The 142,185-nt window shown below is 44.3% G+C and overlaps 9 protein-coding genes and 1 pseudogene across 27 annotated transcripts; 4 read left to right on the top strand and 6 right to left on the bottom strand.

The window, feature by feature from the left end:
• Positions 1-11,670: 11,670 nt before the first annotated feature.
• Positions 11,671-14,703, bottom strand: socs3a (suppressor of cytokine signaling 3a). The gene is made up of 2 exons (XM_062448935.1): positions 14,492-14,703; positions 11,671-13,750 (listed from the first exon to the last, which is right to left on the bottom strand). Exon 2 carries the CDS (start codon positions 13,594-13,596, stop codon positions 12,964-12,966), a length of 633 nt encoding a protein of 210 aa, XP_062304919.1. The 5' UTR covers positions 13,597-13,750; positions 14,492-14,703; the 3' UTR covers positions 11,671-12,963.
• Positions 14,704-28,832: 14,129 nt separating this feature from the next.
• cyth1a (cytohesin 1a) lies at positions 28,833-69,335 on the bottom strand. 7 transcript variants are annotated; one of them, XM_062448963.1, is made up of 13 exons: positions 69,142-69,335; positions 42,400-42,482; positions 40,307-40,371; positions 39,244-39,310; positions 39,036-39,154; positions 38,171-38,251; positions 37,681-37,793; positions 36,687-36,835; positions 35,947-36,059; positions 31,038-31,116; positions 30,831-30,899; positions 30,576-30,730; positions 28,833-30,351 (listed from the first exon to the last, which is right to left on the bottom strand). In XM_062448963.1, exons 1-13 carry the CDS (start codon positions 69,158-69,160, stop codon positions 30,273-30,275), a joined length of 1,191 nt encoding a protein of 396 aa, XP_062304947.1. In that variant the 5' UTR covers positions 69,161-69,335; the 3' UTR covers positions 28,833-30,272. The 7 variants fall into 7 exon arrangements, 6 of the variants coding, with proteins under 6 accessions (XP_062304947.1, XP_062304938.1, XP_062304956.1 ...); XM_062448954.1 differs by lacking the exon at positions 69,142-69,335 and adding an exon at positions 54,991-55,217; XM_062448972.1 differs by lacking the exon at positions 69,142-69,335 and adding an exon at positions 50,121-50,318.
• Positions 69,336-69,592: 257 nt separating this feature from the next.
• Positions 69,593-82,126, bottom strand: usp36 (ubiquitin specific peptidase 36). Of its 2 annotated transcripts, none has more exons than XM_062448917.1 (19): positions 82,005-82,126; positions 78,634-78,899; positions 78,226-78,447; positions 77,894-78,004; positions 76,944-77,046; positions 76,744-76,811; positions 76,571-76,641; positions 76,393-76,475; positions 76,034-76,286; positions 75,797-75,897; positions 75,568-75,706; positions 75,102-75,470; positions 74,703-74,924; positions 74,124-74,242; positions 73,208-73,915; positions 72,841-73,058; positions 72,421-72,606; positions 72,101-72,216; positions 69,593-71,897 (listed from the first exon to the last, which is right to left on the bottom strand). In XM_062448917.1, the coding sequence occupies exons 2-19, from the start codon at positions 78,884-78,886 to the stop codon at positions 71,766-71,768; spliced, it is 3,474 nt and encodes a 1,157-aa protein (XP_062304901.1). In that variant the 5' UTR covers positions 78,887-78,899; positions 82,005-82,126; the 3' UTR covers positions 69,593-71,765. The 2 variants fall into 2 exon arrangements, with proteins under 2 accessions (XP_062304901.1, XP_062304908.1); XM_062448924.1 differs by having other exon boundaries at positions 81,995-82,118.
• Positions 82,127-84,191: 2,065 nt separating this feature from the next.
• LOC134009177 (metalloproteinase inhibitor 2-like) lies at positions 84,192-91,213 on the bottom strand. Its single transcript, XM_062448906.1, has 5 exons — positions 90,813-91,213; positions 85,187-85,287; positions 84,973-85,081; positions 84,661-84,785; positions 84,192-84,456 (listed from the first exon to the last, which is right to left on the bottom strand). The coding sequence occupies exons 1-5, from the start codon at positions 90,940-90,942 to the stop codon at positions 84,259-84,261; spliced, it is 663 nt and encodes a 220-aa protein (XP_062304890.1). The 5' UTR covers positions 90,943-91,213; the 3' UTR covers positions 84,192-84,258.
• A 4,268-nt stretch (positions 91,214-95,481) lies between these two features.
• On the bottom strand, positions 95,482-96,817 carry LOC134034264 (galectin-3-binding protein A-like; annotated as a pseudogene).
• Positions 96,818-97,299: 482 nt separating this feature from the next.
• cant1a (calcium activated nucleotidase 1a) lies at positions 97,300-104,046 on the bottom strand. 6 transcript variants are annotated; one of them, XM_062448861.1, is made up of 6 exons: positions 103,242-103,390; positions 102,089-102,193; positions 100,857-100,926; positions 99,504-100,151; positions 98,781-98,984; positions 97,300-98,412 (listed from the first exon to the last, which is right to left on the bottom strand). In XM_062448861.1, exons 4-6 carry the CDS (start codon positions 100,132-100,134, stop codon positions 98,042-98,044), a joined length of 1,206 nt encoding a protein of 401 aa, XP_062304845.1. In that variant the 5' UTR covers positions 100,135-100,151; positions 100,857-100,926; positions 102,089-102,193; positions 103,242-103,390; the 3' UTR covers positions 97,300-98,041. The 6 variants fall into 6 exon arrangements, with proteins under 6 accessions (XP_062304845.1, XP_062304856.1, XP_062304862.1 ...); XM_062448872.1 differs by having other exon boundaries at positions 100,862-100,926; XM_062448878.1 differs by lacking the exon at positions 100,857-100,926.
• LOC134009167 (proteasome activator complex subunit 3-like) lies at positions 103,385-108,314 on the top strand. The gene is made up of 12 exons (XM_062448896.1): positions 103,385-103,539; positions 103,924-103,956; positions 104,090-104,152; positions 104,291-104,395; positions 104,487-104,541; positions 104,649-104,764; positions 104,854-104,922; positions 106,346-106,413; positions 106,735-106,789; positions 107,074-107,160; positions 107,287-107,416; positions 107,504-108,314. The coding sequence occupies exons 1-11, from the start codon at positions 103,504-103,506 to the stop codon at positions 107,365-107,367; spliced, it is 768 nt and encodes a 255-aa protein (XP_062304880.1). The 5' UTR covers positions 103,385-103,503; the 3' UTR covers positions 107,368-107,416; positions 107,504-108,314.
• Positions 108,315-110,503: 2,189 nt separating this feature from the next.
• On the top strand, positions 110,504-114,140 carry aoc2 (amine oxidase copper containing 2). The gene is made up of 4 exons (XM_062448845.1): positions 110,504-112,118; positions 112,432-112,717; positions 113,008-113,140; positions 113,249-114,140. The coding sequence occupies exons 1-4, from the start codon at positions 110,546-110,548 to the stop codon at positions 113,531-113,533; spliced, it is 2,277 nt and encodes a 758-aa protein (XP_062304829.1). The 5' UTR covers positions 110,504-110,545; the 3' UTR covers positions 113,534-114,140.
• Positions 114,141-118,200: 4,060 nt separating this feature from the next.
• Positions 118,201-120,503, top strand: LOC134009110 (glucose-6-phosphatase catalytic subunit 1-like). The gene is made up of 5 exons (XM_062448835.1): positions 118,201-118,614; positions 118,739-118,848; positions 119,252-119,357; positions 119,567-119,682; positions 119,764-120,503. Exons 1-5 carry the CDS (start codon positions 118,397-118,399, stop codon positions 120,264-120,266), a joined length of 1,053 nt encoding a protein of 350 aa, XP_062304819.1. The 5' UTR covers positions 118,201-118,396; the 3' UTR covers positions 120,267-120,503.
• Positions 120,504-129,226: 8,723 nt separating this feature from the next.
• Positions 129,227-138,519, top strand: LOC134009079 (histone acetyltransferase KAT7). 7 transcript variants are annotated; one of them, XM_062448802.1, is made up of 15 exons: positions 129,227-129,402; positions 130,588-130,735; positions 131,404-131,586; positions 131,774-132,013; positions 132,113-132,195; positions 132,318-132,377; positions 132,516-132,614; positions 133,091-133,201; positions 133,805-133,996; positions 134,151-134,240; positions 134,514-134,654; positions 134,763-134,856; positions 135,100-135,246; positions 136,596-136,702; positions 136,807-138,519. In XM_062448802.1, the coding sequence occupies exons 1-15, from the start codon at positions 129,388-129,390 to the stop codon at positions 136,903-136,905; spliced, it is 1,809 nt and encodes a 602-aa protein (XP_062304786.1). In that variant the 5' UTR covers positions 129,227-129,387; the 3' UTR covers positions 136,906-138,519. The 7 variants fall into 7 exon arrangements, with proteins under 7 accessions (XP_062304786.1, XP_062304777.1, XP_062304761.1 ...); XM_062448793.1 differs by having other exon boundaries at positions 132,318-132,395; XM_062448777.1 differs by having other exon boundaries at positions 132,291-132,377.
• The last annotated feature ends 3,666 nt before the right edge of the window (positions 138,520-142,185 follow it).

Below are 142,185 nucleotides of genomic sequence, written 5' to 3'. Positions count from 1 at the left end.
GGTAGAGGACGGGCGTGTGACGGAGAACGGCAGAGAGGGGAACCAGGGGAGGGCTGGGGCTTGCCTTTTGCTCGAGGTAGGTTGTAACCAACACCTGAAGGGTTTCCTGACACACACCACATGATGAGTCACACTTCTCAGAGACCACAATCGATTCCTCGAATTGTTGCTCAGACAGTAACCCCTCCCTCTCCCTTCTCTCTTGGTTCTCTCATTCATAAAGCAGCACTGGCTCATTCCAAATTGAGTGATGCATACTCTCATAGTACTGTATAATACACACAGACAGCTCAAAGTCCCATTCATAAGCAGACAGTTACTCTTCTTTTGATCCATGACGAGACCATTTGTGAGAAACGATACAGTGTTGTGTTGGCCTCATTTGTCACATAAACCATGATTCATATACGTTAGAATATTGACAAAATGTATCACTTATGGTTGAAAGAGTTTCAAATGTTGATCTTATTTTAGCCAGGCAAATTTCTTTAGAAGTGAGAATTTTGTTAGAATGCTTTGACTCTTACATGGCTTACAAAAGACTCATTTCAGTGCAAAAACTTACACCACTTCACGCCTCTTACCCGCAGTTACTTAATTTGACAAGAAATGTGCTTGTGAGAAGATCCCTATTACACAATGCCTGTGTTCCAGTTAGCTGGAACCACAAAATGTCTGACTAAACTTGAAATTGTACTTCTGTCCCATTCTCTATTCTTTAAAACATGTACTAGTGGTCGCTTCGAGGATGCACACCCACGTGCGCACACACACACACACAGACTTACAGACCCCCCCCCCCACACACACACACACACACACACACACACACACACACACACAAACAAACACGCACACAGACACACAGACCCACAGACACACACAGATAAGCCCACATACAGCCAAACTGACCCCCTCCCCCCACCTGCCATCTCTTCCGGCTGGCACTATAGCACCATTGGACAACAGTTTTCAACAACACATGTACTGTAGGTTCAGAGGAGGTTTTGGAGGATACCACATTACAGGTCATCTACTACCAAACTGCTATGTCCTGGTCTGGAGTACTTTTCACATCCTATTTCCTAACATTCCTGGAAATACACTCTGCTATTCCTGGAACTTTACCAACCAGAGCAAAATTGAGCAATGTGTTTGTAACATCTGAACTAACTGAATTGAGCAAACTTTTTTTAGTGAGTTAGAAGAGGCTTTATGACCCATAATGACTTTAAAGGCAGTTGTAACCTTTATTAAACATCTTCATGTATATACTGTAGGTGCAATGATATATATTCCATTAGATTTAGAATTCTTAGTCGTCAGGGATTGGACACAGTGTTCTGTTACAGTAAGTTGATATCCCAGTTTGACTGCATGTTCTATTGGCATTTCCCAACAGAGAGTATGTGATCAGAGGAAAAGGAGAGGAATGGGAATGATGATCCATAGCTTGAACTGGAATACTGTCAGCTTATAGGTTAGTCAAGGGGGCTTGTCAGAGAAACAGATGTCCTTGTTAAAATATTGAACATGTTTACATGTTTACTAAGTGAGCAAACTCACCATTTACAGTCAAGTCAGTGATCCTGATAAGATGATTCAGCATCCTAATAGTCATGTTCGTGCAATGCTTCTCTCAATGTGAACAAATGTCTCAGACCCATTGGTCTTTCATGCAGCAAGGGGATACGAATCTCATTCAAGGCAAGGGGATACGAAGCAAGGGGATACGAATTTCATTTTACACCATTAAAATCATGTCAAGACACATTTGAATCAGATTCAAATGTGTCTTGACATGATTTTAATGGTGTAAAATGATATGAGGAAAGGTACAATGTAGAGCAAAAGACAGGGGGGCAAGAGAGGTGCGAAAAAGAAAGAGAGAGAGGAACGACAGTGACAGAAAGGAGTAGGAGAGCGAGAGAAAGGCACAGGTTCCATCTTAAATGCCCTCATCTGAATTTCATTTGACTCTACAGTACATGAGTCAGCTCAGTTAACCCGTGCGGGGCTGTGGATCTTGTCCTCCACCAGTAAGCTCATCTCTGTGAACTGAAACCATGCTCAGTCACAGGCACAGAGACACCACTCAACAATGACAGTAACACAAGAATGCTATATCGCATTTTGCGTTGTTACTGACAATGATCGCTACCAGTGAGCTTTTTATGAATGAGCGATTTTCCACTAAATAAATGTCAAGCTTATTTACGTTTTGGGGGGCATATTTTCAGTTAGCAGATGGTACTGTTTGAATCGCGATTCCATCTTCTACTGCCGGGTAACGTCGTAGAATAATCTTCAAAGGGGGTTCTTTATTAATGAATGAATGCAATGAGTAGGCTAAATGGCTGAAAATATCATGAGAAGGGAAAAACTTAAAATGACGTTTAAATCATAGAGATTAGGTCAATTTTTACACCGGTCTGCCCAATTTATTCGTTTTGTTTCAACGATGAGGCTGCCTCTTGCAGGGGAAATGAGAAGACATCTATTTCATTCTACACTTCACTCGTATTTTCAGTTGTAAATGAGCAGCAAAAAAAAATGCTTCAGTGCAACCGACGCAAGCAAGCACACCCTACAATTTCCCCAGAAATTGTACCCTCTCTAGTTTCCTTTGTTTTGTTAAATAAAGTTGTTTTCAGTATGGGGGGTCGTTTGTAACCTTGTCTAAAATGTTGGGGAAAAAACATCCCTTTAATGCAATGAGCTGAAATGTGTTTAGTTACAGACAGCATACCTTATATAATCCACCTCTGCAATTACTGTTGTAATGTTTTCCATCAACATTCCCGGAACTTAGAAGCCTTGCCTCTATTCTCAACAAAAGTTTGTTTACAGAAGTTTACACCACAGTCACAATGGTGTTCCCATGGTCCCATATACATTTCAGGAGTAATGTTATTATAATCCTATTCCTCACATGGAATGAGACATGTTTTTTTAACCGGATAAAATAACATTGCATGCAGAGTCGAAGGAAAGCAATAATGTGTGACTTCAAAGTAGGCTTCCAATATAGAAACTAAAAGTTGACAGTGTTCCTTCCAAATAAAACGGCTGAGAAGGCTTGGTCTCACAATCAAAACAGAGGGAAACTGCATGATCCAAACAAATATATATTTGACCATTTCATCTGAAAGAATGTTGCCTTTCCCCGTAGCTCTGCTGTCTTTGCCAGTAAAAGCATGTTGCTCTGTGCTTGGGGTGACATATGAAGTTTTTTGTGGTGTGTGATATGAGATTTGTTGTGACATGGGGAGCTAGTGAATGCTTCAATGTATTTGTCAGCCTGTGTGTGTAGGTGCTCTCCCAGGACAGTGGGGGCAGAACATGTACAGTATCAGATCGTTTCCTGCCACCTCTAGTTTCCATGGACACGGCATGGGCTGTTTTTGGAGCTTGCTCAGTGCGGTTTCCTGTAACGCGGGTGTTCTGGGTGCTGTCTGGGCAGGTATCCATGGCAGCAGTTTGTTTTTACGAGGAAGGTTGCCAACTTCCGCTGGGCATTACAGCTCTTAGAAGAAACTGGCCCAGTATAGGTTAAATACCCAGACCCTGGGCCTTACAGGAAAATATCTCCTATAGTCAGCTCCCATTTTGATTTATACCTTACACTAAAGGGAAGGACAATATGCTCATGTCTGAAGAAAATTGCTGTCTGATAACTTAAACATTATTAATGGGAAATTCATAGTTCAATTAGACTCCCCCCAGGCCCAAATAATAGACAATGATAGTGAAGTCTGTTTTATTAGAAAAAAAACTTGTGCTGTTCTTGGCATCCACAACTCCCATTATTCTTGTCAGGTGAGGTTTTACAGTTCCACTTAAATACAAGACCTTCCCAGAATACTGCACAGGCAACACAGAGCACAATCACCCTGGATAACCTAGAACATGGAGAAGTGCTCTTATGGGTTCTCATTATGCAGTGAATGGAAAGAAACACATATTACATTTCTCCAGATATATTCCAGATCTCCCAATGATAGATGATACACAATGAAAAAAACGATACACTTTCGATAGTTTAACATGAATTAGCTTGTCTGTTTGCAACTCTCTGAAAACATGAAGAATCATATCATTTCATAGCAACTCAAATAACTGAGATAGCTTGAAAGTGTCCGTACATATCAGCGCATGTACAGAAGGGTAAGTCTAGAATGATGAATGTTCTTGGCTTCGCTTCCTATACACTGCAGTCGGACTAGCTGGTGCCTGTGGTGAGTTCTTCTGGTAATGTGGTATAGTCATTCAAGGACAGTCTATTGAGGGGAAGGGGAAGGTTGGGCTGGTGGGGAGTTGCTGCTGCTGACACACCAGTGCAGCATTCCACACCTGAAGAGAGAGAGAGTGAGGACACTAAGGTTTACAGTAAAACCTTCCTCTTGCCAGGGGCATCTTTGCTCATCCTGTGACCTCTACTTCAGGAAGATTCTGATCTGTTCGCGGCACGGAAATCTCTGGTTTCGGTCTTTTGGCCTGTTATCACACAATTTCCATCAACTGTGTTTCACACATATAAATACATATGCAAGCTTGCCCACATTCACTCACACACAAGCACACACACACTGTCTTGGGGAATTCTGAACAATTAATTGAAAACACAGTTGTCCTAAAGATTGGATTTCTGAGGGTTTCCAGTAAAGCTGCTGCTAGCAGTTTACAGGACTTTTGTACTGAGTCTGTCAGTCATTGTTGTGCATATCTGACAAGTTTTGTTGTCAGATATGTTCTGACAGAGTTGGGCTCCCAAGCCAATGTTTGGCCACAAAGCTTCTTCTCTGTAATCTCTTAACATTTCAAACAGAACATCCAGCTCCCCTTTGATTGTCAAGAACTAAGTGTGCTCAGATGTTATCTGAGCTGCAGTGTGCTTGGAAATCAAATGTCACTGCTGAAACAGCAGGTTATATGTTTAGACACACAACATCTCATAATCCCCCTCTGTAGGGGTTGTCCACATAGGCTTTCCATGGCATGCATTTAATGTAACTCTTGGCATACTTCCTAGGAACTGTGCTATTAGTGTGTCTGACATTCAGATGTACTTTAACTGATTTGGTTGGCAAGGGGATTTACTAACATTTTTGCTTCCAATTTTAATACATTGACAACATTTATAACTAGATCACTAACTAGATAATCGACTCATAGTTAGTGCATGTGTAACCCGACCAGACTCAAGAGGGATCCAAGTGCAGAGGGCTTTAATGTTGAAACAGGGTAGTCCAGGAACAGGCAGAGAATGGTACACAGGCTGAAATGGCAATAGAGGTAATCCAAAATCATAATCCAAATTCAAGCAATAGGTCATAATAGCAGCTAATGGGGTAAAGTAGAGTACCCAATAATTGTAGTCAGAAGGCTGGCAAATTGTCAAAAATACAGAACAGACAAGACTGTGGCTCAAGGCTCAGACAAACTTTAAGAAAGAGTGGGACTTCACAAAGAAACTATGGAACACAGGGGTTTAAATAACAAACAAAAAAGGGTCAAACAAGCAACAGGTGAAACCAATTGACTCAAAACTCAGGGGAGGCAGAGCGCCGCGTCCTTGCAGGCTGTTCCGAGTGCGTAGGCGAGACAGTATGTAAATGCTTCTTGATAGGTACATATGTCATCTAATGAAAAACTAATGTACTAATGTATCTCTTCTAACAAGGTTTCAAGATATTGTTGTGACTTTACATCGAATTAGAGTAAGGAGCTTAAAATAAACAACCCACTGATGATACAATTAGCATTTTGGACAAATGACATCTGCAGGTGTGCTAGGATTCATAAACACAATGTGAGAACATTAAGTGGAATTAGAATTAAAATAAACTATACAATAAAATATAAAATAAAATATAAGTTGCAGTAATTTACAATATAAAAATACAAAAAATACAAATATTACAAAAAATACAAATGGTACAAGATTGTGTAGTGCAGTGCAAAAAGCAGTGTGTTTTAAGGACATTGCTATCTCTATAAACCTATACACAGATTATGTGTGTGTTTACAGTTAACGATCTACACACACCTTTGATTGTAAATGACTTAGATAGAGCTACAGTAACAATACTCCAAACAAAGTGGACAATGACAAGACGGGAGAACCACAAGTGGAACTTGGTCAATTCCATGCCTCCAGACTGCCCGCTGTGACCACTGCTCTGAGAAACTTAAAGCACCCACTGCCAGGAAACTGGAGAACATGACGTGTACCCATGCAATTTAAATAGAGGGTACTCTCAAGGAGAGGGTCAGGTTTTGTCTTTCAGACGGGGACCAGAACCAGAACTGTGAAGTCACCATAACAACAACAACAACACAGGGGACTTTCTCAGAAGGGGAGAATGGAAAGTGCTAGCACACAATCCCACAACCAGATGGGCCTCCATGCTGACTCTCAAACTCTTGGACTACATCAGGCCTACACACTCTGGGCTAGCTACACAGTGCACAACCATACAGCAGACAGCTTGCTTTAGCAAAATCTGAGGGAGTGGCGATGAATGCCATTGTGATTGAATCATGTTTGGATGTGAGCAAGATGTACATCATGTGCTGGGACTACAGGAAGACTCCATCATGACAACATTGTTCTCTGAGATAGTACTCCCCTCCAGCTACGGGTGATGACGTAACACCACACAAACAAAGTTGTGGAACTGTTGTCAGGAATTTGTTATGCAGCAGGGACAAATCTTTCCTTTAGGGTGTCACAGCATGCTATGTTAAAGGTTCCCCAAACATGATGAATGTTGTCAGAGACTAATGGTGGCTCATTACTTTTTTTAAAGCAAAGCAAACATTGAAAGAATGCCAGTGTCCAACAAACTACCTGCAGTTAAGGTGCAAAAAAAGCCATCTCTATTTGAGCTGTCTTATGAACAAGAAAGAGTAAAATAAATTGTCTGTTTCAATAATACACACACACCACTACCCTACTCCACTCCACCCCCCACCCCCACTCACATTAATACATACACACACAAGCACACACAAACATACAGGCACACACATACATACACACAAACATTGCATTCAGGGGAATCCTGCCAGGCTGCCTAGGCAGGATTCCCTGTGTGACCTGCTTTCCTGAAGTCAACCCACCAGACAGTTGTTGCATGACAACAACAGACTCTAGAGACTGTCATTGTTAGAAAGGCAGGCATGTGCTTTCATGCCGATGGCTGTTCCTGGACAAGGCCTGCCAGTATGGAGTCAGTGATTTGATCTGGGTCACAGAGGTGCTGTGATGTCATAGCGCTTTCTTATTACAGCTCTGTACATACATGCATCAATCTACTGATCCTAGACGTCAATATGGAAGCCATGTTGATTTTTCATCGCCATGGAAACACACTACAACAGATTACACAGAAGTGTTTAATTTAACCCCTAGTACCAAACCTCAACATGGGAATTTACACAAAAGGGTCAATATAGTATAGTACAGTACAGTATAGTATAGTATAGTACAGTACAGTACAGTACAGTACAGTATAGTATAGTATAGTATAGTACAGTATAGTACAGTATAGTATAGTAGTATACTATAGTACAGTATAGTACAGTACAGTACACTATAGTACAGTATAGTAAAGTACAGTACAGTATAGTATAGTATAGTATAGTATAGTATAGCATAGTATAGTCGTGTAGAGTATCACTTTATTGATCCCAGAGGGGAAATTCCACTGTGTCAGCTGCAACACCTGGCACATCAGGAACAAAAGAAAAAAAATTGTGGCCTAATAAAAAAATGGCCTAAACACCTGTGAGAATAGCAGGATATATAGGAAGTATATATCTTATGTCCTCTAACTATCAGTCATGAAACTTGTGGAGTTACATAAGTAGACATCATGTTCAATGGCACAGCAACAAAAGTACTTTGAAAGTCATTTGCTTGGCTGGAAGTGGGGCGGGGCTGGATCTTCTTATGGGCTCTCATCTCTGATCTCCAAGGTATGGTCGAAGCAATCATGTAGCCGTGACTCCACTCCTAACTGTGGTAGGTCTGCATTCCCCTTCCCTTTGTGCACCCCTGTGGCAGACTGGAGGAGGGATTTTTGTTGAGTCACACAAATCGTTTTTATTTCTTTGTGTGTGCCTTCATCTGCCCCCACACAACTCCTCCTACAACTGTATGACTGGTTTCCCTAGACTAGACATGTTCATACACCTTCCCCTTTTTTCAACCACAGAAAATGTGAAAAGGAGGCAAAGGGAAATCACAGGTAGTTGTTTACGCAAGTGAAAATAAATCCCCAAAGAAAAGAGGGGTGAGCTGTACACGGATCAGCCATTACATTATGACCACTGACAGGTGAAGCCGATCGGTGTAATGGGAAAATGTGTCCAAACTTTTGACTGGTATGGTTTATGTACACAACAGCAGGTTCAGTCAAGACACTCACGTGATTGATTTCACCATTTATTCTTACACATGACAAATGGTTTTACATTGGCGGAATGGATGTACATGGGGAAGCGCTCCCCGCCTTCACTGCATATGCAAGACATGAGGCAGGGAGCAACAAATTAAATCCCCCACGGGGAGCACAGACAGACAACACGGGGGTGAAGGGGACGGTGGTGGGTGGCAGCAACGCAGACGGCAGGTTCGACAATGCGTGTGCCTGCATGGAGCGGCTTTATAGCGCCGCCTATCGAGCTACGCCTATGGCCTGAGGGCACGGTGATGCCTGAACATGCTTCGCTCATTCAGGTCAGTTGAGGAGTTCTGGGGATAGCAAGGAGAGTCTGAGTAGTACACCAGAGTGTGTGGAGAGTAATCTGAGTGGGCCTGGAGCTAACAGCAAACGGTGACTCACCCCCTGTCGGACATGTGGCATGTGAACCTCATTGACTGGGCCGCACCATGGCAACCAGCAGTTGTGGAATTGTAAACAGAGCGAAGGACTAAATAGGACGACTTACGAAATAGAGTTTCGCAGTCTCCCCACCATGCGAGCCAGCGTTCCAGCTGTCCTCTGAGTTTATATTGACACACTGTGGAGGGGGGTCTTGTGACTAGCGGGAAGTGCTGAAACGTTGAAGTACTGATCCGAAATCTTTACTTCACCCCACGTAAATCCCTCCGGGATTTTAAACATTCATCTTCAGTTTAAACCACAAAGTGAAATAGGATTTAGACTTTGTTTTGGGTTAAGCAGAGTCACGAAAGCAGACGGTATTTATGAAGGCCGTTTACATAGAAAACCAAGGTCTGTATTTTAACTGTGTTTAAAAAGAAAAATGATATGCTTCCACTCTTAACCAAATGTCTAGCTTTGACTAACTGCTTCGGTGTAAAATAGCTGAGAAAGCAAATGTTTTCCATGGTACAGCTGTTCCATAGAACCTTTATGTTCCACTCAAATTTATCTTTGCCCTTTTGGTTAGCTTCTCTGTTCTTATGTATGCTTCAGCGATAACAAATATTATCACTGTTCACAATCTTTCTCAACAATTGATTGGCCCAGCAGTGCCATAAAATAAACAGTAAAAGTCACACTTCCTCAGAAAACCAGCACAAGGAAGGACACGCTTTCTCACTCTCTTGTTACAGTAGAAACACAGAACACATTGTGGGCGGGGAGTTACAGAGAGCGTGTCATAGTTTTATGACAGAGTGGTAGAGACAGCTTTCAGTGTTCTGCTCAGTTCTCTGGAATCATGTGACCCAGCCCTTTACGGACGAATTTCTCTGAAACCCTGGAGTTCACATGTAGAAATGCACAAGTGCATTGTTAACAGCTTGGGACAATGAGGCCAGATCAGCGACTCCCATACCATTACACAAACAGCATTTTGAGTATGTGTATAAACTGCTATACGTTCACTGCTTTAACAGTGTTACGTATGGCATTGTGTTTTATGATATGTTGAACTTTGCCATGCATTTCCCATTGTAGACAATGCCACCTATAACATAGGACTAACATTTATAACTAACGGACTAACGGTATATTACTTTGTACAAAGATATAGCAGAATTACAGTATCAGTACCTATATTGTGAAATAGTTTTACTGCTGACACTTCCATATCTTCTCGTGAGCCAAGGTGCCTGTAGTTTTACTTTGGTCAGGAACTTAACTGAACTTTGTCTCCCCCCTTTGCCTACTGTCTTCCCTCTGAGTACCTTTCACCAAACCCAAGCTAGCTTTCTTTTCATCTGGATGTCTGGATTTGTGTCTTGAGATGTTGGGACGTCTCCACAACTTTCTGTGGAATAGGACATGAATGCACCCATAGAACACAACACCCTGCCCTCTAACCTCCTTCATGAGAACAAAGACTGACTTTTTTATGCATTACTCAAATGCACTGATGTTTTACATTGGAAGGACCGCTATCCTCTTTTACCTGAATGGTTTATAACACTGTTATCAGCTCATTCCAAAGAAACCCTCTCATTCTGCTTAGTTCACAGGCCTATCTTGGTCTTATGTAAATCCCCTGGGAGAATGTCAAGTCTAAGTTCTCCTGGTCAGTTCTATTGTCTAAGATAATCAATAAAGAACAGAGGGAGCAGGGCAAGTACTACTCACAGTGAACATTTACAATGGTAATGGTCATCCAAGTCCTGAATATATTCTGTCATATTTCAGTAAGTTGTGAAAGAATTTCAGAAAGCTCATACATGATTTAAATGGATGTTCAAAATGGAGGATTATTTTCTGTCGATGTTTCTGTATCTGTACCACATTATGTAAGTGTAGTAACTCTGCTCTACAACATGATACATAACACGTGCAAAGACTTGTAGGAAGACATTGTTCAGACTGCTGGTTCTATGTAGAAGACTGGGTGTGGTGTTAGGTTAACAGTAAACAGGCATTTGTTTAGTCTCTAGAGCCCTGTAGGCTGGGTGTAGGAGTGAATTGCATCTCTACAGATTCTCTAACTCGCTACACTTCTCAAGGACAAAGTTTTGCTGAGGTGTCAGTGTGTCAAGTGCTTACCTTAGATCAAAACTGATAAGCCGAAGAACTTGCAGATGCAAGGAGCATCCGTGTACTGCAGGGTTGCATCAACCTCAAACCCTGTCTGCTCAGATACTTAGGCCAGGATTCTTTAAAATATTTTTAGAAAACAAAGGTCAAATTGATCATAACCATATCAGTGCATTATGTTGTGTGGTATGCTACTTGGACCACCCAGATGTCTTCTCTTGATTAATTTGGAGAACAATAGCATTATGTAGGTCTGTGATGAAACTTGTGAAAGTCTGTACTAATTTACCTTAGAAGGAAAAACCACAGACGTGACTCACTCGCTCTTCTCTAAAATATCTCCCCAGGGTATGAAACTTCGTCTGCCAGTTCTGCTGTATTTAGTTAAAATCTAAGGAAGTACTTCCCTGGTATTTCTATTGATACTGTCTTATTTATGTTACCTATGTTGATACTGTCTTATCTATGTTACCAAACAGATGACAGTGACCGGCTTTTGAGTTAGGTTCAGGGTTAGTAAAAATATTATGTGTAGACATGTGAACGTTAAATAAATGTTTGATGAGAATTACTACTGTTAAATGATATAAATAAACATGTAAACTTGTCCATGCATGTATGATGTGTGTCTGCATATGTGTTTATATGCATGTGTAAGTCCCCCAAAACAAAGTCACTCATCAAGAAAATCCTTTATAGAAAAATAGTGCACTTTATTATAAATTATTGAAATGTTTATATAAATATGTGCAAAGTTGTTTCGGTCTGCATGCTTCTGCTATACCTATATCTTCAAATGTCTTCAAGCATCTACAGCCAAATACTTGGCTGGTAACTGTGGTATCTTTATAAAAGATAAGATTATTATTTTCACCACTTAATTTTCATTCATGTAAACATTGTCTTGTTTAAGAAAGAGATAAGAATAAGAAGTATCTTGGGTCCTCTCTTTCTGACAGGCTAAAATGTTTTCGTTTTTTTAAATAGCTAGCAATAGACTCCTGGCTGTGCAATAACTACCACCACTTTTATGTGGGTACATTTTTTCTGTGTCAGTTGGATGCTTAGACAAACAGCTGACAAATCGTTGTATCGCCATACCATTTACATTGAAACATAGATCTAGTTTCCCATCTGGTTGGTTATTTTTCAGTTATTTTAGAAGGTCAGGAGGTTTGACCTTGTCTATTGTCAATAAACTTATAAACATACAATTGTTATAATGTTCTTTCCGAGTTTCTTTGTTTGGAAGTTAATGTCTCTTGAGTCTCCTTTGTCTTTTGTAAGTTTCCTCTTGTGTTCTTTGCACTTATGCAACATTCAGAAAAAACATTCATCCTTTTGATCCATTCCTGACAAATATTTACTGGTGTGATGACATTGAAGATGAATGTCCATGGAACAACCGTGTAAGTTCCTGGTGACTGACCAATTGCTGGCCAGAGCACACAGAATTTCAGAAAGCCAGCCTCTTTCAACCGTCATGTTTAAAACTTCCCAGGTTTGTCTTATCCATGACTAATGTCAATTTCCTAGTCAAAGCCATGACCAGTCTTGGTGCAATGAATGAGTAGTTAGCCAAGGCTAGTGTGTGGCTGTTGACTCCATAGCTCAATGGTTAGCAGCAGTGAGGAGATGTGTGGCAAGAGAGGCCAGGGTGCCATCTACTCCAAACCTGCCAGGAGCACTTTAGCTGAACACACAGGATCCAATAGCAGCAGATCCCTCTTTGTCTGTCCTCTGGGGACTGGTTTTTCCCTGTGCCCACTGATACCACAGCCTTTAGTAATTGACTGAAAAGTCGGACACTTGTCTTTAGGCAGCGTGCTTCTGCCACGCTTCTCCCGGCCAGCTCTCTTTCCTGGCGCTGTGAGGTCAGAACGCAGGTGAAGGCCACATCTCCTCGGGACTTGGTTCTCTTGGTACACCGTAACGGAACTGCTGCGTACGTCCGTGACAACCACAGACAACGTGCCCAGAGCCTCTAGATGGGAGCGTCATAGTCCTGCAGGAACTCCTTGAGAGGATGAGGGAGTTGGTCTCTTTTTGTGGAGATGTCCAGGTGTCCATTGACTGTTTTCCTGCACAGGTGCTGCAGGGTGGACATGCTGGTAGAAAGGGGCTTCAGCAGCTCCAGAGGGATTTTCTCCCCTCCAGAGTAGATGTAGTAGGAGCTCCCTCCTCGAGTGTTCCCCCCACATGAGGCACCTTTGCTGGGGGGCATGTAGTGATGGACCAGCTTGAGGATGCAGTCAAAGTGGGGGACAGCCAGCATACTTTTAGGGTCTGTCTGCAGGAAAAACGTGGCCGAATCGCACTGGATGCGCAAATTCTTGGTGCCCGACGCCGTCTTGACACTGAGGGTGAAGAAATGGCGGTTGTCAGAGCTGTCCCTGATGAGGAAGCTGCCGGTGGCCTCGGAGGCCAGCATGGCGTTGGCCTCCTTGCCACTGATGGAGCCCCAGTAGAATCCACTCTCCTGGAGTTTGTGCAAGTTGGTGAGCACCAGCTGGTACTGCAGCTTGGAGCTGAAGGTCTTGTAACGGTGGGGCAGCCTCATGTTGGTGTCGAACGGGCTGCTGCTCATGACGGAGTCAAACTTGCTGTAGGTTACCATGGCGCTGCGTCCGCACTCTGGACTGCCTGGTGAGCACTAGGCACCACGCAGACGACAGAAGTGGAGAGGGCCTGTCAAAGAACAGCTTGTGACTCCCACAGCAAGGGAAGTTGGAAGTCAACTTGTTGTAGGTCCGTGTTAAGGGATGAAACTCCTGGGAAAGAGACAAGAATCAATGTTAGAGATCAGTGAGTGGATCAATGTGGAATGAATTGGATGCTGGGTGAAATGAAAATATATCAGCAGCTTGGCTTTGTGTAGAGAAAGTGAATGGACTTTTTTAATAGACTATCAGATTATATCAATCGAATTACAGCAACGCATAAACGTTCTGGGTAACTTTATTTATAGAGAAACTAGATAGAGAGTAATGTGATATTCTTCGACCCACGATGCTCTTGGGCAAAGATTATGTCTTAGTTATTTCAAATATTGTTGCCTACATCAAAGGCAAACAGGGTTTCTATTGTTAGGCTGCTTTGTGAATGTAAGCAAGCGCCCTGATGTTTTTTCTGTGGTTAACTTTTCTAAATCTTTAAAACCAAACAACTTTCTTCAAACTTACTTCAGATGTTATAAATGTCACTGTAGTAAGGTTCCGTTAACTGGCGTAAAGATGCTGATAATATTTGAATGTCAGAGCTGATTAGGCTATGCACGGCGGACGTTGTTAAAAATCCATTTACCATAAACTTTTTCCGTGTACTTAAGCTCGGTAACAGCGGTCAGTTCCAGTAAAGCAGCGTAATTCTTGAACCATTGCACAATTTTACCCCGGCCAGTCATAATAAACGGAAACACTTACTACTATCTATTTTTTTGTTGCCGTTTAGGCTTTTTAATTCAGTTCACCATAACATAGTTTAAGCACATAATACTTCAGTTCAGATTTTACCTTATCTGTATCGGCTCTATTCAGCTTTGAACTCGAAATAGTTTGTTCGGTATCTTCAGAGCAGGGTTGAAAAAGTTAGTCGATCTTGTCTCTTGTGTAACAATGGTCTACAAATTGTGTCCTTTTCTAATTCACTTCAATTAATATAGGTTGGTCCTTTATCCACAGACCGTGGGTTCTCTCTGAACCGTTTGCCTGTTAGTGATCATCTTGCGTGTGAGGCAGGCGCTCATAATGTGTCGGGGCTGACGAGGCTCCTCCTCCTCTTCCAGTAAGGCGCTCTTGGCAGATTGTCAGTAAGAATAGTTTTTTTTAAAGGATTCCTGGTATTCACTGAGGCCATCCCCTCCCCCTCGCTATTCCTTCAAAATGAAGTTATGAAGTTCCAAGCGGTAAGTCTTCCTGATTTGCAATTTCGAGGCAACGTGTGTACAGACTCCTTACTGTTCAGACGTGTAATGTTTCAATGTATGATACATCAATACATTAATACATCATTCTATTTCATTATTCAATTCACATTTTGTGTTTTCTTTATCTCATTATAAGTTTTATAGCAATGTACCAAAACATAATGGATTAGATAATTATTTAAAAGTTGTGGGGTTATAGAGTTGGCATAGTAACATATGGTTGGTACAGACGGTCTCAGGATATAAAGTAGGCTGCTAAACCTGTGCCTCAGTGGAGCGTTGCAACAGACATGAAAGCCTGCAGTGCCTTTATGTTAATCATCCCAAGGGACTGCACCAGTGCTTGGCTGAACCTGTGTGAATGGACACTTAAGAACATGAATTCCAATTCTGAACCATTTGGAACTGTAGTCATTTAGAAGACTGTAGTGTTCTTCTAAATGTCAAAAATAGACAATTTAACATTACAGCTGTTGTCCTGAAGATCAGTGTCACGAGGATGGCTATTTACATTTAGACAAAATTTCCATATCTTATTACCTGGTATCTTTTGTGTGTGTACTGTAAGAGTAATCGAAACATGAGGCCTATCCTGTTCATACAGGAAGTGTGACTTGGGCAGTGCTCATGCTTTCCCCAGAACTCACTGCATGAACAACACTGCTCTGACTTCATCCTGGGAGGCATGGGCACATCATAAAGGCTTCCAGTCACACCAGGCCTTCTCTTCTGACACCCTTCCTTTAACCCCACCCCCCCCCACCCCGTCCATCACCATGAGGACTCTTGTGGTCAGCCAGAGCCAGGCCGATAGGTTGGGCATTGGCGTACATCAGTGTGTCAAATTCCGTCCCTTAGTTGGCGTTTCCTCCTTTTAAACATCCCTATGAGGGCGTGTGGAGTGCGTGCAACAGTGTTGACGCCAGACCCAAGTTCCCTAATGAAGTTTGGAAAGGGCCAGCTGTGTCCAAGTGAGTCAGGTGCCCTCGTGTGAATCAGACCCCCACTGGCGGAGGGGGAAAGGAAGTACGGAGATAAACTCAGCGAGGTACCCGTTGTTTCTAGAAAACCCGCCTGTGTCATGGTTGTAAGACCAGCAGCTTACTGTAATAGCCTTCATATCCTCCCGGGGAACCCATGGAAATAAAGAGAGAGGAAGGGCTGGGGAGCTGTCGGCATCAGGACATGTTCAAGTATCCTGTGAAACAATACAAAAAAGGAACATCCTCTCTGAAATGACCAGCAGCCCCAGGCCCCCAAGAGTATACACGCTTAAAAATACATCTTTTTGGTTCATTACAAAATGACCAGTGAGCGGGGGCCATGTTTTAAGTGCAAGAGCTGCAGTTACCAGAAGGATGCCGGATGACGTACACAAGTATTTAACCATGATCGGACGTCAACATTCAAACATTACAGGAAGCGTGTATTTAACCCGAGGTCATCTATCAGAGGGGGGGGGGGGAGGGGGTTGGTTACATGTGCTTGCAAGCTAACCCACCCGTTGCTAAGAGAAACTCCCAAACTGCACTGCTGTTTTAAAGCCCATTGCTTTTGGCAGGCTATGTAAAGTACAGAGTGAGATCCCTTGGCTAGATGATGGATATATTTGGCTCATAGTCTCTCTCTCTCATGAACAACTAGTTGAACACACACACACAGCTGACCGCATGTTTGATGTTCCATGTTGTTTATATATGAGTCAATTATGATTTGGGAGTCATATTTCTAAGCATTGTTTTGGACTGCATGAAGAACATGCAGCATCTGACCGCTTCATGGAGTGTCTTAAAGTAAACGTCTTCTTGTAGAGAGAACGTAAAGATAAATGTTTTTTCCAAAACTATTAGGTGGTTCAAAGCACTTTATTTTTGTCCAAAGTAGCTGATTCATATGGCACCAAAGCTGAGAGGAAGGTTCCAGTAAATCCATTTGTTGTTTGAAGAAGAGCAAGATTTTCTGTGTTGAGAAGAGAAGTGGGAAAGGAGAATGTTGTTAGAAAAGTATATATTTTCTGACTTTTCTGAAAGGTTGCTTTAATTAGTTTATCCACAGTATGGTCTTGTCCCAAAAAGGGACAAAAAAGGGATCACTATGCATTATGTTCTGTACTGTATAGCTGGATAAACAGTAAACTCAGGATTCAGTAAAACAACGTTTAACAACACTGTTAAGGAAAAAACTGCCCATTCTCACCTATGTAGTTTTTTTTGCCCGGTGATATCATCTCGGTCGATGACTCTTTATGCCATTTGACCTCCTTTAATTTACGCCACACTGACATTAGACAAACCTGCACTGTATTATGTACTGCATAAGGTGACACAGACTAGTCACCATGAAGTAACATTACTACTATATTATTGCAGTTGATTGGAAAGCCACAAAGGTATGAGAGTAGATAACAACACAGTTATGTCACTGTCGCCATATTACACAGGTTGTTATCAGAGAGGTTCCTGGCACTAGAGATATCGTATTGGTTATGTAACACAAGTCCCATTCGGAGAACATCACCTGCTTTAGTTCTTACATGAAAAAATAAAAAAGTTGATGTTTTATTATAGAGGAAGTATCTGCATAATTCTCAGAACTGATTCTGCGATTCCAGTAAAATATGTAAAAGCCATATTTTGCCCAATTGTAGAAGTCATGCCTAACCCTTCCCCATTATGACTTTAATCATAATGGGGAAGTTAAATTTACCACCCTGGGATCTGCGACGGTGACCCCTTCATCCTCTGCCAGGAACCTTGGGGTTACCATGGACGACGAGCTCTCCCTCACGGCCCACATTGCTGCGGTCTCCCGGTCGTGTAGATTCACCCTCTACAACATCCGGAAGATCAGGAGATACCTGTCTGAGCACTCCACCCAGCTGCTAGTCCAAGCACTTGTCCTCTCCAAGTTGGACTATTGCAACTCGCTGCTCGCTGGTCTCCCAGCATGTGCAACCCGCCCCCTTCAGAGGATTCAGAACGCAGCGGCCCGCCTGGTCTACAATCTACCCAGACGCTCCCATGTTACCCCGCTCCTCATCTCTCTCCACTGGCTACCTATCATGGCCCGTATCAGATTCAAGACCCTGGTATTGACCTTCCGAGCAGTGAACGGGACTGCACCCGTCTACATCAAGTCTCTCCTGCAGCCTTACACCCCCACCTGTCACCTACGGTCTTCTTCAGACAACCGCCTGGTGGTCCCACCGCTCAAGACCGCCCGGTCCCAACACAAGCTCTTCTCCTGTCTGGCCCCCCAGTGGTGGAATCAACTCCCCACCTCCATCAGAGACACTGACTGTCTCTCCACCTTCAAGAAAAGGCTCAAGACGCACTTGTTCCGGGAGTACAACGGTACTTAGGAATGGTTCGCTTGACCTGATGTTAGTTTCCTCAAGGATCACAATGACTCTTGCTTAGAGACTTGTTGCTCTTGTGGTTAGTGGTAACTGACTTAAATTTTTGTACTCGCTGTGATATATTGTTTTTATTATTGTTGCTTGCTTTTTTCCACAGGTACACTTGCACTTATAGCAGTTCATGTTGTTTAATTGTAACTTGTTTAACTACATGCTCTTATGGTTCTTCCCTTTGGCACTTATTTTGGTTGTTCACAATGTGTGCTTCATGTTTTGGCTACTCGCAATGTTTTGTGGCTATCTCGTTGTTATGATCAGTGACCTATGCACTTTGTAAAGCTCTCTCTTGGAAGTCACTTTGGATAAAAGCGTCTGCTAAATGAATAAATGTAAATGTAATCAGAAACTTCCTTGTCTGTTTGTTACACAAGAATGTGTGTTTGTTTTTCCTGTACTCTGAAAGGTTCTTTGACACTGTCTCACATGTTACAAATGTGTTGTGCTTGGGCATAACCTAAAAGACAAAAGGGTGATTGTGACTTCTCAGTTGTGGCCTCACGGCTCTGAAATAACCTTCCCCTCCACAATAGGTCCTCGCCCACTACTGGTTTTAAATCATATATAACGACCCACTTGTTCTCCCCACCCTTGTTGTCCTGTCTGTGTCTAAGTCCTTGTGATAAATACTGGTTAATTGTGGTGCCTTGTTTTACCTTGGCTAATTGTACAACACTTTGGCTAACACTGATTGTTTGTAATTGTGTGTCGATATAAATTTGACTTAACAATAGCAAAATCGAGTAAAACGAGTGACTATGAGCAAAAGTATCATACAATCCAAAGGTGATATACAGCACAAGTGATTTATAATTCTTTGATATTTTTTTTTTTCTTTCATTTCTTTTCTTCCTGGAAATACCCTTCCACTTTTCTTTTGAATTCTGGCCCTCTCAAGGAAACACTTTAAAAAACATTCAATCACAGCCCTGGCAGAACAAATTAAAATTCCATGAATTATGGCCCCTGTGATAAAATACTATATATATATATATATATATATATATATATATATATATATATATATATATATATATATATATATAATAGAGGGTGGACTGGAATTGGAGCCATGAACCTTTTTCGAGTGTTATACTATTGTTACTAAGGGTTATATGCAGTTTATGTAGAGTTATGTAGAGTTTAACATAAAATTCCCTGCATGGAGATAATGAGAATCTGACATTATAGTAAAAAGAGAAGTGGGGCTTTTTAGTTCAAACCTCGTTATTCTAATGAATCGCTACAATACACACAACTATCATGACAAACATGTGTTCCCACTTTTAATCTAGAGAGGAAACCTAAATTATTTTGATAGAAAAGTCCCCTAGTAGAGCCAAATAGCTTCCTCCAACAGATGGTTCTCCCCTCATATCTAGAGAATGGATTGTTGGCACTAGATGGTCCCACAATATGTTGACTGATAGCCGGTCATATTGGTGCATGAAGACACATGCATTAACTAAGCATTCCTTCCTCTGGGCTCACATGATCTCTCCTGCTTCTGGCCTTAAGCATCATCCCAGCTGGGATGGAACAGTCCAGATTAGCAGTCTCGAAAGACAGTGAGAGAGTCATCATCTCATGTAAATCATCTCTTGTCAATCTCATGTCATCTCATGTCAATCAAAACTAAGGTTTTCTGGAAGGTTAATCCAATTTTTATGATCGCTTATCACATTGTTATTTGCCCACTTTTTCACTTTGGACATACATACTGTATATTTAACTTCAAAAAAATAAAATAATGTCATTTGGACCATGTCAAGAGAGCATGTGTTACAGTGACTTATTTACTCAGTTATTCTGATTATGTTTCTGGCATTGTTGGGTGTTGGCCTGGTATTTTGGTGCCAATGTGTGGTAGGCATTCTACCAAGGGCAGGGCAGAGTCCAGCCCTTTGATTGGCATACATTTCCAGTAAAGTCATTATATTGCATGGTTTGTTTAAAGTATGAAATACTGGTAATGCCCCAATACAAATAGTAGGCCTATTGATGTTTGTTAAAGTAAGAATAAATACAAACAAACATTGAAGTACTAGTTCATGTGTTGGGAAACGTCTCATGGCCTGTGGGCGTTTTCTGGCATGACCTCAGGTGAGATGGTGAAGGGGAACAGAGAACAAACAGGTACAGAGAGAGATATTGTGATGATGTGTAAGGCCACAGGATCCTGGGATCCAGTTACAGAGAGGAAAACACAGTGTTTCGCATAAGACTGTAAAGTTCTCCATTGGCTATTAGGAGACCAGATGGAGAAATGCCCATCAAATGACTAGATCTGGGAATTCATATTGTTTGTTTCCTAATTACTTTTAGCTGAATTGACTTCAGGGGAAGGCTCATTTTGACATTAAGTGTGACATTGTGAAAAAGGGTAATGGAAAGTTTCACTTGCATGTTGTTATATTATGGATCATTTACGTCACGCTTTTAAGGAAGCAATTTGAGCTAAAAATACAATGCAACTAACGTCATGAGACTAAGCAGTGTCTCGTATTTTCGTATGCTTTAAAATGTATTTTTCTGAAATGTAATCAATTCATGTTCAGGATTTTAAAAGAGGGTTAGTCTAGGTTTGTGGTCATTGGAATGTACTTTTTGAGACTTTTGTATAAACTTGAAACTTTGTACAAGCTCCTGAAACAGATTTGAGATATCATGGGATTATATCAGAACCCAATGATATGAGGAATAGGTATTATGCTTTGACACCTATTCCAGCTCTATAGTGCAAGGCTGGGTGTCGCCCTGCCCCCACCTCTCATATGCTCAAAGCTGGAGTTGCTGGACGGAGTCTCTACATGATGGATCTCACACCTCATTGTGTAACTTACTGTCGCATTGCATTGTCATATGTTGATAAGTCTGCGTCAATATGTGGTCTGATTGGTTGTTTGGGTTGTTTGGCCAATATTAAACCCCCTGCATTTGCAACGCTAGACTTCAAACAACATGTGCGGAACAGTAAACACTCCACGGATCAAAAGTGGCCCGCCTTCCCCTATGGAGAAGAACAAGTGAGATCATCGCCAGCAACTCTTGTGCCAGCAACAAAGTGTTTTTTGTCTCATGTTGGGTAAATAAAAAAAGGAGTGCAGTTATCCAGTCAGGTTTTTTTTACTGTATTCAGATTATGATCAACTGCAGCATCAGGTGTACTGATTGGATCATTGGAGCAGTTAACAGGGTTCATATGATCCGGTCCACCTCGTTCGGGCTGCTGCAGACGCCACCATCCGTTTTGCAGTATTGAACGTAAGGAGATGGAGGAGCCAATGACATAATCCAAATTCAAAATGGACTTCGATTCCCACAAATCCCAGGAATAGCCAGCTGATGTCATCAGGCAGAGGGTAAATAATATGTCTGCACTATTATAGAAAAAGGTTGCTCAGCTGAGACACTCTGCCAGTTAGCTGAACAGGCTTTGGATAGACACACACTCACACACTTGCACAGGGCACACACACATGCACATGCATGCACACACACACACACACGCACACAGACACACACACAGGGCAGTAGTAACCTGATCCTGAGTGGTGCCAGTAAGCGGTGTCTGACATTTCCGGATGGATCTAGTGTGCACGTGCGAGGTTCACACACCGGCACGGTATACAGTGCTCCCTGGGCCATCTCAAGCAAACAAGCTGGCGGAAACATACGAGTAAAATCTATTCTTCATAAGTCTCAAAGTATTGCACAGAAGTATTTGCCTGCAGGGCTTCCTCTACCTCATATTTCTGAATAGATGAATCAGCCAGGGTCAGTACTTATTCCAAGGAAAACTTTCATCTGTTTCTGGTGTACCTAGTCTGAATACTCCCCATGAATCATTCATTCTGTGTAAATGGTTTATGGGGAACAAACGTCACACTTGGGTTCTAGCATTAACACATACATTGGGGCTGTGGTGCTGCTGCAACTTGGTTGTGGGTGTGTGCATGCATGTGTGTGTGTATGCACAATTTTCTCTGCATAGGAATGACACCCCATCCTGGTACTGGTAAATGTTTTCCTCCACTACTTGCCAGGTATCTTCTTATGGTCCTTAATCCAAGGGAGGCATGCACAATCAACATTCCTCCTCGGTCCTATCATTCTCAAACAGTGGTTTCTGAGAACAGTGGCCAGAGTGACGCAAAAGAGAAGACCTTTCTCGTGGCCTTATCTGACAGCTTGCCTTTTATCTCCTGAAGCATCCACAAGATACGCTCCGATCATCCGACAACCTTCTGGGATCTGGTCCTGAGTCAGCCAATCGGAGGGAGGGTCTGAAGCCCTCCCCTGTCAAAAGCATTTCCTCCAGTCCCGCTTCTTACTGGGCACTCCCTGTAGACAGGAAATTCTCCTGGAATCCCTCCAAGATATGGCCCCTATTCCTTCTTTTCCTGGTTCCAGCCCTCCTAGAAGCACAGTACAGACTGTTCCAATCCCAGCACCTACGTGCATAAACAAACTGCCTGCTCTCCAGCAAATCCCCTGAATCCCCGGGGTCTCTTGTTCCCAACTGTTGCAAGAAGGTTTAAGTCCTGTCATGCACTCTTTTGAATGTTTAACTTACTCTTCTAGGTGATTGGGTGACAGTAGTTGGTATTGGCTAGAATAGGCTAGGTTATATTCTCATTGTAGATTGAAGATAAACCTTAAACTGTCAGCCAAAAATGCTAATTAGTTGGGTCATGGGCATTCAAATCAAAGAATGATTCCCAGAATGAGAGTCACCCACTTCAGTGACTCTGCAGAATATTCCACATGGCTATGAGCTCTCTGGGACAACTGTGACCTCATTGTTCTTTTCATAAAGGCTTTCAACAGAACCTTTCAGAGGTTGCTCTGCTGCTCTAGACTTTCCGTCAAAATATTTTTTACTTGAATAATAAATTCCTGGTACTACAAGGTCCAGACAAAGATGCGTCTGTCTGTGCATTCTTCATGAATGGAACAAAGAGATTAATTATGAGGTGTTCACACAGTAAAGGTGTCATTCTCCCTGGTGACTGGCCAAGAGGAGATCTGATACCTCGATATCCTTATATGATCCAGGTTAGTGTGTTAGAGTGTCAAATGGTGGGTCCATTATCTGCAAAAAGAAGTCAATTATAATAATATATTCATTTAGCAAATGCTTTTATCCAAAATTACATGCAGGTCTCTCTGCTACGATAAAGTGGGGTTAGAAACACACATCATAAAACAGTTTCATGCAAAATGATAGTTTCAATGTGCCGACCTAGACTGCGTGTATGACATTTCAAAAACAGTGTGTCGAATCTAAATTTACATATATGCATTTAGCAGATGCTTTTATCCCAAGCGACTTCCAAGAGAGAGCTTTACAAAAGAGCATAGGTCACTGATCATAACAACGAGATAGCCCCAAACATTGCGAGCAGCCAAAACATGAAGCATACATTGTGGAAAACCAAATAAGTGCCAAAGGGAAGAACCATAAGAGCATGCAGTTAAACAAGTTACAATTGAACAACATGAAACTCCACACAAGAGTGCAAGAGTGTACCTGTAGAAAAAACAATCAACAGTAAAATATTTCACAGCGAGTACAAGAATTTGAAACCGTTTCAACTAACCAACAAGAGCAACAAGTCTCTCAATACGAGTCATTGTGATCCTGGAGGAAACTGACATCAGTTCCAGCCAAGCATTCCTAAGTGCCGTTGTACTCCCGGAACAAGTGCGTCTTGAACCTTTTCTTGAAGGTGGGGAGACAGTCAGTGTCCCTGATGGAGGTGGGGAGTTGATTCCACCATTGGGGGGCCAGACAGGAGAAGAGCTTGTGTTGGGACCGGGCGCTCTTGAGCGGTGGGACCACCAGACGGTTGTCAGAAGAAGACCGTAGGTGGCGGGGGGGGGGGGGGGGGGGTGTAAGGTTGGAGGAGAGACTTGATGTAGTCGGGTGCAGTCCCGCTCACCACTCGGAAGGTCAGTACCAGAGTCTTGAATCTGATACGGGCCGTGATAGGAAGCCAGTGGAGGGAGATGAGGAGCGGGGTTACATGGGAGCGTCTGTGTAGATTGAAGATCAGACGGGCCGCCGCGTTCTGAATCCTCTGGAGAGGGGCGGGTTGCGCATGCTGGGAGACCGGCGAGCAGCGAGTTGCAGTAGTCCAACTTTGAGAGGATAAGTGCTTGAACTAGCAGCTGGGTGGAATGCTCAGACAGGTATCTCCTGATCTTCCGGATGTTGTAGAGGGTGATGGAGGTTTTGGCCGGGATGATGAGGAGTTCTGTTTTGGCGAGGTTCAGCTGGAGGTGGTGCTCGGTCATCCAGGCGGAGATGTCTGTGAGGCAGGCCTCGATCCTAGCTGAGATCCCCGGATCAGTCGGGGGGAACGACAGGTACAGCTGCGTGTCGTCAGCATAGCAGTGAATCTAATCAGCAAATGCAATGTGCTGTAGCTACTTGTATCACATTCTGATAATCTTGGCCACGTACTTATGTCAATCAGTCCTTCGTCGAAACGAGTGATAAGAAAAGTGTTATAGGAAATCTCTTTCAAATTACATTTGCGCTAGTCATTAAAAACACATGAATCCTATAATAATAATAAGTTTCCCTGAACTGAAGTGAGTTTGCCTTTGATTTAAATATAAAATCTTCATTTTGATTTGTGAGTCGACTGCACATTTACCGATGGTGTGCAGAGTTTGTAAATGTTCAATTCAAATGAAATAGAAGTACTGGGAAGAGGGGAGAGTCAAGGTTAAAGCCTTGCTTGTCTCAACCACTCTTCGTGGCCTCAATAGCTCTGAGTGTGTGCTAGTGTTATTATCATGAACTCTCTTTCTCAGAAATCCGGCCCAGGAGTGAATTCCAGGAGTAAGGCAGAATCTCTGAAAGTCCACTATTCCTGGAGGAATGTGAACAGGATTCACAGAGATAAATTAAAACACAAACCAGCTGTTAATACACAAGCTACAGTTCGACATTGTGTGTGTATCTGTGTCTGTTTGGTTCTTTGTTTCTCAGTATCTCAGCCCGCTCAATACATTGCTTTGATGCTACATATTACCACGATAGAGAGCCTGTCATCTTACTGTAACTTAGCTGACGTGTCAGTGATCTGGGGGCTCCAGTCAGTCTGTGTGGCAGGCTTGTTTCATCAACAGGATTAAAGGAACACCACAGTGACTGGTGTTCCTGGATGTCAGAGAGTTGTTGGGTCTGTGGTCCGCTCTGACTTTGTTCCAGAACACTGATGATCTCGAAAAGGTTACAGCCCTTCACTCAGAAAATACAAATCTTCAATGGTATTTTTGCGTCTAGGTTACGAGAAACTGTGAAACTATGTGTGTGTGTGCGTTTCTGTGCATGCTTTTGTCTGGGTGCCTGTGGAGGCGGGCGTAAATACAGTGAGTCTCCTGTTGGCAGAGGTTTCTCCATGCCAGTGGAGGTCAGACCCAAGCACGGTGGGGTGCGCCCCTCTCCCGCCGCGGTGGGCCTGCAGGCAGGGGGAGGCCGCTGCACTTCTGGGAAATGGCCTGGCCTTAATTGGAGGACTTCAAATGTCACATGGATCCACTTAGAGGAGGAGATGGAAGATCCTGCAGGCTCACAGAGACATGCAGCGTGGCCAGTCTCTCCCTCTCTCTCTCCCTCATCAGCACAAACCACAATGCAGTCCTTTAAACACACACACACACACACACACACACACACACACAGCATGTTGAATGCATCTGGGCTGGAATGTGATGACACAGTGTGGTGTGTGTCCAGTAGACAGACTATGGTATGGAGTCCTTGGGTGCTGTTTTCAAGAGGGGCATTACATGGGTCTTGTGATCCCAAACGGACAAGCAGGCAGGCTATAATATGGTTACGGTCTGTAGATCTCTTGCCTACTTCTCATTGTGTTCACTCCCAGACTACATCTAGACTCATTGCTCAGTACTTATTGCAAGTCAATTTAGATAAGTGTCCTATTAAATGATTAAAATGCAATGAGAAATCCCTGAGAAATGGTGGACATGCTGCATATCTGCACATTCTCTGTTTTCCACAATACTAGGAAGCAGGGAAGAGGGGAGGAAACACAGCATGCAATCACAAAAACAAAGAATTCCCTCTAGTTTTAGTCCAACACCCCTCCCTCCCTAGTCTCACTCTCTCTCTCTCTCTGGCATCAGTCCTCCCTTTCCCGCATCTGTTAAGGTCACCTCCCTATGCAAGGCATAGGGCGGCCAAACTTCATCACATTGTTTTACAATGTAATAAACCAATGTTTCAGTTGAACTGTGTCAAGATTATTACGGAAACTCCTTTTTAAAGAGCATTTCCTGGGTGCCTGTTTGAGTCCAGTACTATGAAATCAGATAAACAGATAAGACCCGGAAGTCACTGTAGGCTCCTTTTATACATCTGAGAAACACATCCTCAACTTCTTGTTAAAGGTTTTGTTTCCTTCAATTGAAATATAACTTTGTTGAAAGTTTTGTAGTTCTTGAAAAGCAAGTGATAAATTGCTTAACTTACAGTATACAGTACACCTTTAACAACAGTTTTTAGAAATTGAATCTAAAAACTATTATGCATTCATTTTCCATCATAATGTGTATTTCTGAAAAGATACACACATCACAATTAGTTCACTGTTCTTTCCAGCATCTTCCCCTTCATTGAGTACATCTGTATTGATTATTTTTCCAGGCAACATTTAATGTGATACATGTTCAATTGTACATATTGATATTTCTCAGTCAGTTAGTGTAAGGACTTGGGAATGTTTGCCTGTAAGGGAACAGATGTAGAAAAGTCATGAAAATATTGGATGTTATGTTTCTCAGTAACTGTTTGCAGTTCACTCATCAAGTGAGCAAAGAAGCCCCCAGGTGGATTTGATACATGTTCCGGTGTGTTCCGGTGTGTTCCGGTGTGTTCATCCTGGAAGTGCCTCTCTGCCCTGCTCTGACCTACAGCAAGGTCAGTAAGTTCATGTCTAATAACGTGGCTCTTAGCCTGAGAATTTTCTTCTTCTACCTGCTTCTTTGTCTTTGTTTTTATAACTGCCAACTGGTCACTGATCTAGTGACAGTGTGCTCTCATCCAGTGCCAGAACAGGATAGCACTGCCATCTGCTGGAGATGTCAAGAATGACTCCACAGCTGAGAAATGACACAATGGAAAACGAGTCGTAAGACATTGTTTAAGACGTTACCTAAACTGGAAAGCAGACAATTGTTTTAACAATTTTTATTAACTTCCTTTTAGCTTGATTACATGGCAATGATAGAAACCTCATATAAATCAAATACTACTTAATGACTAAAGAAAAAGGAAAATAGCACTCGGCTAATACTGCTAGATCAACTCAAAATGACATATAAAAAAATTGAGACAAATACCCACTATACATTTAAGTATATACAACCTTGATAAATAAACCAATACTGTCTAGAATTATGATTGTTTTCCAATTCATCCTGCATTGTTACTCTGCGGCATCAGTGCACTGCGAGGGGCAAGGAACTAAACCAGAAGCAAACAAGCTATGACCAATAGCAGACAGGCACTGATGACATCACAGAGGAAATGGCTTTGTGCACTAACAAAACTGTGCCTTCTTACAACTGTGGTAAACTTTGCATCATATAGCAAATTTTCACTCACAATAAAAGAAAAAAAAGCTGATTGATGTTTACCAAAAGACATGTCAAACATCTTTTACTGCTCACTGGATTGAAACCTCAGCGCATGACTACAGCATTTCAGTGGTACTAAAGATCTCTGTATAGTATGTTCCTGATATAATAAGCAGTGTTGTATAATTTCACATGTAAGCACAATGTTGAGAAAATTGACATGATTGACAAAATTGACATTCTGTGATTTTTAACATCTACTTGAACAGTTTTAAAGCATCTACAACAATTACATTGTTGTCTGACTTATGAGACTCATCTAAACTCACCGTCCACTTTATTAGGTAACCCTGTTCAACTGCAAGTTAAAGCAAATATCTAATCAGCTGATCGCGTGGCAGCAACTCAATGCATTTGTGCATGTAGAGACATGGTCAAGAAATCTTCTGAAGTTCAACCCAAGCATCAAAACATGGAAAAAAAGGTGTTTTAAGCGACTTTGAACATGGCCTGGTTTTTGGCGCCAGACTGGCTGGTTGGAATTTGAAAACAAAACCATCTCTAGGATTTGCAGAGAACGGTTTGAAAAAGTGAAAATATCCAGCGACCAGCAGTTCTCTGGGTGTAAAGGCCTTGTTGATGGCAGAGGTCAGAGGAGAATGGCCGGACTCGTTTGAGCTGACAGAAAGGCAACAGTAACTCAAATAACCACTCGTTACAACCGAGGCGTGCAGAAGAGCCTCTCTTAACGCACAACACGTCGAACCTTGAAGCAGATGGGCTCTAGCAGCAGAAGACCAAACCGGGTGCCACTCCTGTCAGCAAAGAACAGGAAACTGAGGCTACAATTCGCACAGGCTCGCCAACATTGCACGATAGAATATTGGAGGAAAAGAAAAAAAGCTGCTTTGTCTAATGAGTCTCGATTTCAGCTGCGACATTCGGATGGTTGGGTCTGAATGTTCATTTGGCATAAACAACATTAATCATGGATCCATCCTGCCTTGCATCGATGGCTGCTGATGGTGTTGTAACGGTGTGAGGGATAAGATGTGTCAAACGGTCTATCCGGGTTGAGTATCAAACAGGATTGCGTGGAGAGGTGATGAAGACGCGGTCCTACGCGGTTACTAGGTTGAAAGCAGCTTGACTGGGAAAGACCATCTGTCGGTGAGTTCGTTACCAGCAGCTTGATAGGTCACATATCATTAAGTGAGCCACGGCGGACTGGGAACATCATAAACTGCATCTCTTCTTCACGGATCCTTGAATGGTCTTGTGGGTACAGGGTGAGGGGGATAGTGAGAGACAGAGAGAGTAGATGAGGACTATAGCTGGGGTTCTAGACTCCCTAACCACTAGGTAAGCTTCTGGGAGAAGCCCTGCCGTGACTGAATCTTACCAGTCCGGGAGACACCTGTACCCAGAATGAACTTCCAGGCTAGCCAGGAAATGAACACAGTCCTACTTGTCTTACTATAAGACCCTATCCAAACAGAACAACCGAGTGACATTTACGCTCCTGTGCATTTATTCAACCACTCTCTAAATCCAAAACTTAATTGAAAGTCTTCCTTTCAACTAAGGTTAAGCATTATCAGCCTGTTACATTTCAGAAACAAGACAAGGGTACTGAGTGAAGGTTCGGACTGGAACTCCCATCTTTCCTGATACAGAACATCGTAACAATCTCCTGAGGCAACTTTGAAATATTTTAGTTGTTTTTTTTCACCACTTTTCTACAAAATCACAAACAAAGTTGGCAAATTAAACCTCTATTTCTCAAAAGGTCCTTAAAAAGCAAAACGAAAAGTGGAGGACTGAGAGGACAAACAGTAAAAGCTGGAAAAATAGACACATATTACCCAAAAAATGAAAGTACACAAGAAAAGCTCAGTTTTCTTTCCAAAAGCTAGTAAGATTATTTTGGTTGGGATGACACACTGTCAGACCTGCTGAGTTTAGATGGTGTATATGTAGCTATACGAGTGTGTGTGTATGCATGTGTGTATGTGCATGTTTGTGTTGCCGGTAAAGCATGAGAAAAGGGTCTCTGAGAGGGTTGGGGCTCACGCAGGAAAGGGTCGAGTGTGAACACTCAGACAGCGAGGAGGAGGGTTAGGGTTTGGACCCTGGTTCTACGTTGAGATTCAGCATGCTGTCTGTACTATAGCCTGTATAGTGTCCCAAAGCAAGAGCAAGACATCCCTGGGAGCCTCTGCGGTGATGAGGGGGGGGGGGGGGGGGTGAGGGGGAGACCCCAGAGGAGCCAGGCTAGTGGGCGTCCTCCCCCCCCGGCCCCTATCTGTCAAGTGCAAGATGGGAGTGGTGTTTATCTCTAGTGCCTCTTCATGGATGAGACCTTCTTTTTCCTGGCAGCCAGCATATCATAGAAGGGATCCCTGCTGATGGCCGCTCTGCGGGAGGAAGGGGAGAAGAAAAGAGAGAAATAATCAGAGGAAGAAACGAAAGAGCAAGGTGCGCTTGCCGAGAGCCGAGTCCTTAGCCATCCAGCTCTCTTTTCCAAAAGAACAGCACGAGATGCCGTTGACACCAACAGATACATTCGCCTCGACTCGACGTGACAACGCAAACACATCGAGTCACATGGGTCCAAACGCAGCCCGCCTGAGCGACTCACTTGATGCTGTTCATCCAGTCATCCTTCTCCTCCAGGGTGGGCGCCGAGATGCGGTAGACGCTGTGGTTGCCCTCGACAACCCGCCCATCGGCCTCGGTCTTGCAGGCTTTGATCACCTGGTCCTTGTTGTCTGGGATGAAGAGCTCAAAGCAGTTCTACGGGGAAAGCAAACGAGGTCTGGAATGTAAACGTGGCGCGCGGCGTCTGTGTGTGTGTGTGTCGTGTGAGCTGTCCACCAGAGGGGGCTGTTCTTACAGGCTTCTTGTCCTCCACCTCCCTGATGCTCAAGTTCTCCAGAGGAATGATGCCTCGGGGCTCTTTGTCCTGCAGAGAGACGTTGTGCACGCATGTAGAGGAGAACGAGAGGACGGGTTAGCGAAACCTGTTCAGATCCCCGAAGTGGGGCACACCTTCGGGAAGAAACATAGCCACTCGTTCCAAGACCTCAGGCCCCGTACTCACGGTGGTGTACTCAAAGTAGTAGAGGCAGTTGTCCGTGAGAATGAACCAGCGTCTCTTCCAGGTCTTGACGCGTCCCCCTGTGTGGGGCAGAGACCCTGCGTTAGAGGCGGGGCAGGGGAGGGGGAAGGGGGGTGGGGGAGGGGGGTGGGGGGGACGCTGAGCAGCGGAGGGCGGAGCAGCAGACAGGCAGACAGATGCGTGGGGCGGACGGACAGACAAATGAGACGGCTCTAACAGTCTCCGCATACATCCCCATAATACCCCCCCCGGGCCAGCACCAGCGTCACCGTTGCAGCTAGACGACTACCTGGCCAGACTCATGTCATGGATTTGAGGATTTATGAGCAGAAACTCCCGGACACTAAGACCCTCACTGTCGCTCGCGCTGTCTACTGGAACCAAATGGATCCGCACAGGCCTCTGTCGCTGTGTTCATTCCAGTGGGCTTATGTAAAAGCCCTGCCAGGACTCAGTGGAGCGATCTTATGGAGCCTCTTCAGACAGAGCTCTATTCTGTACACTGGGTCTAAAACCAAAGAGCCCCACACCTCCTGACTGCAGCCTAACAGCTTCCCACAGCCAGACAGCAGAGAAGGGTTGAGATGGCAATAAGCGAGTCCATTCAAATAAATCCCAGGTCTTGTACTGACGACCACAAAAACAGAGTCCATTGCTATTTCATCTTTTAAATGACCGGTATCTTGGAGCGTCATGAATGATTAGGAAACGTGGCATGGCAGTGCCTCGTGGCTGAAGCCCTAGCCTCTTAAACACTCTGCAGGGGCCCTCTGGTTAACCCGGTGCTCAGCCATCTGTCGATGACCTCTGACCCCGCCCTCACCCCTACTTCCTGCCTGTGGAAACCTGATCACAGCTGCAGACGAAAGCTCACGCCGGGGGGAGAGGGGTGCTTTGGGCTAAGCTTTTCAGCTCCGCAGTATGGGAATCTTCCACTGGTATGACTGGTCAGCTCCAGTCCTGCCCTAGGACTACTCAGATGACCGACATTACAAACGATATGAAGCCAAATCTAGCCCCCCCGCTAACAACCCTGACAACAACCCTCTGAGCTACTGTCCAAGCAGATCCTTGGTGACGAACGTGTTCATATAAAGTGTCTGGAGATGCCATGCCTGGGAAGTGCTGCCAAGATAGCTACGCAGTTGACGAGTTAGACCACCACCCATGTTAGTACAAGCAGCCCTTCACCCCATCGAATACAGAAGACACAGAGAACAGTAAAGTGACCGAACTGTGAATGTTCAAGTCTTTAAAATCACAGCAAACACAGCACACAGGCACTGGATATCATATAACAGGGATTCTACTGTATATGATAGGACCAATCAATCAATAGGAGTCATGACGGGTTTGTCAAGCTCTCCTCCAGTCCTAGTCTACGCGTTGGATTGTACATTGGTAGGCAGCATCACACATTCTATTCTAGAGATTTCCGGGAAGGAAGACACCAAACACAGAGTGGAAGACCAGAGGGCCACAGAGCGAGAGTTGAGAGGAGATTGAGTTGGAGACTGAGAGCGATGATCACGTCCGATTGCGGTCACTAACGGAGATGAGACGACACCTTGGCCGCCCCCTGCTGGACCCCCGCCCCAAAACGTCCAGGGTAAGAGAGGTTGCCTAGGGAGACTTTGGAGAGGGGGTGGCAAGGGTGCTAGTCTGCAGTGGAGGGCTGGACAGGTTACCCATGCAGGGGGCCCAGGGGGTGGGGGTGGCAGGTAGGAAGGAGACTGTGGAGGTGGAAAAGGGACTCCTTATACAATGCTTTTGTCCAATCAGCTCTTCAATGAGTCTACTTCATCGACGTGGATCGTTACATCCATCACGTTGATGAGTAGAACTTCTCTGGACCTCTCAGGTCTTCCTTGGTCAAATCAGACCCCAATAATCACCCAATCCAACATGACAATTCTGCAGTCCTCCACTCCCTCTCTCCTGCACGGGCCCACCTCACTCTCCTCCCCCCCCGCCCGGCCAAGGCCACAGCCACATCCCCACCCCCCCGCCTCGAACTCCCACCATACATTCATTACCAGCATGACAGAGAGAGAGCAGAGCTAGAGCTATTTGGCAAAGGTGCAGTGTTCCCTTTCCATCCAATCAGAGAAGAGGTTTACACATCAGCGAACCGAGTCGGTCAGTTTAGAAGGTTACTTCTTGTCATGGGTTTCTTCACATTCAAATATGTATACATACGTATAATATAATACCAAATACCTTGCTCGAAATGTTTTGGTTTCAATGAAGAATTAAACCCACGTTATTCGTATTTCACCCGATTTTGTGCTCTTCGTGTAGAAAAAGGATCACTGCAGCTCCCAAAACAACACAGACCAGATAGGTTGATCACCACAGCATACAGAGATACATTCAAACCGGTCACTAGGGTGGTCACAAAGCAGCAAACTCGACCACCGTGTCCCAGACCGGATGACCCAGGCAAGCACCCAGACCTCGGCCGGCACACACAGATACAGAGCAGCACGTGGACAAGCCACCAGCTCAATGGAAGACCCGACAAACAGACAAACGAAACATCCAAAACGTGTAAAAATGTGATTCAGGACAATGGAGCGACAAACCCTCGACCGAAACGATAAACCACAAACGAAAACCGTAAAAGGCGTACAGTACAACAGAAATCATTGAGGAAGAACGAAAGCATGGCGGACCACCAAAGCACCGGAGAGCTGCGAGATGGACTAGGTTTGGGAAGAGCAGGTGTACATACCTCCTGAGGAAAGACAACAGCCAAAATCAGGGGAACAAACAAACAAACGAGGAAGGAAAGAAAACAAAATCAAATTAAAATAATTGAAAAAAAAAAAAAATCATAGCACCACATCCTGCTAATCTGGTTACAGGAAGAGTTCAATGCACTGCTTTACAATTCTGGCCTTGAACACACATTTGTAGTCCCACGTGTAATATAAAGTAATTGAAAAGGTGGAGAACCGGCATTTGGTCAGAGTCAGTCCTGTTTCACCATCAATGTTGCTTCTTCTCTTTCAAGCGGTTATGACTAGTCAGGTGGCTGAGCGGTTAGGGAATCGGGCTAGTAATCTGAAGGTTGCCAGTCGATTCCCGGCCGTGCCAAATGACGTTGTGTCCTTGGGCAAGGCACTTACTTGCCTCAGGGGGAATGTCCCTGTACTTACTGTAAGTCGCTCTGGATACGAGCGTCTGCTAAATGACTAAATGTAAATGTAATGACTACAAGAAACAGTTCTCTTCATGACCACTAGAGGGGGATTCTGAACCGTCAACACAGAGGAGGGTACAGGACATGTGTTCAAACTAGGCCACTGATCATAAAGCAGTACACTAGAGAGAGCAGCTCCTCTGGGGGTCTGCTACATCCAATCATTTACCTCTCACCACAATTATCTCTCTTGGTTATCAGAGTGGCAAGTCTGGCCTCTCTGGAGAATGATTAGCGCCTGCTTTCACTGGGTTCATTCGTTGTACAGATTCACACTGATTTCAGTGGCAGTTCAGACCATCGTGATTTGTTTCATCATCAAAAGTCATTGTGAATCTATACAAAGAGAGAAAAAGGACCCCGGTGAAGAGGGGGGGTGTTAAGAAGAGGAGACAGTAAGTCTGGGGTTCTGTCTGTCAGGGGCCAGACGGCCGACCGCAGGCAGAACTATGAGACACTCTGAAAGACTTGATGTTAGGAGGGAAAACAAAAGAGCTCTGATGTTCTGTGTGTGAGTGATCCCGTGTGTTCGTCTGGGGGTCGCAGGGTGTGCTGGTATGACCATCTGTGTGTGTGTGTTTGTATGTACAGTGTGTGTGTGTATATTAACGTCAGTCTGACGGTGTGAGTGCGTGCCAGAGTGTGAATCAGGGAGTATATGAATGTGCCCAGTGTTGAATTATTAAGGTGCTCCACATGTGTTCGTCTGAGCTCAAGGCCACATCTATAATGTAGAAGACAAGAGGATGCTCTTCATGGGCGCCACGTCCAGATACACATGCACACACACTTAACGTGGTGGTGTTACCAGAGATCCCATTGGTCAGTGCAGATGTTTCTTTTTAATCCTGGATGAATCCAACATTCAATTATGTGATTAACATGCATACTCAGACAGTCATCAATTGGCACAGCAACACTGGTGAGGACACAGTCCTATGTAACCCTGGTGAAGAGACAGTCCTATGTAACACTGGTGAGGACACAGTCCTATGTAACCCTGGTGAAGACACAGTCCTATGTAACACTGGTGAGGACACAGTCCTATGTAACCCTGGTGAAGAGACAGTCCTATGTAACCCTGGTGAAGACAGTCCTATGTAACCCTGGTGAAGACACAGTCCTATGTAACCCTGGTGAAGACAGTCCTATGTAACCCTGGTGAAGACACAGTCCTATGTAACCCTGGTGAAGACAGTCCTATGTAACCCTGGTGAAGACACAGTCCTATGTAACCCTGGTGAAGACACAGTCCTATGTAACCCTGGTGAAGACAGTCCTATGTAACCCTGGTGAAGACACAGTCCTATGTAACCCTGGTGAAGACACAGTCCTATGTAACCCTGGTGAAGACACAGTCCTATGTAACCCTGGTGAAGACACAGTCCTATATAACCCTGGTGAAGACACAGTCCTATATAACCCTGGTGAAGACACAGTCCTATATAACCCTGGTGAAGACAGTCCTATGTAACCCTGGTGAAGACACAGTCCTATATAACCCTGGTGAAGACACAGTCCTATATAACCCTGGTGAAGACACAGTCCTATATAACATTGGTGAGGAAAACAGTCATCTATAACCCTGATGAGGACAGTCCTATAGTCTTATTTAACCCTGGTGAAGACCCAGTCCTGTAGGCCTCTGCATGTCCCAGCATGCATCTGTGCTCCTGGTCGCACTCACCCAGCTTCAGAAGCCAGCCCTCTCTGTCCGGGTTGAAGAAGGTGTGTGTGAGGTCGTTCCCGTCGTCTTCTGGGATTTTGAACGGTTCGTTCTTGATGCTGTCGTACAGGTTCTGCGCGGAGGAGAGGAGAACAAGGGGAGGGTGAGGACAAAAGGAAGTAAAGAGACGCGGGCCCTCTAGAGAGAAGGGCTGAAGAGGGGAGGATGCAGAGAGGGGGGGGGGGGGCCTGCGTGGACGAGTCAATGGTTCGAGTTGGAGGGAAACGAAGGGGGCGGAGGAAGAGGTAGGAAAAGAAAGAGAGGAAGAAAGCTATGGAGTCCGAGAGACACAGGGGAATGGAGAGCACGAGTAGGGGGAGAGAGAGAGCGAGACAAGAAGAGAGAAGGAGATACAGGGAACAACAAAAGGAGGGGTGGAGGGGGGCGGGAACGGAAAAAAAGGGAGAGAGAGAGAGAGAGAGAGAGAGAGAGAGAGAGAGAGAGAGAGAGAGAGAGAGAGAGAGAGAGAGAGAGAGAGAGAGAGAGAGAGAGAGAGAGAGAGAGAGAGAGAGAGAGAGAGAGAGAGAGAGAGAGAGAGAGAGAGAGAGAGAGAGAGAGAGAGAGAGGAGAGAGAGAGAGAGAGAGAGAGAGAGAGAGAGAGAGAGAGAGAGAGCAAGACAAAACGAGCGGTGGTTTGGGCCAGAGTCTGGACATAGAGGCCTGCTGATGAGGCCCGGAGCGCAGCGCTGGCAGCAGGTACCCTGAGCAGGTCTTCGGGCAGGTCTCCTCCGTCGTTGATGCCTCTGTTCATGGAGATGAAGCGCTCCACCGGGGGCTTGTCCTTCACGTTGGGGTTGTGCAGGCTGGTGTTCAGCATGATGATGGCAAACGACAGGATGTAACAGGTGTCTGGAACACACACACACACAGATAAATGTGAAGAGGATTCACACTTACACCCCAACAGAGATTAGAGCCTAGCCTGGAAAAACATGAGTCAATACTGTGGCGTTTGAACTGCAGAATATCCCCCTGTATTTAATGCAGTGTTTAAATATGAATGTAAATGAGCAGAGGGCTGCACTTTGGGGACTGTAGTCAGTTTGAGAGAGAGATAAGCCTTGTTAGCGAGGCGTGTGAGAGGAGAGTGGGAGTGAGTGAAAGGTTGTGTGGGGGTGGTTTAGCGATTGCATGTGTGCCTTTATGTGTGAATGTGTGTGTGTGTATACATGTTTGTGTGTGTGTGTGTATAAAGACAATGTGGTCAGAGCCCAGCTGACACAGCAGCACTTTATCTGAACAGTTTGGCTGAGGAGAAAGCAGCCAGTGCATTATTCATGAACCCATCTGCATCTATGATACAGCCAGCCATCATGTCCCTGTCGGAATCCCAGACACCCTTCCAGAAAACACTTCCCCCTGTCTGCTCAGCCACATAGTGAGAACAGAACCACTTGAACATCTCTTCTGAATTTGGCAGCAAACAGAGAAAAGTGGTCAAAAAGAACCTTAGGAACCTTGGTAGCTCCTTCCTTCAGAAGATAGCGAAGTAGCTTTTATTTATTATTTAACGGGGCATTTCGTTCATGTACTTCAGAGGGGCTGGATTTGGAATCGATCAAGATAACCGTTAAACTGTGCCAGGCGGGTAAATGAAAGCTGTGCCGGTCATGCGTTGTTACGGGACACCAGGCGTGTACCGCTAAGGTGTGCCAGGTGTGCGGGTGACCAGTTGACCAGGTGCGTGTTCGTACCCGTGGACTGGAAGACCCCGGGGTTGCACTGGCAGTAGCGCTGAGCGAAGGCCTCCATCATGCGGTCGATCTTCTGAGCCTCACCTGGCAACCGGAAGCTCCAAAGGAACTGTCTGTGAGGGCGCGAACACACACAGTCAGCAACGTAGACACAGAAACGCGCAGAGAGACACGGAAAGACAGACACACAGAGAAGGTACAGCAGAAACACATGGAGACTGTGGGTCTCTAACGGAGGACGCTGTAAAGTGATGATGAGTAGCTATACTGCCGTCACATTGAGGTTAATATAGGACAAATCTATATCAGGATGAGGTTAATATATACGGCTCAGCTCTCTGGGAACATGCCATACCCACTGAAACTGGATAGCCAACAGGGAACAAGGCTTTTCTAAGGTGAGGCAGAGTGTGTTTGTGTGTGTGTGTGTGTGTGTGTGTGGCAGAGTTTATGAGAGGCCTGATTGTGTGTGCCTACTGAGATCTCTTACCTGAGGGCCTGAACCAGGTTGAGGTCTGTGAACTCGTGAAGCTCCACAAAGGCGTGCAGGACCTCGAGATTGAACTCATCTCTTTACAAGGCAAAATGAAGGAGATTAGAATTCCCATTTCTAATATAATCTGATGTCACACATCTGTCACTATTAATACACATCCAGTTCACACCAGCTGAGGGCGGTCCAAGACGCGCACTTCACTTATCGCTCATTGCCTAAAGTATATCATTACATCATCCCTGACATCTGGGCCCTTTCCTGTCAGTGATACTCCCAAGGGATTGCGGGATGCCTCTGAGGGGGTCTATCTGACAGGGTCAAATCCAATCCCACCCCGTCTCAGTGGTTTTGCCACCAAGCAGCTTTCAGGGCGTGCAGACAGATAGCCCCTACGCCAGTGGAATCAGACACAGGTCCTGATGCCGTGGTGACCACGCCCAGGCTGTAAGGCAATGCTCCCTCGTGGTGTCGGCGCTGGGCAGAGCCTGGGTGTTGGCTGCCTCGTGTGGTCAGTGGAGAAGATGGTATCTCTTCAACCGAAACACCCTGAGCCTCAAGCCAGCCTCCATGACCACAGTACATTCCAGAATTATTGGATGCGTAACCATATTATTCACGGCTGAGAAGGAAAATCCAAAACAGATGGGCTACGTGAATGTATCTAGAAGGATCTCTGAGGTAGGAAGGCCACAATGTGGTTTTCATGAACAATGTTAGGATCAAGGGTGTGACTAACTTGGAGAAAATGGGTCACTACAGAAACTATGGGATCTGGAAAGTGTATTCGAACAGCAGATGTGAAAAAAAAAAACTGTTGACACATACACGGGCAGCAAGACAAACACACACACACACACACCTCTCCCCAAGGTAGTCGCCGATGGCGGTCTTGTTAAGCCCCTCCCCCTTGTAAAGGAACTGGGCGATGTCATCGCTGGTGTTCTTCAGTAGGTCATTCTCAATCAGGAACTGGATCCCCTGAGAGGACAGAGCAGCATGGTCACTTCCTCATAGTGACACGCAGACACGCCCTCCTCAACAGAAATCAGGTACAACCCAACGCTCACCTTCTTCGGGTCCATGTTAAATTTCTTACGGCCCATGGCCACCTGTTTGTTCCTCTGCATATTTTTCCTGCAACACAACAATGAAAATGTCCTCGTCAAATGTGTCACACTTAGAACATCCCTTAATTTGAGTCTTAATAAGAGTCTATGTAGTGAGTATGTATGATTGTGCGAAAGTTGCATCCTTGTCCGAAGAAAAGGGATGGAATAAAGCATAGTCGTCTGGCCGATCAGCACCAATCCTCCATATTATTTATCATGGTCCAATAGCTTAAGTTAACAAGATTTAAGGCCAGTCTCCAGTATTAACTCACTTCATTTCCTGGAAGTATAATATTCCTTAACATTTATCATCTGTTAGGCCGTGGGTATAGCTCCCATGGGCCTCCGATGACAGCTCTATGATAAACACCGTGCACATGGGAAACTCTCATTTCTCAGGCCTCGCGTGATTCAGGGGGTCAAACGTGTGTCCTCGGTCTTCCTTGTCGCCACGACTACGCCCTCTTCGTGGCCAGCCAGGGGTCGCCGCGTCTTCCCATCCACCCACTCTTTCCTGAAACCCTCAAGCTTTTGTTTGTGGAGTTCCACATCACCCAGACCACAGATGGTTCTCAACCAAACAGCACGCTCAGACCGCGGGTCTGGTGAGCGTCTACGGTGCCCACTAAATGTCTGGGAGAAAACTCTGATCATTCCAGGTCAAAGTGAGAGTGCCTGTGGAATATGCCCCCAGGTCGTGCTGGAATGAATCTCTACCCCACTTGAGTACTCCCATCTTCTACTCCAGACCCCTCACTCCCTAGGGACCGTCCATTGTCTGCTCTACCCAGAATCCCTTGCATTATTCACACGGCCCCCATCAAGGGGGAGTGAACGATAAAACATTTAAAGCGCCCTAAAAGCTGAACCAATTTAAGGAGAGTGTCGGGGTGGGGGCGGGGCACCTGAACATGCAGCATTAATATTTCACCGGGGTAATTTGCTAAGTTAATAGAAGAAAAACAAGCCATCAATCTAGATGGCCAGAGATCGAGGCTAGCTGATATCCTGCTGGTCTTACCTCTCCTCAGTGGAGCCCAGGTTCTCAATCTCACTGGTCACTTCGGCTATCTCATTCTTCAGCCGCTGTAAGACAGACAGAACCGGAGGGAGGGTTAGGATCAGAGAGATTGGGAGGAATGTGGACTGGTTGATGCTTCAGGAAGGGGATTGTTCCCCCATAACATGAGAGGAACGATGGGATGACAATCAGTCTGTTTCACTGAAGGGGAGAGGGAGACAGTGGGAGACAGAGGGAGAAAAGGAGGGAAGCCTGAGTGTGTGTGTGTGTGTGTGTGTGTGTGTGTGTGTGTGTGTGTGTGTGTGTGTGTGTGTGTGTGTGTAGGTGTTTACAGTGTGCACGCATAAATGTGTGTATGCTGGTGAACCTATCCAACAGTCCCTCTCAGCCAGCTGGCTTTGTATCTCACACATGACAAACACATCAGAATTAATAGCTGGGACAAAGAGGACAGAATCACTCCTCAGACTATTGACAAACGCAGCACTGGCGTCACACCACAGGGGGAAAGCTCCGGAGAACCTTCAACTCTCTAGACCGGCAAACAGTCTCTCCTTCCGGCCTTCTGTTGTCCTAACCAAGCCCAACACTAACCAATCAGATCTAATATCGCAGGATGTGTATGTGCAGCAGGCCTCCCCACTCTACAAGGACTTGATTTCCTAAATGCGTTAAGAGAAGAACATTGGGGAATGACCTCAGTACAAATGGACTAGAGAGGGTAAAACAGGATTATATTTTGGTGGCGTTTCAGAGATGAAGAGTGTTAGAGGTTGGCTCAGACTGTTCCACCAGACGTTTCCAGGGCACGGAAGGGGCAGACAGGGCTTCCTGGGTGAAACACGGCTACCTCATCTTGATTAAGGAGAGGGGGCCAGAAACACATTAACTAGCCCTGCACGGCACAAACACACGCCACGCGACACACAGACAAAGTACCTACACGAGGGACACTGACGCATGCGCGTCTGTTTATCTTCTCACTTCTCCGCAGGTGGTGTGTACATCACATATACGTCGCCACTTGGTAGAGGAAGAACCAAAACAGGAAGTTGTGTGTTTTCAAGGCCTACGCAATCACAACACATTCCTCAGATAGTTGGCTCCGTAAACAAAGGCTGTGCTTGTGCAGGAGGGACCTTGACACACAGGGCCACTGGAGTGTGTGTGTGTGTGTGTGTGTGTGCATGGGGGTGGGGGAATAGAGGGGGGGGGGGGGTAAAGTAGGAGGTTAGTCCTAGCTTATAAATGGAGGGTGTCATGTCAAGCCCAGTGTGTCTGGCCAACCAGGGCCAGAGGAATTTAGATCACCATGGGGACATTTAGAAAGCCAATTAGGTACAGCCCCAGTGAGAATGGGAGCCCTGCCCTGATGGAAGCAGGTGGTTTGGGATGTGCTCTAAGGTCAGGGCAGAGGTAGTAGGTAAAGTACAGGCCACAGAGACAATTTGACTTATTTTGCAATAGGGAAATCTAACCTCTCAGATTTGACTCCTGGCTCACTCAGTGATGGGGACACTGCTCAACTCCCAACATCATTTTTGTTACAACAGGAGACAAATGAAACAATGTTCCATGTTTGAATGTTTTCATCCTGTACTGTACTGTTCTGTAACTCAGTAATTAACCTGGCAGCGAATGTCCTTTCCCCATGGGTGTAGAGTATGTTCAAAAGTAAAAGCATGCTTTTACACAAATGACCACATCGGTAAATATAAACTGTTTTACTAGAGTAGAAGTGGATTAGCTCGGAAATGCCAGACATTCCACACCAGCTGAAATATTTGGAGGAAATTTGAGTCTTCTTGGAGACGAGGCATCTGGACGCAGGCGGTGCAAACACGGGCGCCGACGTCAATATTTAACCACACAGCAGAAGAGGCGTGGACGGCAAGGAGGTTGGCCAAGCATCTGGACCTTCTGGGGCCACAGGGAAGGAAGGGAGGCCCTCCACCCTTACTCCTCCAAATCCCTTCTCCACCACTCACCCCTAGCCACCCAGCCCTAAACCTCCTCTTAGCCACCCCTAAAACCTCAGCCCTAGAGAAGTTTCTAAAATCATGTTGAACCAAAACACACACACACCGTATTACCTGAATGTCCTCCATCAACTCCTGCTTGCGCCGGCGGATGTTCTCCAACTCCTGCTGCTCCTCCGGAGTGAGATCGTCTGGGACTGAGGAGCAGAGAGACAGTCAGTCAGGACAGACAGTTAGGACTGACACTTAGTAGTGAAACGTTAGGACAGCAGTTTGGTCAGGGCTGAACCGAAACGCGGCCTTATATTCCTACACCGCCACACGATTTTCCCCCTCAGGCAGCAAACCCACGCTGAGGAAGACGTCCATCCGATCGTTTCACTACAAAAAGGTTATCGAATGCCCAAGGCGAGGGCTGTGAAACTAAGTGATGGAGAGAAAGCAGAGAGGGATTGAGGGAGAGGGTTTTGTTTTCGCAAGGCGGAATCAATAATATGGAGAAACACTAGCGAGGGGAGCGATGGAGGAGGACAAGGAGGGAAGGAGGAGGCTTCTTGCATACCTTACACGAGAAGCCAGCTAGGGGAGAGAGCAGCACTGCGAAAGCCTTGATAAGTAGCAGCTGGTGCGAGGCAACGGGAGAAGGACTGGGGCCCGAGCAGCCAACCAGCAGTTTGTTCTGTGTTTACAAACACTCTTAGTGTCAATCATGTCCACATCACAGCTGGAGAAGCAACAGCCATTCCTCGGCTCTGGGGCCCAACAGACAACACTACAGAGTACTGCACCTCGTGCCAAACTGACAACACTATATACTAAAAAGTCCTGCTCCTTGTTGCCCCACGCTGACAGTGCTACACACTAGATTCCTACTCCTTTGCTACAAGGCCATCTCCGCTCTAGTCCTGCTAGGTTTCAGATACAAAACACATTATTATCCACAGAGTTGGAACACTGTTTCAAGCTTTATCTTAACTTTCACGAGTTAAGATAAAGCATGACACAAGGCCTTTTTGACATGACTATCTAGTCTTTATACCTGCAACACTCAGGAAGAACTCCACCTATCAGGATGAGACAATGAAGTGATGATGTCATCAGCTTTCTTCACATCGACCTCTAAACTGGTTCAACCGACAGGTTTTTTGATGGTGTGTTTCTACAGAAGGAGCACAGTGTACTCTCGGAGATAATAATCTGTGTGTGAGAGTGTGAGCGTGCATGTGTGTGTGTGCGTGTCTATAGGTGTGCTTGTGTGTGAGAGTGAAACCAAAGGCCATTCAGCAGTGCTGAGTATAAGAGCCAGGCCAGCACTAGCATGGCAGATCTTAAAAGAGTTGTCTATCTGTCACTGCCTTTGGTATTGTTAGATCCCCAGGGCCAAGGACGGAGGGAGGAGCATAGTGTCCTGAATGATGGCCTGTGCTGCATCACTGTATGGAAGTGTGTGTGTGTGTGTGTGTGTGTATACGCATGTGACTTCAGCACGCGCACCACTCCAAGCAAAGTGTCACCAGAAGTTTAAAAACAGCAAACGTCTTATTGACCAAAAATATGTCCCAGCATTTTAGACAGGAAGCCACAAGCAGAAAATACTAGGTACATTCCTCAGTCCATTATACCCAAAAAACATTTCTCTCTCTCCCAACAGATAGACTCAAGGGTGACTTCCCCAGTAGCAGTGTGACCAGAACCCTCGGTGACCTCTCGTTCCCCCTCTCGTTCCCTTCTTCCTAACCCCACCAGGAGTGGGTCAAGGGTCAGGGGTCAGGCATGCTGGCTGACCCATTAGGGCACCACAGAGCCTAGCCTTTTAAAGAGGTGGAGGCCAGTGGAGGGCTGACCCCGACACATCATCCAGGAACACTTATCCATTATTACTACTCATTCCACCAAACACTCGGAGCCTAAAAAAAACCTAACCAGCATTAGCACTCCTGCCTCCTCCATCACTGCCTCCTCCATCACCTCCCCCTCCCCCCACCCACACATTTCCTCTCTTTCCCTGAGGGACAAATCCACTCACTCGATCATTTCAGGATGACACATTGGCTCTGTGCATAATCCTGCTATAAAATGCAGAGGTAACCTGCTCGACAGACAGATTAGATTCCCTCAGCTCCGATTGGCCACTCTATCCCTGCAGTGAACGCTCTGGGTAGGTGGTTACAAATGGCCGTTTACAAATATGTAAAGATCCTGCCACACAACACAGGCTTACAGTGGTCTGCAAGTCAACCATGAGAATGATCACAGGTATATAAGCTACACACACGACCTTGCTCTGCGAGTTCTGAGCATTTTCATACAGCTTCATTTTTCATGAGGCTTTCCCGGGGGTCCCCCTCACAGAATATAGGAAATGCAAAGGCTGAAACGATGTGATTTGAGAACGCGTCATTTATCATTCAGCGGAAGTCCTACAGAAAACAAATAACGAAGTAACACTGCATAATTAAAACAAGGTATCTAAATAATAAAAAGGCATGCCAGCCCAAACACCTCAGGGGGACACGAACCTTGCCCTCCTAGAATTCATCTAGATGTCTGGTAATCTTTAAACAGGAGAGTAATAGACAAAAAGGATCTCAAACAAGGACCAGGGAGTGGGCCTTGTCACTTAAGGAAGGCTTAACACCAACAACCACTCACAATCTTGCCAACATCTCCTGATAACCATGGAAACTGTGCACTCTTTGATCTATTTCTTACCTGTCTAGGTGGAAAGTGGTTGTGGTGGGGGGGGGGGGGGGGGGGGGGGTGACAGGCTCTGGTACTGAGTTGGACTCACAAAGAGACTAATAAATAAAGAGTCTGGCCTGGGTTTATCAATTCAGCTCCCATAACAGCAATAATCTTTACATAGTATATAGTCTTGAGTGCACAAACGCATACACACACACACACACACACGAACAAGAAGTGCTGATAAACCTGAGAACCCAACAGGGTACATTTCATGCAGTCTTAAATGTATTGGCTTTGTCTCACATCGATTGAACAAGTCAATGTCACGGAGAGTTCACCCAGAACGATGTGTGCTGAACAGCACACACACACGGGCACCAGGTTGGTGGAGCTGCACATACGTGACAGAGGACGCGGTACAGGACTGCATACAGGAAGCGTTGCGAGACACGACACAGGACGTGACAAAGGACTCAAATCCCTCGTCCTGAAACAGGGAAGTCCTACCGGGGTGGAGGACACAGAAGATCCACAGCCCTCCTGGGCTGGCCTGCTAGCATGGCTAACCACAGCCCTCCTGGGCTGGCCTGCTAGCATGGCTAACCACAGCCCTCCTGGGCTGGCCTGCTAGCATGGCTAACCACAGCCCTCCTGGGCTGGCCTGCTAGCATGGCTAACCACAGGCCCCCGGGGATGGAGACAGACAATGTGACAGGCCAAGCTTCAGGCTCGTGTCCCAGGAATCCTGTAGCATGACAGGCCAAGGAGGAGACCAGACACACGCACGCCCCACCCAGGCCTGGTCGCTTGCTCAAGGCTTCTGCTTCCAATCCGACAATGAACCGCGTGAGGGTGGGAGCCTCCCGGCTGTGCCAGCTCATAATGGCAGAGAGCTACCAAGCGGGTGTCATTTCCCAGAATCCCGTTCATCAGGCGGGGGAGGGGGGGGGAGCCCATCCACTTAACTAATTGCTGAGGAGGGCATGTCTGGATACTGCTATCCTACAACACTGATTAGGGTTGGCTGTCATTCATCAAACCCTTCTGTTTGTCCGGCACAGAGCTGATGCACGATTCTGTCTACAGCTATGGATAAAGTGAGACAGAGGAGGAGAGAAGGAAAGAGAAAAAGAGAGAGACGGGATGAAAGAGGGGAAAATAAAGAGATGCAGTCAAAGAGATTCCAACTATTATGAAACTTTACATTGTGGAGAAAATGGAAACAGAGGTATGAGAAAGTGGGAAAAATGCTCGACATATTCATAAAAGAACAAGTAGGAACATTTAACATTTAGCATGAGCTGTATTACTCATTTCCTAGCTATTCTGTAACTAACAAGTTGTCCCGTCCGAACCTTGACAGTCCTCAGCCCTGTCAACCAATGGACGGGCAGACTCGGTTCAGCAGGAGCCAATCACAGAAGCCTGACAGCCATCGGGCCACGGTGAGTGTGTGAAGTGATTTCCGTGGGCTGCGAGACAAACCCAGAACACCCACGTTCTCTCTCCTCTTGGCTTCGCATCGCCCGGAAAGCAGTTCATTTAAGGGAAACAGGCACACAAAGACACACTCATCTTTTTAGTACACACACACACACACACACACACACGCCCCAGGCTCCCACAGTCTACCCCCTGCTATGTTTGGCGTTGTCAGCACTCCACAACTGTTGTTCATCAGTAGTTCCAATAATACAACAGTAATACTATCTAACACACAGTATAGCCCTTCAAACTCGGGTATATTTTCAATCCAAATACAGAACAGAATGTACACATGAGAATCTGCGGGGGCCCGACAGGAAGTCATGAGGTAAACACTCCAAAGGCGTGAGATAGGAGAGGCAGACACGCCGAGGACGCCAGGAGAACATAGAACAGTATCAAATCAAATACAGAATATAAAAAAGGTTCTTTTCGAGACGACTGAAACGCCTGGAACGTTCTAATCTGGGGTTTGACCTGCTATGCTCATTTTTACAGAGCACGATTTAACCCCAATTGATAAGTGACCTATTTGAGCATGTATTTTCCAATACAGTTACTGTAAGTGTCCCCAGACACGCTTTCTCACAGAGTGTAGACCACATTTGAGCTTCTTGTCTTCTTGTCTGGGTGCTTTTGTAAACAATGTTCTCTGTGGCTGAGATGAGGGGAAATAAAGGACAGGATTTTTTGCATACCGCAGAATTTCACAACTTTCCAGAACGGGTGGAACTCAAGTCCAAAATCTGGTATAAAGCGCACAGCATGTACCCGTAACTATGGTAATCGGAGCTGAAACCCAGTTGTAATGTTACTGACCAGGGCAACTGCACCTGCAGAGGCCCCAAGTACCCCTTACACACGGACGGGTAATTTGGGACTGAGGAGGGGGAGGGGGGTGCTGACTAGGGAGATGCCAATTATACCACCACCCTCCCAACATGTGCAATGCCCTCGAAGACGCAGCCTGATTGCCATCTTGGCAGTAGAGGCAGACAAACTCATTTCTATTCATATCACTGGAGAAATCACTGGAAACCTGGAAATGAGGATCCCCAGCGCCCAGAGGTTGGTGCCCCGCACATGTGACCCACTTCACAGCTCCTCTCACCAGGACTGCAACGTGACAGCCAAAATAATCCAGGACCCTCTCTCCTGTCAACCTAGCGTCCCTGGAGCGCTATGGGATCACAGCATCGGAGAGTAACACACCCACAAACAAACAAACAAACAAACACAAGTGTTCAGTGTTAGTGTCGGTGTGTTCAGTCCTGAGCAACATTACTCATGAACGAGTGAAGAGAAGTCCAGTTCAAAGCCAAGCGCCCCCAGTGTGTAATCCCCCGGTTTGCTGGAACAGCATTAAGTAGATGGAAACGCTAGTGAATATGAATGTTGACTCCGGTAGACTGCGTCTGCTGACTGAGGGAATATGTAGAACCAGGGAAGTGAAAACATTCACTCAGCAATCTGTTTATTAAAAGGGTGCGTGTGTGTGTTTGTCTGCATTTTGATGAAGATCAAGTCAAATGGCTGATAGAACTAGACCGGTACGCAACCACTGGTTGCTATAATTAGTAGGTGTGTGTGTGTGTGTGAGAGAGTCGGGACTTAGTTCCCAGCGAGATGTTTTGTTCTCCTTATCTGTGTCATGGAACCAGACGCCATCTGGTTCCTTCACGGTGTTCCATCAGACCTGCTCACCCTCCTCCTCTCCTGCTCCAGCCTCCATCCTTTCCTCCCTCACCCTACACTATCTCACCATTTGATCCTTTTGTCTTCCAGACCAGTCTTATCTCCCAAATGTAACCACGAGCACCAGCCCCCACCACCCTCCCTTCCTACCATCCCCCTAACCCCACAGGGAGAGCATCCAGCATCCCCTCCCTCCCGCCCCCCTCGCCTCAGCTTCCACCCCTGGCCCCAGCTCCAGTGCCCTCCCTGGGGACGGCTCCCTATAGAGTCCAGCATCGATCTCCCGCCTGGACCAATCTGCCTTAGCATGCTCAAGAAGGACCAGTGGGCTTTGCACTGAGATATAATGCATTTAACAATGCGCACGCACACACATAAGCACGGGCACGGGCACACACACACACACACCGAGAACCGTTCCATTAGACCGCGTCCGAGTGTCTATGGTCTATTAGCAGTTGCCTGAACTGTCTGCCTGGACAACAAAGGAGGTCTAGGAAGCTTGTGATCTGAGGGAAGTGTATTAGGACTGGGATTCTCAGGGGGTCCCCACCCCCCTTCCTGGCTAAAGACAGGACTTGACAGCCTTTTACAGAGCATAGCAGGGCTTGTGAAGGAATGCCATTCAGCAATATGGGCACTGCCCCAAATGGACTGCCCACCTCTGGACCACAGACCCTGACACACACACACACACACACACACAGGCACATTGACTTGGTCACACACACCCTGCCTCACTCAACAATCAGAATCCGGACACAATCAGGGCAAACCAGGAGAGGGCATGGAGGAGGTAGAGGCCAGTTATGGAGGGGGCAGAGCAAGAGGCAGAACAGGCTCTGTGTTTGGCTGGGGAGGCGTGGGATGAAGAATGGCAGGAGAACACAGAGACAGTTGGAAGGCCAGTGGGATGATCACAGCTCTGCTTTGTGTTTGGAGAGCACACACACACACACACACATGGACACTCAGGACACACACACACACAGTGAACATTCCTTTACAAGGCCAAGAGGCCAGCACTGCGTCTCCTGACTGTAGGTCTCCCTCAGTCATGTCTCCCGTGTGTGTCTCCCTACTGGGTTTGTATTCCTGAGGTGGACGTCCTCACAACCTTGTTCTCTCCCTCAGAGCTGATGCATAATCACCTCAAAATCCAAAGACACCAGAGCAACCTGACGTCCATTTCATTTTCCAAATGAACCTGACCCAGTTTCTTACCCAGACCAAGGATAGGTCACAAAATACAGCTCGACCCCCCGACCTCCCCCCCCCACCACCACCACCACCACACACACACCTCTGGTCAGTGACATCTGACCCAGCCACTGACCCGGTGAACCAGCCATGTCATGCTGTGTGCTCCTCGGTGTAGCTGCGTGGCTGACCGACACCGCAGACAGGTCTAAGCAGCAGCATGATGGTTCTACCCTCGCAGCGCAACACCCTGGCTGCTATCCTACAGCCTGTGGCTCATCAGTTTGTATTTACACAGCTTTGAACAGGTCCTGATCTGCTACTATTTGGCTAAAACGTAATACTCTTGTATAGGTTCACTTGCTAAAACAATGCAAGCAGTCTATAGACTTACATGTCAACACACACACAAACAGGGACATGCATTCAGTTCCAGCTCCCCAATTGGGAGTCAGGTGGCTGAGCGGTGAGGGAATCGGGCTAGTAATCCGAAGGTTGCCAGTTCGATTCCCGGTCATGCCAACTGATGTTGTGTCCTTGGGCAAGGCACTTCACCCTACTTGCCTCAGGGGAATGTCCCTGTACTTACTGTAAGTCGCTCTGGATAAGAGCGTCTGCTAAATGACTAAATGTAAATGTAATTGTAAACTGGGAACCATTACAAACTGGTGTCAATGTAACTCACCTTAGGCCAACAGTGCACAGACACATGTCTTATTAAAGTATGTCAAGCCAACGTTTATCAATAAGCAAAGGATCAGACTAACCTGAGACCGAAATTCTGGAAACTACCAGCTCTATGCCTTTCAGGAACGCTCCTCTTCCTCCTCCTCTCCTCCCCCTCTCCTCCCTTTAAATCACTTTTTTTCCAGAGATGAAGGATGTCATAGTCCTTGCTTCTGTCCGCTATTCCAGGAAAATACTAGTAAGCCAGATGTCCACATGGTAGGTGGAGAGAGAGAGAGAGAGAGAGAGAGAGAGAGAGAGCCAGAGGCTGTGCCTAACCTACTACAAAAGACACTCAGTCTCCACAGCCTGCTCCAGTCCTAACACTCCGCCACAGTCCATCTGGAGAGATCCCTTACTCACTGCCCCTCTCTCTCCATAGCTCTCCCTCTCTCCTTTCCTGTCGCCATCATTAACTTGGAGGCTCCCCCCAGTGGCCGTTCTCCATCCTGCCTCCTCTTCTCCCACTCGCACGCTCAAACACACACATGCACTGTTTCAGAGGGGGGTTTCTGTATGAAGCGCAAACTAACTCCGTAGGCAACTGGAGGGTACTCCAACTGTCATCTATGTTGTTAATAAAGCGGTGGTGGCGAAGAAAACTTGTTTCCGGCAGATGTATTTCAAACGAACCTGGAGACTTCTGAATGATTTGTCTGACATCGGCCATGAGGCCATGTTCCAGAAGCCTGAAGATGACGGGAACTTGTGTCGAGTCAGAGTCTTTATCATCACTCTGAGTCATACACTTTAAATGGGCCTTACCTCAACACCCAAACACTGGAGGAGTCACATTCCAAGCTCACCTAAGAAACAACACCTGGCACACAGATAGGGAAGGGAATGTGAAGGGAATGTGAATCGGGGCCCAGGCTGAAATGTAGGTCGTTAATGACTGCCAAAGCTTCTCTCCTTTAAATCCCCTTCTAAAATGATATGGGTATAAAACGAGGTTTCCCTGGAGACCGTACTTTCCTCTACAGGAGAAACAGAGTGGCAGCTGTGAGACCTCGCCTCGCATATCATCCTGCAGATACCGTCTGGGACTCCTGGAGGGCCAAAGACTGGAGAATGTCACCACCAGAAGCTATCAACCATTAACACCACCACGTTCACGTAACACTGTTGACTGTCCGTGCTCAGACTACGTCCTCTTCATCACGCTACGTAACCAGCTCAGTGCATGGTCACCTAAGATGTGGCCTCGTTGTCTAGTCAGTCTAGTGGGTGATGTGACATGCATGACAATGCGATTCCTACGTACAAGTGCTCACCCTGATCATAAAAAAGGTGCGCACGGATGCGTACGACCAATCGGCGCACGGATATTTCAAACCGTCTGAAAAGAGGCCATAGATTGGAGACACACAAGTTTGGAGAGCACCCGCTCTCCTTGTGCGGACAGGTCTGTAACAATACACTGTAGTGAGCGTATTGTACGACAGCAGTCTTGTGCAAGCTGTGGGGGTCTGAGTAGCAATGCTGCCCTGTGATACAGCTCACACCAAGGGTGTAGCCCGGGTGGGAACCAGAGTTGTAGCCCCGTACAGGACAGCCAGAGTAGACAGTGCCTCTGGGCTAAACACACACATGCTCAGCTCTGTAGAGCTAACATCCGGACTCAGGCTCAAGTCAGTCTCTGATGACAGATTGAATCATTTCAGGTCCGTTACAGTCATGCAAATATCTGTCTGTCCGCGTCCATATAGTTGTGTTTGATCTCCCTTTCTGTCCTGCCTCTCACTCGATGGATGTTCACCACAGTCTTCCTCCACACAGGGGAGTGGACCTGGCTGCTATTCGTGATTCACACTGTCAACATCATGACTGGCTGTGACCGTACACACGGTCTGTTCTCTTTGCCTGTGCTCTCTGTCTCTCACTCACACACACACACACACACACACACACACACACACACACACACACACGATGAAGCAATCACAAAAGACTACCAATACAACAGAGCTGGCAGACAGGAAACACAATGTGTGTATTCTCGTACGTGTTCCCTTCACTATGAGGCCACTAACCAGGCCCTCTCCAGCTGCAACCTCCATGCACACGCTTGAGATTAGAATTAATAACTTATTAAATCAAAATGTATTTGTATAGCCCTTTTTACAAGCAATGTCACAGAGGGCTTCACATACATAGAACTGCCCCTCAACCAACCTAAACCCTCAAGGAAGACAAGGAAAAACTCCCAGAAACACTCACTAGCGGGAGAAAAAATTGAAGAAACCTTGGGAGGAGCTATTCAGTGAGGGATCCCCTCCTCCAGAGACGGTTAAAGAGAGGTGCAGAACACAGGCTTAACATATTCATACAACAGGGAAGTGTCAATGGGTGTTGAAACACCAAACATCAACCACGGTGATACAAGGGGTTATAAATATTATGCCATGCTGCAAGAAGACATCCTGTCAAGCTGAATGTCTTCAACTTCCTGTTTTGCTCACCACTTTCTCTGTTATCTGTAGGTTTTAAGGGGAAGAGGGTGCTGTGCCCAAACCCAACCAGTCCTTTACCGTGAAACAAGAGTGGCAGAGGCCATGTCACAGAGTCTCTTAGTAGACACACAATACCGCTCAGAACCCTGGCCGGGGGTCACGGAATCACCGTGACCCCCGGAGCCAACTCCCGACGGCTTCACCAAAGAGCCTGCATCAATGAATTGTTTAACTCTCGGACAATGTTTCTATGGTAGCTGAACTTTCTCCCCTCCCTTTCACAGCAACACACTAATACAACAGAGATGCACAAGCACACAAATACCCTTCAAATAGCTTCTAAAGCAAATGAAGGAAATAACATTGTAGGTATCCTAACATGGATAGAAACTCGAGCCTTTCACTTATCTTAAAAAAAAACGAAGGGCAAACAAATCATGCGCATACCACGCCTTTCAAACAAAGTTAGGATAGGTAATAACACTGGAGCTGGCACTGCAGCCATTTTAAACACCCTGGCCCTGTCAACGGCTGATAAGAGCCATCTACCCCACAATTAATCAAATGGAAGCTTGTTGCTACCTGCACTGTTATTATAATTTTTTTAAGAAAGAAAAAATAAAAATAAAAAATGGTTGAGGAAAAAGAAGGGCAGAGAAAGGTTTGGGACAATAAGGAGAGCAATGGGAATGGAGGAAGTTCGAAGACAGGGACAAAAGGTTGGTTCAATTGGTGTTGCACGTGTCCATGTGACTGTCTGTCAAACAGAATGGGGCCAGTAAGGGGGGAAACCTTATCAGCTCTGGGCCCAGACATCTATGGCGTGAAATTAGTGCCAGGAGAGCGAGCTCTGTAAAAACGATTTGTAACTTGCAAAAAAGATTTGTGTACTTGTAAAAAAAGTTTTGTGACACAAAACTTTTATTTACAAGTACACAAATCTTTTTCTTCTACGAAGACACAACTTTTTTTTACAAGTACACAAATCTTTTTCTTCTACGGAGACACAAAACTTTTTTTTACAAGTACACAAATCTTTTTTGCAAGTTACAAATCTTTTTTGCAAGTACACAAATCTTGCCTTCTTCTACGGAGACACAAAACTTTTTTTTGCAAGTACACAAATCATTTTCTACAGAGACACAAATCTTTTTTGCAAGTTACAAATAGTTTTTACAGAGCTCGCTCTCCTGGCACTAATTTCACGCCATAGACATCGGCCTGCATCCCTGCTCATGCTGCTTTGAGTCTCTCTCACCCTCTTTCTCTCTCTGATTAAACTGGGTGACCTATTTATATAATTTGGATATAACAAGAGAACTTCGTTGGACTTGTTTTGGATATCAGCCAAGGCAGAGCTCGGCCTGTGAGATGACAGACATCCTGTCTGTGCTGCTCCCATGTGCAAAAGCAGAACAAGAATTAGTAATGGAGTGGAAGGAGAGAAGAACATGTGACTGTGGAGAGATGATAATCAACACACCACCAGGGCAGGGAAGCAAAATCGCATTGTTCTAGAAGGCCTATTAGCTCTCTCAAGCTCTGGTCATTAGGTCTCCATTAGTGGCAGCCACATGTCATCCAGACCACCCACTTCTACTTTGCAGAGACTAATGGATCTGGGCGAGAGAACGTTGACTGTAGTTCTGTCCTTTTCCATGTGCCAGGGGGGTAGAAGGCCCGGTCATGACCGCTGATGTAGGGGTTCTCACACAGAGCCAGCAGGTCATAACAGGATCAATCAGTCAGAAGTTCACTGTTCACAAGGGTTCATTGTAACATGATTAACCGTGATGCAACCTAACAGAGCTGGCTTAAGCTTCCCTGAAAAGGTGAATAATACTATCAATATGGTTGACATCAAGAATATAGAAAAACAAGAATAATAGGGATCTGCAGATTCCAATGGACATCAAGGTGAAACAGGGCCATGGGGACTGGGGAGGTTTGCATATTGATATTGTTCTACTGAAATGTCTAATTGAAGATGAGATAGTCAGAAGGAACTCCAAATGTCCGAAACCAAATTGTGGACCTGCTCTCACACCTGTTGCTGAAGCTGACCCAAGTTGTGGATAATTCACTGAACTGAAAACTGAGCTTTGTTGCAGATGATTGACTATAACGTACTGTAATAATCTAATGTCCAAGCAAACATTACACACCTATAGTGTAGAATAACCTACACATAAATGATTAGCCTACTTCCAAATTCAGAAACACTCCTTGGTCACTCTTAGCAGTATGTTCGTCAGCTAATTATGTAAACAAGGCGAAACCAAGACAGTTCATGCATACGCAGGGCCACTAACTTCAAGCTACACACCTTTACGCCGCGCGCTCAACTAAAAGACCATACAGAAATGACAAAACATTGACAAATCACGTGATTTTTATATAATGTAAATTTGTGGTTAATCTGCAACAATACATCAAAACAGTTGTTTCAATTTCTTACCGACTCCGTCTTCCGACTTCAAAACCATTCTTTCGAATCTTTAGTATTCCCCAAAGAATTAAATACTGCGCTCCGAAGTTTTATCTTGAACTATAACTTGTAGTTCAATATTAACATATGAATCAACTTTTACTTTTAGACACTGGAATGACGACCGTAGTCTACCGGATAATACGAAGGAAGCGAGCTCAAGGGAGTGGTTTCGAGGACTTCAAGCAGCCAATCTTTTCAGCAGTGAGCAAGTCGGTGAAGCAAATGGGCTGGCCAGATGACGCGCCCGTTTGCCGTGCGTAACGATTCCGCCCTGTTGTACAGGGCCGCGCTGCGTTGTGCTCAGTTTCACAACCACGCACACAAGTACACTCACGCACGGGCACATTCACACACAGAGACATACATACACAAACACACGCACACACACTCTGTTGTTACGGAGGAAAGCCGCGGAGTTGGGTAGGGGCAGGGAAAGAGATTGACAGAAACAGACTGGCTTCTTGACCACACTGCTAATCTTTGCAACATTACTTAAGCACTTAAACTGAAAATATTGATTGAGGTGGTGGATAGAGAGAGAGAAGGTTCAAAGTTCACACTCATAGCAACTGACCACAAGAGCAACTAGAGAGGGTACAATTTCTGGGGAAATTGTAGGGTGTGCTTGCTTGTGTCGGTTGCACAGGGGTCTGTATATTTGATATAAAAATGCATAGGGCATACTTATTATTTATAAAGATTACATAGATTTAAAAGCATCTTTTTTTGCTGTTTATTTACAACTTAAAATACGAGTGAAGTGTAGAATGAAATATGATGTCTTCTCATTTCCCCTGCAAGAGGCAGCCTCATAGCTGAATCAAAACGAATACATTTGGCAGACCGGTGTAAAAATGGACCTAATCTCTATGACTTAAACGTCCTTTTAAGTTTTCCCTTCTCGTGATATTTTCAGGCATTTAGCCTACTCATATTGCATTCATTCATTAATAAAGAACCCCCTTTGAAGATTATTCTACGACGTTACCAGCAGAAGATAGACTCGCGATTCAAACAGTACCATCTGCTAACTGAAAATATGGCCCCAAAAACGTAAATAAGCTTGACATTTATTTAGTGGAAAATCGCTCATTCATAAAAAGCTCACTGGTAGCGATCATTGTCAGTAACAGCGCAAAATGCGATATAGCCCTGTGTGGAGAAGCTGCCCCGGTAAATTCTACTACAGTACAGTACTAGACTACTGCTGTGTTCGTCTTGGTAGTGATTGCGTTGGTTGAATTCGATTTAACGTTCCGTTGTACGGTTTAGGCTGAAATGAATTATTTTCATGAACAGATTGACAAAGTTTAGGCTGTGGCAATGAAGTTCAGGTTAGTAGTCAGATAGTTTCACCGATTGAAAGACTTTTGATTTAAGTAAGGGGAGTGCCAAACATGTTCTGTTGCCGTTTGACTTCCTAAACAGCTGTGTAGCTTAGATGTTTTTGTAGTGTCTCGTGTAGGCTACAGCGTTGCAGTTAGCAACACTGGTTTGAAACCACAGGTAATGATAATTTCACCAACAAATCGTGTACTTGTAATGTCATAATACATCCTACAACGAAAATGTATTTGTGAGGAATGTTTATTTTAATGATTGAAAACAGATGCATCGTAGACCACTGTAGTATGTGTTGCCCGGGTAACAGAGGCTAATGTCATGCTAATGCCTCAGTGAAATAGTAGACTACCGTTTCCGAAAGTAGATGTGGGCCTACTTCCTTAATAATATCAGCTAATATTGTACATTACATTTTACAATTGTGTTTCAGATCACAAAGTAAAATAAGTAAATAGTTATCACCCTGGCCTCTTTGCTTGGGCGTTTCTGCAGCTGCCTTGCAGTAAAGCTATAGTTAGCCTAGCTATCCCCCAAGTTAACAGATGCGAAAGAATGTTCTGATACAGGTAGTCACGCGTGTTTTCGTCGACGTTAGTGACGTAGTGACGTAAGTAACGTCAGTGACTGTGGCTAGCAAATTAGCCACCGTTAGCTTCACTTTTCGCCACAAAAACGTAACTTGAGCCTAAACCATGCAACGGAACGTAAATCTCAATGGAAGCAACTCAATCGCTACCAAGACTAAACTTTTGACACCTAGGTTGTCTATGTAGGCCAAATATTGACTGAGTTTTAGGGGGGCTAAAAGAATAATAATAATAATATATATGTGAGAGAACAAAGGTTGTGCTCGCACCGAAGGCTTGAGCACACCCAATAAGCTACTCCACCTAAGTGGTCCTGCCATGGCTTGCAAAACCGCCTCTGTTAATCTCAACAGCTAGTTTAACCCTTGTGCTGCTTTCGGGTCACATGACCCAAAGGTTCACAACGAACCATCGTTGTGTTTACCCAATTTTACCCAATACAAAAACAAATAAAAATAATTTTATTTTAACCTTCGCAATGTGTGGGGTCTGAGACAGCCCAACGGTTAAAAGAAAATGCTTCACTTTGTTTTTGTAGGCGGTAAAGTTGTCGCAATACGACGGTGGGTCACAATGACTGATGGGTCAGAATGACCCGAAGATAACACAAGGGTTAAGGAGAAGCAAGGTGCTATTATCCCTGTTTGCCTGCTGTATAGGTCCATCTGCTTGGAGATTTCACCTGGCATTCTGTTTGTTAAATGGGCTGTGACCGACAGGGAATCAACCCTGCACTGTTAGTTGTTCTATTGTACAGTGCTGAGGATGTGTAGCACACCTGCATCACTGTACAGCAGAGCCTGTCCCTGCTTGTACAGAGATAGGACAGGGGGAAGAGGAATGCTGTCTGTGCAGTTCTGGGAAGACTGTGTGCGTCCTTGTGGGTGTGTATGTATCTCTATCTCTCTCTGTTATCTGAAGAGCATCTTCGGATGGGAGAGCATAGGGTTGGAAGAACTCCTTTTTCTTCGAATGGCCTCTACTTCTTATGAGGATTGATAGAAACAAGAACCTTTCGTTGAGGAATTATCACTGAATGCCCCAGTTGTACTGCCCAAATTCAAGAAGGACAATGTTCTCAGTGTAGACCAGCTTGCCAGCTCACACAAAGATGTATTCATTGTCTGCGATTCATCCCCCAAGCGCTGTTGTAAATACGTGCATAAACTCAAAGACAAGCCATATGTGAAGAGTCCTGACCTTATTCTTATAAGAAGGCATTAAGATATTGAGCACTTAGTTAAACAGTAAATGCGCTGTACTCAGACAGATCCACATCTCGATTTACATCACAAACACAAAGCGAATGATCTGCCAATGGGACATTTCATGATCATGTACCGTAAATGTCACACTCTTTGATAAAGTGTAAGAAGAGTTGTGTCTTTGTATGTTGAATCATGCCTAAATGCACTGCATTAAATCAGCCATGCAAATTCAGGAAACAAACAAAAGACTCTGTTTTGTGAAATATCTTCTTGACTGCATGCAATCTTTGTTCTGTATACAAACTTAAATTATGTCTAATCTGTATGGTGATATACCCTCATCTACAGTAGGTGTTGCACTGTTCACTTGAGATGTCGCCACACTAATATGGGGAGTCAGATGGCTGCGGTGAGAAGGTCGGGCTAGTAATCAGAAGGTTGCTAGTTCGATTCCTGGCTATGCCAACCAAAATGACGTTGTGTCCTTGGGCAAGGCGCTTCACCCTACTTGCCTCGGGGGAATGTCCCTGTACTTACTGAAGTCGCTCTGGATAAGAGCGTCTGCGAAAAGACTAAATGTAAATGTAATGTAATATCACCGTGTGTGAAACTGATGCTCATGGTGACATACATCAAGCCAAGCCAACTCAGACAAGATTCAACTTTCACATTTTTAGGGTGAGTTTGTTTTCATAACAGCACAGACACCGGCTCTGCTATTTGTGGAATGTTATGTTTCCTAGCATTGTTCCTCAAGGCCATGTTCGCTCCTGCTGCACCATGGGATAGGTCGGGAGGGCTAAGGTTATGCCGATGACGTCTGAAGAATTTTGAAGCACATATTGTTTCGGTACAGCAGTGTTCACTACAGACGGGGCAGGACTTACAGAGAAAACTGAATCTCATTAAAAACACACACTTTAAAACATACTCATATACAGTGTCAATTCAGGAAGTCCCTGCTCTGCCTTGTCTGATACAAACAGTAACACACAGCCATGTCCCATTGTGAAAGAGTTTAGGCTGATTGACCTGGCTCTGAGGCCAGCAGATTATGGGCTTAAAGGGAGCAAAAGGACTGATCCAGCATGAAGAGCATTGTTCTCACGTTATAGGGGCGTTAGCCAGGCCTCTTGACACAACAGTCCAGCTCCCACACCTCATCTGAGCATGGCGACATACTGGTCACTGACAAACTCTGCACTGAACAGCATGGAATCATACTGTGACAGTTGTGAAATTGTCAGACAGAAATGGATAAAACAAAAAGCAACTTTTCGAAATGTTCGACTGGATCTTGGATTGTAAACTACTGAACATGGCCCCTCAGGAAACAGAACGTGCATGTCTCGAACCAGCAGATTATACATGGTAGTGAAGTGACATCTGCAGGTGACGTGCATGTACTACAGGTCCCAAGCCTTCACAAACGGTATCAATACAATTTGAATATGGTTCTCTAAGGTAGAGTCATAAGTCTTGCCAGATAAACAATAATGGGGATGAGCACACAGAGAGAGAGAGAGAGAGAGAGAGAGAGAGAGAGAGAGAGAGAGAGAGAGAGAGAGAGAGATGTGAAGTCAAGCATGTACCAGTGTAGCTCTCCCATACATTTACCCTTCTAGACTAACTGCAAACTGCAACGACATGTCTGATTACACAATGCAGTCGTGCCATTTAAGATCCAAGGTGACGACGTGCTTTCTCAGGCTCTCCTTAAACTGAGCATTCAAACCAAAAGCAGCTGTAATTTTCCTTGCAGACTAGGTGAACGCCTGCGTAATTGCTCCATTACTAACATGACTCATAATAGAACTACATTTGACCATCAACTCATGAAATGTGTTTGTGTATGGGTGTGAGAGAAGGTGACAGAGACACAGAGTGAGACAGAGAACAACAGAAAATAAGAGAGCACGAGAAAGAGAGAGAGAGAGAATAAAACAGGAGACAGACAAATAGTAGCTCAGGTTTAGTCGTGCTGAAGCCTGAGCCTGAGGACGGATTCACTGATTATCCAACCATGTCTCTGGCAATGAGGGGTAGTTGGGTTTAGTCAGCTAGCTCAACCATGGTATACAACCCACCCCAATATTGTGCTCATTAGGAACCTAGACTTGTGGGGCTGTGTGGTACTCAAGCACACATGCAAAGAAACTCATGCACACAATATGCATAAATGAGAGAGAGAGAGAGAGAGAGAGAGAGAGAGAGAGAGAGAGAGAGAGAGAGAGAGAGAAGGCGAGGGAGATAGAGAAAGAGGGCAACAGAATGCAGGGTACTAGGCAGTCAAAAGCTCCAGTGTGTCCATGACCTCGCTGATCAAAGCCCTGAATAGGGAGCGTGAAATGCAGGCACCTCCTGACTAAGCAGTTCTGCTGAAGCCCAGCTTGGGTTCGGGTCACTCATTGACATCCCCCTACCCCGGGCTATGACCACTGGTGCTTCAGTTAGAAAATACTGCTATTGCTGCTGAGGCTTCCATCGCAGCCTTGAAGCTTCCTTGTACACACATCACACAACGGCGCAGTCTTTTTTGTCGGTCTCCACCTCTCTCATCCCTCCAGACATCATTGCTCCACCCGCTCTGTGGATGACATAGATCCATGGGGATGTCTCTGGAAGTCACGACATAGGCTAATGTATACAGTACATGGTCTAGTCCGCTCTCTCAATACCTGTACTGGGAAGGTAGTTATTTCTCATCTCTATACTATCTCTGTACTTACCCCATTGGCTGCAAGTATTATAACACTGTCTATGTGCACACTATTTCATGATAGCAGAAGCCGTGATAAAAGTTGCCTGCTATTTCATACCTCATAAATAAAAATGAAGCATTTGGAGAAAAGGGAGCTCCACCAAACAGACATCTTGGCTTTGAAGACCTGGGCTTTGTGGAATCCATGTGCTGCTGTTTGGATTCCCTCATCCCTGTCTCTGTTATGGGGCTGGCAGACACATTCTGTCTGACAGCCTCAGAAATCTCTCTCTCAGTCTGTTTGTCTGTCTGTCTGTCTGTCTACCACAACAGAGTCCCTCAGTCTTCCATAGGTATGGCAGCACAGCATCTGAGACTTCACACCAGATCATTTCTTTGTGCAACGGTAAACAGAGGGTATGTGAAATATGCCAACCTATATTTAAATTTGTTGTAGTCTGCAACAAAAAAAGTTTGGATTGCTAATAGCAACATTCAACCATCCACAGATACCACACCTGCTCAAGTTTCCATCTTCTCAAGCCAACCCCCCCCCCCCCCCCAAATCAGTAGATAGGATTATCCTTCCTCTCAAGCTACTTCCTGGTACAGTCCTTTACAATGAGCTGATTTAGCAAGTAGGCCAAGTATATGCTGCTATAAGCTGCTGACATAGAAGGTTCTGTATTCCCAGAACTGGAGGTAAGAGCCACCCCTGTCTGCCCAGCTGTCTCTGGCTCCATGCTCAGTGGAACCCACAGGAGACATGGTAGTCCGACGCCAACGCGCCGGGCAGCTATTAGGCCCTCACACCTGCCTCGGAGCACCACAAGCGGCCTCCAATTACCCTGATATGAAACTGCTCGTTATCATTAAACCCCTCTTTTAAACTTTGGTTTGGATCCAGTGGTAGACTTGTCAGTTGAATGAGTCACATCCCTCCTGTTAGAAACATCTAGAGTTTCAGTTGTAACTGAAAGAGGTTTGACGTCTGTGCTGTGCCGTCTGTGGACTGTGTATGTTCTCCAGGCCAAGAAACAGATCCATTTAAATGAGTTATTATATAAATCCAGAAAGGGGGGAAATTATGAATCATGTCTCACAGGAAGACCAGTACCTGGACCTCACAGATATAAATAAATAACCTCGCTAATGAATACTTAACAATGCATACTTCCTCTGTTGGACCTCTACTGTGTGGTGCTGCAGCTGACTTCATACAGCTGGGGTGAGTAGTCGGTGGTGATATAATTAGAGATTCCTGTCCACCCATTGCATGAGTCATCCTATCCAATAATCACTCATTTAACCCCCCCCTCCTCCCACACACACACACACACAACACACATGTGCACACACGGTCAGTCACCAGCTCTGGTGCTGACAGCTCAATTCATGCAGAGTGGATGCTTCCCCGGCAGGTGATGTGAAGGCAGAGTCCATGGTTCTGCTTCCTGGCTGGTCTGAAGCCTGTCTACATGACTACTTTGCTCTCCCAAACCTTCCGTCACCACAGGCCCAGCCTCGGCCGACTCAATCCCCAGTACGGCACGACCACGTCATCAGGACGCGTCACTGTGGGGAGTCAGGTGGCTGAGCGGTTAGGGAATCGGCCTAGTAATCAGAAGGTTGCTGGTTCGATTCCCGGCCGTGCAAAATGACGTTGTGTCCTTGGGCAAGGCACTTCACCCTACTTGCCTCGGGGGGGAATGTCCCTGTACTTACTGTAAGTCGTTCTGGATAAGAGCGTCTGCTAAATGTCTAACTGTGACAACAGGGACCTCAACACTGCTCACATAGCATTTCCAGTTGAGACTTCTACTTTCTCTTTTCCTAAATCGTTTCTCGCCTTCACACAGCACCCTGCTGCTGACTCAAGTGTGCGCTGAAACAACACACCACAAACAACAACAACTTCTAGCTAACAGTCCCAAATTATTATGCTCAACAGCACGCATTCCCTACGGCACTCTCTCCCCATGTGGCAGGAAAAGAAAATCACCTGCTTCCTAGTCACTCACAGTAATAAATGATGAGGTTCTCATATGTGTCTGTGTCGGTAAATGAAGGCAGTGTCTAATGTTAACAGGGTATGGATGATATAACTCCCTGATATCTAGGTTCCGAGGCAGGGCCTGTCTTTCCTAACGTCTACTGTGTGCTTGTCCTCTTAACCTGTAATTACAGTTGGAAGTTAAGCTAATCTGGGTTCAGGAGATGATCCAGGGTAAACATTGCCTTGCCCTTTGTTGACTGGGAAGCAGCACTTCATTCGAGGGAAGAATGAGCTGTCTGGCATACAAGGGTGTCTTCCTGATGAAATGTCACAGCTGGGTTAGGGTTCACTGGGGTTAGAGTAAATGACATTGTTGGTGTACAAATGCACTGCTGAGTAGTCGCTGTAGACAGTGTCTTAGAATGAAGCCATGGAAAGTCTGAATCAACCTCTATGAGACCTACACTCGCAAAGCTAACAAGGATGTTGTGGGTTCTGTGGATATGGTGGAACAGAGGTGTGTGTGTGTGTATGTGTATGGGTGCGAGTGTAAGGGGTGGGGGGGTGGGATCTACTCAGTAATAGCATTAGCAGGAATCACTCCACTCCCACTCTGAATTGAGTCGAGGAGTTATGGCTTAATCCAGCCCTGATTAGTTAGTCAGATCAAACAAGCTCTCCCTATATCTGTGGGTGTTGTTACTGTGCAGACCACGTGCTACTGGATAAACCACACACACATATACACACAACTTTTGGCTACCATACAATGTTTTTTTTTTCCTGATAGTGGCCTAAAGCCTAATATGTAACAGAATGTATGAGGAACAGTTAAAACCTTCATTATCCGCAAACAGGATTCTCAACACAGAACCGATGTACCGGTAGATGATAACCCAATATGTCTAAATGACCCATTACAGATGATTAATATCCACAACTAGGTCAACATGAGTTCTACAAGCCTACAGCATGTTTTATACTTTTAGTAGGAACTCTTATATTTCTCCACATTTCTTTTTGCACAGAGCCCAAGTACGCCACCAGAGCAGCCCCACAGACTGTCTGACAACAGCCACAGAGTAGGTTACCTTTGTCACTTGTCCTTACCTGTAGGTGGGGCCTTCACAGTGGGGCACAGAAACGCCTGGAAACTGGACACACAAAGGTCACTGACGGTTCCCATAGCTCCACTTTCAGAGGATCTGTGTGTTAGTGTGATTTAGAATATGTGTGTGTGGGATTGTGCGCGTGTCCTCTGTCTCTGTGGTTCAGGATAGGTGTAGAGAGGAGGTCCAGGCTCCCTGTGTGCGTGCGTGTGTGTGTGTGTGTGTGTGAGATGCTCCACTCCTTGTACAGTATGTCTCAGCCTGCCCGTCCATCCATGGAAGAATTCCTCATCTGGACCTGGTGTGTGTCACACTGTTAAAGTAGTCCGCTCCTCTCCCCCCTTCTCTCTCCTCTCTCTCTTAGATCTTAGTCTTCTTCTTCACTGTATAGAAGTCTCCACTGCTTTCTCCTTCCCCTTTTTGCGCTCTCTCTCGACTTCTCCTCTCACTCTGTTTGTGCTTCCCTCTTTTTCGTTGATGTCCTCCACCCCTCCCCTCCCCCTCTCTCTCTCTCTCTCCCTCTCTCTCGCTCTCTTGTTACTTTGCACAGTAACTCTGCGAGATATTCTTAGACTTAACAGATTGCACTCAACCATTTTCTCAGGCTGTGTGCATGAGAACAGATTAGCACACCTTAGAGGCAAATTTGTTTCCCATTTGCCTCCTCATTCAACAAACACGCACACACACACACACACACACACACACTCACAAAGGCACACACGCAATATCATGATTGTTAGCAGTGCAACCGAGCGTCTAAACCGCATACTGTCTTTAACATTGTTTTGAATGTATTCATGCAGACAAAAGCTATTAAAAACAATACAAATTCAAATGATAATATCAAAAAAACAAAAAGAGTGAAGTGCTTGAGTATTCATATGTGGGCATTTGCAGTGAGAACCTAACGCAACAACATGACACATTGTTCAATAGCAGTGCGAGTTCTGTCCACCCTCTCTTCATCCTCTAGTTTATCGTCTGAAGCCTTGTGTATGTACAAATCAAGATTTCATTGTTGCTTGGCAACAAGTTACAGAAATGAGTTATTCCCGAATGGGAGTCAGTGAAGCATTTGTTTTGATTATGTTATTCTCTTTCACCCTTAGAGTTATTCACAAATCAATATTGGATTTCATTTTCATTTCCCCCCAGAAATGAAATCCAAAGCATCACAAACACCATGAGAATGGACTCCATTCACCTGTCACCGTGGACCTGTCCAGCTGTCAGTCACACGGCCTGCCAAGATTGCTCATTAACAACGATATCTATCCCTCTGTGTCTGTCATTCTGCACCGGTCTCTTCTCATCGGCTTATGAGACAGAGCCCTCAGAGCAGTGAGAGCTCCGTGACTCTGACTGAGCAAAGCGACAATTAGTGAGGAGGTCCAGGGGGCACAGCTGGGATAGAGAGGGTGGGGAAGAGGGCGGTGTGGTGGCAGCTCCGAGCCCAGAGCTCCAACCCCGGCCCCGTGTCAAGAGAGGTGAGCCAGGGACAGATGAGACACGAGCTGAAGGGTCAGACCGTTATCTAAGACCCCCCCCCCCCCCCCTGTCAGCTGCAGCTGTATGTCATCCAGAGGAACAAGACTGTCACAGGACAAACTGTGACACACAGCATGGGCCAGTCAGCACAAATGTAGCTTCTGCTTTGGTTTGGTTTCCTTTCGGGAAAAAAAAACAAAAAAACAAGACAAGAAATTGCCTCCTCAGCTGTGTTCTGTGGTGGCTCTTTGCAGAAGAACAAGCTTTCCTGACAGAAACTTCCTGTCGCCACCTGCAAGGGAGCATGGGACTGAAAACTGGTGGGCGGAGGGCTTGGATGCTATAGTCAAAGGGGAAAAATCATCGGTTGTCGGCTCTGTGTGTGTGTGTGTGTGTGTGTTAGCCGTCTAGTAATGGGCATGTGTCACTCTCTCCAAAGTATATATGTGTGTCCTAATGAAGCTAATGAAGCCAAATTGCTTCGGTTAATGATGATGGATACAACCTCATTAAGTCTGAAATAGACCCCACGAGTGATTGTAGTAAGCAATGCCCATACCACTATTACACTCAAATACTCTCACACGCCGTATCAATCCAAAGCAGCCATTTATACCCACCAGTCACAATGATTAATTGAGGAAAGGGAAGCCTAAAGCTGGTGCATTGTTTGAGCTCATTCTTACACTGCTGCTGATCTTTAACATATACATTCATACTGCAGACAGAACACTGGTACATATACAGTACACACACATACTACAGCAGTCCGCTCATCCACACACGCACGCACACACACACACACACACGCGCAAACAGACACATGCTTAAGTATGCAACATTTTGAAGGTTTCAGAGAGGAACAGAACTGTGCTTCTCGGAAGCATGGCCTTGAAGCCAGATCGAAAACAGCTGAGCGATACAGATCTTCTCGTGCATCAAATGTCATACCACACAACTCTCACTGACTGAGCTGTCCCAAACAATCAGCATCTTTTGTTATCAAGCCTATAAGTCATTTATCTTGACTGATGAAGCGTTCTATAAAAAGTTACCTTTCTCGCTTCTGCTGTACTGAAAGTCATTCCTGTTCATTGTGATACAACTCTGCCACCCAGTGGATGTTAAAGGTAAGACGTCAGCTTGAAATCAATTTAACTCTGTAGTGTTGACACAACATGTTGAGAATCTGTGTTACTTCCTCAATTAGTGTCCCTCAATGTGCAGATCAATCTGTGGGTGACACAAAAACAAGCCTTGAAAGATCCATAGGTAATACATTTCAATACAGCAAACTCGTTCCAGGCTAGTCTGAAAACAAACACACAACAACTGAATGGAGAGTGATGTTATCTGGATGCTGTCAGAGATTCCTCAACCAGCCAGAGATCCTTGTTAGCTGCACAGAACAGTGTTGGCGGAACTCCCACACAGCCACAGCGGCCTTATGTAGCACCCCCTCCATCCTGACTAACAGCCACCAACACCAAGCAGGAGAGAGGGTAGCTGGATGATAGGGGGCAGTGATGTTCAGGCTGAATGCTTACAGTGGGTACTGACGCATCCGGTTTCATACGGACGCACCCATGCGATCCTTTCACATCCGCTCAGAAGAAAAGCATCTCGTTTTCATCTCGTACTCATTTGCATGTTTTTTTTGTTTTTACCACAGGATGTGGCTAGATGCTGTACAGGGATTTGGCACGTGGTTGCTTCTATGATTTCAGTCTCAGCGTTTCTGGTGTGAGGGCAGAGGGACTAATACAGAGCTGCCAACAAAGACCTATCTTATCAAATGAGTCCAAGGCCCGGTAGGCAAGATAGTAACCTAACAACAACAAAGAACCACCCACGTCCACCCCTGTCTTTTTTGCAAATAAGGGAAAGATTGCAGATCTGTCTATTGACAGTATGAAAAGAAAAAATAATCTGTAATCTAACTGCCATAACCGCAGCGACCACATGCACCCGCTATCACACCTGAGAAAAACAGCATGTGTACAAACCAGGTCGCTGTCATTGTACTTCCTCCTCCATGTGCACAGAATCATAAACGAAGCAATAAAAACCTAAAGCACAGAGGTAGCACAATTCCATACAAAGAATAGATCTGTTGACGCTCTACAGCGCTCTGTCATTATGTAATTCAAGCCAAGTAACCACACCCAACACAACCTCTGTTTGCTTCGAGAGCTCTGGCTGGACTGGCTGAGAGTATCGACCACAACAACATTAGAGCAGAGTGAGAAAGTAGAGATGAAGGTTTTAACCCTTGTGTTATCTTCGGGTCATTCTGACCCATCAGTCATTGTGACCCACCGTCGTATTGCGACAAATTTACCGCATTCAAAGACAAAGTGAAGCATTTTCTTTTAACAGCTAGGCTGTCTCAGACCCCCCACATTGCAAAGGTTAAAAGAAAATTATTTTAATTTGTTTTTGTATTGGGTAAAATTGGGTAAACACAACGATGGTTCGTTATGAACCTTTGGGTCATGTGACCCGAAGGCAGCACGAGGGTTAATAGGATAGTATCTCTAACTCTCCTGGTTCTCTCCTTTCCTCTCTCCCACTAGGGACACCCACACATGTGGACAATATCTCGACAATTGAAGAATACCTTTGTCCTTACAAGGTTTCAGCTATACTGAATAGTCACTTACCCTCAAATGACTCACAACTCACTGTTTGTGTTGTGAGCGTCACTGAATGAGTGTGTCATGAACATGCTGACTATATTACTATGTCGTCCTCAATCTTACTCTTGACATGCAACCATATGCTATATTATAGGCATGATAAAGCTATGAAGGTGATTCCAAAGAACTCAAAACAGATTCAAAGTGTGAAAATATGACTGCAGACAACAGTGATCTTGTGTATAAGTGTGAAAGTACAGAAAGTGACATCATTTCACCAGCACCAGGCCTCACCATTTGAATAGAGCTTCAGATGATATCTTCCAAGGAGGCCATTGCTGCATGGTCTATTTTGAGATGCATTAAGCACTCAGCCAGCTAACAGATAAATAATTTAGATGAAACCTCCATCATAATCAGGAGCCGTTGGGCCAAGGCTGTGGCATGACATCATGAAGGATGACCATGAAGCCCACATGATGTCATTTAGCCTATCTATCAGTCATTTCTCTAATGATATTTGTTCTCATTATGGTCCTGTTTACAGTATCTGGTGCCTGCATATCCTGTCTATGATATGTTATACAAAGTCTCAGATAAGACCAATAATTATTTTTTTTTATACAATAAACAAACTTAAAATATATATTTTTTTGTAAAGTGAATATGTTTCATTAGTCGATACCAAGTAATGGATATGTCACCGATCATTCAGTTTATTCAGAGAATATTTCATATATAATCACGCCGTTGATACAGCGTGACTGTCCATAATTGTGTGTATTTTTCTATCCCAAGATTTCCACAAGAGCTATTCTATAGCCTACCTGCTGATCAGGTAAGAAGACCAGACAACTTCCGCCAATATTAAAAACGGACAAATCACTATTGTCAAAGCGTTAGAGAACCAACGTTCCGTGAAAACCAACGCTTTGACAATTCTTATTAAATCGTTAATGTATAGCAACAAACCGCCACACGGCTGATTGTAGGCCTAATAAGGTACCAAACTATGTTGAATCTCGTTATCGTAAACCACCCACCGTAATTCTCTCCATCCATCCCGACGTTGCTGCAGGCTTAACCTAGTGTGGTGGGTTTTCCTCTGCGAAGTACCTGCCTGCACCCAATGTGTTTCTTCCACCCACGCTTGTCCGGAGTCCGCCTGGTCGTAGTACAACCTCAGAGGTATCTCACTTTCTTTATTGCACGTCAAGTTTGGTCATTTTACGTGAAATCGTTGGTTGATAAGATACAGCAGTAGGTTAGAGATGCGTCTGTCCATCCCTTCCTGATCTTCCAGACGGCAAACATAGCCCCGCCTTTCAGAGATGATGTCACGAGGCTTAACTTTATTTTCTGTGAACTTGTTTGACACGAGTCACTAACCTTTATTCCCTTCCACAATGTATAGGGGTTCGCCATTTACAAAACTGAAACCATCTATACTAATTAAGACGTAGGCTACAATGTGAAAAAGACACCGCCACCATGTATGTTCACAAAAGTCACAACTTTATTGCACTTGTATAATCACGTTATGTATTTGCAAGAGTCCTCTCCATTATGAAATGTCTCCTTGGTCAGAAAAAGAGGTGCAAAATTGAAACATCGATGCAAACGTTTTGGGTCATTCATTCATTCACACCGCTATTATGTTCTCCTGCGTATGTTTCCTTGAGAATTGAACAATATAATTCACAGTCAACATGAACACTTTCTATGGAACTAGAATTGTTTGATACCATATTCCTGTACTGTATGACACTACAGTAACATAGTTAAGGTCTCACAGAAAAAACTAACAGCATGTCTTGCATACACACACATGAACAAACATCTGCAGATAGGTTTTCTAGTTTACAATTTACCAATCCTTAAATACAACCAATTTTCTGTGAATATTAGCACATTAAAGATTTGTGAGGTTTTCTTTAAATTAATATATTCATAACATATTATCCTATGCTTTTTAAAGCCAATTCAAGGCAACATCTCTAGAATGAAAGTAACGAGAAGGTGACTGTACAGCAATGACAGAGGACACAGGAAGCACAAGGTGGACTGTACAATCTTCTACATTGGCAAAGCATCTTGTATAATTACTAGAATATCTACATACAGCATGTGTGCCCAGATAAATGGAAGAAGATCCCTTGTTTGTTTCCCCCTGACACACTGGTATAAAACCTACAGGGTAAAAGTGGACATGGTATGAATCTGGGTCCGGGGAAGAGTGGTGGTCAGACATGGGAGGGGTCAGGTTGGGACAGAGAGGTGGCAGAGTTCTTGAATGACCGCGTTCCTGAGGCACACCCCAGTTCCAGGTGACCAGTTGGACTGTCAAAAGTATTGCATAGAGTTCAGATTAGGGGGAAAACGATCCAGCAATAGCATAGAACACCCTCAATCGAAAACAATGTGTTGACAGAGGGCAATGGAACCTGTTTTATTTGAGTGAAACACAAAAGTACTGTTAAGGCCAGTAATTCATTAAGAAACATGCCCAACAATGAACAATAATGTATTGACTATACATTAATAATGTGCTTTAAATAATGACACATACAGTGATGTGATATGGTACAGGATTAGAGTTCAGGTGACAGATGAGAAGCAGCAGACATCAATAGGTAGCTGCACTGAGAACATGCCGGTTATCAAAAGATCAAAGATGACATTTTACATAGACTCAAACTGTTCACCCCAACCCTCTCACCTGCACTTAAAGGTAGGTCACTGACTTAAACTGTTTCAGCAGACACAAAAGCAAATGGATAAGCAAGCAAATGAAGCAGTGATATGTCCAATTGAGTTTAAACAGCAGACGCCAAAATGGATCCTGAATAAATACCAGGAAGCATTGTGGCTAAATAAAATACAAACAAAAAAAAGGCATAACAACTCAAATATTAGAATCAAACCTAAAATAAAATGTGTCAATGGTTTGTAAAAAAACAAAAAAAGGATAAAACTGGTTGGACAGCTCTGGGCCCTTTCTTGATTGGGAGATAGGGAGATACACATTTTAGAAGCAGGGTGGTTTGGATTAATGTCAGTATGGTAAAACAGGTCCTTACAAACAAAAAGGCCAGATGTGAATATCAACAGGTCTCCATGAATGTCTGCACATACGTCCCATTAACCTCTACGCATGATCAACAAGAAACCAGGGGCATACGCTGGCATCATTATAGGGGGGTTTTAAGTTCGACTGAACAGCAGCTTAGTGCAGTCTTCTACAAGGTAGGTGAAGGTTATATAATCGTATTTAATCTCTGACACAAATATGCTTTACGCAGCACAACAAATTGATACAAGGGAAATTTCCAGGAGGTAGTCCTAGAGGTTTTCCAGTACTGTGTCCTGTATTACTTATTATTAAAATTGGGGTTAAATAGTAAGAAGCTGTATTAAGGGCAGTCTATGGATTCGGCTTTGTATCGTTATTGCCATTTACTGTGTTATTCTCCAATGTGTCGGTGACCCTAATGTTGGTGGAGATGACCACATCTCATGTTCATGAGTTAGTCCTTCTCACTAACATATCTCCTCTCCCCTTCCCCCCCCCCCCCCGGTTACATATCATTTTCCCTCGGGGGGGGTATCAGCTAAAACACCATTTTATCAAACGGTGCCGTCATGTGACCGATGCGGTTGGAACGCATCAACGGCGGAACCCAAAGCAGCTCCTCTTCCCCCCCGGAGTGACGGACCACATGCTCTTCCTGTCCTGGATCATCTGGAAGCTGTTGCCACTCCTCCACTTCTCTCTTTTATACTTCTTCATCTTCTTCACCTGTTCATCCGTTCCAAGCACACAATGAGGTTAACAACAAGGGTTGGAATAGTGATAGACGGATGTGGGAATATACTTTGAAAAGGGTTGCGCTACATCTTGCTTGCCGGCGGGGACAATACAGACGAGGGCTTGCGATGCTACTTTAATGACATTGGTTTCCTCAAGATACCAAATCGTGGCGATAAGAACGACCCGCTCACCTTTCCACTGTCAAAATCCTCGTCCCACTCATCGATCACCGTGTCATATTTGGCATTGCGGGCATCCTCTATGGCATCCCTACTAATGGCAGAGGACTCTCCTTCCCAGCTGAGGACTAGACACACCCACACACACACACACACACACACACACACACACACACCAGGTCAGCAAAACTCCACAGGCGACGGCTACCAATCCTTCAGTTATTCGACGGCATTTGGCAGAACCAAGAGGTCAACTTCAAAAGCGCAGGCACGGTCAGCGTTTCGTCTTGCGCGGTCCTGCGCGAGCCCAGACCCCCGCCCCGTGTTCTCACCTTGGGCTCCGTAGGCCTTGTCTGCAGAGCTCTTCAGGAGCTCCTCCACCACGCTGCTGCTCTTGTTGCCGTCCCAGGCCAGGGGGGCGGGGCGGGGCGCGCCCTTGCTCCCCTCCTGCTCGTCCGCAGGGCCCTGGGATCGCCTGTAGCCCTCCTTCACCTGGCTGTCCCACACCACCACTGCAGCTGGACCAAGAGGGGAGAGAGTTAGCGCCGCACGGCAACACCCGCTCAGAGGGCAGGAGAAACAGATGTACTAATATCCATAATCAGGACATTTGTCAAATGTTGTTCAAGGATATTATTCGGGGAGAGGGGTGAGACGGCAGGTTTCACGTTGGCATGGCAACAGGAGAGCATCCTATTCCCTGCAGCCTGAGTAGGTTTGAGGCGTGCGCGTGTGTGTGTTCTAGCACCAACCTGTCCCGGCTCTGCTGCTCTTGGCAGTCTCCACGGCCTTCTCTGCAGGAGAGGTCTGTGCAGCCTGGGGCTCCGTGCTGGGGTGGTCCGCTGGGCGCCTGCTCTCCTCCCACAGGCTCGGCTCCTCTTTTAGCCTCCGCTTCTTCTTCTTCTTTCTCTTTGGCTCCACGGACACCCTGGCGTTGTGCTCCGCAACTGCGTGCTTTCTCCCTGCAATGCTGGGAGTACATTGGTAACATTTAGAATCAGGTTTGTCGAGTTTACAAAATAAGACATAAAATACACACACGACCCAAGTCAATCTACTGAAGACTTAACAAATCAGCATTTTTGATGTTATGATTCATGACGCAGGATTTCCTCTGACCTTCCTGGAACTAGACATGCTGATGCGGTGTCCTCTGGTCGATTCTTTTTCCTTTTCTTCTTCTTCCTCTTCAAACCCAACGTGGCATCAGACCCCTGCGCTCCCTGAGGCTGCAGAGGGACTGGCGGGGCCTTCTCAGGGGGCGCTGGGGCCAGAGCGTCCACAGGCTGGGCCTGCGGCTGGGCCTGCGGCTGGGCCCGCTCCGGGCCTGGAGGGTTGAGGCTCCAGGCCCCGCCCTGACACCAGTCCTCTTCCTGGGTTAGGGGTTCCAGATGGGACTGCACACACTCCCTCTTGTTCGAGGATCCGTCTCCACTCTCCTCCTCCTCCCTCCGTCTCTTTTTCTTCCTTTTCTTCCTCTTCTTCTCGCTGGCGGGTTCTACCTGCAGGGGTTCAGGGGCGCTGGCTGGCTCTTCCTCCATCTCGGAACGCCGGCGTTTCTTCCTCTTCCTCTTTTTCGGCGGAGGGGAGGAGGTGTCGCCGGCGTGCCCTGGGGGGCTTCTCAGGCCTGGCTCTGGGAGGCTGGCTCTGGGTGGCTTTGGAGACAGGCAGTGAAGCCCGTTGGTTTTGGGAGAGGAGTTGGAGTTTGGTTTTTGCATGGTGGAGACGGGGGACTGTTTCTCTGGACTCTGGTGTTTGAGTGGGAGGCCTGAGTGGGTGTGGGCTGTGGGTGGAGACTGCAGTTTGGATGAATGGAATGGGCCAGCCCTGGGAGGAGGAGGAGGAACAGGCGGACAACATTCAGGAAAACCGCATGCAGCCAGACAGTGCAGCATTCGCGTCCACTAATCTCATGTTGTATCTGGGCTGTGGGTGGAGAGTTTTGTCGCGCGTGTGTGTGTGTGTGTGTGTTTCACAGCGGGTGTGGCTGCACTTGTAAGATTTTTGTGGAGTGTGTTTCTCTGTGTTGTCCTACCTGGGGGTTTGGGTGGGTGAGGCGGAGGTGAGAGTGTGAAGTTGAGCTGGGTGCGTGGGGTCACTTGGTGGCTGGCGTGGCGGAGCGTCAGTGCTGCTCTGAGTCCGGCTGCGACTGGCCTGCAGTTATCGACATAAATAAAAACTTGGTGGTCTAAAAAAAATTGCCATGGTCATGACAAAAAGGAGGGGGGGTCAAATAAGGAGGAAAATCATTGAAAGACGGAAGGGAGAAAAATGATGGGAGGAGAACAAAAAGAGGAGAGGTTATGACAGAGAAGTATTAGAAATGGTTAGAAGAAAAGAACTGAAACTGAAAACCAAAACAAAAAGAAGACAAAGAAATTCTAAAAAGACGGCCAGTGCGTGTTAAGGAGTACAGGGACAATGGCGGATTGTCTGAGCACCCACAGCTGACTAAAGCAGATCCAAACTACGACTGCATGTACCCTACTGCTTTCTGGAGGCATGTTTTGTAAGCGCGTTTACAACTAAGGGACCAGGGTGAAGGACAGGCAGCAGGCAACAAACACATGACGAGAGGAGAAGCGCAGACCCACAACCCCACTGGCCGGCTCACCTTCTTGGCAGACAGAGCCAGTTTCTTGGCGGGTGGGGGGGACATGGTGCTGGTGGCTTCTGATGTGATGTTGTTAAGGGCCAGGGGTTTTAGCTTGACAGTCTTCTGCTCCTCTGTGCCCAGCCGGTCTGCACTCTTGGCCGGGGAGGCCATGCCGTTGGAACCGGTCCTGGGAGCGGTGGAGGTCTCTCCGACCGGAGCACTTTTAGGACCAATTGAATCCTGACAAGAATAACAAGCTTATTGTTCTATTCGAAGAATAAACCCACATCAAATACTTTGTATTCTGTGTTTTGTGTGTGAGTTTGGGTGTGTGTGCGTGTGTGTGTGTGACTGTATGTAAGTCTGTGTGCGTCTGTAAGTATATGTTTCTGTGTGTGTGTGTGTGTGTGTGTGTACCTTGGAGTCAGAGGTTTCCGCTGAGGACGAGTCTGACAGGGACTTGAGTGAGGTAGATGCTGCCATGCCCCTGCCCTCGTTCCCACTGTGCCTCCCTCCGTCAGACCTCGCTACGCCGTTGGAGGTGGCAGGGGTGCTGCAGCGGGACTGCGCCTGGCTCTGGGCCTGGCTCTGGGCGAAGGGCTTCTTCAGCTTTTTGAAGGGCTCCTCGATCATGGTGGGACCCCCCGGTACTTTGGGGGGGCCGTAAGCAGGAGATGTACCGTTGGACAGCTTGGGCTGCTGGATGCTGACACCATTCCTAGAAATAGGAACACCCAAACCCCCGTCCATGGACTGGATTTTGCGCAGCTGGGCCGGTTCCATCTTCTATGGTGGTAAAAAAAAATACATCAGAAGATTAGATTATTATGTTCCAAAGGCACTCAGAAAAATGGATGGATGTTCCTGCCATCACGTCCCATACCTTGGTGACCTGTGGGGAGGAGAGGGGCCCATTCAGGTTGGTCTTTCTCAGCTGCTCCGATGACATGCTGTTCTTCCCAGAATGCATTATTCCCTGCTTTGTGATTTGCCCATCCACGTTCTTCTTGGTGTCACCGAGCCTAAGAGACAGAGAGGTTGGGGGTCAGTAAGTTCCCAATGATAGATGGGAGTTGAATAACCAGACTGTGTCCACAGTGACGAGATCTTACCTCAGGTAGAAGAGGACATAAGCCTGCTGGTTAAGTACTACTTTGATGTTGCTAGAATGGACCATGGAGTCATTCATCTGGTACCATTGCCCATTACTAGCCTACAAGAGCAAAGACAACAAAGGCCTTTCAGCAAAACAATGGGACATTAATAAAGAAAAAGAGCATTGCAGAAGTAGCAGCCGTTAGAACTTCCAACAACAACAATCTCAAGGAGTGCCTCAATCCATCCCTTACCTTGACATAACAGTAGTAGTGGCCGGCGTGGCAGCTGTACCCAGAATGCACCAGGACGGCGTAGAGGCCGTACATGACGGGGTCCCCGGAGCTCTGAGACATGTAGGGCCGGATGTTCAGGAACTCGGGGTAGCCCACGTCCTTGGTAATCTTCCCTCCACTGAAGTTAGCGAACCTCTTGAGAGAGACGGTCAGCACATTGGATGTCCGGTGGACCGTGAACCGCTTGGTTGCCGGCACCTTCTTCTTACACCTTACGGGGGGGGGCGAGGGACGAGTGAATGTGAATTAAAATCAGAAGCCTGTTATGTCATTTGTTTGCACTGTCACAATGGATGTGTTGGATCTGCGTTACGTACTTGGCACACATGTAAGCATTCTCTCCACTCAGAACATCAGGCTTGACAAACAGTTCAAGAGCTCGCACGATGTTTGCTGCTTGCTGAAAAAGACAGACAGAACACCAATCAACACACGCAATCAAAGCTAACAGACTTGAGCCAACTGTACGACTACGGGAGGACTCAAAGAAGTTACCCGAATCTCGACAGCAATGTCCAGGTAAGGGTCGTAGGTGTCTGACACACTTTTGCAAATGGAACACTTGACTGAAAGAGAGAGTAAGGGGGGAAATTATGGTCCTAACTGATTTTTTTGTTGTTGGTATCATTCAAAATTGCGTGTATTGCAGTGAATAGTGGGTGATGTACCTCGTGACCTGAGATAACCTCCAAAGATCTGGTGGACCAAGGTGGTGGCCTGTGTCTGCCTGTCTAACCTGCAGACAGAGGGGAAAAAATAGAGGACGACAGGAGAACTCAGTCCTTATGTAACCACACAAGACACGTGACCTCAGATCCCCTTCTGACGGCTCCCAAACCCACATTCATGTGAATCCGGGCAAGCTTACTTGGGGTAACCGTTCAGACAGGCTTTCTGCATGGCATCGATGGTGTAGCGCAAGAACTCGTGGGCATCCTCCTGGCTCCCGAAACGAAAATGTCTGGCGATTTCTGCAGGAACACACAACAGCACTGTGGTTACCTTGGATGTCTCTTAACACCTGACACGTCTGACACTGATACAATACTTAACCTGATAACCTAATAATTAACTCATCACAATTACCTACATACCTACTCCCCCCCCCCCCCAACCCAACCCCCACCCTTCTGAGAGCAAGGAGGAAGACAAAGGTATACGTATGACCTGCTTACAGCGGCTCCTACCACCACATAATGAGAGGGGGTGGTGGGCACTGAACAAGAGACTAAATGCATACAGAAATCAAGACAGATTGTATATATATATATATATACACACAGTCAGCAGAGTGGAATGTTAGTCTTACCGCATCTATGGTTTTGTGCTAGTGCTGCTACTCCCTGTCCCCTCCGCAGTCACAAGGAGACTGAGAGGGCAAAGGAGGGAGGCGGGATAGGGGGAGGCGAACCCAAGAGGGGGGAGAGGGTATTGCAGTCATACATTAGGGAAAAGAGTTAGGGAGAATGGGGGGGGGGGGGTGGACAAGGCCGTGATAGGGGCGTGGGAGCAGTGTGTCGGACTCAGGGTGAGCTCACAGCAGCAGCGGGCCCTGCAGCTCCTCTGAGGCTCTGCTGCAGTCACTGGCTACCCTGACAGCTCAGTACGTCATCACTGGAGGCTCTCCGCTAGTCACCTCTGTTGGGAGCCTATTGTGGCTGATGTGGCCGTCAGGACTACTAATATCGTTGTTGTTATCGTCATGCTGACGATAACAACTTACTGTATTTATTTTTGATTTGCACCATGGCCTGTTTTATAATAAAACACCCCAAATGAAATGGGCTCTACGATCTGCTGTAGTGGAGACGTTCTTACTCTTCAGGTCTCTGATGAAGGAGACAGGCTTGATGGCGTTGCCCGTGTTGGCAAAGGCTTGGATGATGTGGTTCTGCATTACACACATCATACAGAAACCTGACTGGTGGCCTGTAACACACAGGAATCATTGAGCATTGGATAAGTTGGACAATCACTGAAGGGTCACAACTCAAACAGTAAATCTGAGGAAGGCAGAACTCACTTGGCACCGGTATTCAACTGCTGCCAGTGGAATTATTGATAGCTATACTTTGTGTAAATCTCAATGCGGGACAAATTAGTTAGCCTGTCAACATAAGTACTCTCTCTCTCTCGCACTCTCTACTCACAGGCACGGCTGTGCTCCTTAGAGAGAAGGTAGTTGGCCAGGGGAGGCGTATAGGTGAGACACTGCACCGTAGAGTTGAGGAAGCAGGTGTTGCCCAGGTTGTGGAGGCCGGCTCCCACTCTGTAAACACGCTCCCATCTCATCGACAGCCTGTTCCCAGGAAACAGCATCTTCTGAGGGGCCGGGATCCCGTCACCCTGGCCTCCAATCACATTCTCAGACACTGTCAAAGGAAGTTCAAGTTCATTTTGCAGTTTATCATGCTCTTCATGCGTTTCCTGACCTAAATCCCATATGGCTCGAATTTCTACATAATCATTAATCTGTACATACAAGAACGCCTAAACCCATACACGCCAGCCTACTGATTATTTGTTGTAAACATTTGAGCAAGGTAAAGGCACCGTACCTTGCCGCTTGATCTGGGCAGGTTCTAGGGCCCTGTGTCCTGAAGCGCCCTCAATCCTGGGATTGAGGATCACATACTTGGTCTTGAGGCTGTCCAGCTGGTAAGAGAAGCCCTTGCTGGCAGGCTCAAACTCGATCTTCTGCAGAAGAACCTTCTTGGCAGAAGAGGCCAGCAGTTTGTTGAGGTCGCCCTCATCGCTGGAGTCCTTCCGTCCAGGTTTCAGGGCCTCCTTGAGTTTGTCCACTATCGGCATAGTTGGTGCATCACTGTGGATCAGACAGAAAACATCCACTTCATTTGCCATTTGTCAGACCTTGTTGATTTAAACACATTCTTTAATTATCCGTTTGTGTGGACCCCAGACTAAAATTCTCTTGAAATAACCCTTTATCTACAATGAAGAAATAACAGTTGAGGTTATTCGTGTTTTGTATAACAGTTTACTGTACATGTTCTGTCCACTGTAGCTAGTAGTAAATTTTCTGTCACCAAGTCCCGAACTGGCAAACTGCATGCGCCCAGGCCCAGTGCTGTGAAGACATGGAGCTGACCATATCACAGGAACACTAAGTGCAACTGAGGAGCCAGGTTGGGGACTTGGCACCTGTCCCTGCAGTTATGCAACAGAGACAAGCAGGCACAATGTGTGTGAGTGGGAGTGTGTGTGAGAGCTCAAGAAGGTGGGAGGGAGGGGCAGTGGGCACAGCTGTTGTATCTGCCAGATCAGACTCATGTTCTTTGCCTAGAGCAATCAATCTCATCATCGCCACTCTTCTGTATCCACGGCCACCACACATGAACTTTCTGTCATACTGGTTAATGTACTCAAATCCCTCCCTCCTGCCTCACTCTAATCACTCAGTTGTGGGCCCAGCAATTGGCTTCAGATCTACAACAGTAGAAAATAGAAGAGAAAAGACTATGGGCTACTAAACTCCTGTACAAGGATGGTTTGGAAACAAGAGGGTGGTTATACTGTACTGTCCCTTTAACAGAAGTGCGGCATCTGTGCAGATAACAGGGTTCACGTTTCCACAACCACCGCTGCTTGTGTCAGCCATTTGGCCTGTGAATGACAACTGAGGTGTCATTTCCGATGTGTGTGGTAGCCTGCTGGCAGACTGGGTTCAATGAAAAACGATGACCGTGTAGTGACAAACATCATTCCATGTCTGCCTCAGTTTTCACTAAATTCATTGCATATAGCCAAATCCAATCAAATTGTTTGACTCAGTGCTCTCCAACTTCATGTTATATTTGCTACTTCCTTTCTTGTACTCTATCAATAGTGGTAACATAGACCTATAGTCCCGAGTGAAATACAATTTTCTCCGAAAGGCAGACATTGTCCACAAATGTAGGTTCATAACATGCATTAGGCTAAGCATATTGACTAAAGCCTTTAAAAAAGGTATCGAAAAAGCTCCAAAGCTCCGAAGAACTGAAAACCACATACATACAGGCCACATGAACAATTTATACTCCCAAAATGACCACCAGGGCAAGAGGGAGAGCATCAGAGCCTCACTTGTGAGAATGGACAGTGACGTAGTAAGGTGGGAGGGAGGGCTGCACATGCATCGCATACACAACAAGGGCACACTAACCTTCATGTGGCGATGCTGATACAATTAAGAATGACATAGCTCACAGGGAAGTGGCACAGCTGACTGCAGTGACGCAATAGGATGACCACATGTGTAGTTTACACACAAGCCCGAACCAAAGAGGGGCCTGTACTATTGACTAATTTTAACCTATTAAGTATTGACTCATGGACTATTTAACATGAATATTTATGAAAACCCTTAATACCCTTTTTTTTCCATGAATGGGATTGTTTACAAGGATCTAATAATAAATCAAATTAATCCAATAAATACACACAATCGTAACATGGACAATGATGCATTAAAATTGGGAAATTTACCAAGCCACATACTTAAACACGTCTACTCAGGGATGTTTAACAAAACGGTATATATCAATCACTGCCTAATAATACATGATGAAACATGTAGTTCATACTTTCATACCATCAACCACTCCTTCTCATTTAACAAACATTATACTGTAAATGAACCACCACATAAGTGACAGTACACTAATGTGTTGCAAGACTGAAGCATCTCATTCATGTATTAAACTGCAAATGTTTAATAGACGGGAACCCATCCATGCCTAGGGGTACAAGTGCATTTGGTTGTGTACATATCGCTAGTTATATAAAACAAACACCATCATTGGGAAGCGATGTAACAAAGTAACACCCACAGTTAACAGGAATGTAGGAACAAAGTAAGCTTTTTGTTGATTTGGCTAGTTGTCCACACTCCACAACTCGCGGATCTAGCCATCCATCTCAAAGGCTATGACTAATGAATGGTACACCACACTAAATCTAGTTAAATGGTTAGTATGTACCTTATAGCTAAGCGGGTTTTACGTAAATGGACACTTGACAAAAATGTGACTGCTCAAAGACTTTGCAAAAACTGTATTACCAAAAAACGTTGTAATACAACTATATATTCATTATTTGATAGCTACGCATACAGCTAGCCTAGCTACCTTACGTTAGCTGATAATAACACTGCCGTGAACCATGTCCCATGCTCCGGCCTGGGATGTGATTAAGGTAGGTAGCTAGTTATTGCAGCATAGCCATAGACACCCCTACTACTAGCTAGGATCGTAGCAGCTAGCTAGCAGTAGTGTGTTTACAAGCTCGTCAAAAGGCTACGTTGCTAACGTTAGTCTATTCCCAATAAAGTACTGCTCTTCACTTTGGCTGTATTGTTTTACAATAGCTTAACGGTGACCTGGTAGACAGATTGCTAGTGTTAAACGTTTTGTAAATGTCAACACGTTGCAAACTAGATAGACAACCAGGTAAGTGCATGTACCCACTCCCCACGCGGCAGCTATGAGTGCAATGTGAGTCACGGGAGGTTAGCTCGCGAGTCGCCAACAACATGCGGGCTAGTGGTGGCAGTGACAGTGGGTTTTGGTTCGCAAACTGGTAGCTAATAATAAGTGCTGTATGTGGTACATTATAAAATGACATTAGCTTCAAACAACAAGATTATATGTGCTTTTTATGATAGTTAGCTCAATAAGAAAAATAGCTAGCTATTTACATTATTAGCATATTGTTCCGAAAGCTAATTTTGTAGCCACTTTACTAACGTGGCAAAAGCGTCGTCTTGATGTGCTGCAATGAGGTTAGCGAGCTAGTTAGCTAGCGAAATAGATTGTAGATAGCTAACAAACCAAAATTTGCCGCACTTAAATTACATTATTAATACAAAGGGACATTTTGTCCATTAAATTGCCAATCGTCATATCTATTCTTACTCACCGAAACTCACCTTTAGTTCAAACATACGAAACAATTTACTGGTAGGCGATATCGCTCTGCTCAGCTACAGTTCCGTCATTTTGTTACATTCTTTCGCCCATGCTGCATTATAAGAAGGGGCGTGAGCAAAAGTGAAGGACAGAATTGTTAAGCCAATCAGATGCCGAGCCAATAGTACACAATTCATTCTCTCACGTGCACAGCCAATAGGTGTCAAATCCTCCGCACTGCTGAAGAAGCAAATATCGTTCAGGAGACCATTAGAACATTTTGGATTACATTGTGATACTGTATCCAATGCTGGTTTATCAAGTCTTCAACTCATTATGTAAGACTTACAAGTAAGACTTACATAATATAATGTGGACATTACCTCTCGTATTGCCACCACATGCCTTTGATTCATTTTATTGCAGCCAACATGATAAACGTTTTTTTTACTCATATGTGCCTCCATTTACCATTTAGTAAAATTATCTTCTTTCTTTAAATAATTGCACACATTCCTTAGAAAACAGAAATCGGTGTCTATGCACTGTCCCCATGGACTGACCATAATGCAGGGCGGTCCTACAGTGTTGGTGCAATCGCCCATGTACTCCAAAGGATGGCGCGCTTGCTTTATGTCTTTTGGTGTGAAATGCACGTTTTAGGCAGTGATTAATGCTGTATTTCTGATACCGTTGGCTGGCTATATAAGACCACTGTTACCACAAAAATCAAGGAATGAAGGAGTAAAGGAATGTGGAAGCTATCATGTTGCACATGCAAACGTAAACACAGGCAGAATTTTCTTCCAACACTTTTATTTACTTTAATTTTTTTTGTTGCAATTCTCTTAAAATAACATACAATTTTAATTGATTAAAAAAAAAAACGTATTCATGCTAAAAAATATGTCTTATCTTTACACAAGTCCCATATGAATCCTGCACGGGACGTCTCCCATTCTCATGTACCTCACAAATTCAAGATAGATTACAGACACAAGAATACAGAATCGATGCCATTAAAATATAGTTCTGTTGAGGCTTAACAGTGTCCCCAGATGCTATTTGGGTAAAATGTATTTTAGCTTCTTTTTTATATTTTGGAATAATTAGAATATCTGTTAAACAGTAAAGGAATAAACCTGATAATGTGCTGGCCAACTGTAGTCTGTCAAGTACAATTTTGGAAGGTGATTATACATACATTACATATAATATATGTAAAGGTCAAGGGAGTGAAAAATGGAACATCCCATAAGTCCTTTATTTGATAACGCACTAACAATGTCTTTCTTCATAATTAAAACAATGCAATTTGTAAAATGGTCAAATGAAACTTCCACCTTCCTTAAATAAAACATTCTTTCAACAATTGTAAAGAGACAGCAATAAACAACTAACACAAATGACTAGCATCACAGATGAAGTAATATAAAAAAGTATAAAATAAAACTGGAGGATTCAATCCCCTTAATATAATGAAACACTAAAATGCCTATGACAAAAACATAGCACTGAGTTGACCTAGACAATCAGGTTTGCCATGTCAGTTAACAGACCATGTAAGGGTTTTGTTCATTATTATAATAAAGTAGATAGACCAGTAAATATAATAAATGAAGAGATTAAGCCGATATAGTGACTACAACGGTGTCATCCGTGTGGTCTTCTTTGTGATACCACACTGCTTTAATACATTTTCATCCCAATGAAGCAATAACAATGTTATAAGTCCTTAAGCAAAAGTTTTAATCTGTTAGTGTGTTTCTGTTGGCATTAAAACAAATCTGTACCACTAGTGAAAAACAAATAAACTTAACTTCAAGATAGAAGTATATTTTTTTAAATATAAATTCATATCTGAGCACAACAACATGGAACAACACCGCTATTGAATTTTGAACACTTTGGATCAGGTAGCTAGCAATGAATAAATGGCACATGAGACCTGGAAAAGTAAATTAGATGTATATTAGTAATTTTATTTGACTTGTACAATAATAAGTATTTAAGATATCTTGGGGTTGTTGTGGTCAGAAAGTGCTGTTTTCATGTAATTGTCGCCTTAATACATATATTTTTTATCTCCTGGTTTAACTAGTAAATTCACCCTGTGACATCCCAACTGGGCCAATCTATACAAATTGAATGACCTTGTTATGAACCGCAATGTTATGGTTTCATCAAACATTTATTTTGGGGGGGGGGGGGGGGGGGGATTTTTAAAAGACAGCCCTATCCAGTCACATTGTGAGTGAGGATGCAATTGTGGAACTAGGGTTCCTCGATGTCCATGAACTCCTTCTTGGGAGGTGCAGATCCTCTGTACCAGGCACAGGAACCATCACTCCTCTTGATGCAGGAAAAGTGTTTGGCCTGTGGTCCGCTGATGCTCTTCTCAATCACCCAGTCTGTCCACAGACACTCCTCCGGGGCGCTGATCATACAGGGGATGGAGGTGCACCGTGTGATCTGTGGAATCAAGCATTCACAGTCAATAATCAGACCAGATTGTAGTACGTTAGTCCCGTATATGATCTATACGTTATGTTTGACATCTTTCCTAGTAAATTAGCCAATATTTGCTAATACACATATGTTGTGCTATTCATTTGTGGTAAGGGTATTCTGGGACATGAAGTCATGAAATAATAACCGTTCTACCCCGTACTGTACCTTGCAGTCACAGCCCATCTCATAGCGCTGAGTCAAGCTCTTCTTCTGTGTGGCACTTAAGGCCTCCCAAGATTCGATGAAGTCACACAGAGTCACATGCATTGTCCCATCAGTCTCAAGCTTGCCTGCGGGTGTAGAATAGTACAGAATAAGACATAAAAACATACAGACAATAGGCGCACTGTTCAAAGATAATTAGCCATTTCTGGCAAGTATGAGTGCAGGTACAATGAAATTCTTTAAAATAATAGCACAATAATTTCTGTGGGAGTGTTACAGTCAAGTGCATATAGGTGTTAGTTTGTGTCACACCTGTGAAAAGGTACTCCTTTTTTCCATTGGTCTCCAGAGTCACCCCACACATGGCTGAGGAGGGGGATGTGAAGATTGCGTCAATGTCCCGGTTAGGTCCTTTGAACATCTACCCAATCATACAAAGGAGAGAAAGATGAGGTTATCTCAAACATAAATACGCCATACTGAATGATACATTGAGATGTTGGTAGAGGAAATAGGATTAAAATACCTTGATCTGTTTGATGTCATACTTGATCCGTTTGATAGGGTTGCCGTAGATATCATTGCCAGAGTCAACCTCGTTGCCAGCGATCACTTTTGCTCTGATCACTAGAAAGTGGCAGAAGACACGAGATTTCAGTTTATTATACAGTGCATTATGCTGGGATAGTATATTATCTAGTAGTGGACATTTAAGAACATTAATTTACAAATGAAGCACAAAGAAAATTGTAATCGTTCACACAGCAAAATGAATGTTTAAATTATCTTTGCTCTACCATTATTATTGGAAATCAGAAAAGAGGGTAAAAAGCCAGAAAAAGAGCAAAGAAAAAGATAAATAATGGTCCACGGTCCCTTTTATACCCAACCATCAACTGTGAGAAACAAACTGACCACATATTGATCCTAATTAGCACACATTGCTACCAACACAATAGGTCACAATGAAGTGTGAAGCAAAACCGACTCCAGTAACTCAAGTCTTCAGCATGAAGAGGTGGGGGCAGAGTTTATCCAAGCCTATACACTGAATTATGGGATCCCAGTCAATCTGCACCCTTCCAGGTCTTACCAGACAGACCACAGTAATGACCAGACTCAGCACACTGTACAGTAATATTTGCGCTACTGTTCTAAACAGATGACTAAGTGATTTAGCATATTTTCTTACTTGGTGTAAGCATAGCTTAAACTTCATTTAATCTTGACTGTGTTGTGTTTTTGCATGCCTGGTTTTGCTATGGTGCCCTTGGTTTGCAAAATTCACAGGTGCCAAGAAGACCCAGGCACATGAGTGTTTCATCAGCTGCAATCAAAGAGAGGAATGCAGCCTGCCTGCTCCCAGGCTCCTGGGCCGACACGGGAGGAAGCCAGTCAGCACTTTAAAAAACTGAACTAGCCCTAACCCTAGCCCCCAGGCCCCTCCGCCTGCCTGTCTGTCTGCCTGCCTGTCTGTCTAGGTGAAGGTGCTGACATGCACAACAACCCCCCCAACCCCAAACACACACTCCTACCACCATCAATTTGTGATTCAGTCAAGTTCATGAAATGGCAAGCTTTGGTTGATGTGGATGAAACGGTGGAAAAATAAGTTAGTGCAAACCAGATGCGCTCTGCTCTGTAGTTCCATACCAAGTACTCAACAGAAGTTAGTCTGTTATTGTTCAAACATCAGTGATGTAGTCTGCCACAGCAGTACCAGGGTGTTTACTGGCAGCACAGGAAAGGGCGGTAACAAAAGAGGAAGTGACATACTACAAAGTTTGATGAAGTTCATCCTGATGTTTTCGAAGGGTTGAATTTAGCTGTGAAGTGATACAAGGGACAGGGATAATGTCAAACAGATGTCTAGTTTCAGTTGGGTCTCATGGTGGCAGCTGTGGCCAGACTGGGAGCTGCTACCTTTCCAAATAAGATCCTGCTTTGGAGGCATTTTTTTAAATTTTGACCAAGGTATGAAGCTGGGAGCCATATGTGCCCTGATTCCGTTGCAATACAGGCTTAGAGAACATCTCCTTTTAAGGGTTTAAAGAGTCAACCATTACAAGAAGCAAAAGAAAGGGAAGGACAAAAAAGGGGAAAAAAAAGACTGTACCGAGAGTTGGGATTGGTGAGAGTGATGGATTTATTTGAGATATCAGCATGCAAGGAAGCAAACATAGATAGTGACATGCATAACAATCACAATGCAGTGGTAGAATGATCATCACCGTTTCAAATGGAGAGATGGAGAGGATGGGCCTGCATAGCAATATTATACACCAGCACAGTAGCAAGAAACAGATACAGAGTAAACGAGAGGGAGAGAGAGAGAGAGAGAGAGAGAGAGAGAGAGAGAGAGAGAGAGAGAGAGAGAGAGAGAGAGAGAGAGAGAGAGAAACTGAGGGAGAATGAGAGAATTACAAGCAGGATTCAGTTCATAGCCAGGAAAAAGCACTAAACTCTGCTCTATCCAGACTTGCATGCTTTTCCGTGTGCATCAGAGTTGCTCTTAGAGGGCAGCCATACAGACCTATACAGACTCCTCACATACTCCCAGACAGGAGGACAGAGCTCCTTTTCTCTGGGCCACACACACCGGACCCAAAGGTGCCCTGGCGATACCACATTGCACTCAGTAATCCCTTACAATAATCAAGCAACACACACACACTCAAGAACAAAAACACACCTTTCTCTCCTTTCTGCCACCACAAAGTGCTGGAGTTACTGCTATGGGTGGCACAAGTTTCAAAGAAAAAATAAATGTAAAAAGTCCTTCAGTTGCAGTGGCAATGGTGGGAATCTCTTCCTTGACTGCGCAGTATAACCTTAAGTAAGAAGCAAGCTCAGATATCTACCCTGCTATTGTAAGTAGGTCAGGTGAAACTATCCACATGCAGAGCCAGAGAGATGGACTGGTTCCTCTCTTGCTGCTTTGCGTGCTGCAGGAGACTGTCAGACATCACCTTGAAAATGAGGGATACGATAGTAACTGCAACCTTGGTACAGTCATTGCTCTGCACTAACAAGTTAGGGACCAACCACAGTAAGACTGACATTGTCAAGATGATCGTTCTTACAATTCCTTCAAAGAAGGCTAGGATTCTCCTCACCGTCATTCTTACATACTCATACTAACGTAATAAAGCCATAATATTTTAAATGAGCTTCAGCTCCCTGTGTGACTGCACTGCTTCCAGTAGCCATCAATCACATTACTCAGGGTGGAGCCAGTGGAACAGTAGAGCTGCTATTGTAAGCCTCACAGCCATGATGGCTCTGATAGGCCCCAGGGGGCCTGTTGAGGCAGTGTGGGGTTGACACAGTTCATCAGGGTAATTGGATCTCTGATGAGAAGTGTGGTACACACTCGCTCTTCATCACAACACCGGTCTTGGGCCCTAACAGTAGGTGAGGAACAACACCAGCTAGCATTATATGTTTACAATAAAATCATAATAGCTAATGTACTGTAATAGTGACACGGTAAAGTCAATCTGAAAATCTATCCGAAAAAGAATCAAGGATACATTCTAATTGCTTATGAAAATATGTGACCTGTAGATCTTTCCATTTTGTGGTCCCTGAAAAGCAGCATGCATTTACAGTAAAAACCCTTCCAACATTTTTTCCAGTTTTCATGTTTAACCTTTGGGGACCAGTAAAGGACTCTTCCTATAACTCTCCCAGGCTATGATGTCATTGAGTCATTCAAAAGGCAGCTCAACTGTGAAGAGGTGAAGCTGACTAATACGCGTGTGCATGTGACCCCTATGTTAACCTCCAAATACCAGTTGAACCTGTGGTACTGGACCCCACATCCGGTGGCAAAAATAAAAACTTTTCGGAAAACATGTTTTATGGATATGATTTGAAGACTGTTAGAAGTGTTAGAACTGTCGGAAGATTAGTTTTATAAAGGCAGAATTTACCGGAAGACTGGAACAAGACTAGGACTTGTCTGAGAACTGGATGTACTTTCTAATTATCCAACCCCACAAACATTTACATATGTTGACTACATTTTCACTTGTAGTATAGACATGAGAAAAATAATAGGCACATGTACACATGCATGACATGTACTTGCAGTGGACCCAGAATACAGGGGATCAACCTAAGTCATTCACTGACATTCACCCTCTCGGCAGCCAGATAGTGTGGCCAACAAGGGAGGAAATATTTCATCCATTACCCATCACCAAAGGTTTGCATAGATAATTGAATAAACTCAATAAAATCAATAAGTCATGTCTGTGAAATTGTGATAAAGTGACAACCTAGCTACGAAAGACTTCATCTTCAATCGTTGTCATTAAATAAGACAATTTCTGTTCTAATGAATTTCTGAACTCAATGTTAGGCATTAGTCTACAGGCAGGACAGACATGAAAGACTAGAAATGTAATGTCTTCCAGACAATGTATCTCTGCAATAGATAAACAACAACCAAGTGACAGATCAGGGGAACCAATGTTAAATCTGGCACAGAGTTAATCTGGGTCAAAGAAGGATGATCTGGTTTGAATGTTTCATCTATTTACACAGCTTGAAAGGGCTGGACTTGGTCAGCCTTTCCAAATTTCAAATGGCTAACGTTCCTTTTCCAAAACCCTTCAGTACACACCCATCCAACTCAGCACGATGATGCAAACAGCATGATGAGCATAACATCTGACATTCCGGAGCTTCAGGCAAAAGCCATTTGGAATCATTTGAAATCATGAGGATAGTCTAATGATTGAATACTTATTTGCATGCTCCATTCTCATTACTGATATCTCATAATTATTTGTATTTCCTCATTCTCATGACTCTGTTATACTTTGCCCCCATATTTCCACACTTTCCCAAACAGAGATATTAGGAAACAGGTTCAAAGAGGGTCATCTTGGTCACCTGGAATCATATCTCTTTGTTTGGGTTGGCAGACAAGAGGAAATGGCACCTCATCTTAAATCAAATTAAATCTCTGGATTTACAATAATTAAATTTGTCCAATATAATAATTTAAGCAGTCAGTATGGGTTAACCTGATCATGGAACATAACTTGTGAAGAAAACAGTTAGGCCCTCAGGTTCCAACAGTGATTTTAAATCTTTCTAATGGCTATCAGATTACCAAGATGGGTTTTTAAAAGCTGCACTTTGTGCCAGGAACTCTCATTTGGAACTTGCAGAAACTCTTAAGTCAAAATGGTAGGTCATGCACTCAATTTCCTCTACACTTAACAGACATGTCCAAAATCTAAGGTTTACTCAATTCAGAGATCGGATCTGTGAGAGTTGTATGGTTATGAAATACATACTAAACTCTGTGAATGGAATTTAGTTCAATAAATTGCAGAATTTAGAAGAACATATTTTAAAATGTCTAATTATTTTGCTTTAATCTTAGAAACAAGACAATATTTTTCTTCATCTCCTGTGCCATGGAAACATATGGCAGAGCAAAACTTCAGAATAAGTAAACTGCTGTATACATACATACCACAGTCTACTCACAAGGGGGAAAAAAGACAGTCAGCAAAATCCTATTTGAACAAGCCAGTCCCTGTTAAGATTCTTGTTGGCATTATATGAGAAGCCAAGCAACAAGCAGTGTTCTGTAGCAGGTCAAATTGTGGTAAATATCCACACGGTCCTGAAAAATCAATATTAGTATGAGGAATTACATTTTTAGGGAGGGGTTATGGACAATAGCTTATATTTTGAACAGTATACACTATTTTACATTATGGCAAGCCCACTATATACTGTACAGCATTCTGTTAATAAACCATACTACGTATGTATAAAGTGCGTCGGTCGTTTATTACTTGCGTTTGCCACAGGGGCATTTAGTTTGATTGAGTAATGGGAATACAAAATGTATTTATTTTTCACACACTGAAGCAGCAGGGTATACTCTGTGGGCCTCTCTACAGGTGGTGAAGTTGCATTTGAGTAGGCCTTCTTACCTGCACGTCAAAACGGAGTCACCTGGTGTCACTTTTTAGATGAACTATCTCCAATACATTTAAGGCTAGTCAATACAGTTACGACTTCAGAGAGATAGTTTGTGCACTGTTTTCACACGTGACGGAGACTGATGTGGGGAATTAAACGAGTCGAACAATAAATAAAACAAAACAATTACGTTGACTTACCGACGTCTGCATTGCAAAAAGCCTGTTGAGGATGAGCAGGGGAGCAACTGCAAGCCTCTGCTATTTCTTCGACCCGCCAAAGGAATAGGAGGGCTAGAGTGATATAACAACTGCTAACTGTCCAGGTCATTCTTTAAAGTGTTATTATTCAGTAGGCTGTATACAAAATGAATTCAGTTTTCAACACACTACAGCTAGCTAAAGAAAAATAGAATCACGATCTCTTCGGGGGTTTCAAAGAATCGTAAAGTCTACCTTGCGTGTAAACAACAAAAAAGGTCCACTTGTTAAAATAAAATAGACGTAATACATCAGTACGTGTCAATTTCCACTCAAGACTGCGCCTACTCAGTTTGCCTGCCTCCTGGAAATCTGTTTCCTCTATCGTCGAGAGCAGTCTCTTTTTATTACTGCCTGTCTGAGCTCCTCCCCCAGAGAAGACTCGGTGAGCTCTCAGAACTAAAATGTTTAACTAGCCCACGCAATAACATTTCATGAATAAGACGCATCCATTTGACGCATCAATAAGTCGCACCAACCCTTATGGCCTAAATGGACATCACATTTACAGGATATCCATTTTTTCACACACCGTTGTGACATCTACTTACATTGGCATTTTTATTTGCCAATAGCAGTGTTTTAGATAAAAATCCTAAGGCTACTATACCTCACAAACAGATACCTTGGTGTCTGACTATTTTATACAGATTTCATGTTGGTAATTAATGTTCTACCAGTGAACTGACAAGCCAGGGAAACCCATATCTCTGTAAAATACCTTTGCAGTCCTTTCCTAGTGTAGCATGGGCAAGCAAAAACACACAGTAGCTAATAAGAAAACGAAGACACCGCAACACATGGAAAAAGAGAGAGACAGAGGGAGAGAGAGAATGAGGGAAAGCGAGGGGGACTAAGGGAAAAGGGGTGACATCATCCCATTAAGTTAATAGATTCAATCTGTTAGCAATTCTTGTAGTGTAAGTTGCCCAAGCTCTCCTCCCTTGAGTTCGACCGCCATACTGAAAGAAACATTATGCTATAGTCAACTTCTTTTGGGCATTTATCATCTGCTACTAATGCAGTGGATAGTTCTTTTGTTGGAAACTTCACCACAGCAACATCTATTCAGTAAGCTGAGAGTTAGGGTTTGTGGCCTCCAGTGTTATTTCTGGCCAAGAGGATGAGATCCCTGAGAGTGCATAGTGAAGGCTGACATAGTGAGGGGACAAAGCAGAGTGAATTGTATCTGCTGTGGTCGCCTTGCTTCACATCTCTGACATCATCTTTGGCTGCAGTCTGTAGGTCCACTGGGTTCTCCAGTAAATATTTTCTCTCTTTTCCACAGTTTAGCATTTTGCTGGGTTTCTTTTCCACAGGTCAGTTTTTACATACATCTATATCTGAGTGGTTAAAGACCCGGGAGTAGCGGAGGGTAGAGAGGAGATAGCTCATCCAAGCTGTAGATGAAGTCTACAGCTTGGATGGTCTGAAGTTGTCTCATGCCTCATACCTAAACATCTAACCCACTCTCTTTGGTAATGGTATTGTCGGAAAGGGAAAACGGCCTTTCCTCAACAGCATGATTCATTCCACCTCTGGCTGAATGTCTTTGCAGTGATTAACTTCAAATGTCATTGAATGTTTCATTTTTGGTTGGCTTCCCAGGAACTTCCTCTGAGAGCATGGGCGTAGAATATCCCCGAAGTTTCTCTCAGAGGATAGCGTACATCTAATATGAGTAGTGTGGGACTGTATCCGTAAGGAGTAAATGAAGACAACATGAAAGCAAGTGGCGCATCAAAGATCAAATGAGTCTGAAAGTGCTTTGTCTCTGTTCTACTGTGTGCCCAAAGCCAACGGGGAACAGCACACTCCTCTATTTCTTGGCAGTCGAAACAGCCGACTTCCTCTCGGTTGTGATGCTGACTGGGGTAGTAGGCTCCATCTCCACCTCTCTCCCTCTGGGATTCCAGCGCTTTGATACAGCAGAGGAGTGGACATGTTCACAATTGATAAAAAAGAAAAAAATCAATGACGGACAATCATTTGGGATTCCTACAGAGGCCTGTTAGGTCAAGGAATACACAACAAACGAACAAACCAAAAACATACGGCGTGAGATGTAACCAGGCCTCTTTATTGATCTATGTATCTGTTCATCTTCAGGTTTTCATTTGAACAATAAGGGTAGACTGGATTGATCAAATAAGACACATGGTAAACACCCAGAGGGGCTTGGGAATGGTCAGACCTCCTCAGCCCAAATTATAGACTGGCCAGGACAAGAATACTCTCTGAATAGAATACGTCCGGTAAGACGGAAAATGAGGGTCTCATTGTGGGTACTGGTGGGTGTGGTGGCAGTGACCCACATCCTCTCGCTCCAACCATCCTTTATACATTAGAGGGGATTGCCATGGTGACCCGAGTGACCACCACCCTGCCCTTCATCTCGGATCCCCACGAGCCTCTCCCTACCTTCCTCCTCCAACGCACTCTTTCCATTTGAGCCGGACACATCCCACTGGACAGTTCCCATGATCTTTCAATGATCAGCTAAGCTTGTTGGTTGATGGCTTGTTATTTAATGCACATGCCGTGACTGTGATATAAGTCAGGTGGGAGTTAGGTGGCTGAGCGGTGAGGGAATCGGGCTAGTAATCCGAAGGTTGCCAGTTCGATTCCCGGTCATGCCAACTGACGTTGTGTCCTTGGGCAAGGCACTTCACCCTACTTGCCTCTGGGGAATGTCCCTGTACTTACTGTAAGTCGCTCTGGATAAGAGCGTCTGCTAAATGACTAAATGTAAATATAAAAAGGGGGATGCATACAAAACTTCAAAATGTTTGTGTGTGGGGTGAGGGGGGGGAGGGGCTGACCTCCTACCCTCTCACCCGCTGTCCTCTGTTGCTACACACTAGGTCTGAGTTTCCAGCTTGGGTGTGATGAGGAGATCAGGAACATTTGTGGTGGTGTAATGCCGTCAGAGGCCTTGGTCAAGTGGTCCACTGTCCAAGGTGTGGCTGGGCTACAACAGCATGAGTCACCATCGGTGGCACGGATACATTGTAACAATACGCAGCCTCCATTTCACAATGCTTATTCACCAAAGGGGAACTTTTCCTTTTACAAATTGCCTCATTGTGGCATGCTATTACAACACCCACATGTATTTAGTTCAACCAGGATATGACAGGGAAAAACAGTTATATATCGTTCCAGTCAGTACTTAACCTTCACAATGGACATCAAGAGTATGATATTGCGTAAGTGGACATGCTTTACATGAGGAACACAGTTTGTCATCACTGAAACTCACATCAAGAAATGTCAAAGATTCGTGTACATCTGACCTCCTAAAACAACATAACCCAGGGGCAATGCAGTTGGGTAAATTTCAACCCAGAGACACTTACAGTATTTTACGTCATTTAGCAAAAGCTCTTATCCAGAGCGTATTTTGCAAGATACTTTTCATAGCGAAACAGGACCTTATCTGATGTGGAGCTTATAAACTTGTGAAATATCACAAAATACCTTTCTTTCTTGCATGCAAACTGCCATCTCTTAACCCTCGTGCTGCCTTCGGGTCACATGACCCAAAGGTTCATAACGAACCATCGTTGTGTTTACCCAATTTTACCCAATACAAAAACAAATTAAAATAATTTTATTTTAACCTTTGCAATGTGGGGGGTCTAAGACAGCCCAACGGTTAAAAGAAAATGCTTCACTTTGTCTTTGTATGCGGTAAATCTGTCGCAATACGACGGTGGGTCACAATGACTGATGGGTCAGAATGACCCGAAGATAACACAAGGGTTAAGAGATCATCTCTTCCAATTACATCTTATCAGTTTATTTTCTCAATGATCCACTATCATATATTTTATTGCCATAGCTACAGTGTGTATCAGGGTAAGTACAGGGAATGTCCCTGTACTTACTGTAAGTCGCTCTGGATAAGAGCGTCTGCTAAATGACTAAATGTGTATCACGTTTCAGTGTAAACACTTCACACTTCACCCCCAGACACGACCCACCTCTGATTCACTTTCCTTTTTACACTTGGTGATGAGTATCCTGCCCTGGTATGCTTGCTTACGTGTTCCAAACTCATCTTGACTGGAAGATTATATCATTCAGCGATAAGAGGAAATTAGTCTTTTTAATGAGTTCCATCTCTGTAGACAGACAAAAGTGATAGTGACATGGTCTGAAAGTGTGGTCTTCAATTGAAATGTTGTCTGAATCGGTAATGTCTGTACTGAATGAATCTGTGGTATTATATACTGTATATGTACACGTACAGAATTCTCTGGTAGCAGAAAGGACATGTGACAGATGTTCTGTCACAGTAGAAAATGACCAGCTACTGACTGAGGATATCAGTCCCCTGCCGAGATTCCACTCCAATAAAACAATCATTTATTTGTATCAGAAGGCGTCAGAGAATTCAGGGGGAGAGAGCACGGCCTAGTCGTTTGTTCACAAAGGACCTACTTAGTTACATTACATTGTTGTCTATTTTATTTTGATGTGGTGTTTAAGGTTCTTTAGGGACTCCCTCTAGTGGCTTCTGTGAACGTGGAAGAAGAGGTCACATGATGAGGGAAAATAAACTTTGTAGCAAAAATACGATCCACATTTCAGTGTATTTCAAATACTTTTATTCAGATTAATTTCATATCAATGCTGATGACAGAAAATAAACATTTAGATTTTTTTTCCTGCAACAAATCAAAGTGTAATAGTATATAAAAATGTAAATCACATACTATATGCTAAAATACCTATGTTCTACTACTAAAAGAACCACTGTCCCAAAACAATCAATAAATGGGTGATTAATTGGTGACAGATTTGATTGGTGGAAAACTGAGAACTCAGAGGGCTGAGTGCTTTCTGATTAGAAGTACTCAGGTCTCTACAAAGCGGTAGGCATACTGGTCATCAGGGCAGGGGTAGGCTAATGACTGGCTGCTACTATTATTGGGCACCAAGGCCAGGTAGTCCTTGAAGTCTTGGACATGAGACACATACTTTTCCTTACACAGTATCAGCAGCCTGTTACTGTAGCGAATGGTGCTTTGGTTTATGGTATTTTAGGTGGACAGTTTCGCTGCGGGAAGAGACTCACAACTTGAACATTGTTGACGATTCAGATAGACCTCTGCAGTCCAGCTGTTCTTGTTGTCCTGAAAGACAAGGTTACTGTGGACAGGAGTGCTGAATGATTTAACTCTGTTCGGATAGTATTCTTCATCTTGGAAATAACCTCCACGATGATACACCCGTCTCCTGTATGCCCCGTCTTTGGTATTGTTGAGGGTGAGGCTCCATGGTTCAGCTGTGTAGATCCTGGGTTGGTAGTCAAACTCCTCCCCCTTGAAGTCCGCATGCTTCTTCAGCCTGCCAAAGAGCAAGATGTTAAGCTCGAACCCCTTCAGCACGCCGTTGCTGTACAACTTCTCATGGCTCTTGTACAGCTGAGAGGTGAACTGCAAGTCGTAGAGCTTCTCAGCAGGGATCATAGGAAAGCGGATTTGACCCAGCAGGGCATTCTGGTTCTCCAGATCGACAGAGTTTTTCCTTTCTGAGATCCAGCTCTCCAGGGCCTGCAGGAGGAAAGCCTCATCTGGCACCACCAGGTCCGAGCGAGGCAGAAGGGCCTGCAGCGCGTTTATGGCAAGATCCATCCAAGCAGGGGAGCTGGTCAGATCCTCAAAGTTCCAGGACAGGTACTGAAGACAGTTCTCCTGGAGCACGAGATCCCCAGTCTCCACAGAGTACTGGTAGAGGGCCACCTGGGTGTGGAAGGTGCTGTCCTCAGGGAGCAGCACAGTGAAGAGCCTGCCGGCGTCCCGCATCAGCTGCGTCACCCCAAACTCGGAGGCCAGCTGATGGAGGCAGTGGGCCGAGGAGACGGTCACTTCGGTCTGGCGAGTGTAAAGGTACCTGAAGAGACGGAGAGATGAAGACCCAAAGCCCAATATCAACATACGTTTCATCAGCGATATATGATGGAAATCTGTCGTAGGAAGAGAAATGTTTGGTGGGGACTACTGTACCTGATGAAGATTTTTGCAAAAATGCATACAAGCAATAAGCCAATAGTTGGCTAAATGATGTGCAAAATGCATACTGATGTGTACAGTAATATAAAATACTTTCTACTTGTAGGACCTTCTAAAAAAAAAACACATAATAGAAGATAATTTCATTGAGATATTATTAAAATATCTTACCTCTTGATAGCTGTTTGTACAGTAGCAGTCGTCTCTATTCAGAAACGGAGGCAAAATCACTGCGGGTTTGTGCAATGGTTAAGATGGCTGTTCAGTTTAGACTCAGTTTAGTTTCTTACAAAATTGCACAATGAGGGCCAGTTGCACAATCAAGCTACAACTTGTTTGAGGTGGGAGGGCAATGTTTATTGTGCATTAACTAGGATCCAATCCCAACAAATGAAAGACTCACCGAGGACAGGTAAAGACTTTTACTTAAAAAACAACCAGACATATTTTGTTATTGTGAGGGAAGAGTTATTGTGTATCTATGAGATCTCTCTCTCTATGAGAACTCTTTCAAACATGGTTCTTTTCATTTAAGTTTTGCCTTCACTATTTCACAAAGCATACAGAAACTTACTGGAGTATATGATTTGATGCAATAAAAAGAGAAAAAAACAGTGCCATTGTACCAAGAGAAACCCATCCCAACTTCATGTAAACACACAGTATGTTCATGTTGTTATTTGTAGTTTTCTTCAATCACAGTCTCAGATTAATCCATAGTCTTTTGTACATTCATTAGTCTGCAGTACTATTGAGGGAGATGGACAGATGGCCAGGGGGAAGGATGGAGCAAGACCTCCCTTCCCTAGGTGGCCTCCTCCGTGCTCCCATTCACTGATCAACACCGGTCTTTACACCCAAAACAGACCAACTTGATGGCAGCCAGGGGTCTGAAGGATAGGACTCGGAAAGGACTTTTTCCGGCAGACCGTCGGGGCACTGTGAACCCCCTATCTTCCAAATAACAACCATGTTAAATTCAGTCACACTCCGGGGCAACATGTGGTGTGGGGCAGTCAGAATCAGCCTGTGGAGCGTTGGGTTGATGTCACTAACATGCCAGCAGCATGTCACTTTAACATTGAGTGACTGGATTGGAAACATCACCAGCTCACAATAGCATGGCCTGGAATGCATTCAGCATTGCACCTATATGAACTCCACCCCCTCGTACTTCACGTCCCCTATCTTAGTCTCAGGCATGAGGATGCGGCCGTCCAGTGTGAAGGCCATGATGTAGGTGGCGATCTTGCCGGCGTCCTCCTCCGACTTGAGGGCCAGGACGATCTGGTCGTCCATGTCAGGGACAAACTTGAAGGAGGAGAAACCGTGGGTGGGGTTCAGCGGGCCCACGCGGCTCACCGTGATGTCCTCGAAGTCGGGCGAGCAGCTGAGGACCAGGTTGGCGCCGCGGTGCTCGTCCTCCGTCTCGTCGTAGCGCTGCTCGCTGGCTCGGCGGGGGAGGAAAAACCAGCGCTGCAGGTTGTCACTCCACGCAGCGGACTCGTGGATCAGGTAGCCTGGGGAGGAGGAGTCGGGGGGGGGGGGGGGGGGTGAATGGAGGAGGGGGAAAACCAACATGTGGACTTCGCAACACAGTTGTTCTAAAGACAATCTGGTAAATCATTCCCATATGCAGACCATACTATGTATCTGGGGTCAGATGGCTGAGCGGTTAGGGAGTCGGGCTACTAATCAAAAAGGTTGTTGGTTCGATTCCCGGCCGTGAGAAATGATGTGTCCTTGGGCAAGGCACTTCACCCTACTTGCCTCGGGAAGAATGCCCCTGTACTTACTGTAAGTCGCTCTGGATAAGAGCGTCTGCTAAATGACTAAATGTATCTTGGCATGTGGCCAGCTACTACCCAACCCTGGCCTCAGCTCTTACCTGGGGGTTTGATCCCCGCGGCAGACTTCAGCAGGTTGTACATGCGAACCCAGTTCTGGTGCTGAATGTCCCCATGAGGCCCCACCACCTTCACCCACTCTGGGTTATTGTTGACGAACTCCCCTGACGTGGTCGTCCACTCTTTCCCCAGACCTCCCACGTACAGATGCTCTTCCTTCACGGCTAGCCACTCTGCCTTGAATCCTGACAGTGACAAGACAGTGGAGTTAAGTGTCAATACGCAGATCAGGTTACTGTACTTAGGAATGACGTGCTGGACCTGATGTTAGTTTCCTCCAGGAACACAATGATTCTTATTGAGGGACTTGTTGCTCTTGTTGGTTAGTTCTAACTGATTTAACTTCTTGTACTCGCTGTGAATTATATTATTGTTGCTTGCTTTCCTACAGGTATACTGTTTCACTTTTGAGGTTCATGTCGCTTAATTGTAACTTGTTTGACTACATGCTCTTATGTTTCTTCCCATTGGCACTTATTTGCATTTCACAAAGTATGCTTCATGTTTTGGCTGCCCACAAAGTTTTGGGGCTATCTCGTTGTTTATGATCATTGACCAATGCACTTTTGTAAAGCTCTCTCTTGGAAGTCGCTTTGGATAAAAGCATCTGCTAAATGAATACATGTAATGGAAATGTTAGCAGATCATATGAGGAAAGAGATCTTCTCGTGATTCATTCATTTCTATACTTGAGTTTCACTGACCTTTGGCGACAGAGCCATCGCCGTCGGGCAGGATGACCCAGGGCACGGCGTTGTCCCCATCAATGTGGTACACCACTCCCGTACGGTCATCCACAGTGTACAGCTTCCCGTTGAACACCACCAGCTCCGACAGCTCCATCGCCCTGCCCTTCTCCGCTAGGTGGCTCTCCAGCACCACCCTGTCCTGGTCCCACTCCACCGTCACCCGGTCCCCGCTCGGGGACACCAGCAGGTGGCCCCTCCGCATGTAGCTGAACCACGTCAGCTTCTTCTCGCTGCGAGAGTCTGTGTCCAGGTCGGCGATGACGGCGATGCGGTAGCGCGTGCCCTGCGCCGTGCGCTCGGGCGCGCTGAGGGGATAGGTGTCGTTGTAGCGGTCGGCGTCGACACCGGTGCGGCTGCTCCTCCAGCCCCGAGGGCTGCTATACTGGGGGGAGCCCAGCTGCATGTAGAGGAGGAGGGCCACAGACAGGGCTGCTCCCACCACGACAATGGGCCTCCACTTGATGCGGAAACGAGGGTCTGTGCTGCTCGCCATGGAGGCCAACATGGGGAGTCCTCCCACAGAGATACGCAGAGGGGTTAGAAGATCATTTGGATCCACATGGGAGTAGCCTGGAGGCACAGGCATGGGAGAGGGTGAAGGACCTGAGAAGTTAGAGGAAGAGAGGGAGACAATAGAAAGTGAGTGAGAGTTGGGCGTGGCGGTGTCTGTCTGCCTTGGCAGACTTGGTTTGAAGAGAGATTTACATGAACGTTAACTATGTTCTTCGTAACTCCTGTTCTATGATGCAATATACACTACACTTTTTTGTCTAGATTTTAGTCCACATCTTAAGGTATGCAATCATTCCAGATTCCAAATGTATACAAGGATTCAAATAACAGTTTGACCAGGAAAGCCACATACTGTGAGCCTATTGTTATCACTATGACTACAGGTTTGAAATATAAACTTTGAAATATAAAGTGCATTACAAATAAAATTATTATTATTATTAAAGAAAGGATTTTCTGTAGTTAGACTATTGTCTGTCTTGATTTCAAGCCATTTCCAAGAAACCTTTTTTGCTACATCTAATATTACACTACTTAACAACCTGAATCAGAATCACAATGGGTTTTATTCGCCATGAAAGTTTGCACAGACAAGGAATTTGCTTTGGCAGGAAGGTGCAAACAGAATCAGCCAAAGCCTCTGTTAAAAAGGTGGGTTTTTAGGCCACGTTTAAAAGCATTTTACAGGTCTTTAGGGAAGCTAAATGTCAAATCAGTGTACAAGAACTTAGCTGTAAAAAATGTGGTCATCTGATATTTAAAATGGACCCTAGTAGGAAGTTAAAATGAGATCACCTTACATGTTCATCCTAAAGACGTCTGTTCTTTAGAATCTCCTCTGGACAGAGCAGTGGATCACTAAATCCTGGAGAGGACAAGTTTGCCTTAGCAGTTCCGGCTCAACGGTTAGAGATTAAATAGTGGTGTGTCAAGCTAGGTAGGTGAACCAACAGGTGTTCAAGGGAGTGCCATGTCTACGTGGAGTATGGGAGGGGCCCAGTTGGCCCCTGGAGTGACAGCCATGTAAAACCAGAAAGGTGAGGGACCACATAACCTACGTTAAATCCACTCTCTGGAGTTTCACTTATTTTGGTACAGTACAGTAACCTACATTTAGGTGTTTTTTGTTTAGTACTGTCTAAACATAAAAATACTAGGGTACTCGGTGAATTGATGAACAGTTATCAAGGCTCTCAACTAAACTTCCATGAGCTCTCCATGTAGTCTAGTTCCAGAAATGTCACATTCTCCAACCTGATTTTTTTTCCCGCAGCAGTACCCCACCCACTGAAAGACTCTTTCATAGAAGGGCCCCTAGCCAAACACAACTCCAGAATGTCACCATTAGGGCTACTCTAGAAGACACAGCAGCTGGTTCCAAATAGACTTTGACTGACAGTTTAGCCTACTAAAGCACAAGTAGCAGTCTATAGTCCAAGCACCTAAGCACATGCAGCATCTAAGTATTAAGCTTTTCCTTAGACAAGTTCCAGTCCACCAATATAAGATCATTTGTTCCACTTCACTCTGTAAAAAAAAATCTGATGATCCCCATGCATGTTCTAGGATTAGTTGTGACTGAAAGCAAAGTTCTGTTTCTTATTTTGGCCTACCCTTCCGTCTCCTCCTGCCAGAACGCTGGGCGACTGTCATCTTTCAATCACGGACAGAAACAGTTAAGACACACTTCCTATACAGCCCCTGTTCTTTAAAGCACTGAGCTGGGAACTCTTCACTTGAAAGTGTGACTTGACTGTGGCTTTTCTAAGTGTAATCATGACACAGGGCAATACCCTAACAACAACGGTGAACTTTATGTAGACTTAGAGGATTATAATTGATTAACCACAAGTCCGAAAGGGCAAACCTTTCAATTTAGTCAGCATTGCAGGCTTTGTTCACAAGACCTTAATAGGCTAGTTAAGTTACTGTTGTGTGGGGTTGGAACAATCAGTGACACCATTGTCTATTTTTGTGATATGCACAGAAGTAAACGGTCTAAAATCAACAAGTATCAGTTAACAAACCTTATCACACAGTACAGCAATATGTGTTCATGCTATGACCAGTCCAAACCCAGGCATGGACAGCCTTCTGAGGGTGTGACTGTGATGCAAGGAGAATGCCAGGGACTGTTCAGAAGAGAAGTACAGTTGAACAATATTATAAAAGGTGAAGATGTAGTAGACACCAACTACAAAGGGGTTCCTGAGGCCAGATTGCTGACAAGTACATTCTGATCTTCTGGGGAAAATTCCACAAAAAGGTGGGCTTCAAAGCCTTTGGAAGTGCTATTTAACCCTCGTGCTGCCTTCGGGTCACATGACCCAAAGGTTCATAACGAACCATCGTTGTGTTTACCCAATTTTACCCAATACAAAAACAAATTAAAATAATTTTCTTTTAACCTTCGCAATGTGGGGGGTCTGAGACAGCCCAACGGTTAAAAGAAAAGGCTTCACTTTGTCTTTGTATGCGGTAAATCTCTCGCAATACGACGGTGGGTCACAATGACTGATGGGTCAGAATGACCCGAAGATAACACAAGGGTTAAGCAGAAAGCAGGCAGGTGCCACCACAATGTAATACACTGAATGAAAATGTAAATGCAATATGCAACGCATGATGGTCCCTCGTTGCCTGAGCTGAAATAAAAAATGCCATACATACACACAAAAACACATATCCCTTTTAGGTGAATACAAAGAGTAGGGACGAATACCTCAATTTCAATTGACTGATTTACTTATATGAAATCTGAACAAAAAAAGTTTAAATTGTTGCAAGTTGTATTTTGACTTTTAATCAATAAATCAAAAAATGATGACGTGGTCCGGGGTTCTGACAGCTGATGATGCATGAGAACAGCCAAGTTCCTGCTTGTAATGAATTAGATGCTTATAGCTAGCTAATAGCTATGGTTTTGTTTACTCTTCCTTTGAGTATATAGCTAGCATTGTGCCAGCCATTTATTGCAGTTATAGTTACGAAGCAAAAGTCCCTTCATATGTTCATTTTAGTTGTTTTTGTGAAAAAAAGTAGGCTAATGAAATGGATCTGGTGCTCCTAGCTACACTGTAAACTGTAGCCTTTAGGTCCATGGATGGTAGCGCACTGCAGATTACACCAAGCATGCATTCTCAAAGATTAGTACGACGGTCCAACGTCAACAATACTCACTACTTTAGATTTCCCAAATAGTCAAGTAATATGATTGGAGTTGACATAGTTGCTCGGGTATGGCTCTCTGCTTGTAACAACTATTGATTTACTAGCTAGCTACTCCCTCACAGCGTCAGTCCACTCAATTCGCATGTACTGTCGCCTTCTGATTACGTCACAAATCGTCTTCCCAAGTGGTGTGCGTGTCTTCTGAGTGCATACAGAACCACATTGCCAACATATACCTTTGTGTATGAGTTAATCGGACACATTGTAAATCATGTCTTTAAGGGTAGACAATGAAATCAAGAAAAAGGTAAGGCTGTTTACATCATTACTAGCTCGCTATCTAGTAATAACTTTCTTGTACGCCAGAGTTGAGAAATGATGATGCTTGCAAGGCCTGAATGCATGGTCAGTGAGCTAGCTAGCTAGCTAACTAGCTAACAGTTCTAGCCGGTAATGTTAACCCGTGGTCTGGCTTGACAGAGGGTTGCGCTATATCTGGTAGTGAATACGAAATAAAAGTTATCTTGCCAATTTGTTTCTTAAAACACCCACACATAACACAATTGTCTGATGCAAGTGCGCGTTTTGTAGCTATGCCATTAGCTAGCCAGTGTGGCAATGGAAGTGAGAGACATTAGCTACAAACAAACTTGCTGGTCATATCTTAACTCAAATTACCTCCATCTCACAGGTCGATACTTTCAGAGAACGGATCACGGGTGAGGTGAGTAAAATGATGGACTCGTCAAGCATCGTGCAGCTATTCAACACGTGGAAGTCTCGAAAAATCACCTGACCTGGCGGCTACTGCATACTAACGTGTGTGCCAATGCTATCCGTTTTATTTTGTAACTCAGGCTGAAGACTTGGTTGCCAACTTCTTCCCAAAGAAGTTGTTGGAACTTGATGGTTTTTTGAAGGTAATATAATGGATTTGTAGCTATCACAGTGAGCAAACACAACACAGTCTGTTACATTACATTTGTTGAATGTCATGAACATGACCTTTGATAGGCTGAAGATGCCATATATTTACAAACGTAGCTCTTGGTTTCAAGGAGCCCGTATTTAATGTAGCAGACCTGAGAGACATCCATTCAGAGATCAACTTCAAAGTGCCAGACCCAGTGGTCATCACCAACAGCCACGATGGACTGGATCTGGTGGGTGTAATTTAGATCTGATCTGTCTGAATCTGATCATTGGAGACCACGGTTTCAAAACGAGAAATCAACTTTCATTTTATGTCCACAGCAACATGCCAAGAAGCGGAAACTAGAAGACGGAGCAGCAGACGAGAACTGCCAAGGTGAACTCCCTGGAGCCTGTCTGAAAATGTTGACTTGGCAGCAGTGGCTAGTGGTGGATGTTAAACTGATCACTTCTGTCCTTTGTCTGGTTCTGTGTGGTGGTTAGGGGGTACCAAGGTCTTTGTCATGCCTGAGGGAATGATGAAAAGCAATGGTCAGCTGGTCGACCTGATAGAACGAGTCAAACCAGAGATCAGAACGCTGATTGAAAAATGCAACACAGTAAGTCCAACACACACACACACAACATCAAAGATGACATGTTATTTCCTGTCCATTTCTTTTCCTCTGATTCCTCTGATGTCACTTAGGTCAAAATGTGGGTCCAGCTGTTGATTCCCAGAATAGAGGATGGGAATAACTTTGGCGTGTCTATCCAGGTAATCACCTTTCCAGCAATGTTTCTGTTGGATAGATGGGCCCGTTCTCCGTACGTCGCTTATTACATCCGAGATCGAATAACACATCCAAGATGACATCATCTTGCTAATCATGATCTGGCTAATTCAGTTCTTCGAACACCCATGTTGTTTATAATTAGTATAGCTGGATTGAGTTATGCGTTGGTCTAAAAGGGGCTATGTATCGATAGTAGAAACCTTGATCAGCAACACTGCTATTGGCTGCTCACATAAGTATATGGCTGCTCACCATGGCCAAAAAGAGCGCCCCGTTTATTCTGCAACAGAGCCAACAGAGCAACAGCTTGCTCGAAGGTTACTCCGAATTTGAAGATTTAATCAGAACGCCAGGGAACACCTCAAAGTCTGCAAAATCCAAGAAAGAGGGCTGGTTAAAAAGTAGCAGACCAAATTAAATGTATAGTGGTGACCACGTTAGATGATTTATCGCTTATTACAGTAAGCTAGGCCTATGTTTTTTTTTTTCTTCATACTTTGTTTATCATCTTTAATGTCAATGTGGTTTAAACAAATGTATGATGTAAATTACACCCTCACAAAAAAAACGATAGGCTATCTCAAAAAGTATAGGCTAGTAGCATATCGCACTGTGCTTAAGGATCTATTTATCACGCAATGAGCAATTAATTCGGTTTCATGTTAAATTCTGCTAATTATTCTTGCACCTTCCGCAACAGGTTGTTGTCGTAAAAACGGACAAGACGTCTGTTACAGACTTCCTGTCTCACCTCTGCTTATATAGTCGCAATCAAATCTTGTTTACATAAAATAAGCCTGCTCCCGAGCAGGTTTAAGCTAAAGGACTTGTTGCTATGACAGCAAGTCCAGAATGAGCTTCGAAGAACCGAACAATCCAAGATAATGACAAATCGTCATCAATCAAATCCAGCTAACTGAGTTAGCGACGTACGGAGAACGGGCCCCAGTTTCGTGTCTTAATGTTTTAATACAGACTCCCGGTTACATATAACAACTTTAAACTGAACATCTATACTATAATGCAAGGAATCTCTTCTTTATGGATCAAATGATGAATAGACAATATTTAAAGTGGATACTTCATTACATTTTGTTACATGAATTCATGTGTTTACTGATGCAAAAACTCTGCCTGCACATTGCAAATGTGCACAAACTCCAAATAAACTAACACCAAATCAACTAACGGACATTATAATCACCAGCTGCATCATGGTATGTCTCACCGACATCTTAATCACAGACTGCATCATGGGCACTGTGCACTAGTGATTCTAATGCTGCAGATGACATGCTTTGTATTTCCCACACTAGAGGGCAGAACTGTTCTGATGCCCGATTACTGATTACTTGTTAGGATAGTGCCTGTAATAATGGGTCCTTGTGTACTGTGTCTCTATAGGAAGAGACTGTTGCAGAGCTCAGAACTGTTGAAGGGGAGGCTGCTTCTTACCTGGACCAAATATCCAGGTACTTAAAGAGTGACTGGTTAAGTGTGTTGAATCTTTACCACTTAACTGTTGTAGCTGAACCGTCTTCCGTTCTGTCTACCTGCACCCATCAGTGTTTCCCCTACAGTAGGTAGACCTGTTTTATAGGAAAGGTTACCTTAAATGCCTTATTTTGTGATCTGACGCTATATATATATATATTTTTTTAATAATACATAATATAATGCCCCCCTAATATAATGGTAGGGGAAACACTGCCCATGCATTGGTTTGCCATTTATTTTTATTCCAAAAAGTTGCCAGTCCTTTCCAGAAGATATGTGATTGTTTTTTTTCACAGATATTACATCACCAGAGCAAAGCTTGTCTCCAAAATTGCGAAGTACCCTCATGTGGTAAGAGTTTATTTTATTAATATCCTTTTCACACTGAGAACCAGGGTTTTTTACCTGCAGTATTTGAAGTGGGTTCAACCAGAGTCAGACTCATTCACACTAAACGGTATGGAAATGACCTTGAGCACTTGTTTAGTCACCAAGGCCATGGGGGTAATGGCCTCTTTGACCTGCTCAAGATTCCTGATCAGTCTGGGGATGCAAAGGTGTAAAAAGCACTTAGTTTTTTGTTGTTGTCCCAGAGCCTAGTTGCTCTTTTAATCATTGACCACCCCCCACCACAGGAGGACTATAGACGCACAGTTTCAGAGATTGATGAGAAGGAGTACATCAGCCTGAAGATCATTGTGTCAGAGCTGAGGAACCAATATGTGAGTGTTCTCTAAATAAATTACATTGACAGTATCAGGCATTTTAGTGTATTTCGAGGACCTCACACCATCAATCTATCTAGCTGTACGTTCCTTCCTGCAGACTCACATACTTTATGCTCGCAGGTGACTTTACACGACATGATCCTGAAGAACATCGAGAAAATCAAGAAGCCGCGAAGCTGCAACTCTGAGGCCCTGTACTAACCTTCCCTTGCCCAGACGGCCACATTGACTAGAACTGGGACTTGTTCTTCTCAAGCTGGACTATCATCCCTCATCCACAATAAAGTGGACTATCATCCCTCATCCACAATAAAGTGGACTATCATCCCTCATCCACAATAAAGTGGACTATCATCCCTCATCCACAATAAAGTGGACTATCATTCCTCACGCACATTAAACTGCCATGCAGCAGGACAGTTGACTTCCCTGGGCACAGACAGGCCCTGCATCCCCATCCCCTGCACACTTGACATGATTTGTAATACCCTCCCCCCTATCTATATGGTTTAAAAAGTAAGTACGGCATTGGTGTCAGAGCTCCAGGCTAATTCCACTCTTTGCCTCTTTATGAGGGAGTGCACAAGTGCTTTATCAGATGGGATGAAAAGATAAGCCTCAAGTCTAGCTGATCAAGTTCGCCATTTCAGAATTGTCTGGTGGCCCTACTCTGAGAGTAGGGCTACTCTACGACCCTCTACAGAAATTTTCTTAAATCCATGTGTCTTTTTTCCAATGGCCTGTAAGAGTGGTCGCATAAGGTGAATTATTATCCACCAACCAAGAAGAATTGAACTGCAAACATGACTCCCTACAAGATGTGTGGGTGTCAGATACGGTGGTTTCGGTTCTTGTTGTCTGTCCTCTTTACACAGGTATTTTATTTGTGTTTGTCACAAGTACTTTTATGTCATTGGTTTTAGGCATCTGAAATGCTCCAAGGTCAAGTGTGTGTGTGTGTGTGTTTTTTAGTTTTGACCGATTGTGTTGTGCTATCTTTTGGATGTAAGGGGGGGGGGGGGGGGGGCACCAGACAAAGAAAACTCTGATATTTCATATCAGATGGTGCAGTGTGAAGTCTTATCTCCATCTACCAATTTTTGATTTAAGGATAAATATTTTACTTAATAAAAGTATTCTTTTGAGAATGTGTTTTTTGTATATTTCTTTCATAAGCGGTCTCTATCATTTGGCAACAGTTCTGTTCTAGTTATGAATACAGTATATTGCTCCAGAGCAAGTGAAAACAACAACAACAAGGCTTTCTAGAACATGCCTTGTAAAATAAGCAACTTGTAATTAAGAGCTGTTCAAATCTATATTTACTGAACCAAGATTAGGAAGATAAACAAACACAGTAGAGTTCAACCTGTACCTTGCTGGATACAGTACAACTCATATGACTGTTAGGAAGTTCTCTAGCCCTCCAGAATAACAAGCCCCCACCCTTGTAATTCACAAAATCCCCACAGTGTCATGGGAGGGAGGGAGGAGATTCCAATTAAATCTCTAATAATGCCAGGAATCTGTCTGTGTGCATTCTTTAGAATGGGATTTTAGGGCAGCGAGTTTTCCACGATTATCTCGAAGAACAGGCGCAGAAGTGCAGAAGATCTGCAGCACATCACGAACCTCTCCAATAATACTCTCAATCTGCATCTTATTGATTGCATTCAGGAGGTCAAAGGGAGATAGGCTTTCTTCAAAAGTGGCACTATACACTGCCTTCAGATGTTTCCATTTGTTTTCAAATTCTGATGCAAGATCTTTGGTGTATTTGGTTGTATTATTTGTTCTTTGGTGTATTATTATTATTATACGTATTAAACAAGTCATATGGCTCATTTATTGATTGGGAATATGTAAACGATGTCCACATTATGTCCAGAAAACTAAAATGTCTCATTAGTCCAGGCAAAGTAACTCAGTAACTCAAAGGAAAAAAATAGCCCCATTGGGGTGTAATGTTGCCTGGCCTTATTGGCACACATCTCGGATTGATGAGAATTTAACATATTTCCTCAACTAGGATTTCTTAGGACTTTTAGTATGTTGTTCTGGACACCTCAAAGAAATGATCTAAGCTGCAAAAAAATATTTTACAATTAGTCTGTCGTAAAACGCTACTTTGCCTGGACTACATAGGAGAGCATCTGTGATGCATGCTTTTTCTATTGGAGTCATTAGCGGTGGAACCCCATGTGAGCACGGGGAGAACATGCAAATCACAGGCAGAATCACAGGCACTGAGCCAGGGGCGATTCTAGGATCAGACCTTTAGGGTGGCTCAGCCCCCAATGAGAATGTGACATCAGCGCCATGAAATTAACTACCTACTTCTTCTGTCCTCTTCTTAAAGGTGCATGGCAACACTGGATATGAAACCTGTTTAAAGCCCTTTGAACCTGTAATTGTTTGTCATCTGTCACTAACAGACACGTTTGCAAACTCTTACGTTAGAGCACTAAAACTTATTTAAGATAATAATAATTCATAGGCAGAGTGGGGAGAGGTTTACAGACTCATCTTGCATCATCTAGTAGAAACAATTTTAATACAATATTAAAAATTATGTCTATTGGATGTGTGTAAGTATGCTTTACAGTAAGTGATGCTTTTGACTTTTTAAAGTAGTTCAACACAGGTAATCCTGTTTGTTTAATTGTTTTTTGTGATGTATGCTATACAAAAAAAATATTTATGGTTAAAAGAACATGACATTGTTTACAAGAGCTCAGATTCTACATAGATCTAGCATCTTAATTTTGCTCTCAAAGTGCACCAGATTCATGCGTTTAACTTTCAAATTTAATACAGTTTCTGAGCTGGCCCCCGGAGGGTCGGGGGTTCACCGTATCCTTCTCACCTTTTTTACCCCTGACCTGTTTACATGCCTGTTATTAGCACTTTTGCAAGGCACTATATTCATGTCACATTCTCATTGGGGGCTGAGCACCCCTAAAGGTCTGATCCTCGAATCGCCCCTGTGTTAGCAGTCAATGAAATTCAGGTTACAGCGTGTGCAAACCAAATTCTGTAAGTTTCAAGAGGGAGTTCTTGTAATAGTTTGTTATTACCGGTGGCGATTGGAATAATGCGACTGAGATTACTTCCAGTAGTCCATGTTTATTACGTGCTCAAGTTGAACATACAAGCCGCTAACGTGCGTTCTCCGGCTCATCACACACACTGGACCGTGTAACACCGCACCTCTGTTATGAACCTAAACAGTGTTAGTGCGCGGCACTATATCCTACAGTTCTGGTTTATTAAGACAAAGTGGTGGGTGGAGCTCTTAATTCGTCGTTGGTTCACATAAAAGCTATACGCGCCTATGTTCATTCCCAAATATTGCATCTCCTAGATCGTCTTATGCGTAATGGTCGCTCAGAGGATGAATTCATTGCTGAAATGGACAGCGATACTCATTTGCCTATCTTCCTTTATCCTAAACATCGTGCTAATAAGCCTTAATTCAAATAAGGAGCCAAAATGCACTTCGAAGCCGCTCCATCCTTTGAGGGGCCAGCACAACCCGCGTAGCGCCGTCTTTGCCGACTTGTCTGCAAATGAATATCTACAAGTGCGCGACTACATGCTTAATCTGAAAAACGTGGACATTTCGAATCGTAATATTACCGATCCCTCCAAAAACTTCTTGTTTTTAATTGATCTCTCTTTGCCGAAGAAAATGGATGCCCTGCGCTACCTAGATAGTAACGGGCCCAAACCAGTAAGGGAGGCGACCGTCGTGGTGTTCCACGGCAGCCAGGGAAACATCAAGGAGTACGTGGTGGGACCTCTTCCACATCCGAAATACCACCACGATGTCACCATGAAGAAGTACAAAACCGAGTTGCCTATCAACGCGCGAACAGTCACAATTGGGGAGTATGTCGTTCTTTTTAAGTTTCTCGACAAGGAGGTATTTTCGAAACTTGGTAAAATCATGAAAGAAAGTTTTAATGTCAGCAAAGAAAATAACTTGAATGCTTTTGAGGGAATGCCCAGAGGTGTCCAGTCGGGCGACAGACACACGTGGATATCTTTTTTCAGGGATTTGAGCGGGATGTACATACACCCCGTAGGATTCGAAGTCTTGGTCAACCACAACAGCACAGACTCATCCAATTGGAAAGTTGAGAAGGTGCTTTACAACGGAATATATTTCAACAGTGTGGAGGACCTGAAAAAACAATACGAGTCAGGGAATGTAGCTAAAATAGTCTTTAAATCTATTCCGAATTATGCATCGTTGAAACTTAAAAGTAAACCAACAGGATTGAGCCCACAGCAATATTACGCACAAGGCAAACGCTTTAGTGTCCATGATAATCATGTCATATACCTCGACTGGAGTTTTGCGTTTGGGTTAAGTTCACTTACCGGTATGAGAGTTTTTGACGTCAATTTCAAGGGGGAGAGAATAGTTTATGAACTAAGCGTACAGGAGGCAATGTCGGTGTATGGTTCTGTCACACCAGGGATGATTCTGACAAAGTTTATTGATTCCAGCATCGGAATAGGGCGCTTTGCTCACGAACTCGTCCGAGGAATAGATTGTCCATATGAGGCAGCATACATTGACACCTACCGATACATCGACATCGGTACCCCCCAGCGATTTAGGAATTCTATATGCGTTTTTGAGCACAATACCGGCCGTCCTCTTAGGAGGCATTTTTCTGACTTTTTTCATAATGGTTATGGTGGACTAGTTAACAGCGCCTTGGTGTTTCGGACAATCACAGCCATAGGCAACTATGACTACATATGGGACTTCATCTTTTACCAAAGTGGTTCAATTGAGGCCAAGGTGCACGCCACGGGATACATCTCTTCATCTTTCAAAGTGGACGGCAGTTTAAAATACGGCCACCAGGTGGCGGAAAATACAATTGGAAACATCCATACCCATTTCATCAATTTCAAAGTTGACTTGGACATATTAGGTGTGTGTGAAAATGAAGTTTATAGATGCAGTTGTTTGTCATGACATTTGTTTAAGTGAGCTACAGAGCTGACAGTAACAGACCATTGCAAGCACCAGTATCTCTTGGTTGCTATCCGTCAAGTTGACGTGTTTCATTAAGATGAATATGACCTCCATTGTTAGTCCCATACTACTGATGTGACAGTGTGTACACTTAGGTGTAGTTTCACCATAGGAAAAAAACCAAGCCAGAGCATTATACTTCAAAGTTACAGTTCACGAAGCACTGCTTATTGATGTTGAGTTCAGTCCTTCGTTTACATGCTCCACAGGTGTTAAAAATGTGTTCCAGACCAAGGACATGAAGTATGTGAAGGTGCCACTGCCCTGGAAGCCAGAGCGCTCTGCCATGGTTCCACAGCTGGTGGAGAAGCAACTGAAGACGGAGCAGGAGGCTGCACTCCGCCACGACACCAAGACGCCACGTTACCTCCACATTGCCAGCAATCGCACCAACCGATGGGGCCACCAGCGTTCATACCGCATCCAGGTGGTCACCTTCGCTGGGGAACCCCTTCCAGAGGCAGAACCAGAGGAGAAGTCCATGTCTTGGGCTAGGTGAGGACTCTCTCCCCTTTGGATGTCTGAGGTGTTCAATTGGGATCTCGGTTTATAGGGGTTGATGGTGTAACCCATGAGCGGGATGGGTGTTGCTCAGTGGTAGAGCATTTGAATGCCAATAAAGAGGTTGAAGGTTCAAATCCCATCTGTATATTTCCTTGGATGAAGGCAGCTGCTAAATAAATAAATGACATTACATTTAAGTCTGTCCTCCAGTCTGGGGTAGAAACCCTTTCCCTGACCATGGCTTCTCTTTCTCTTCTTTTGTTTATTATGTTGTACTACAGGTATAAAGTGGCCATTACCAAGCACAAGGACTCAGAGCAGACGAGTAGCAGTCTGTACAATCAGAACAACATCTGGACTCCAGCAGTCGACTTCAGCAAGTACATTGAGGACAATGACAGTATCGAAAATGAGGTGTGAAATTCATCATGAAGGCCTGTGAAAAGAATCTGTATGGCGAGTTCATTGATTTGGTGTAAGTAAGATTGCAAAAAGTCACCAAAGTGTTTTCCTGTCCTCCAGGACCTGGTTGCCTGGGTAACCGCTGGCTTCCTTCACATCCCTCACGCTGAGGACATCCCTAACACAGTTACCGTGGGGAACGGGGGCGGGGTCATCCTGAGGCCTCACAACTATTTCGATGAGGACCCATCCATCCACTCTCAGGATGGGGTGTACATCGCACCTGGCTCAGAGGAGAGTTGTGAGAACAACAAGATGGCCTGCTTGGCTGAGGACACCTGCAGCCCTGCCCTCGAACCCTTCACCTACCATGGCTTTGAGGGAACAATGAAGTTTGAGGAGTGACACTCTAAATCTGCTGGGTACACTTGTTTAGCTTGATCTCACATAGAGATCTTGGGTAGTAACAGACATCCTTCCTCTGCACTTACTAATTAACATTGTTATGAACACCACATGCATACATGTACTTATGCATTAACATAGAGACGATTTATCTCCCACATTTTATTAACTCTAGTCATCCTTATAACCACTGCCTACACTTTTTAATTTTTCTTTATTGCGCTGAATTTGACTAATTTTAACATTGTTATGAACACCACATGCATACATGTACTGATGCATTAACATAGAGATGATTTATCTCCCACATTTATTAACTCCAGTCATCCTTATAACCACTGCCGACACTTTTTTATATATATTATTTTACATAATAACATTATTTGTTGGTTGCCTGTGTATAGATGCACAATGTTTTTTGTATTTGAACAGCTGATGGTGTATGAGTCCAAGACAAATTTTCATCAGAACAATAAAATCTATCACAAGTGTGTGATTGATATAGGACACCTCATTTTAGATTTTACATTGTTCTTTTTAACTTCACAAATAGCATACAAAAGTATGTATGTGTTTATAAAATAAAGGCAGTTGTTTGTTAAAATGGTCCAGACAACAGAATTCATTGTTTCTTTTAAGTTTTTTTTTAGGACCTATGTTTTCTAAAGGAAGTCAGAAACAGAATTCAGATGAGAGAGGACCAGTGAACTCCTCACCCCAACCCCTGACCTGCCAAACTAAATGTACAAAAGGAAGTGACTGGGGAATAGGTTTTTCATCTGTTTGTGTAGTTAGTGCAAACGTTTCTGTAATGGGAGTCAGATGGCTGAGCGGTGAGGGAGTCGGGCTAGTAATCTGAAGGTTGCCAGTTCGATTCCTGGCCGTGTCAATTGACGTTGTGTCCTTGGGCAAGGCACTTCACCCTAGTTGCTTCGGGGGGAATGTCTCTGTACTTACTGTAAGTTGCTCTGGATAAGAGCGTCTGCTAAATGACTAAATGTAAAGAATTCAGGATAAATGGCTTCTCTAACCCCCCACCCCTTCTCTCTGTGTCAGTCAGAGGCCATGTGTTGGGTACATTTAAGAGACATCAGACATTTGAGGAGGAGGCATTCTGGAAATTCTGAGACAATTCTGAGAGAAAAGAGGTTTCCGAGTAACAGTCAGTTAGATGGATTTTTCCTGCTCAGTAGTTCTCTGTGAGCTGAGGAGCTGCATTCTCTTGAGTACCAGTCACACTTTGTGAACGTGTATTATAATCCAGTAAAGCTTTTCTGAAGAGATTCAAAACCCACTTTGGGAAACAAGACAGAAAGAAGAAACACTCAAGAAAATAAACACAGGAACTGCATTCCGGATTCTTTAAAATATGACCTGTGACCCTTCAACCACATTCCCTCCAGTAGATCGGAGATAACAGCATCTGCGTTTGTTTTATGGATAGTTCCCAAAACAGGTTTACCCCAGATGCAAAAAATTACTGAAATCCTCAAATGCTGGATCAGTTTTGTTTGTCTCTCCCTAAGGGTTAACATTCGGATTTGTGGAAATAAGGCTGAACTAAGTTCAGGTCACCATAGAACCTTTAAAAGGGAATTGAAATAACAATAAAAAAAATCACAAGGCCATTTAAGCTTGAATACAAAACAGTTGACACCATTAGTGTCAACACAGCAAGCTACTCTGTTGTAACTTAGATAAGGGATCCAAACTAGAGCCAAATACCTCAAGGCCTCAAGGGGATAAACAGCCCAGACAAGACTTGGCTCTGACTGGGAGAGAGTGCAACCAGAGAGCCTCCATGTTGGTTGTGTCTAGAAAGAATCCCACCATAATAACAACGCTATATATCTCTGTGATAGCATTGACAAGCTGCCAGGACAGACTTCGAGTGGCTTGCAGGTCACACGCTACAACTGACCCTGGTTTGTCTGTTCTCAGGACCAAAACACAGTGTGGTAAAGGAACAATCCTGCCTCCCAATTATCCAAACAAGTCGATGGACTTCAGTGGATTATGCTAGAATATCTAGAAATTTGACCAGGGTCTAGAGGTTACATAGGGTAATATAAACTGTGGTGCATAATTTGTTTTGCTGTGTGTTAACAGACAAGGAGATAAACACAGAATGTAACACTGGCCTATTTGGATAGGCTCTAGTAAAGAGTCTATAGATGTTCAACATCAGTAGACTCACACGATGATTACTTCTACTCCCACTCATAGCATTGCAGATTCCTCTTGTAACCTTTTGCCCTGACCCCACTTACACAGCCTTAAAACCAAGCTGATAGACACCCATCAAGCAAGGGTGTTAGTTTAATCAAAGTCAGAGTCAAAGTATATTTCCAATCTCTCTTAAAGGTGCTATGCTAGATGACATTGCACAGTTCCATCCTAGTTTACAAGTAGCCTAATAAGGAAGGCATTCAGAGCAGGTATATAAACAACAGCAGTTGTTGTGTGTGTCTGTGCGTGTGTAGGAGAGAGAGACATTATCCATCGGGTCCAATTTGTTTCTCAACAGGCTGTCAGACTCTGGGTGGAACAATCAGATGCATTTGCATGAGTGTGTGTAGTGTGTACGTGCTTGCATGCTTGCATATGTGCGTGTGATGATTTATAAGTCTGGGATGTCTACAATCATTAACTAATGGCTATGATCCCTTTTTTGGAACACACACATACACACAGAGACACACGCGACCTGCACCATCTGAACATTCAATATTTGGATAAGTGTGTGTTTTCTCTCTGTTTTATCAGTGGGCTCTGCAAGGACAGATGGTGGGGTGGGGCCAGTGTGCAGAGGGGATGTCCTCCATGCTTAAGACAGACAGGATGCGAGAGATCTTAATGTAGGGTATGTTATGACACTATTAAGAATGGTTATAGAACTTGTATTATTATTATTCATATTATTATTATATTAACTAGGAGAGAATAATATATGAACATGTTCACATCCCTAAATACCCCTGCACAACCCACTCATAACCAGCTCCCCTGATCTCTTTATAAGGACAACAGAATATATGTTACTTTCTTGGGTGGGAAGATGGGGAAAGTTGTGTTGTGTGTGTACGTGTAAAGGAAAGAGGTGGGGTGGGGGGATGGGACATAGTCACATAGACACAATAGTTATTTTTAGCCCCCAGGACAAGATCACGGTTTGTGGAGCAAACAGAAAATCGGCTGGTTTTATCCAGGCGAGGCCACAGCCAAATAACGTGTCACCGTGGAAACTTACACCACTCGCTCCAGGTGTCACAGGGGTGCACTCGGCCAGACGTAAACACGATGCACCCCTTAGGAGCCCCTCCCATCTCTTTCTCTTCCCCTGCTCTACTTCTTTTCCCCACCTCCCGGCCTACCCCGCCACAAACCAGAGCTAGCGAGTTCTCACGGATGCTAGGTTCAGTCTCAGTTCAGCTTGTTCCTGTACAGATGAAAACAGGAGGTGCACGTGTCCGAGGTGTGGAACTTCCATGCTGACCCTTTTTCTTTGCTTACAGAAGGTAGTGGTCAACCAGCAGTGAGAAGAGGTCTGGAGGTCAACCATGCTGGAACAAAATGGAACAATTCCCTATTGCTATTGAAAACTTAGAATAACATAACGGTTAACATCATAGCCATTCCAGGCTGGTCCTAATTAATCTTCCAGAGCTGCTCTTTTTTCTAAATACACTTATTTAGTAGAATTACTTTCATGGATCCATCCAATAGTAGTTAGTTGGCTAGTTAGTTAGTTAGTTAGTAGTTGGTTAGTAGTCCAAAGAGCTAAGTAAAATGTCATGGTGTTGAGTTAAATAAGCACTTGCTACTTTGTGCTTAACCAATTTTATTTAATTTTTAAATTACTTAACACTGTAGTTGAATGAAACCACAAAAAACGTTTTCAAGTAAATCCATGAGTTAATTTTTTACTGTGTACTTTGAATAGAGAGTGAATTTATTTTACATTGAGATCGGGGATGACATGTAGTTCCACTAAAACAATGATTGACAGCAGGTTTCCTGTCCACTTTTCATCATGTAGTACATCCCATCTGACAAATCATATGTGTCTGGGGAAAAAAAGTTAACTGTTGCGCTGCAGGCAGAATTTCATAAATTTTTATTTAAGTACAGTTTCATAAGCACAAAAAAATCTGTGTTTCTTTGAAACAGGCTGAAATGTGTTTTCATGTTCCATGATGACCCATTGTTTCTATAAATAATAACTAAATATTAACCTTGGTCTATGGGGAAAACAAGGGGCAAGTGAAAAATAACCTCATTATCAGTTGGACCTGTCATCCATCACACCTCTTATCTGGGTCTCACATATAGCTCTCAGTACCCAGACAGAAAAACTGAGATTTAATGGACTGCTGGGAAGTGATGGCTGACAGAAGAGCTCTTGGAAATGGCATAGGTGACACCTTATGGTGTGTGAGACTCAATGGAAATGGAAGTTCATGGTAATGATAGTAAAAGAGTGTGTGCATGCGCATGTGTGCATGCGTGTGTGCACTGCACTGTACAAGGGCACGTACTCACCCACTTGCTGCAGTCATGATGTAATGTTTACCCCCTTCTCTCTCTCCTCCCCACTCCAGTTTAGCAACTGGGCTTGGTGAAGTGGCCAGGTGGTCCTTCTGGGTATAAAAAGGGACCAAGGTAACAGAGCAGCAGCACATTCTACAGCCAACCAGACATTAGTAGAGAAGCTGCACTTGTCTTTCTCATCGACGACTTTGGTTATTTAAGGGTATCGTAGTTTTAGCACAGAGTACTGAATCGTAGATGCCAGTGGAGTACGTTTTTGAAAATATTATATATTTGGAATTCTGGTTGTAATAGTGAACTAGTAAAGGAGACATGGATGTAGTCCATGGTTATGGCATCAGTGCCACCCAGTATCTCCAGGTCCATTACAAGGACACACAAGACTGGTTCCTCCTGGTCTCCATGGCAGCTGACCTGCGGAACACCTTCTTTGTGTTCTTCCCTGTCTGGTTCCATCTATGGGAGCCTGTGGGGGTCAAACTGGTCTGGGTGGCAGTAGTGGGAGACTGGCTTAATATGATCTTCAAATGGTGAGTGATCACAGACTCTGATGCTTTAACTAATGAGCATTACAATGTTGAAAGGATGATGATGGTGATGATGATGATATCGCTGTGACACTGGTTGATGTTTAACCTTATACTTCTTCCTCAGGATCCTCTTTGGAGAGCGACCTTACTGGTGGATACAGGAGACTGGTTACTATGGTAACTCATCTGTGCCATATATTGAACAGTTTCCCATGACCTGTGAGACTGGTCCAGGTGAGTCTGAACTGGCTCCTATGTTAACAAAAACAAACTGCTGAGTGATTTGTTTGATGATGCCAAGTGTTAATCCCATTGCCTCCACTAGCGAAAACATATTATATTTTAGATATTGTATACTTATGAAGTATAAGTACACTCTTTTTCCACTTTGGCCCTTTGGAATAAGATAAGATATACCTTTATTTGTCCTACAATGGGGACATTTGGGCATTACAGCAGCAAAGTGGACAGAAAAGTATATATAGAAAGAAATAATAACATCTGTACAAGATATAATAATAATAAAGATCAATGTGATTAAACTATAAGTCTTATTTATTAAAATTGTGAAATGTAATCAAATCCAAAGCAGTTCACAAGGAAAACTGACAATTGACAGTTAATTTTCTTCTTACAGGAAGTCCTTCAGGTCATGCCATGGGGGCTGCAGGGGTGTACTATGCAATGATCTCATCGCTTCTTGCAATTCTGCTAAGAAATTATGGAAACCACATCAAAAGCTGGTGAGATGCAAAATCAAGAGATTGCAATGTAGCGAGAAAGAGATAGAGGAAGAGTGTGAGGGAATGAGGAGATTGAGAGAGAAAGCAAGAGAGAGAGAGAGAGAGAGAGAGAAAAAGAGAGAGAGAGAGAGAGAGAGAGAGAGAAAGTGAGAGGCAGAAGGAGAGATAAAGGAGAGAATGCCGACCCAAATACCTTTGTCTCTCCTCAGGTGTGTCCGTGGGCCCCTGTGGATGGTGTTTTGGTGTGTCCAAGTGTGTGTGTGTGTCTCCAGGGTTTTCATAGCTGCCCACTTTCCACACCAGGTCATTGCTGGAGTTTTCATTGGTAAGTATATATCTACATATCTACAAGCTGTTGCGGTTTACTGACCCAAACACGCATGCAAAACTGTGAAACTGTCCCCAGGCATCATCGTAGCCGAGGCCTTCAATCACATCCAGTGGATCTACGGAGCATCTCTGAGACACTACATCTACACCACACTCCTTCTGCTCTCTTTTGCATTGGGACTCTATCTGCTCCTGAGGGGGGCGGGTGTGGACCTGCTCTGGACACTGGACAAGGCCCAGAATTGGTGCCTCAACCCTGAATGGGTTCACATGGACACCACGCCCTTCGCCAGCCTCTTCCGCAACACTGGCACCTTGTTTGGCCTCGGCCTGGGACTGCACTTACCCATCTGTGTAGAAACCAAGAGAACAAAGGGTGGTGCCACCTACAAACTTGGCTGTTTAAGTGCCACACTGGTGTTGCTACATCTGCTCGATTATTTCCGGCCCCCTGCACATAGCGTGTTGTTCTATCTGCTGTCTTTCTGTAAGAGTGCCACTGTACCCCTGGCTACTGTGGGGATTGTACCCTACTGTGTAGCAGGGGTGTTGGGTCAAAACCAAAAGAAACAGTTATGAATCACATAGACATAGACTGAGGCCTAGAAAGACCCTCTGATAGTGAAGGTAGCTCCAAGGACCGCCATTTGGTTGACGTGTGCCATTTTCTTTTGCAACAACAGTTGTGGAGTGACTGAAGTCCACTGACTGTATGAAAGTAAAATCCCTGATCAGCCCTGTCTTCACTTTGACTTGGACAAACTGTTGTATGTGCGAGATGAAAAGAGCCCGGAGAAGAGCAAGAAAGAGAAACAGCGTTAAAAACAGCGGAAAATCGCTCATTCATAAAAAGCTCACTGGTAGCGATCATTGTCAGTAACAACGCAAAATGCGATATAGCATTCTTGTGTTACTGTCGTTGTTGAGTGGTGTCTCTGTGCCTGTGACTGAGCATGGTTCCAGTTCACAGAGATGAGCTTACTGGTCAGTGGAGGACAAGATCCACAGCCCCGCACGGGTTAACTGAGCTGACTCATGTACTGTAGAGTCAAATGAAATTCAGATGAGGGCATTTAAGATGGAACCTGTGCCTTTCTCTCACTCTCCTACTCCTTTCTGTCACTGACGTTCCTCTCTCTCTTTCTTTTTCGCACCTCTCTTGCCCCCCTGTCTTTTGCTCTACATTGTACCTTTCCTCATATCATTTTACACCATTAAAATCATTAAGACACATTTGAATCAGAATCAGATCTGATTCTGATTCAAATGTGTCTTGACATGATTTTAATGGTGTAAAATGAAATTCGTATCCCCTTGCTTCGTATCCCCTTGCCTTGAATGAGATTCGTATCCCCTTGCTGCATGAAAGACCAATGGGTCTGAGACATTTGTTCACATTGAGAGAAGCATTGCACGAACATGACTATTAGGATGCTGAATCATCTTATCAGGATCACTGACTTGACTGTAAATGGTGAGTTTGCTCACTTAGTAAACATGTAAACATGTTCAATATTTTAACAAGGACATCTGTTTCTCTGACAAGCCCCCTTGACTAACCTACAAGCTGACAGTATTCCAGTTCAAGCTATGGATCATCATTCCCATTCCTCTCCTTTTCCTCTGATCACATACTCTCTGTTGGGAAATGCCAATAGAACATGCAGTCAAACTGGGATATCAACTTACTGTAACAGAACACTGTGTCCAATCCCTGACGACTAGGAATTCTAAATCTAATGGAATATATATCATTGCACCTACAGTATATACAGTTAGGTCCATAAATATTTGGACATTGACACAATTTTCATCATTTTGGCTCGGTATACCACCAAAATGGATTTGAAATGAAACAATCAAGATGTGCTTTAAGTGCAGACTTTCAGCTTTAATTTCAGGGTATTTACATCCAAATCAGGTGAACGGTGTAGGAATTACAATACATTTTATATGTGGCCCCCCCCTTTTTAAGGGACCAAAAGTAATTGGACAATTGGCTGCTCAGCTGTTCCATGGCCAGGTGTATGTTATTCCCTCATGGGAGTTCGTTATTTCATTGACAAGGAGCAGATAAAAGGTCTAGAGTTCATTTCAAGTATGGTATTTGTGTTTGGAATCTGTTGCTGTCAACTCTCAATATGAAGTCCAAAGAGCTGTCACCATCAGTGAAGCAAGCCATCGTTAGGCTGAAAAATCAAAACAAACCTATCAGAGAGATAGCAAAAACATTAGGTGTGGCTCAATCAACTGTTTGGTACATTCTTAAAAAGAAAGAACGCACTGGTGAGCTCAGCAACACCAAAAGACCCGGAAGACCACGGAAAACAACTGTGGTGGATGACAGAAGAATTCTTTCCCTGGTGAAGAAAAACCCCTTTACAACAGTTGGCCAGATCAAGAACACTCTCCAGGAGGTAGGCGTATCTGTGTCAAAGTCAAAAATTAAGAGAAGACTTCACCAGAGTAAATACAGAGGGTTCACCACAAGATGTAAACCATTGGTGAGTCTCAAAAACAGGAAGACCAGATTAGAGTTTGCCAAAAAACATCTAAAAGAGCCTGTACAGTTCTGGAACAACATCCTATGGACAGATGAGACCAAGATCAACTTGTACCAGAATGATGGGAAGAGAAGAGTATGGAGAAGGGAAGGAACTGCTCATGATCCAAAGCATACCACCTCATCAGTGAAGCATGGTGGAGGTAGTGTTATGGCGTGGGCATGTATGGCTGCCAATGGAACTGGTTCCCTTGTATTTATCGATGATGTGACTGCTGACAAAAGCAGTAGGATGAATTCTGAAGTGTTTCTGGCAATATTATCTGCTCAGATTCAGCCAAATGCTTCAGAACTCATAGGACGGCGCTTCACAGTGCAGATGGACAATGACCCGAAGCATACTGCGAAAGCAACCAAAGAGTTTTTTAAGGCAAAGAAGTGGAATGTTCTGCAATGGCCAAGTCAATCACCTGACCTAAATCCAATTGAGCATGCATTTCACTTGCTAAAGACAAAACTGAAGGGAAAATGCCCCAAGAACAAGCAGGAACTGAAGACAGTTGCAGTAGAGGCCTGGCAGAGCATCACCAGGGACAAAACCCAGCGTCTGGTGATGTCTATGGGTTCCAGACTTCAGGCTGTCATTGACTGCAAAGGATTTGCAACCAAGTATTAAAAGTGACAATTAGATTTATGATTATGTTTGTCCAATTATTTTTGGTCCCTTAAAAAGGGGGGGGCCACATATAAAATGTGTTGTAATTCCTACACCGTTCACCTGATTTGGATGTAAATACCCTGAAATTAAAGCTGAAAGTCTGCACTTAAAGCACATCTTGATTGTTTCATTTCAAATCCATTGTGGTGGTATACAGAGCCAAAATGATGAAAATTGTGTCAATGTCCAAATATTTATGGACCTAACTGTACATGAAGATGTTTAATAAAGGTTACAACTGCCTTTAAAGTCATTATGGGTCATAAAGCCTCTTCTAACTCACTAAAAAAAGTTTGCTCAATTCAGTTAGTTCAGATGTTACAAACACATTGCTCAATTTTGCTCTGGTTGGTAAAGTTCCAGGAATAGCAGAGTGTATTTCCAGGAATGTTAGGAAATAGGATGTGAAAAGTACTCCAGACCAGGACATAGCAGTTTGGTAGTAGATGACCTGTAATGTGGTATCCTCCAAAACCTCCTCTGAACCTACAGTACATGTGTTGTTGAAAACTGTTGTCCAATGGTGCTATAGTGCCAGCCGGAAGAGATGGCAGGTGGGGGGAGGGGGTCAGTTTGGCTGTATGTGGGCTTATCTGTGTGTGTCTGTGGGTCTGTGTGTCTGTGTGTCTGTGTGTGTGTTTGTGTGTGTGTGTGTGTGTGTGTGTGTGTGTGTGTGTGTGTGTGTGTGTGTGTGTGTGGGGGGGGTCTGTAAGTCTGTGTGTGTGTGTGTGCGCACGTGGGTGTGCATCCTCGAAGCGACCACTAGTACATGTTTTAAAGAATAGAGAATGGGACAGAAGTACAATTTCAAGTTTAGTCAGACATTTTGTGGTTCCAGCTAACTGGAACACAGGCATTGTGTAATAGGGATCTTCTCACAAGCACATTTCTTGTCAAATTAAGTAACTGCGGGTAAGAGGCGTGAAGTGGTGTAAGTTTTTGCACTGAAATGAGTCTTTTGTAAGCCATGTAAGAGTCAAAGCATTCTAACAAAATTCTCACTTCTAAAGAAATATGCCTGGCTAAAATAAGATCAACATTTGAAACTCTTTCAACCATAAGTGATACATTTTGTCAATATTCTAACGTATATGAATCATGGTTTATGTGACAAATGAGGCCAACACAACACTGTATCGTTTCTCACAAATGGTCTCGTCATGGATCAAAAGAAGAGTAACTGTCTGCTTATGAATGGGACTTTGAGCTGTCTTTGTGTATTATACAGTACTATGAGAGTATGCATCACTCAATTTGGAATGAGCCAGTGCTGCTTTATGAATGAGAGAACCAAGAGAGAAGGGAGAGGGAGGGGTTACTGTCTGAGCAACAATTCGAGGAATCGATTGTGGTCTCTGAGAAGTGTGACTCATCATGTGGTGTGTCAGGAAACCCTTCAGGTGTTGGTTACAACCTACCTCGAGCAAAAGGCAAGCCCCAGCCCTCCCCTGGTTCCCCTCTCTGCCGTTCTCCGTCACACGCCCGTCCTCTACCACTCAAACAGCCTCCTCATTATCTGTGAAACAGAAGCAGGTGTCTCAATGACCTGTTGTTATCTGCCTGTGTCTCTGTAGCCTTTTTATCTAGCGTTTTACATTTCTTTCTCACATAGGAAGGGTGTTCTGAGACAGGATATTGACACAGCTCTGATACTACACAGCCCATTGTGGCAACACTTGTCAGCTGTGAGGATCTCAGAAACCCTTCCCCATTTCCCATAACTGGGATGCATAGTCATACAGATGGTTCACTTTCATGATGATTCAAGCACGGTACATAGCTCACATAGCTGACTGTAGATAGCTTACAGCACCGTATTTGGGCACATGATCAGCATAGGCTATATAATAAATAAATGTGTTTATCTGCAGGTCTCAATTTCAGGGAATTAAAAGAACTGTGTTTTCAGTGTCTAAATGTTCTGGTTGCTTTTAAGGAGCATTCAGAAAAAGAGTAACACAAGTCAAGGAAAGATTCCAGTCATAATCAGAATGTGAGCATCACTCGCCCCCGCCCCATCCCCCTCCCCCTCTATCCGAGAAAAGAAACCCTCACTACGCCGCCCCTCCCCCCCCGCCCCCCCCTTTCCGCAGCAGTATTAGGAAGTGACATTGGTGAGACCCCTGTGCTCTAACTGTGGTGATGATACCAAAGCTCACAGCTGCCAGACAACCAATTTCCTCTAAACTCTCACACTTCACCACAAACGGTTTAGTGAAACTAAGTTTCAGACTAAGATACCGTAGTCAGTCGGAAAACACAAATCCATTTCTGCACCGTGAAAACCCAACCGGGTGAGGACCACCGCAGGAAAACTAGAACGCGTGATGTTGAGTGTGAGAATATGAGTCTGATGCTCTTCCAGGATTTGACTGGTTGATACAAGAAATGTATTGTTCCACACTGACCGATCACATGGCAGTAGAATAGCATTGCATGAGGATCATAGTGTCCCTGGTCTTGTCAAACCCAATGAGGAAGAACATCATACAGCTGAATTTTAGACACTGATATCAACAGATACACAACACTACCATGTATGCAGTTGTCAGGGTTGAGGCAATAAATGAATTCAATTCAACTTTATTTCGCCTTGTATACAGATACTAGGAATTTGATTTGGTATTCTCCATGCAGGCTATAACATCACAAATAGAACAACAAGACAAAACAGAAAAACAATACAAGGACAGATAGTACCAGTATGAGCAAACATAAGAATGGAGGTAGTGCAACAATAGTAATGTTAAATAAAGTACCATCAAGTTCATGTGTAAGAGCTATTTAGGAGGGCTATTGCTTGGGGGAAAAAACTGTTGAGATGACGTGATGTTTTGGTCACGATGGCCCTGTATCGCCGTCCAGGGGGGAGACGGTTAAAGAGACAGTTGGCAGGATGTGAGGGGTCTGCCGTGATCTTCATTGCTTTCCTGAGGGATCTGGAGCTTGAAATGCTCTACAACAGTGACAGATGAGTTGTTGATGACTAGTGGAGGACGTGTCGGAACCTTTTTACGAAACTCCACAATCACCTCCACTGTCTTGTTGACGTTGAGCTCTAGGTTGCTGACTGCACACCAGGACTCTAGATGACCGACCTCTCTCCGGTAGGCAGACTCGTTGCCGTTGCTGATGAGACCTATCATGGTGGAGTCGTCTGCATACTTGATGGTCTTGACAGACGGGTCACCAGAGGAGCAGTCGTTGGTGTACAGGGAGAAGAGCAGGGGGGACAGCACACAACCCTGGGAGGCACTGGTGTTAACTGTGCGGGGCTGTGACAGATGCGGGCCCAGCCTGACATACTGTCTCCTGTTGGTGAGAACATCTGTAATCCATAAGCAGGTGAGGGGATGGATGTTCAGATGGGTCAGTTTGCAATGGAGGAGGTCGGGAATGATGGTGTTAAAGGCAGAACTATAATCCACAAACAGGACCCTTGCATAGGTGTTCCGATTGTCCAGGTGTTGTAGAATATAGTGAAGGGCTATGTTGATTGCATCGTCTACTGAGCGGTTGGGTCTGTATGCAAATTGGAGGAGGTCCATGAGGTGGTCAGTGGATGCTTTGAGATAGGAGAGGACCAAGCGTTCAAATACTTTCATGACTACAGAGGTGAGGGCGACCGGTCTGTAGTCATTCAAGCAGGTGACCTTTGGCTTTTTCGGCACTGGAATGATGACAGCAGATTTGAAGCATACAGGAACACGGCATAAATTAAGAGACTGGTTAAAAATGTCCGTAAACACTGGAGCCAGCTCGCTGGCACAGTGCTCGAGGGTAGCAGGTGACACCATGTCCGGCCCACACGCTTTCCTGGTGTTCTGACCTTTTAAGAGCCTCCGAACCTCATGCTCAGTGATGACCAGTGGAGCAGGTGAGGTGGTGGCAGGGAGGGTAGACGGCGGGGATGGAGGGGGGGAACCCACGCGGTGCTTCAAACCTTGTGCAGAACACATTGAACTGGTCTCGTAGATAATTCTCTGTGGTAGTTCTCTGTGGTAAGGAGTGTAGGAGATGCAATCCAGTGGGGTACCTAATGATGGTAATACTGTAAATTGTGCAAAAAAAATGAGAGAAAGATAGCAAAAAAGGAGGGGTGGGAATATTTTGGGACCTCACGATTTGATTCAAATCGATTCTTGGGGTCACAAATCGATAAAAAATCGATTCACGATTTTTTGCGATTTGTAATCAAAACTAGAGAGGGTACAATTTCTGGGGAAATTGTAGGGTGTGCTTGCTTTCGTCGGTTGCACAGGGGTCCGTTTTTGAATGACATTTTTACAACTGATATGTATATTTTATATAAAAATGCATACTTATTATTTATAAAGATTACATAGATTTAAAAGCTTCTTTTTTGCTGCTCATTTACAACTGAAAATACGAGTGAAGTGTAGAATGAAATAGATGTCTTCTCATTTCCCCTGCAAGAGGCAGCCTCATGTTGAATCAAAACGAATAAATATGGCAGACCGGTCTAAAAATTGACCTAATCTCTATGACTTAAAAGTAATTTTAAGTTTTTCCCTTCTCATGATATTTTCAGGCATTTAGCCTACTCATTGCATTCATTCATTAATAAAGAACCCCCTTTGAAGATTATTCTACGACGTTACCCGGCAGTAGAAGATGGAATCGCGATTCAAACAGTACCAATCTGCTAACTGAAAATATGCCCCCCCAAAACGTAAATAAGCTTGACATTTAGTGGAAAATCGCTCATTCATAAAAAGCTCACTGGTAGCGATCATTGTCAGTAACAACGCCAAGTGCGATATAGCCCTGTGTGGAGAAGCTGCCCCGGTAAATTGTACTACTACAGTACTGTACAGTACTAGACTACTACTGTGTTCGTCTTGGTAGCGATTGCGTTGGTTGAATTGGATTTAACGTTCCGTTGTACGGTTTAGGCTGAAATTAATTATTTTCATGAACAGATGGACAACGTTTAGGCTGTGGCAATGAAGTTCAGGTTAGTAGTTAGATAGACTTTTGATTTAAGTAAGGGGAGTGCCGAACATGTTCTGTTGCCGTTTGACTTTCTAAACAGCTGTGTAGATGTTTTTGTAGTGTCTCGTGTAGGCTACAGCGTTGCAGTGAGCTACACTGGTTTGAAACGACAGGTAATGATAATTTCACCCACAAATCGTTTACTTGTAATCTAATGTCATAATAAATCCTACAACGAAAACGTAATTGTGAGGAATGTTTATTTTAACGATTGAAAACAGATGCATCATAGACCACTGTTATGTGTTGCCCGGGCAACAGAGGCTAATGTCATGATGCTAATACTTCAGTGAAATAGTAAACTACTGTTTCCGAAAGTAGATGTACTTCCTTAATAATATCATCTTATACTGTACATTACACATCACAATTGTGTGTCATATCACAAAGTAAAATTAGTAAATAGTTATCACCCTGGCCTCTTTGCTTGTGGCGTTTCTGCAGCTGCCTTGCAGTAAAGTAGTTAGCTTAGCTATCTCCCAGAAGTTAACGAGCTGCTAAACTAATGTTCTGCTAGAGGTAGTCACGCGAGTTTTCGTGACGTTAGTGACGTAGTGACGTTAGTAACGTCAGTGACTGTGGCTAGCAAATTAGCCACCGTTAGCTTCACTTTTCGCCACAAAAACTTAACCTAAGCCTAAACCATGCAACGGAACGTAAATCCCAATACAAGCAACTCAATCGGTACCAAGACGAAACTTTTGACACCTAGGTTGTCTATGTAGGCCAAATATTGACTTTTAGGGGGGCAAAAAGAATAATAAAAATAATAATATATATGTGAGAGAACAAAGGTTGTGCCCTTGCCGAAGGCAAAGCACACCCAATTAGTCTACAACATGGTTAGAGGTCTGCAGGTTCTGAGATGTACTTCTTTCTGTGAGAATTGGTGAGGCTTTCGTGGAATAAATAGAAGGGCTTTTTGACACATCACATACTGTACGCACATATTCATCACAGTCAACTGACATATTTACAGTGAACATACAACCACGACAGGAAAAAAGTACATCCCATTTCAAACCTATATGCATGATCCAATACTGGCATCTAGTGGTCAAATTGTAACGTGTGGTTGGGGGCTTGGTTTAATTGTGGCTGTATATTTTCATCTTACATTTTGTATAATTTTTCTTACAAAATGAGAGACTCAGATATTAATAAATATATATTAATACAAAGTATCTTTACTTTGGTATACAATTGTGCACTGTTGTGTGCTAATACTATCCTGAGGGGGGCGGGGTTTTCAGAATGCAGTCAGTAGCTAACGTTTACAAACGTTTGTCTTTTTGAACGCAACCCGGAAGTGCAGACAAGGAAAGATTGTTGCGCATAGTTGGCCCCTTCGGAACGATTTTTAAAGCTAATTTATTAAATACGCATTTCTCTACTGTGTATATTTTCACTGCTACTATCGGTGGGATACAATCTTGTAAAAGAAACTCCTGCTGAAGGGAGACATGCCTCGGAGAAAGGTAAGTGATGTCAGCTAGCTGGCTGGCTAGTGTACTGGTAATTACGTCAAAATTATTATTGCTAGCTACATAGGGGGCATAACGTTAGATAAATAGTAGACTAGAAATAAATTAGATCAAACGATCTTGCTTTTAGTCCAATGCATTGGCCACCGACTGTGCAAATCCGTTCATCTTAAATGCAGTGCAATGCAATGAATGTGCAAACTTTGCAATTTAATGTTTACTTGCATGATAACCATTTCAGTTGGGCGTTTCTTGCTCTTGATGCAATGAAGCATCTTTGCAGTGAGTGTTTAAAACAAGCTAGCATAATGTTTTGGCGTGAATAGTTGTTCTTAACTGGTTGCCTTTATCTACATTTGTTTGGAGATCTGTATATGCATGCACTGGGCAGCAGCATTTGCACGAGCTAAATGACAGCTAGCTAGCCAGGCAAGGATGGAACAGTTTGTTCCTTTGCGAGGAGGAGGAGCCGTTTCCAAAATGATATGATTGGATTGAACCAGAACCAACGTTGTGCCCGTTGGTTGAATATTTGGACGTCCTACGTCCTTCATTTACGATTGGTTTAGGGTGTGCTCAAGCGCATAAGCATTTTTGCATGTTGTATAACTTTTTTTTCAATAAACAATCGTGGGGTTCCTTGTTTATTTTGGTAGTGTGGGTAAATAATATGGAAGTGGTAGCGGAGCACCGTTGAACAATTTAAAATGCAACGAGCATCCCCATTAAAATAGCAATACACACGAATTCGTTAAAAGTAAGTTAACCTACTCTTTGTAAGGATTCATTGAAAGAGGTCCCTGTCTAGTTTTGTCGTGCTTTAATAATAAGAATCTGTTTTCAGTCAAGAATGATACTTTTAGACTATTTTGAGACCAGAGTAGGCTTCTGTAGTGTTTAAATCTGTCCTTTTCAAACATGGTATTTGTACTGTTTGATTATATCATCTTGGCCATATAGTGAACTCCGTCACATTTTTGGTGAGTTGATATCCGGTGCAGTAAACATGGGATAATCTTTGATCCTATAGTCGTATAGTGTGTGCTATTTTAAATTACGCAATATGTATGAATTGTTATTATTTTAATATGGATATATTGCATGTTGTAAACTGTTCATTAATTCACTTCTACTTTGCATAATGTCTTCCTCGTGTCCATCTTTGTGTTGTGTTCTAAGAGGAACGCTGGGAGCAGTTCCGATGGAACGGAAGATTCGGACTTTTCTGCGGATCTCGAGCACACGGACAGTTCGGAGAACGACGCTCACAGGCGGAGGAACACGCGCCTCACCCGAGCTTCGTTGCGACTCAGTCAAAGCTCACAAGGTATTGTCTTTTTAAGGAATCAAACAGAATAATGTAGTAGATGCTATGATCTCTGGTTAAGTCACCGAACCATATCTGACTATAATGGTCATGAGCCAGTGTAGGCCCCATTGCTTTTCTATCCTGCTTATATATAGGCTACCAAAGCAGATAAAAGCAGTGATTCCTACACTCAAGTCCAATTTGAGATCAGTAAAAAAAAAAAAAGATAAAAACTTCTGTATTATATTCAAATGTTCTGTCCATTGACAGTATATAGAAAAGGTAGGGGGTTAAATCTTTTTCTTTAGACAATAGCCATTGTCTGTGTGCAGTAGACATTCATAAACTGTGAATAGGAACAGACTGAGCCATCCCCCATGACCCTTTAATATGTCTCGCTAATGCAGTTCCATAAGAGAGTGACAGTTTAGGGGATGCATACAGTTGTGGCAGCAATAAATTGTGTTTTTTGGGTGCCTTTTGTTTCTTAGAGAACAGAATGTAACAACATTCTAAATTGTGTTATCAGTTCATTTATAGTATACTGTGGCAGAGGGTTCAGGGAGCATTGAGTCTTCAATCAACAGAGCTGTCAATAAGAGCCTATCATAAATCATTTAGGACCCTTGGGGGGAGGGGAATGGGTAGGGCTGCCTGAAGACTCCTGTTTAAAAATGTGTTTTTAGATTCCAGCCCTGCCCAGCGAAGCCCACCAACAACCTTGGGCCCAGAGGAGGTGGTGGTCTTTTCTGCCCGCAGAGTGACCCGTAGCCAGCAAGGGGCATCGGTCGCGCCCAAGAAATACCCCCTGCGCCAGAATCGCTCCTCTGGGTCGGACACGGAGCTGCCTGGGGATCTGACAGAGAGGGGTAGGAGGCTGGAGGGAGGAGGGAGGAGGAGGGTGGAAAGAGGCTGCATGGTCCCTCTGCTGTCAGTTATCTGCATATGCACCATGTTGCCTATCCTGACGCTCTTTTGAATTACTGTAACCATTGCTGGTGGGGTTTGTATTGTACAGTGGTTTGTTAACGTTGTCTCTCCTCATTGGCTCCACAGACCAGAAGCAGGGTGTGGACCAGGACGAGTCTCCACCCCGTACGCCCACAGGCAACGCCCCCTCGTCTGAGTCGGACATCGACATTTCCAGCCCCAACGTCTCTAACGACGAGAACCTGGCGAAGGAGCTGTCACTCAAAGACTCTGGTAGCGACCTCTCCCATAGGCCCAAGCGGCGGCGCTTTCACGAGAGCTACAATTTCAACATGAAGTGTCCCACACCAGGATGCAACTCCCTGGGTATGGGATCGGAACCATCGTCCACCCACAATTCTACATTGCCCTACACGCCTAGTCACTTGTCTGTCTTGACTCTTCTTCTCTTGCTCCGTCTCTCAGGCCATTTGACAGGGAAACACGAGAGACATTTCTCCATCTCTGGCTGCCCTCTGTACCATAACCTCTCTGCCGACGAATGTAAGGTAAAGACACGCACTTCAGGGTCCAGAGGGAGCAGCAAAGGGATCGATTGGTTGAAGTTGTTGTGTGTTTCGGTAAACGGCATGTATCTTACCAGGTGAGGGCTACTTCTCGTGACAAACAGGGGGAGGAGAGGACTCTGTCACACAGACAGGATGAGAATAGACACTCCACACGCCACCAGGTACAGATCAAAGCCAATGTAAATCATCCTTTTCTAGTGGCACCCACTCTTCAGCATGAACCAAATACGACTTGGGTCAGTCATTCAGACAGCCATAGCATAAATGGTGACGATGTATTTCCGCTTTCCGTGCTCAAGGCTCCGACCGATCGCCAGCTGAGGTACAAGGAGAAGGTGACGGAGCTGAGGAAGAAGAGGAACTCTGGCCCTCTCAAGGAGCAGAAGGAGAAGTACCTGGTGAGTGAGTGGAGGGACCTTGTGACCCCAACTCGGGAGGGAAACCTTGGACCAAAGAGTCTTTGTAGTTCAGTCAAGATAATCACGTATTAGATTTGAGCATTTATTGATACCATGACATGGACATAGGTTTAATTTTGGCGGAGTGGATAATCTAAGGGAACATAATCCCCCTGACGGATAGAACATACAGACAGCAAGGGGGAGAAGGGGATGGTGGAGGGCGGCAGAAGCACTGATCATAAACAACCGGGGTGAGTGTGTGCGTATCCGCGCAGCCTTTCGAGGCCGTCTTATCGGACGTGGCCCAATGGGCTCGCGCTGGCTAACACACGTGTGGTAGTGAGCAGTTGACGCGCGCCGCCCGATTGCCCTGCCTGAACTAGCTTTGCTCATGTAGTACATTTACATTGCACTGCAGTCTTGGAAGAGGTTGTATTGGAGGTACAATCTGTCCTCTTCTCCGCTGTTGCCAGGACCACCGTCAGATCCATGGGAGCCAGCGTGAGCCCCTCTTGGAGAACATCACTAGTGATTACGACCTGGAGCTCTTTCGAAAAGCCCAGGCACGTGCTTCGGATGATCTTGTAAGAGAGAAAACTCATCACCTTTCCTCCCACCTTCTCCTCCTGCTCCCTGTCCCTCCGCCTCAGTCTTTTCTGACTGTATGGACTCCATATGTATGGACAGCCAAAGGGGACACCCAGACAACTCTCTTTCAGCACTCTCACGGTGGGGCAGTGCATTCTGGGTAAACTGGCCATCCACCAAAGGTGCTGCTAGCCAGTGAGGAGTTTATTGGAAATGTATGTCCCCCATAGTGTTCAAGCATTCAAACAAACTGTTCAATTGCAGTCTATTTTAAGGAACTTGAGTTCTCATTTGGGTGGTAATTCATTGTCCCCGCACTCTCTCCTTCCTCTCCATTCACCCTTTCAGACTTCAGTTGTGTCTCGTCATCCTTTTTCTCACAACTTTCAGTTTTTAGATGGGCTTTCTCTATCCTTCCTACACAAATTCCAAAAACAAACTATTTAGCTTTCGAACCCCCCCCCCCCCCCATGTAACTTTTGGTCATTCCTTTCTCTTTTCCTTCTCGTCCAAATCCCCCCTCCACTGTGTCTCTCTTGTCCACCCACCCACCCCCCCCCTCCCCCCCTCCCGACCCCCCCTGTTCTGGTCTCGTGCAGGAGAAGCTGCGTCTGCAGGGTCAGGTGACGGAGGGCAGCAACATGATCAAGACCATAGTGTTTGGTCGCTACGAGCTGGACACCTGGTACCACTCGCCCTACCCAGAGGAGTACGCCCGCCTGGGCCGCCTCTACATGTGTGAGTTCTGCCTCAAGTACATGAAGAGCCAGACCATCCTGCGCAGACACATGGTAAGACAAACCACCGTTGTCAACTTGGTGTTTCCTTTTGTGTTTCGAATGCTTTTTGTGTGTTCCTCGGAGACGGCTACGTTAAAATGACACTTGTCTGTAGTGCCATTTTGATGGGAGCAGTGGATACATCCTCTAGTCTGCTCTTGTCTAGGCCAAGTGTGTATGGAAACATCCTCCCGGAGATGAGATCTACCGCAAGAACAACATCTCTGTCTTCGAGGTTGACGGAAAGAAGAACAAGGTGAGAGAGTGCCCTCACTTCCTGGGTCCTCTCAAACCACTCTGTTAGAACTGTGCACTTATTGTCCTTGATTACTTACTCTGCACATTAAGAGCACCTAACTTTGGGCAAAAGTTCCTGCTAAATGATCGGTTAACTGTTAAACGTTAACCGAACAACACATAGGTCTCCTATCTCATCAGCTCAGGCATGAGCCACTGTTGACTTAGAAAATCAAACTAGTTTTGTATAACAAAACTACTGTTCTGATTGACCTGACCGTTATCTTTCCAGATCTACTGCCAAAACCTGTGTCTTCTGGCCAAACTGTTCCTGGACCACAAGACTCTGTACTATGACGTCGAGCCGTTTCTATTCTATGTGATGACAGAGGCCGACAACACTGGGTGTCACCTGGTTGGATACTTCTCTAAGGTGAGGACGGGCCTTTCATGTGAAACCATTGTTTTCAAGCATAGGCAAAATCCCATTCCAAAAAGACAGAAATGGCGGTATGAATTGAATTCTGTCTTTGCCATGCAGGAGAAGAACTCGTTCCTGAACTACAACGTGTCTTGTATCCTCACCATGCCTCAGTATATGCGACAAGGCTATGGCAAGATGCTCATCGACTTCAGTGAGTACCGGCTGAAGAGTAACACTGCTCAGATGCTGGGTCATGGTAGTGTGTCTTACCTTGTTATTGTAGTTAGGTTTATTGAGCCTCTACCTGGGCTTATTCAGATTTCCCTCTGCCAGTGGTGTCTGCTCAGTGTTTTTTTAATTGATCTGGTCTCTCTTCACCTGATGTCCAAACTCAAACTTGGTCTCTCTAACCCTGTATCTGGTCTGTTCAACCTTGTACTGGGTCTCCATTCAGGCTACCTGCTGTCAAAGGTTGAGGAGAAAGTTGGCTCTCCAGAGCGTCCCCTGTCTGACCTTGGCCTCATCAGCTACCGTAGCTATTGGAAGGAAGTGCTGCTGCGCTACCTCAACAACTTCCAGGGCAAGGAGATCTCCATCAAAGGTCAGCTGGATGTTCCACCCCGTATTAGTTTTTAATTGTACATGTTTTTCTTGATGTTTTCGTGTTGTCTCAATTGCTGTGGACCATACTCTTGCCACTATATATACATAGTTGTTTGTCAAAATGAATTGCCAGAATTGTAGTTTAACAAGCCAGCTGTTCAGAAGTCAATGTAAGGCTTGTTTACTATGCTATTTTGTGCAGAACCGGCACATTATGGCCAGACTCACAGACAGTCATTGGTCTGACATGGTTTGTCTCAGATAGCAAGATGGTACTGCTGATAGGAGCAAAGTGTGCTTGTTTGCTGTGTGCATATTGGTTCACCAGTTGTCATATTGTAGGCTTTATTAAGCAAACATGCAACAGCAAGTTTAGAGGTTTCAAAAAAATTAGCTTGACGCCTAAGATATACTTTTTCCTATATGTATTGCTGTCAGAGAAGTACTCCCTCTGCCAAACCCAACTCCCCCTAAAATCTCCCCAATGTCCCAAGTTAGACAGGGCCCTGAGGTTTTTAAGGGCTGTTCCAAAGTCATGGAAAAACAACATTTTAGACTCTGTGGCCAAACGCTGATGTGGAAACCCCAATGGTCACCTCCTAGCACCTTACAGACAAGGCATGCTGAAATAAGCACAATATTGTTTTATGCTATAATTTGTATACTAGAAGGAGGAAAGAATGAGGCTAACCAACTGACTCTTGTCAACAATTCAGTAACGTTTAATCTTAATAAAACATGATCATTTTGCTGACAGAGATGTGGATCTGGCTATTCTCAGTCCTCAGAATATTTTGAGGTAAACAGTTTTCAGTTGCTGTTTGGGCAAATATTGCAGAATTTCACCCATATGGTAGTGAGGAGAACATGGGGATTTAAAACTTTATTTTTTACCCCCTTATACCTCTGAAGGGGCTTGATGTGCCTGTGATTATGTAATAGTGTATTAATGGAATTATGAGTGATGTTGATTTGAGGTCAGTGACAAGATGAGGGTTTAGACCCTCAGTGTCACAGGGTTTAGATTAAATTAGTCATTACAGTGATCACTATATGCATCTCAAAAGACACTGGTGACCCACTGAAAGGACGTCTTAATGAGTGTAATGTACTTTATGTGCTCTAATGAAAGCGGAGGAAATGAAAGATGGTATCTGGCCTTGGTGATTTCTAATTCGGTTTTAGCCGATGACTAATCTAGACATAAGTAGACATTGGCCGTGTAGTAGACGTTGACAGTGATCTAATCTACTTTTCAAACTAATCAAAACACAAAACTGTCAAATTGTAATCTTCTCATCAAGTTTTGTCTGATGTTCTGAATCTGATCCTCATTTTCCAACCTAGAGATCAGTCAGGAGACAGCGGTCAACCCAGTAGACATCGTCAGCACTCTGCAGTCTCTCCAGATGCTAAAGTACTGGAAGGGAAAGCATCTAGTTTTAAAGAGACAGGTAGACACATACACACACACAACATTTGACCAATAATTCACTAGTGCCATCACTTGGGGAATAACCGATAGCTTAATTATTAAGACACCACTGTTATCCTCCAGGACCTTATTGATGACTGGAAAGCCAAGGAGACCAAGCGAGGCAGCAGCAAAACCATCGATCCCTCAGCCTTAAAATGGACGCCACCGAAAGGGACATAGATTGGCCCACTGTTCTCCGTGCTCCTCACAACACTCTCACTGTAACTTCCCAGACACTCCAGACCAGAGCCTGGAGTTCCCCCTCACATCAGGATGGCCTATTTCACAAACCTGCTCTTCATCCCTCACTATAATGTTACTTTAGAGTTAGTAATTTACAATGATTGTTTGGTGTAAATTAGGATAAAAGGATATACGTTCTCAACGAAAGCTTATAATGCTTTACAGTCACTTTAGTTTCAGTACTCTTAAAGGTAGGTACATCCTGATAGTGAGCTGATTGGATCCATACCTGTGCTATCCATTGCGCAAGAACCGCTCCATAGAACAGTGTTACCATGGTGAACCAGTTAATAGGCATGTAGCTATCTATAGCTGCCAGTGGACATTACATTCTTCCACTTTTAGAGTGATGTCAGCAGGACAGGAGTTCCCTGGATGAAATCGTCATTCTGTGCAGATAGCGAAGGGAACCTTGTACCTTACCGACTCACCCTTTGTTTACACTTTCCGCAACTTTTCTTTCCTCTTTTTTGGGGTCTACCTCGTACATTTTACCACTGTTTTAACTCCTTCGGTTTAAGGCCAGTTTTATACTTGTTTCAATATTTGTTTTATATAAATATATTTACATGAGCCAAGGTCAAACAAGTTGCTTTGTTTGGATATATTTAAGTGATAAAGATGATATGATTCATGTTCGGCAAGACAAAGTTTACTAAATAGACACAGGACTGGATCCCGAGCTATACTGAAAATATTTGAAAAGTATTTAATATTGTAAGATGACATTATTTGTGCAGTTTAACGGAGGAACAGACAAACAGGCACACAAGAGAATAAGCAATATTGTAAAAAATAATTATTTCAGTTTTATGTTCATACAAATTAATTCAAATGGGTGTATAAAAAGTACTACGTGCATAAAAAAAGTAGTGATACTGATTCTATTAACTATTTCCAGTAAATGGTTTGTGATACAGTAGCCTATAGATTAAAATGATATTTTTTACATATATTAATGGATATGTATTGCCTTTATTTTGTAGTGCTTTATGTACATCCATGAATGTTGTATGCCACAAGGCCGTATGGCTTACACATCCTTGTGGTAACTGAAGATAATGCCTTTACAGATCACTTTGTCTAAATTTGCCATTCATAACACTAAGCTATTGGCAACTGTTGAGACCCTTCACTACCGCATACATTTCTCATCTTTTATTTCCTGTGACTTCCATCTCCACCCAACCTCTTGGCCACTGCCTTTTATATTTGACTTATTTGCCTTCCATTGTGCTCTATAGCCTGTTCTTTCTCAATGCTTCCTTGTGTACCATTGGCAGCTATAGGTACCCACTACAGATTTGTATGTGTTTAATCTGGTGGAATATGGAATAGCACCTTCCTCCAGTGTTCTATGAAAAAATAGGAATTCTATTCATTCTATAAGCTAACAAAGGACAATTAGACCACTGTAACCTACCTACACACAGTGAGTACTGGTATATCTATATGAATGATGTAGTAGTGCAACACCCATATAATGTTCTGTTGTCCAGCTGCTTTTGTACTTGCTTCCTCTGTCCAATAAATACGAAGGGTGGAAAATAATTGAAGGTCTGATCGTCCTCAGTGTTGTTTAGTGTTGTCTGTCTCTATGTAACATGAGGTGTGAATAAATGTTTAGAATCAGATCCAATAAAATGAAAAGGGAAACAGTAAATATTTTATACGATCGTTTTATTAAGGGATTAGGTATCATAAATGCATGTAGCCTTGAGAAACTGACAGACAGGCTGAGTTAAGTTTTCCGGACTTTCCTGAATAATAAACAAGTGGCACAAAGACATTTTTATTAAATCAACCAAATTATATCTAACAGTATTTTAAAGAATGTTTTTTGTTCTGAAATGAGAAACAGCCAACTCATTCTGCCCCAGCCTAATCAAATAAAATTGGACAATTGTTTACTACATACTTACACACAGCATTGTTCAATACATGATGCATATTTCCCAAATACAGCAGTATGTTAAAACACAAAATACATCTAGAATAAAAAGTTAGTTAACCTAATGTAATCTAGTTGAAACAACCCTGATGCAGTTTCCAACAAGAGTATTCACATACATTTTTATTTGCCAACTAAACTTACATGCCTCGTTACCCCATGTATATATGTATATATTGGTCAATCGATGCCTTAGTTGAACTCAATGTTTGACCCAGAATTACAGTTGATGAATAATATTTTCTAATAGAACTGCTTGTCCCACTCTTCTTCCATCTCTGCAAGTAGATACAACATTTAAAGATGAACAAACATTTTCCTGAGAACATTTTAATCAAATTAATATCCTTTGATATATTACATATGCTAAATGCTTCCCCCCACCTCCACTTAAACTCCTTCTTCCCATGAGTCCTACGAACATCTCTCCTTTATTTCCTTTGTGAAAAAAACGAGGTGAATGAAAGACAATTATGTTCAAATACAAATTCATTTAAGCAGTAAAATTATCATATTTATATCCGTTGAATTAGTATATTTATAAATACATACTTTTCTTATCCAGTAGCACGGGTTGAGAGTCTTCTAAAATCAGATTTGAAAACAAAATCATCATAATACAGTTTAATAACTGTAAAATGCACGCAATAATAACACTTTACGTAAAAAGAAATTCCCAGACAAAAATGTTATCTTACCTGAACTTCGCCCCATAAGTCCGTGGAACTGTTGAGATTTAGACCGCTTAATGAGATCTGCTAGGCGGATAATCACTCCTCTCTCCGAAGGGTCACCCTTCACAATCAACACACAACGTCCGCTCAAGATCAAATTAAGATACAGTAGTTAAACAGTTCACCAGATACCAACCTAAGTTTTATGAAACTAGTTTTATCAAGTTAACTGTCAATGCCATGACCTGACATTTCAGAAAAATAATAATAAATAAATCCAATTGGCGCCCACACACAGAATGGCTGCTGTCCAAGGTTCTGAACTAGAAGTTGTTGCGGTGTAGAAGACTTGCACTCTTTACCTGCCATTTCTCAATCGCCCAGACATCTCCTGTTTCGCGGGTAGCCGGGGACCCCAGAGCGCCGTACACCTGGATCAAGACTGCAATAACTACAACCCCACATTTCAGAACTTCCATCTCCAAAAACCGACGGAAAAATGTGCTCACACTCACTGACTCAACAAGTCCTAAAATTTTCAAACAACTTTTGGAAACACGTTGCTCTACGGCCTTATCAAAGTTGAGGTTTCAGCTTTGAATAGTGATGTCTATTGAGTCACATCTGCATTCAGCTTTTATACTAGTAGATGCTCCGCCCTGCACCACATAAAATATGCATTTCTTCTCACGCTTGAAATAGGCCCCACTCATGTGCGCAACTGGTGAGTAAACCAATTGTTTGACACCATCTGATCCATTCCCAACGACGATAAATGACACACCATGACAATTTATTGTTCATCTTTTGTTTATCTCGTTTAAACTGTACACCTCTGACGTTCCTTTCCCATGTCCGAATACGGATGAAGGATAACTGGGTGTACAAGATAAAAGTGAATTCAGTCGAAAGAACAGGAAGCATTCGCACTCATGACTGGGGGTATTCCCCTAGACGTTATGTGACCTAACAGTAACCATACCCAATTTTACAAAAAAATAAATTGAATGACCACTTTTCACATAACTTTTTTTTACACTGTGTGTCAGTGTCTTGCATGTACCAAACGCACTATCTACAGCGGAAGTCATACACAAATCACACCTTATGTATGTCAATATATGTTATACTGTGTATACACTATGATGCACACAGACACACACGCACAGACACACAAATTGTGTTTGTTCTTCATTCCCCTAAGCTGATGAACCTCTTTTCCATGACATACAACACGATGTGACTGGTGAGAACTGTCCAATCAGCATAGAGCCATGTGTCTGCTCTCATCATCCTCTGTGTCAGGTGGCCAGCCTCATTCCTCCACAGTGCACTGGGGTCAATGCTGGATATGGATGAGTGAGATGAGACTGTAGCTCTCTGCCCGGATCAATTCCACCCAGGGCTATAGTAGAAGGCTGTTTGTCTCTCTCAGTCTCTGGGTAAGACAGCAGATGCATAGGGGTCACGTGGTTCATCTTAGCTAGGCTGATGTCTCATGTCTGAGGACACTGAAAATGTCTGAAGAATAATAGCTTCAATCATATTGTCCTCATTAGCAGGCATTGACATTCTAAAACATGAACCTGTCAACATGATGCAAGTCTGAAAGTGGATGGAAGTCTAAGTTTTACGTGGGAACCCCAGATCCTGTTGCAATCAGGTCTCATTGTCAATCAGACCCCATTGACAAATCATGGACAGTGTCAATGAGGGGGCAGCATGAATCATCCCTTAATCAAAGGACATCATCAAAAGATGATCAATAATACTGCAGACAACATAAGAGGTAAGACTTCAGAGACAGAACAAGAATGAATGATGTTGTTCATTCTATCCATCCATCATCTTCCGCTTTTCTGGGTCGCGGGGGCAGCAACCTAAGCAGGGAGGCCCAGACTTTCCTCTCCCCGGCCACTTCCACCAGCTCTTCCTGGGGGACCCCGAGGCGTTCCCAGGCCAGCCGAGAGACATAGTCCCTCCAGCGTGTCCTGGGTCTTCCCCGGGGCCTCTTCCCAGTGGGACGTGCCCAGAACACCTCACCAGGGAGGCGTCCAGGAGGCATCCTTATCAGATGCCCGAGCCACCTCAACTGGCCCCTCTCGACGCGGAAGAGCAGCGGTTCTACTCTGAGCCCCTCCCGGATGACCGAGCTTCTCACCCTATCTCTAAGGGAGAGCCCGGACACCCTGCGGAGAAAACTCATTTCGGCCGCTTGTATTCGCGATCTCGTTCTTTCGGTCACTACCCACAGTTCGTGACCATAGGTGAGGGTAGGAACGTAGATCGACTGGTAAATAGAGAGCTTCGCCTTTCGACTCAGCTCCTTCTTCACCACGACGGACCGATGCAGAGCTCGCATCACTGCGGACGCCGCACCGATCCGCCTGTCGATCTCGCGCTCCATCCTTCCCTCACTCGTGAACAAGACCCTGAGATACTTGAACTCCTCCGCTTGGGACAAGATCTCCTCCCGACCCGGAGATTGCACTCCACCTTTTTCCGGTCGATAACCATGGCCTCAGATTTGGAGGTGCTGATTCCCAGCCGCTTCGCATTCGGTTGCGAACCGCTCCAGTGAGAGCTGGAGGT

This window comes from Osmerus eperlanus, chromosome 2, assembly GCF_963692335.1.
Source record: "Osmerus eperlanus chromosome 2, fOsmEpe2.1, whole genome shotgun sequence".
NCBI lineage: Eukaryota > Metazoa > Chordata > Actinopteri > Osmeriformes > Osmeridae > Osmerus > Osmerus eperlanus.
This window is presented reverse-complemented; position numbering and strand designations above follow the sequence as displayed.

Excerpts from the sequence above, each read along its gene's own strand:
- socs3a (XM_062448935.1), bottom strand. The coding sequence starts at position 13,596 with ATGGTAACCTACAGCAAGTTTGACTCCGTCATGAGCAGCAGCCCGTTC.
- cyth1a (XM_062448954.1), bottom strand. The coding sequence starts at position 55,018 with ATGGTTTTGAAGTCGGAAGACGGAGTCG. Across the intron at positions 39,311-40,306 it reads CTGGGCTCCACTGAGGAGAG|GAAAAATATGCAGAGGAACA; the intron begins GTAAGACCAGCA and ends GTTGTGTTGCAG. Across the intron at positions 36,060-36,686 it reads TGCCCGAAGACCTGCTCAGG|AACCTGTACGACAGCATCAA; the intron begins GTACCTGCTGCC and ends TCCTCCGCGCAG.
- usp36 (XM_062448917.1), bottom strand. The coding sequence starts at position 78,886 with ATGCCGATAGTGGACAAACTCAAGGAGGCCCTGAAACCTGGACGGAAG. Across the intron at positions 77,047-77,893 it reads CTTCATCAGAGACCTGAAGA|AAATCGCCAGACATTTTCGT; the intron begins GTAAGAACGTCT and ends GTGTTCCTGCAG. Across the intron at positions 76,812-76,943 it reads TGTCTGAACGGTTACCCCAA|GTTAGACAGGCAGACACAGG; the intron begins GTAAGCTTGCCC and ends CTCTGTCTGCAG.
- LOC134009177 (XM_062448906.1), bottom strand. The coding sequence starts at position 90,942 with ATGACCTGGACAGTTAGCAGTTGTTATATCACTCTAGCCCTCCTATTC. Across the intron at positions 85,288-90,812 it reads TTTTTGCAATGCAGACGTCG|TGATCAGAGCAAAAGTGATC; the intron begins GTAAGTCAACGT and ends GCCACTTTCTAG. Across the intron at positions 85,082-85,186 it reads ATGACATCAAACAGATCAAG|ATGTTCAAAGGACCTAACCG; the intron begins GTATTTTAATCC and ends ATGATTGGGTAG.
- cant1a (XM_062448886.1), bottom strand. The coding sequence starts at position 100,134 with ATGCCTGTGCCTCCAGGCTACTCCCATGTGGATCCAAATGATCTTCTA. Across the intron at positions 98,985-99,503 it reads CGATGGCTCTGTCGCCAAAG|GATTCAAGGCAGAGTGGCTA; the intron begins GTCAGTGAAACT and ends TGTCACTGTCAG. Across the intron at positions 98,413-98,780 it reads CGCGGGGATCAAACCCCCAG|GCTACCTGATCCACGAGTCC; the intron begins GTAAGAGCTGAG and ends CCTCCTCCCCAG.
- LOC134009167 (XM_062448896.1), top strand. The coding sequence starts at position 103,504 with ATGTCTTTAAGGGTAGACAATGAAATCAAGAAAAAG. Across the intron at positions 104,153-104,290 it reads AACTTGATGGTTTTTTGAAG|GAGCCCGTATTTAATGTAGC; the intron begins GTAATATAATGG and ends CTTGGTTTCAAG. Across the intron at positions 104,765-104,853 it reads TGATTGAAAAATGCAACACA|GTCAAAATGTGGGTCCAGCT; the intron begins GTAAGTCCAACA and ends GATGTCACTTAG.
- aoc2 (XM_062448845.1), top strand. The coding sequence starts at position 110,546 with ATGGTCGCTCAGAGGATGAATTCATTGCTGAAATGGACAGCGATACTC. Across the intron at positions 112,718-113,007 it reads AAGTCCATGTCTTGGGCTAG|GTATAAAGTGGCCATTACCA; the intron begins GTGAGGACTCTC and ends GTTGTACTACAG. Across the intron at positions 113,141-113,248 it reads ATGACAGTATCGAAAATGAG|GACCTGGTTGCCTGGGTAAC; the intron begins GTGTGAAATTCA and ends CCTGTCCTCCAG.
- LOC134009110 (XM_062448835.1), top strand. The coding sequence starts at position 118,397 with ATGGATGTAGTCCATGGTTATGGCATCAGTGCCACCCAGTATCTCCAG. Across the intron at positions 118,615-118,738 it reads CTTAATATGATCTTCAAATG|GATCCTCTTTGGAGAGCGAC; the intron begins GTGAGTGATCAC and ends CTTCTTCCTCAG. Across the intron at positions 119,358-119,566 it reads GGAAACCACATCAAAAGCTG|GTGTGTCCGTGGGCCCCTGT; the intron begins GTGAGATGCAAA and ends GTCTCTCCTCAG.
- LOC134009079 (XM_062448768.1), top strand. Across the intron at positions 130,736-131,403 it reads ACTCAGTCAAAGCTCACAAG|ATTCCAGCCCTGCCCAGCGA; the intron begins GTATTGTCTTTT and ends ATGTGTTTTTAG. Across the intron at positions 134,857-135,099 it reads CAAGATGCTCATCGACTTCA|GCTACCTGCTGTCAAAGGTT; the intron begins GTGAGTACCGGC and ends GTCTCCATTCAG.